Here is a 136,318-nt window from a genome sequence, read left to right on the forward strand (position 1 = left end):
AGTGGGCTTCCCAGAGAAGAATTCTGGGAGGCGGAGACTCTAAAAGTAAGGAAATTCTCGTGAAAGCTAGATTCTGGTGGAGGGGGCTCTAAGTGAAAAAGGATTCTGTGGGAAGACTCGAAGAGGTGGGCTCTAGGAGGTAGGGATATTCTGAATTCTGCCAGATTTCTTGCTGTGGGTTCTGGAGGGATGATTCTGATGGAGGAGGATTTGGGGAGGAAGATTGCCGTTGATGAGACGGTAAGACTGGATCTTTAGAAAAAGGAGCGACTCGCTTGGGATTGGGAGCGGAGGCATATAATTAAAGAGCCCAAATGCAAATAAGAACTGGAGGTGACCAATGAGGACCAAGGATATGAAGACCAGCTTGTTGTCACCGTTCTCGGGCCCTACCCAACACTCTCCAGGCCCCGCCCCCTCCACGCCCACGTCACGCCCCTTCCGCTCCTGGGCTCCACCTTCCCGCCGCCAATCCAAAGTTCCGCCCACAAGCCGTAAAGCTCCTTCCTGTCGCGACGCTGCGCACAACGCGCCTGCGCAGACCCTGAAAAGCAGACGGGGTGGCTTCTGTGCTTTCCTTTTCCGGTTGCGGCGCCGCGCGGTGAGGAGCTGTGGAGTAAGCCCGTAGCTATGCCTTCCAAGGGCCCTCTGCAGTCGGTGCAGGTCTTCGGACGCAAGGTGGGCCGGGCGCCCGATGGGAGGAGCGGGGGGAGTCCCAGGTCGGGGAGACGCCTGTGGGGAGGGGTCTGGGGTCGACGTGGGAACCAGGGCCCAGAGCTCACGTGGCTCCACTGTCGCCCCCTCGCTTTCCACAGAAGACGGCCACGGCCGTGGCTCACTGCAAACGAGGTAACGGCCTCATCAAGGTGAACGGGCGACCCCTGGAGATGATAGAACCGCGCACACTGCAGTACAAGGTGCTGGGATTCAGGACGGGTATTTGGGTTGAGTGGAGAGTTCTGGAGACGGAGATGTTGAAATAAGTGGGTTCCTGGAGTCCGTCGATCTTAGAAGCTGAGAGGTCGGGTATCTTTAGAAGCTGAGTAGGAGACAGAAGAATGGGATATTTGGCGATGGAGTCAGGTTTCAGAAGTTGTAAAAACTTGAAAGTGGAAACATAGATTGTGAAGATTAAACAGATACTTAACTGGAAGCCCATTCAATTGGGGACCAAGGTTTATGTGGTCTGATTTCTTGCAGTAAGTTAATGGGGGACGTGAGCATGTTTACATCTTACTGTCTGTTTTCATATCCAAAGTTACAGTCTTCGAGGTCAGGAATCAATGTTTTGTTCTGTGAGTAAATTGTGAGTAAAGTAAGATTTGGATTTTGTAGGTACTCAGTAAGCATTAAAGGAACAAAAACGGAATTTGGGCTTGATGTGCTTGGCTGTGCAAGGATTTCTTTCCTCCCCTCCCTTTTGGGCTTAAGTTTCTTCGGCTCGGAATAGGAAGAGCTCTGAGTCTGATTTCTGCCTCTTTTAACTATGGTACTTATGGCAGTAGTTTTCATGCTCTACCTTGAGTTAATCACCTGTCAGATGAGTAATTTTTTTTTTACCTTAAACGGCTGTTTTGAGGATGAATTAGACTCTCTGTGCAGGCTTGTTGGCACGTGTGAGGATGCATTTGTTCCCCAAAGTCTATTACTTCTAAATGTGAAGAATAACATTTACATTGCAGGGTTAGTTAAAACTTAGTAAGTTGGTGCTGAGATCCCTTTGTATAGCAGGTACTGTGTGTTGTGGCTTATTCTTAATGACTGTCAGTTTACTCGAAGGCTTTGTATGTGCAGCCTATGTTGAGTGATGGGGACACAGCAGTGACCCAGACTGGACTCAATACCGGACACTGCTCCGAAGTAGTCAGGTCTGGGGTAGGGTACCCCAGAGATGGTTTCTGGCTCAAACCTGGGCAGAAATGCCAGGGTGGGCTTAAGGGCACAGGGTTTGGGGGAGACCTGTGTGCTGAGGCCTAAAGTAGGTAAAACAAAGTAGAGTTATAGTGTAGTGATTTTTCTGAAAATCTGTAAGGCTCAAAGGGAGGGCAGAGAGCTCAGGTGGGGAAAGCACCTGATGTAGCCCACGGGTGGTTTTTCTGTTTGAGGCAGCCTTGGTGGCTGCAAAGGTTTTCCTTACCATTGGGCTACAGTGCTAGAACTCTAAGGGCCAATTTTAAAGATGTAATCAGAGTTAACAGGAGGGAACCCAGCTCAGGTTTCAGGTTGCCTTCAACAATCTCTCTTCTGTCTTGGAACCCTCCCTGCTCCACTGGCTGTGTGGAGCGTCTTCAGTAACAGCCCAACCCTCTTCTGCTAGTATTCTAAGGCCAGTGATGGCAGAAGCTACTTGGAGAGACTTTGGAGGAATGCTCAGAGAGGTGGCTCAGCTGCCCGATTGTGATCTAAAATCCTACATGCTTTGTGTTGCTCTAGCTTCTGGAACCTGTTCTGCTTCTGGGTAAGGAGCGATTTGCTGGTGTGGACATCCGGGTCCGAGTGAAGGGTGGTGGTCACGTGGCCCAGATTTACGGTGAGTCCCAGAAATGGGGCACGTGGGTGGAAGGTGGCGCTGAGAGCAAAGCCCTACCCTTGGGTGTTCACAAAGCTGATGTACCCTTTTTGTGTGTGTCTTCCTCACAGCAATACGCCAGTCCATCTCCAAAGCCTTGGTGGCCTATTATCAGAAATGTGAGTGAGAGTGGGTCCTTCCCGTCAGGTGGGTGGGGGCAAGTCAAGGACCACCTCTGGTATTTAGCCCCAGAGAGTAAAAGGACACTTCCTGGTTTATCTAAATCTTCATGCATCCTTTCATCCCCAGATGTGGATGAGGCTTCCAAGAAGGAGATCAAAGACATCCTCATCCAGTATGACCGGACCCTACTGGTAGCCGATCCCCGTCGCTGCGAATCCAAAAAGTTTGGAGGTCCTGGTGCCCGTGCTCGCTACCAGAAATCCTACCGATAAGCCCATCGTGAAGATCCGGGTTCACCTTTATAATAAAGATGGTTGTGTGATTAAAGGTTTCAAGGGCTATGCTGTGGTCTTGTGTGGTGTGTCTTTGGCTAAAAGGAGTGCAAGAAACTACCCCAGCTCACTGCTAGTCTGGGTTTTGAGCCTTTCTAGAAGCTGTGACTCTGGAGTTAGGGTAGATAGGTGGGAGCAGACCTGGTCTGTTTCCCTGTGTCTCCAGTAGAGTCCAGTGTGAGGGAATAGGGGATAGGGGCTTGCCATTGGTCATGTGGGGTATCCTTGTGGTTTGTCTTTTTTTTTCCTTTCAGTCCTTTTGTTGCTATTTTAATGACATGCAGAGAAGAGCAGGGGAAATGTGTGAGAGAATAATCTTTAACACAGAGTGAGGAGAACTGCCTGGAGTCTGAAGTCAGCAGCTAAGGGCCATCCGTGCCAATGTTGGGAGAGGAAGTTTTCTTTTTTTTAAAGTTTTTTTTGGTGGGATAATTAGGTTTATCTTTATATTTTTTTAAGTGGAGTTACTGGGAATTGAACCCAGGACCTCATGCTTGCTAAGCACACACTCTACCACTTGGGCCATACCCTCCCCCCAGAAAGGAAGTTTTCTTAATCCCAACCTGTAGTGTAGATAGGACTGAGAGCTGTGGGGGTGGGAGGGCTGTAAGCCCCTTGTGGATGATACCCCCTGACTGGTTTCACCTTCAGGATATCAATAGTAACTCCTGGGAAAACCACCTGCCCCCATGGCCTCCTTAAAGCAGGTCCCAGTTATGGTCAGGGTGGTAACTGTCCTTATGGGCCTGAGGACGGGCTTATTTGTTGTGTCTGCCATGTGGTAAGAGCTGACATATAGCAGGCTCTCAGTTGCTACCACTGGACTGTGCAGATGATAGAGCATTTCCATCGTGGAAGAAAGTTCTGTGGGATGGCGCTCGTATATGTATAGGGGAGTGAAGTATTGCTTGTGGATCACGTTGCCTTCAGTTTCTTTCCTCATTTTTATAGGAAGCTAGTGAGCATCAGTCGAGTGACGCGGGCGGGGGGAGGCGTCTGTGTGTCCCATACCAGCCTTTGCACCCACCCTGGACACAGCCATCTGCCCCCCAGTGGGGTAGGTTCCACACTACTCCCCATGCTGGGAATGCCAACAGGAACTTCATTACACACTCGAATGTTGATCAAGGGAGTTTCACCAATTTTCTTTATAAAAGAAGGAACTTACGGTTTACTGATTCACTGCCCATTGTGTGTATCTGCCCTACCTGATAGAGTAGGCACGTGTAGGGGCTGCACAGATGAGGATGTTGCTGTGGTCAAGGAAGGTTCCACGGGAGGCACTGATGTACAGGGAATGCCTACAGATAAAGTGCTTACAGATGGAGAGTGGGTTGACTGGGCTCTAACAAGATGCCAGGCTAAGCACTGTCGGACTTAATAGTCCCGTGAGGCTTCTTGTTAGCGGGGGAGAAAGTTCAGCCTGGTGGCAAAATAACCACCACACCAAGTTTTGCACTGGAGCTGGAGTTAACTCGGGTTAAATGAGGTTGGCTGGCATTAACCCAAACATCCCAAGGAGGGCAGAAGTGTCCCAAAGGCGGCAGTGGGCAGCCGCCCTTACTTACCCTTTCCAAGCCTGTCTTAACTGTAGCTCTAAAGACCAAGCTTACAAAAGGCAGGCTGTGGTAGAGCAGCCAGAAACGTCTTCCTGAGGAGGCGTTGGAACTGGGGCCATGAAGCAGAGGTAGGAGTCGGGCTGGCTGGCGGGAGGAATGGAATTTAAGGGCAGGGACCAGGGGGAGGGGTTGAGGCAAAATGAGTGCCCATGGTTTTCCCACAGGGTCCAGAGACCCCCTTATGGAGGCTTCTGGCTCCCTCCCCGAGGCACAGCTGGGACACATCCGGAGAGTCCGAGGGGGCTTGCCTCGCCTTCTCACTCCAGGCCTTGGAGTAGACAGTCCCCTTCTCCCTCCCGGCCGCCTCCTTAAATACCGGGAATTCCGGCGCCGCTGGGAGCCCAGGCTGGGCTGGGAACTTTCCTTCAGCTGGGAATGTGCAGCTGGGGGTGTCTGGGAATGTGCAGCTAGGGGTGGAGGCGGGGAGGGCCAGCCTCAGCCCTGACCTCCGGAGGCTGCAGTGGAGCAGGTCCAGGCTGCAGAGCCCGACTGGGCCCGGGCCCTGGTGTGTGACGTGGTAAACACCCAATAACTGAACAGAAGCCAGCTACTAACGTTGAGCCAGGCCTTGCTCTTTTACCCAGCTAATTAATCAACTACCTAGGGCCTTGGGAGCACAGGGCTGCAAGTCTTAAGTGGGCAAGGAATTGTTCTCTGTTGTGCTCTCCCAGTGGCAAGAACAGTGCCTGACACAGGACAGACACTCAAGTAAGTGGAGACTCAGGCTTGGCTGCGTGGATGAGCCCCAGCTCTGCTCCTTCCCACCTGTGTGACTGGGCAAGTGAGTCCCTTGTCCTCTCTGTGCCTCAGTTTCCTCATCTCTAAAGTGGAGATTAAAAGCCATCCTCACTTGCCATTTAGGGATATTGTGAGGACTCAGAGAATGAGCTTCAAATAAAGTGACTAATGCTTGGGGTATGCAGTTAGTACTCAATAACAGCATTTTTTTGCTGTTAACTGATTGTTAAAATTTCAGATTCTTAGGGTCCTGCCTTGGAGGTTCTGATTCCATGGGCTGGGACATCTGTGATTTGAACAGTGCCCTAGTGAGTCAGGCTCAAACACTTGGGAAGTGAGGATATACTCAGGGAATCTTTACAACAATCCTACACGGCAGATACTGCCATCCTCATTGTACAGATGAGGAAACTCAGGCTCGGAGGGGAGGGAAGTTACACACCAAGTCCTAGAAAAGTTGGGACTTGAACTCAGCCATAATGCTATGGTGTCTCCTCAGAATGCCAGGGAAGATCCTGAGATGATGTGCTAAATCACAACACGTTAAGTGTTCAACGAAAGAAGCTAATCTTACTGAAGAAACTGCTTTAACTGTGCTTTTCATTGGCCACTGCTGGGAGTGGGAGAGAACGATCTTAATATAAAAGCCTTTGTCTCTAAGACCTGAATTACTTTTGGGGGGTGGGGCACACTGAGGTACTGTAGAGGTCCCAAACTAGAGATGGAGTAAAGAGATCTGATGTGTGTGCGGGTAGGTCCAAGAACTGCAATACTCAGGAGGGTGGAGAGTGGTTGCTAAGAGCAGTAAGACAGATGTGGGGCATTTTTCCCAGAATCCCAAACTTGATCCATTTTGGCGTTAGCATGGAACTGTCTCTGAAGTTTTGTAGTACCAAGACCCAGAAGAACCTAATTAATGAGGAATGGATAGAGAGAGTAAAGGGGGTGGAAGGATAGTGGTACAGATGGTGGTAGGATGGTTGGCTTGAAGGGTTAGGAGATGGCTGAGTGATGAGAAGCATGAATGAACGGACAGAGATGGAAATATGGAGGAACAAATGGATGAATGGAGAGTTGGTTGGAGAAGATGGACAGGTGGGATAGTAGATGGATGAATGGACTGATGAAGAAATGGATGCTAGATGGGAGTTTGGATGAGGGGTGAATAGGGTAGAGATGGCTGAGTAAAGCAAGACATGGGTGGGGGTGTGGGGGTACATCCCAGAGGTAGAGTACATGCTTGATGTACACAAGATCCTGGGTTTTATCCCCAGTGCCTCCCTTAAGGGAGGGAAAAAAAGACACATGGGTGGGATGAAGAATTAGAAGACACACAGAGAGGAAGAGAGAGAGATGGAGAGACAGTTAAATGAATAGGTAGAGATGGCTGAGCAGATGAGATGAATGGATGATGGTGGGACCCATGAACTAGATAAATTGCTGACGGAATGAATTTCTAGGGGTCTGCTTGGAACAAAGCATCTTAACTTGGCTGTCCTGGATGGGCACCAAACAGTTCATTAACCCTCTGAAATCATACACCAAATTGCAATGGGTCCAGTTTCCAATAATTCTCAAAGGTGTCTGCGATTCCCCAAATTTTCAGAATGACTGATTCGTGCTGCAATTCCTTTCCATTCATTGTTGTCTTCTATCATCCCCCACTGCCTCCAGAATGGGAAAGACACATAATTTCAAAATATTAATAAACAAAATATTAATGACATCCCCTTTCCCATCCCTGTTGGGTTAATCCAGATAAGTAATAAGGACCATTCGCCAAGGAGCTGGGGAGTTGGAAAGTTGCAGCAATTTTCAGACGTGTGTTCAGTGTCTGGACTTCTAGGTGAATTCTGAGGGTCTGTGGCATCTAGTTGAAGTCTTTGCTTTTCAAGAAGCCCAACATCCTGGCTCACATGTGGAAAGGGGCATCAGGAGCCCCCTGGGCTCTGCGAAGGCCCACAGATTCCTGGGGGGATGCCAAGAGGGCAGGGTGGTTCAACCTGACCTGGGCTTTGGCTGGTCGTAGCCGCCCACCACCCCCGACTTGGATGTTGACCGTGGTGGCATAGCTAAGTCTTCTGGCTGGGGGCGGTGGGGGTTGGGGCTGGGGTGGCGGTGAAGGTGCCCGTGATGTGGGGGCAGAGGAGGACCAAGGGCCCCGGGAGGCCGGGAAGGCCTCTCCTCCAGGCCCCTGCCGTCGAGCCAGGCTCTGGCTGATGTATGAGGCTGCCAAGTATCTTGAGAGGGCAGCTGCGTTGGGGCCCAGGAGCTGACGGGTTGGGAGTGGGGGACTATGGGGTGGGGTCAAGTCTGAAGACCCTGGCCTGGCAACAGGAGGGACTGAGTGGCTGCCTGGTTTGGACAAAGCCATGGTGGTCTGAACTGGGGTGGGGAACAGGCCCTGACTGTCCCGGGGACCTCTTTGCTCAAGTAAAGGTGTGGCAGCTGGAACGTGGACATCTGTGGGATTCTTCTGTTCCAACAGAGGTGTCAGATTTTGAACCTGGAGGTCTGTGAGGCTATGCTCCTGCAGCAAAAGCATGGCAGCTGGACCCTGGATGTCTGGGAGGCCTCCCTCCTGTGGCAAAGGTGGGAGGGGTTGGACCCGGGTGTCCATGAGGCCCTGTGGCTGGGGCAAAGGTGTGGCAGCTGGAACTTGAAAGTCTGGGAGGTCCTGGGGCAAGGATAACGGAGAGTTGGCTGGGATCTGATGGTCTAGGTGGCTTCCATGAGCAGGCAAAGGAGAGGTCCCCAGAACCTGAATGTCTGGGAGGTCAAGTTGCGAGGGCAGTGGGGTGTCGGCTGGGATCTGACGGTCCAGGCTGCTTCCGTCTGTGAGCAAAGGGTTGACGGCTTGGCCACAGGCAGTGGCTGAAAATTGAACATCCCTGGAACCCCCTTGCTTAGTTAATGGGGTGTTGGTTGGGCTCTGGCTGTCCAGGCAGCCTTCTCGCTTGGCCACAGGAGTGGTGGCTAAAACCATGACATCAAGATAACTTTCTTGCTTGGGCAAAGCTGTGGTGGCTGGATCTTGGATGTCTACCTGGTGTCCTTGCTCAGGAAAAGAGGTGGGAGATGGAACCTGTACATCCACTTGGCTTCTCTGCTCAGGCAGAGGAGGGGTGGCAGCTGGAACCTGAATTTCCAAGTGGCCTTCTTGATCAGGAAAAGTTGTAACAGCTGGAACCTGGACACCTGGGGAGTCTTCCTTTGTGGGCAAAAGTGTGGTGGCTGGAATCTGGATATTCCAGAGGCTTCCTTGTTCAGGCAGAGGGGTAGAAGCTGGAACCTGGATGTCCAGATGGTCTTGCTCAGGCAAATTTGAAACATTTAGACCCTGGCCGCCCAGGCAGCCTCCCTGCTTAGTCAAGGGTGTGGCAGCTTGAACCTGGGTAGCAGGGCTTAGGGGGACAGATTCCTGGGCACAGGTCAGTGGGAAGGCGAGCTCACATACCAGCACATGTCCAAAGGCAGGAAGGGGCCCTGCATACAAAGAAAGGTGGATGAGTTAGGACCGATACCCCCTCTGTGGGCCACCTTTGCCGACCACACACCTGGCCCTCACCTGGCTTGGCCTGCTCGTGGGGCAGGCAGGGCAACAGCTGTGGCTGGGCCAGAGCCCGTGGCCGGCGGCGGGGGGCATTGGCCGATGCCCGGGTCTCTGCCCGCTGCATCTGCTGGATCCGCTCACTGTAAAGTCGGGCCAACTCTCGCACACGAGACGCCGACCTCTCTGAAGTTGGGGCTCCTGCCTTCCCACTTCCGCTGCCTCCACTCAGATCTGAATCTTCTAGGATCAACAATGGCTCTGGGAAACCTGGCCGGGCCAGCTGTCCCTGCTCCAGTGCCCGCCAGGCGCTCCGGATTTCTGAGCAAGAGCGGAACTCCAGCTCATCTGGGAATCCCTGATCTGGGGTGACATGCCGGGGTTGGAAATCTGGGAATGATACTCCTTCATCCTCTTCTTGTTCTGCCCTGCTTTCTGAGGAGGATTCTCCCAGTTTTCCAGAACTGCTCCCAGGGAACAGTTCTCTCCTGGTGGCTGGAGCCTCATCCGGCTCCTGCAGAGGTCCCTGGAGCCAGGAGTCACAGGGGAGGGAAGGAGTGCTGGAAAGGCTGGGAATGTCGGGGACACTAGGTATGGCTGGAAGGCAGGGCATTTCAAAAACACTGGAAATGTCAGAGAGGCTGGGAAGGCGGGGAGTTTTGGGTATTTCAGAAAGGCTGGGAATTTCAGGGAGGTTGGGTACATCAGGATCTTTGGAAAGGCTGGGAATGTCGGGAATTTCAGCTGCACTGGAACTTTCGAGCCCCTCTAGGACGTGGAGTGGGGAAGGCCCCCGGTCGTCCATATCCAGCTCTTCCTCCTCCTCCTCTTCTGAAGAGTCCCGGCTGGGCAGGGCTTGGAATGTCAGGGTATCACTGTTGTCCGGCACCTGGGTGTCGCCGGGGAACTTGGGAATGTCGTGGGAGGATGGCTGTAGTGGGCACTGAGGAAGAAGCCAAAGATATCAGGGTAAGCTGGTACCCCCGACCCTCAGTCTGGGCCTGCCCAAGCCGAGAGCCCCAAGGACACCATAATGGGATGCCTGGCTCACCCCTGGATCCCGGAGGCCCCTCTGGTTCAGCAGTTCCAGGATCTCTTCAGTGATTGAAGTCCCAGAGGGATCCAGCGTTGGGGGTCCAGTGTCCTCCAGGTCCTCAGGGGCTCCAGAAGCTAAAACTGGCGGCTGAGGCTCTAAGGGCGGGAAGAGCTCCCCATCGCTGCCAGTGTGCTGTGAGGAAGGAAAGAAAAGAGGGCAGGAGTCGAGGGCCCCCACCCCCTCCTCCCTCAGACGGAGGAATCCGGTCCCCAGCCCCCTTCTTCTTCAGGCCCAGGACTTTGGAACTCAAGCTCCCTCCTCCATCAGAACCGGGAGTCCAGTCCCCAAACCCTGTCCCAGGATATTTCTCACCTTGAGTCTAGGCTTAGCTGGGGATGACGAGATGAGAAAGAGAAAAGAGTGAGATGTAGGAACACGTGTTATTCCTTATGATTGATGAGCTGCCCCTATCACCCCTCCCTCATGAACACTGGGCGTCCCGAGGGAAGAGACAGACAGAGGGATGAACCAGGCTGGGCTGGGTGCTCACTCACCGTTCTGTGGGAACATGACATAGGGGTCCTTCAGAGGCTCTGAGGGGAGGACACAGTGATGTCAGGGGTCAGCTCTGACCCAACACCTGCCTCACTTTTAGGTGGCGGGTACTCACCAGACTGTCTGCGGCCACGGCGGGTAGTGGAGGGTCCTGGAGATGAAGCTGTGGGAGAGGCAGATCAGAACCCTGCTATGAGCCAGCTCCAGGCTCCTGGGGGACGAGGGGGCTGGGAGGAGCATTCCTGAGTCCTGGGGGAGGGGCTCAGGGGTCCATCTCCTTTACCTGTGTTCCTCCGTCCAGGGGTGAAACTTCTAGCATCTCGAGGTCGGGGAGACCCAAGTGGGGGTGTCAGGGGCTCTGGGATAGGCTTACTTTTAGGAGCACCTGCAGGGAGAGATTTAGGGCTAATAATCTACTTTTTCTTGGAAGTGATTCTTCTACTTCCACATCCTCCCCACCCCAGGCCCCAACTCACAGTGCAGGCTGTTTTCAAGGAGAACTTGTTTTGCCTGAAAGAGACAATGGTTGAGGGGGCTGGACCCTGAGCACCCCAGTCATGGTCCCATTCATGGGTGCTGCTCTGTGTCACGTGCGTTAATGACTAATCCTCACCACGACCCTATGAGGCCGGTGGTATTATTCCTCCAGATGAAGAAACTGAGGCCAGAGAGATTAAGTTACTTGCCGAAAGTCACATGGTGGAGCTGGGATTGACACCCAGGCAACCTTAATGCTGCAATTTAACAACCACATTCTGAGACAGCCTCCCTGCATTCAAAATCTTTTTGTATTATTGGGGTGGGGGGGGTGGGTGTCCAGCACTCTGAGGGCCCCCAGTGGTGGCAGGAGCTGTACCTTGGCAGGGATGGAGGCGGGGTGGTTCTCAAAGAAGAGGCGCTGGAGACAGTGAATCCACAGCCTCTTCTCTTCTTGGTTCTTGGCCTGGGGGTAGGTTGAGGGTGGAGTGGGGAGCCAGGGGTGAGGTCTCAGGGCTGGGGGGGAACCCTGCCCACCCAGCCCCAACCCATGCTCACCTGGAGCAGGTGTCGGTGCTTGGGGATGGTCAGATCGGACACCTTGAACCCTAGAGGGTCTCGAGGACTCTCACTCACACTCAGGTTGCAACACTGGGTGAGGGGCAGAGACAGGAGGCAAGCTCAGAGGCCTCAGACACATCCACATGCCTTCGTGTGCATCTGTACCCCTGCCCCCTACAAAGATGGACCCCTTTCCCTCTGTGGACCCTCCCCACCAGGCTAGGCTCAGCCCTCCCTCACCAGCCCTCCCACCATCCTCTGGATCAAGAAGGTGTGCTTCCCCCATGTAGAGGCTTCCTGGTGGCCAGATCCAGGTCCTCCCCTCCAGGCCCTCACCAGCTCTGCATCCCACTGGCCTCACCTCTCAAACCCTGCCTCCATCCTCGAACTCAAGAAAACGTGTTCCTCTGAAGCTGGATGGTCCCTTCTTGCAGACCCCACCCCCAGCCACATCATTAGGTATACAGGTACAAGTGTATAGAAGATACCGTGCCGGTAACATTCTGGCCCTGCCCCCATCCCCAAACTCACGAAGATGTGGCCCTTGTAGGTATATTCTGGCCCCCGGCGCTTGGCCACGAGCAGCATCCGTGAGAATAAAAAGAGCAGCCGTTCACCCCCTCGAAGTCGGGGGCCGCTCCCTCCACCACCTCGAAAGGCACCCTCCAGCACCAGCTCCCCGAAAGCACTGAGCTCCGGACCGGTCCAGCCACCCAGCCGCCGCTGCACCTCCTGCCAGGACCGCATCAGGCACAGCAGGCACAGAAACGCACCAGTGGGTGGTGCACACACACCAAGACAGAGGCGTTAGCTACCAGTCCATGCTGTCCCAGCCCACCCAGTGCCTTGGTACTGACCACCCTGGGGTCACCTGGAGGCGCGCAGCATGCTCCTGTTTGCGTTTCATGTCGTTGATGTACCAGGCGACCGCTGTCATGGACACAATAGCCTCCTCCACCATCTCACGGCCCCCAGTGCCCGGGCCCTCCGCCCAGTGCTTGCCAAGCTCCTGAAGGGCAGCCACCGGGCACCCAGGGAGGGAAAGACAAACAAAAGAAGAAAGAATGACAATGATAGAAGAGAAAGAGAGAGAGAGAGAGAGAGAGAGAGAGAAAGGCAGGAACAGAGATGGAGACCCAGAGATGGAGAGAGACAAACAGGCAAAGACAGGAAGTGAAATCAGCTGGGCCAGCACCCATGGCCAGCGAGACCCTTCCCCAAACTCTGGCCTAGTTTCTAGGCACTAGAGGCTTCCCCAGGCCTTGCCCAGCTTGTCCAGTGTCCACCCTCCAGATGCACCACCAGGTGGCCAATGGAAAGAGCCATGTCCCTCCCCAAGCAGCCCCCTAGGGGCCATAGCTGACCTGCAGCAGCAGATGGTACTTGAGGATGCGCTGAACAGGTTTCAGCAGGAAGCTCTGCAGGGGCAGGGAGTGGCGGAGCTGGGCCTGGCGTTCCTGCAGCCACAGGGCTGCTGGCGGAGACAGCGACAGCTCCCGGAGCAGGGCCAGGGAGCTAGGGGCACAGCACAGGTCAGGGGGACTAGAGGCTCCAGTGGGCAAGGCTGGGAGGGGCTGGGGAATGGCCAAGGTTTGGGAACCTTCAGGGGCCGGCAGCGGTCAGGGGCTGGTTAGGGAGAGGGCAGTTACTCTCATGGTCTAGTGGGGGCTGAAGCTGGCTGGCCGGGTCGGGGTGGAGGGAGACTGGCTGGCACATCAGCTTGTGGGCCCAGCCTGGGGTCCAGCAGGGGCTCCTCGCCCCTCACCTCGGGTAGTTCATGCAGTACAACGTGTAGATGTCAAAATCCTCACTCTGTGGGCAACAAGGGAGTCAAGGAGACCTCAGTTCGCAACTCCCCACAACCTGCCTCCCCGCCCCAACCCATGCCTTGCCCAGGCCTGGTCCCCCTTCACCCAGGCCCCAGCCCAGGCCCTCAACTCACCCTCTGCACGAAGCACTCGGCAATGCCCCCGGCACTGCTGCTGCTCTCCAGGTCCTCCAGGAGCTCACTGAGGGGGAGAGAGGCCAGGTGAGGGACTGCCCTGGCCTCTGTGGTCCCCCACGGGAGGATTCCAGGAGGCTGCAGTCTCAGTGGCTGCCAGGATCTTTCAAAGGGGTGTCATGTCCAGACCAAAGGTACTCTGATTGCAACATGGGAGATCGCAACCTGCTCAGACTTTGTCCTGGGTCAGCGCGATGTTCCTCAGGCTGAAACCCTGTCACAGCTGGCATGAGCCTGGGGGTCTCATGTCATGACCCAGGGAGATGTGTGTCAGGGTGTTCAGAACCATGATAACCTTAAGATCCTACTGTGACCCTGAGGTCTTGTCACAATTCACAGACATCCTGCAATAACTTTAATTAAGCATCTTTAAGACACTCAGGTGTCATGATCCTTGGATTTCAGCATCCTCCTCATTGGGTGGCCAACCATCCTGGTTTGTCTGGTACAGAGGGTTACCCTGGGATGAGGTGGTCACACAATGTTCACACTGTCACGATCCTCGGCCCCACCTAAGTCTTGGATTCGCTGCAATCCCAGACCCACGCTAGACCCATCTCAATGCCTGGACTCATCCCAGTATTTGGACTACATCTGGGTCCTCAGGCTCCTATCTGCCTCACTCTTCCACCACTCTGGACTTTCACTCCCCCTCATGATCTCTGCCCAACTGTACAACACCCCATGTTCTAGCCTGGACAAGGTGCTATGGGGCTCCCAGGTTTGAGTTAGAACAGAGCCTGCCTCCCTGAACACCCCCCTCCGCCCCAGCCAGTGCCCTGCCCATCCCACCCGTCCCTGACCTGCTGAACTCGTAGATGTCCTCGATGTTGGCAAATAGCGTGCCCACCTGCTCGGCGCTCAGCCCCAGGACCCCGCCGTTCAGCAGAGGGCCCAGGTAGTCCTGTGGGGATGACTGGGGTTACGAGGGTGGAGGCACTGGCCGAGGTCCCCCACTGCACTTGGGGACCTGCCCACCTCACCTCCACGATGCTGCGGAGGTCCCGGACATAGGCCCGCTCTGTCTCCACAATCTCGCGGGCCACACGCTCCAGCCTCGAGGGTTTCGCTGAACCGGGGGTCCCCACAGGTGACAGATGCAGGCGGATGGGGGGCCCTGGAAGGGGCTCCGGCCTGGAGGCTGAGCAGGCTGGGGCAGGCCCTGGGGCCGGGTCCCCCTCAGAGCCCACTGTGCTCAGAGATGTGGAACTTCCAGAACCCCGGGGGGAGGCCATGGCGGGGGTGGCAGGGGCTGCTGGGGGTGTGGAGCAAGAAATCAGGGGGTCTTTCCCCACACACTCCCCCACCCACCCCTGGTCATCCACCTCTCCCATGGGTTCCCTTCTCCCCCAAATGCCCTCCCTGCGTCCAGCCCTGTCCTCTCCCATGAGGGTCGTCTCTGGACTTCTGGCCTCCATTCTTCCAATCTCCCTCCATGCGTCAGTTTGGGAGAGCTTTACAAATTCACCTGTCTGACTCACTCCCACAAGTATAACCCATTCCTGCCCTCAGGGATATAATCTAAACTACTCAGGTCCACAGGGCCCTGTGCAAGGTGGCCATTACAGACCATTCCAGTCTGTTCTCTTCCCAAGCCACACCACCTTACACTCTGGACTCTAGTCACACTCAAACTTCTTTCAGTTACTTAAATAAGTAGCCCCGTCACCTCTGTGCTCTTGCACATACTGTTCTCTCTGTGAGGAGGCTGGGGGACCGGATGCCAGGGTCCTTGCCTCTCTCAACTCATTCCTCCTCATCTTTTAATTCTCAGTTTAGATATCCCCTCCTCCAGGAAGCCTCCTTTGACCTCCCAGACTGGATTCCCAAAGCCTCCTGGGCTTTCTCCATCCCAGCTCTGGCCCCTCTGTGCTGGGCTTCCCAGTCTGGACTATCATGGTCTGGGGATGGGTCCGTCTCCCCACCAGATGTGGAGCTCTGTGCAGGCAGGGCTGAGGGCGTCTTGGTCAGCCTGTGTTGCCAGCACTGCCCAGCACTGGGCCAGCCCCAGAGGGCTGCAGTGTCTTGAGTGATGCCCGGCAGACTCCCACCCTCCCTCGCAGGCTCACCTGTCTGAGTCTCACACACAGCTGCACAGTCACAGGCTTCACCCCTGCGGCCAAGGCTAGGGCTGGGTTTAGACAGGCCCAGTCCACGGGCTCCCTCAGGCATGGCTGAGTGGATCCGCAGCTTCTGCAGAAAGACCCCCTTCTTGGATATCAGGACCCCATAAGCCTCCTTGCCCCCCCCCCCCCAGACTAGGGGCTGAGAACTAGGAGTGTGGTCTAAATCCAGGGAGGGGGTCCTGGGAGTAACTAAAAAGGGAGACAGAGACAAAGTGACAGAAGGAAAGGGACAAGGAGCTTTAACACTGAAAAAAGATGGATGGAAAGGAGGAGACAAAGGAGAGTGAAGCGAGCAAAAGAGTCGCCGAAGCCCCGAGTCTAGTGTGTCTGCGGCCGGAGGCTCAGGGATCCTGGGAACTTTTGGGCTCTGGCTGGAGCCGAGGGCCAGGGGCAGGGCTGGGAAAAAGCCGTAGGCGGGAGGCCGCAGGGTCCCAGGGGAGGGCGGAGGAGGCTGGGGGACCGGATGCCAGGGTCCTGCAGACGGCTCCCTCCCCCGCGAACGGCTGCGAGCTAGGGCGCTGGCCCTGAGTCCTCGACCCTCTCCAGCCAGTCCCTCCGCGATCCGCTCACTGTCCCCATCGCCGCAGCTCCCGCCGAGCGCCTCCCTACACCCCTCTAGCCCCCAACTCCCGCCGGCGCCTCCGCTCGCCCCCCGCCGGCACGCCCCCTCATTGTTCAGCTGCAGCGGCGCCGCCCCCTCCCCCAGCCCGGTGGGGCCCCTCGCCTTCCCCCTCACCTCCCCTGGAGTCTCCAGCCCCGAACCGAGGCAGCCCGGCTCCTATTCGACTCGAGCACGGTCCCCGGGGAGGCGCAGAGCCGGGGCTCCTGGGTCTCTGCAAGTCAGGGGCGTAAACTTCGAGCTTTTAGGCTCCGAGAACCAGAATCCGGCGTCTTTCGGAGATTGGGGGACAGTGGTCCGAATTTCTTTGGTCCTCTAAATGGAAGATGCTGGGAGTCTCGGCTCTTGAGTCTCAGTTGGGGGTGTTGGGGGCCCAAATTCCTGAGTCTTCTAGATGGGGCAGTGAGGGGACCCGAATTCCTGTGAGTTCCCTAACTCTAGGAACAGGGATTAAACCACTTCCAGGCGGGAGCGCAGGGTGTCCCAAATTCCAGAGTCCTCTTGAAGTAGTGGGCGCTTCAACCCAAAACGGGCTGATTGAGGCGCTAGGCGTCTGTAACTCAAGTTCCTCCAACCCCGGGAGTCTTGGGCTCAGCTTTCTGGGAAACCCCAGAGGGAATCTCCAGTCTGGGATCCTAAATTCTTCGAAACCGGGTGCAGGAAGCTCAGCCTCCAGGGTCGCACGGGGCTAATGTCCCGGATCCCGGCACCTCCAGGAGGGGGCGCTGGGCACCTGGATATCTGGGGTCCTCTAGCCTGGACGCCGGGGCTTGGGCTTCGGGGTCTCTCAAGACGCGGTGCAGAGATTCGGGCGGCTGGAGTCTGAGACTCTGGACCCGTCAGGCTCCGGGATGGGTGGCACGGGGCTCAGGCGGCGGCGGCGCCACATCTATGGCCGGAAAGTCTGGTCCTAGCTGTGGGGCGGGGGGCGGTCGCCTGGGGCTTCCCCTCCCCCCAGCCGCCCAGGCTCATATCCTGTTCCCGCCCGCGGGGGGGAGGGGCCGCCTTCCGGCCGGCCAGTCAGTGAAGGGTTAAGACCCCCTCCTCCCCGGATTCTGAATATTCATAAGAAGGCGCGTCCCAGGCAGGCTACACCCCCACATTCCTAACGCCTCGCGGACTTTTCCCTTTTACAGCAAGAGCCTTGGAGGCGTGAGAATCCGGAAATGGTGACGTACTTGCTCCTATTAGCCAACCCGAAGATTCTTTTTGGTATATGCAAGAACAAGGCGGGGCTGGCTCAGCGAGGTCACGTGGCCACGAATGACTGAAGGACCCCGCTGCGTAAGGGTGCGGCCGAGGCTCCAGTGGCGCAATCGGTTAGCGCGCGGTACTTATATAGCAGTGCTGAGCGGAGCGATGCCGAGGTTGTGAGTTCGATCCTCACCTGGAGCAATTTTAACTTTCTATAAATTTCTATGAATCTATACATCTTTTTAATCAACCCAAACAACTACATCGTTTAGAGGAGTGAACATTTCGATTTTCGGGATTTTTCAAGCTGTAAAGACTGCTGGGTCTGGCGACGATTGGTTACGGAGTGTTTTGTGTGGTGAGGTACCATTTTCCTCTTGGCCGCCAGGGGGTGGTATCGCCTCTTAGATGCCTGGACATTTAATTGACTGCAAATACCAGTTTAAGACTTCTGTAAATGATGTCAGGCTGTAGGTCCTCCGCAAAATGTGTATATGATGACACTGCCTCTTTCTCCATCTTTCTCTGTCTTGGATTTTCCCCTCCCCCCAGTCTTATTGAGGTAAAATTGCCACGTAACACTGTTAGTCCAAGGTGTACATGATTTAAAATTGTATAAATGTAAAATTGTAAAAATGTATAAATTGTGAAATGATTACCACGATATATGTAGTCAACATCAATTACCTCACATAGTTACTACTTTTTTCCCTGTGTCTTGGAATTTTCTCTTTCCCTCTCCATTTCTGAATCAATTTCTTTTTTTTCAACAAATCCTGAAATTTATGACCATTAATGTGACCGGTTTCTGTTTAGGGTTAGGTGTGAGTAATACAGCAGTGAACAAGACAAATTCCAAGTCCCTGCCCCTGAGGATTTGACATTCTAGTGCAGGGGGCAGATAACTACAAACGTAAGATCTAAGTACATTTTGTATGTTACGTGATGGTAAACCTCATGGAAAAAGTCGAGCAAGGTAGGGAGGATGGGGGTTGCCATAATAGTACTCAGAGACCATCTTACTGAGAAGACATTTGAGCAGAGACCTGAATGAGGAGAGTGAGCCATGGGGGAGTATTCCAGGCAGAGGGAACAGCCAGTGCAAAGGTCCTGTGACTGAAACATGTCAGACATGTTGGTGAAAGCCAGAGTGACTAGAGCAAGAGTGACCAAAGATGAGAGCCAAGCTGTGTAGGCTGGTAAAGACTTAGGACTTTGGCTTTTCCGTGATCTGACTCAGGTGTCATGACAGATTTCTTTTGGTTGTCGGGGAGCGGGGGAGAGTGGGGAGGAGACCGAGGGCAGGGGCCTGAGCCAGGAGACCAGGAAGGGGCTGCCATGATGGTTCAGATGGGAGATGGTGCTGGATAGCATCAGGGTGGGGGCCAGAGGAGGAGGCAGGAGGGTGGACTGTAGATCTCATTATAAAGTGAATCAGACAGGACTGCTGCTGGATTGGGGTGCGGGTATGAGAAAGTCAAGGGGACCGACTCACAGGTAGCTGGTGGTAGGTGCCATTTTCTCAAATGAGGATTTGTTTAGAAGAAGCAGAGAATCTGTTTTTGCTAAGGGAAGGACCGGAGATGTGTTTCTTCTTGTTATTTCAGTGTCTGTAAGTGTCTCTGTGTGGTTTGCACTTCCTCTCTGCACCCCCAATGTCTCTGGATCTCTGGGTTTCTGTTTCTCTTTCCCAACCCTCTTCCCCAAGTATGGGGACCTGAGCCCTTTCCCACAAGGTGGGGGGGGGGGTCCTGAAAGAGAAGATCAAAGGTCAGGGCCTGCCATTGGGCAAGGGAAAAGGGCTAATGCAGAGAGGGCAAGGTGTCAGGAGGGGACGGGAGAAGGGAAAGGGACTACAAGGGACGAAAAGCACACTCACAGGTTATAGGGTGGGGAGGGAGGTGGAACCCAGGAGGTGAGTGGGAGAGGGGGAGAAGGGAAAGGAGGAGGAGAACTAGAAGGGAAGAGAAAGTGGGTAAAGGACAGGGGATGGGGGTCAGGAATGGAAGGAGATTAAAAACGGGAAGGGGAGAGGCGAGCTGGGGGAGGGGAAGAGTTATAAAGAGGGTGGAGGAAGAAGGGGAGGGAAAGGGCAGCGCAGAAGGGTCCAGCGGGGAGGAACTGAGAGAGGGGAGGAGGGCCAAGAGAGGAAAGTGGGGAGAGAGGAAAAAGAGGGCGAAAGAGACGAGAGGTCGAGGAAGAAGGGGCTGCGGCGGAAGCCGGGCGGGGAGCAGGCGCTGACGCGGGGCGGCTTCCGGGCGCAGGGCGCGCGGCTCCTCCGCCCCAGGGTGGCTCTCGCCGCCTCTTGCCTTGTATGGTCCGAGGACGCTGTTCTCCCGGGGCCACACCCCGACGCCGCCGAGACCCACATACCCTGGCTCGCGACCGCGACCCCCGACCCCACCTAGAACGCGGGGCCGCGCTTCCACCGCTCAGAACTGTCGAGAGCCTGCAATCCCGAACTTCTTCGAAGCCCGACAGGGCAAGATTCTGGAATTCCGAAGTTCTAGGGGCCCAGAAAGCTTGAGGCTACAATTCTGCGATTCCTAAACGTTCTGAGACACCACCTATCTAAGTTCTAAGTCGCCGAGAGTCTTACTCTGAGATTCCAAAATGTTGAGATTTTACAATCCTGAGGCTTTCACGCTCCCCCCTCCAAGATTCCGAAAGCCTGAATTCCCCGCTCACCACCTCCAGTCCTGGAAGGCCGGGCGGCGGGACCCCGGCCGCCCCGGCTTCCGGGACAACCCCTCCCCCACGGCTGCGCCGGCTGCCCCCGCCCGCGCTGGGCTCGCGCCCCGGCACATTCCGTCCTCCCCACTCCACCCCGCCCTCCTCCCTCGGCCCCGTGGGGACGGAAACATCCAGTCCCCGCCCGCGCCTGGCCGAGAGCTGGGTCAAGGAGCCCATCGGGACAGGAGCGCCGGCCCCCCTACCCCCGCCCTGGGAACTGGCTCTCCCGGTTCCAACCGGGTGACCTCACCTGGCCCCGCCCTCTCAGGTGAACGGCCGGACCAGGTGACGTCACTTCCTGCCAGGTAAGCAACGCTGGCGGCTGGGCCCCGGGAAGGTTCGGAGGAGCTATCCATAGATTCTACCCCATTTCTTAAAAAAAAGGCCACACCATCCTACCCTCTCCTCTCACAGCCTCTAGACCGCAGGAAAGCCAGGATTCCAGTTTACACACCGATTTCTTTTATTTAAAAATTCCAAAAAACACAAAAATAAACTTTTAACAATATATTACTTAATATATTATTATAGTATACTTAATTATTTAATCATTTCCCATATTACAAAAAAGAGGAAGAAAAATACAAGGGAAGCAGACGACCCAATATATATAAATACTATAAAATCTATTAGAATAAATAAAGTCGTCATAAATAAAGGGCCTAAAGGCAGGGGCAGGTAGTGGGGAGCACAGGGGGCTGGCAATGGCTTTGGCTACTTGCTTTTGGAGGGAAATTTGAGCACCAGGATTCCCCTTCAGGGGAGGCTCAGGTCACTGTCTGACACTGGAACCTCAGGATCTAGGAAAAATTGAAAGGGGGCATTGGGAGCCTATTATTCACAGCATTGGGCAAGGGAAAGGTGGGAGAGTTAGAGGGCTCACTGCCTCCCTCAAATTTGCTACATCTTTTTTTAAGACCCCAGAAAACACTCCTCCCAACACCATGAACACTGAGCTTGCACACTGGGGACCTGCCCCAGCGTACGGTCAGGGGAGTGAGTTAATGCACTTTGGTAGGTGGGGGGGAGCTACTTAATTCAGAGTCCCTTGGTTCCCCACAGCCCTGGAACCCCTAGCATAAGAGAAATGGCCCCCCTCAAGATCCAGCTGATCTGTACTGGGTAGGCATTTGTCACTCAGAAACGGAGATACGATTGAAGATGGGGAGTCGCCGGGGGGCTGCAGGTGGCTGGGGTGGCCCAAAAACCCCAGCCTCAAAGACAGGCGAGTCAGATCCCCCCAAGCTGCTGCCGCTGCTGGCATATTCGTCGGGATCAGATCCCAGGGAGTGTGCAGAGGGGCTCCGTGCCAGGCCGCCCAAGGGCCCCCAGACGCTGCTGGGGGTGGCCCTTCGGCAGGAAGGGCAACAGGCTGGGGTGGGGTCCCTTCGGGCCACAGGGGTCCCAGGGGCAGCAGAGAAAGCAGAGGGTGAAAGTGGAAGGTCCCCAGGTGGTGGTGGTGGGGAGCTGGAGGGCGAGAAGGAGCATGAGGACAGAGAAGGACCTGCTAGGCCTGCTGGTGGTGGCGAGGGTCGGCGGCCTGAAGGCAGGCCTGAGAAGCTGATGCTCTGGCGCAGCACGTGGGGGTGGCCGGAGGCAGCCAGGTCCTCGCTGAGGTTGTGGATGAAGTGGCAGCGCGAGCCGTAGGGGCAGCGGCCCTGGAGGTAGAACTTGTGGCAGAGTTCCGTCTTGTACTTGGGGTGGCGACTGGCCTGGCGCAGCTCTCCCAGGCCATGGGCAAACTGGCACTTGGCTCCATAGCGGCAGCGCCCGCTCTCAGAGAAGGTCCGACATAGCTCAGTCTTGTAGCGGGATGAGGTGGTGGGGGTCGCAGTAGGTGAGGTGGGCGACAGCTCAGGGCCTGGGCGGGGAGCCAGGGGTGCGAAGCCTGGGGGTGGGGGCACCCAGCCGCAGCTGCGACCCTCCACCAGGCTGGTGGAGCGGCCAGGCAGCCGGGCAGCGACCCCAGCCGGGCTGGAGTCAGATGAACTGAGGCTCCAGGGTCCCGAGGAGGCCCAGACCGGGCTGGACTCAGTCTCTCCATGGTCGGATGGCAGGTCAGGGCTCAGCGACAGGAGGCTCTGTGGGAACAGGGATCGGTTAAGACACCGAAAATGCAGGGTGACGCCCCGCCCCAGCTGCAGGGCACCCAAGAGCTTGCCAGTCCGGTTTGTGGGCTCCTGACCTGAGCCCCACCCACCCGCAGACACCCGTGGGTTCCGGATCGCAAGAATCCCGATTTGGAGGTTCTGAGTTTATTCGCGACTGAAGTCTATCCCAAGGGATCCAAGGAACCCAGCTCCCACCGCTGGATCAAGAGGGGCCCTTAAGTCAGGGGACACAACTCTTTTCCAGTTTTAAGCCTCTGGGTCTCTCGGGATCTGATTCCGCACGTCGGGTTCTCCAGTCTCACAACTGGAGGAGCGGACAAAATTAACCTAGGAGTCCCGATCTCTTCTGTTTTAGAGTTCCCAGAGTCGTCCTCTGGGTCAGGGAGTGGAGAGACAGAATTCGGTTCCCCTGTACCCTGAGACTCCAGCCCCAGAAACGCCTCCGCGCAAAACCGCGCCCTCAGCAACTACAGGGGTAAGCCAGGTGTGGGGCCATTTCCGCCTCCAGACAGCCCCAATCTGAGAAAAGTCCTTCAGCTTTCCATCTCCGAGGGCCGTCCCACTCATGTTTTCGCCGAGACCCGAAAGTCACGGGCTCCATTTTCACCTCCAGAGGATGACACTGGTCTTAAAGGGGAGGCAGGGACCCCGGGCCAGAATGTCAGGCAGGCGTAAAGGAACTTCAATTTGAGAAGGAAGCCAGGAGTCCCGGGCGGGAGTTTATGGCGCTAGAGAGCCCTAGTTGGAGAAGGGAGTCAAGCAAGAGGAACCCGAGGTGCCGGTCAGCGGGGGCTCACCTCGTAGATGGCGGTGAGATCCATGGCGCGGCGGATGGCCGAAGGCTGAATGGACGGCCGAACGTGGGAGCGCTGGAGACAGGCTGCGGCTAGCTGGAAGAGCCGCCGCTTTTATCCAGCCGTTGGGGGCGGGGCCGGGGGGCGGGCCCTGGAGGGCAGGCCCAGGAGGGCAGGCCCAGGAGGGGCGCTTCCCGGACGCGCGACCCCAGCGCAGCCCGCCAGGTCCCCGCCGGGGCCCGGGCGGAGGAGGACCCGGCCCGGACTCGCCAGAACCTGGCCCGTTGGCGGTCGCGACCCCTCGGGGAGTGCGTGGGGTGGCGGTGTCGGCTCAGTTTTCAAGGCTCGAGACTGAGGCGCTCAGAAGGGAACTGGGACGGAGGTGGGGGAAGGGCTCCTGGGGGAATTGACTAGGGCAGAGGCCGAGAGGGCGTGTGCATGAGAGACCGACCGACGGGGGCGGGGAGAGGCGCAGAGAGAGCTAGAGAGAGAAGTGATGGAACGCAAAGAAAAAACAGGGAGAGACACACAGGGAGACATGCACAGAGAGGGAGAGACAGGGTAAGGAGAAGAAGGGAGGTGAGAAGGCATCCTAGAAAAGTGATAAGAGACAGTTCCAGAGAGACAAATTCAGAGCGAGAAAGGGGAGGGAGGGTCACATAAAGAAACAGAAAAAAGAAGACACGGAGAAACAAATATCCATAGGGAATCCGCTGGAGCAAAGCGGGGAGAGGAGACCAGCAGGCTTGGTGGAGAATTCTCTCCTGAGACTTGCCAATCTGGTACAGTCTCGCTCTCAGATCCAGAGACCTGGACCGCCCTCCCCTCCCCCACTCACGGGGTTTAGGGGGCTGGGGTCCCAGATACCTGGCAAGGCTGGAAAGGGGCCTCCTTTCCTATTTCAGGGCAGCTGTGACTTCTCACCCTCACGCAGATAATGGCATTTCTGATCGCTTCTTCTGGGCTAGGCACTGTTGCATGAAAGTGCTTTACATACATTAACTCAGGGAAGTATTATTATGCCCATTTTATACACGAGGAGACTCAAGCCGAGAGGCCAAGTTATTCTGCAGTTGGTAAATGGGAGCAGCCTATAATACCAGGGCCTTAAATTATGTTAAGAGTTCACACTCAGAGAAAACTCAAGATTGGAAAGGGGGAGGTCTTTTATTATGGTGGAGGGTTTCCTTGGTGGAAAGGTGTCTGGAGAGGGAAGAAATGGGTCATCCCCAACTGATGGTCGGATGGATGTCTTATAAGGAGGTGTGCCTTGAGAGAACTTTAAATTTGCAGAAGTCACTCCCCTTATTTACAGGTCTTTTACTGACAAAGGGTTGCCCTGAGACTTTCTTAAGATCTGGAGAAAATAACTAATTTTTAAAGAAGGTCTTGGTGAGCTGGTTGCCCTCACGGGGGTAGAAATAAATCATTGCCACAGAGTGCAGTTATAATGGTTGAAAAGTTCATTCTTGCAAGGCTGCAACTGCAGACTGCGGGCTTGTGTTGAGGTGGGGAGATTCTGCTAGGCATGCGGCTTACTCGTCGGACAGAGCACGGGGGAATCCCTGGTGCGGCGCTTTCTGGTGCCGAGGGGCCTTCCCAGCCGGTCCCGTGAGCTGCGGGCGGCTCTGGCACGGTTGCAGCCTCCCTCTAGCCTGTGACTCACTCGCTAGGGGCGGGGGAGGGGGGCTTCCTGGAAGCCGTGACGAGGAGGCTCGGCCCGGACGCCCGGGTTCCTCTCTGTAACCAGGGCTTCTGTCTCCTGTAAACAGAGGCTCGAGGACTACGGGAAAAGGGGGAATGGGGAGGTGCCTGGCACCCGCCGCCCGTTTGGGCTCTAAAATCCCTGTGCCGCTAGCAGGACTAAGGCAGCGGTAAAACCAGAGGGATGGTGGGGCCACCCTGGGGTACCCGGTGTCCAGCTTGGCTCTGGCCGCGATCTTGGAGGAAGGATACCAATTTCGATTCCCTGGAGACCAGGAGTATTTCCCATCCTTGAGTCAGGCTTGACCCCCTCCCCTCTCGTATCTGCTGACTCATCGGCCCTAGAGCCAGAACGCTTCGGATTGGGCGACTCTCGAAGAGGCTGGAGGGGGCTTTGCGCATTGAAGGACTGACCACCCTTCGAAACAATGACGGGGGCGGGGGTCCCAAAAGTCCGGGCCTCAGGCCCTCCTTGCTCTTATCTAGTGGTCGCGGTCTCCAAGCCACCTCCTCGCTCAGACCCAGGAGACCCGGCCCTCAGCCCCTTCCTTCATCAGACCCGGGAGTCCAGGCCCCTAGCACCACCCCCTGCCCTCAAACCCCGGAGTCCGAGCCCCCAGCCCCCTCCTCCCTCCCATTTCGGAGTCTGGCTCCCATCCTCCCCACCCCCACCCGTCCAGGCCTCGGGCGTCTCAGCCCAGGAGGAAGTTCAGGGCAGGACTCCACCCCACTCCCCACGTAGCCAGCGGGAAAATCCGTGCCCGGGCGAAGGCCGGGAATCCCCTCTGGAATGACGGCGGGGAAGGGGATGGCCGGGGTCCCCCGCGGGGCTCTGAGGGGCAGGTCTTAGGCGGGCCGACCGAGGGGGAAAGGGGCGGAAACCAGAGAGGCTAAAAATACGGCGAGCACTTCCGGCCTGGGGGAGGGGAACGGAGAGCAGAGTTTCCAGAAAAACAAGCGAGGACGGGAAATGCGGGGGTGTGAGAGCTGGTGCGAGTGCGCGGGCGGGTTGGGGACCGTGTACTCCCGGCACGTGTGCCAGGGCCGTGTGTCCGCCCGGCACGATTGGCTGTGTGCGCAGCCGCGCGGGCCAAGCAGCGCGTGTACCACACAGTGAACAGTGTGAGCACTGCAGGTGCGAAGTGGAGGGGGGAGGGCCTTGGCGTGCCTGGGTGTGCAAATAGGGAAGCAGGTGTGGGACACGAGTGCGCCCAGTTTCCTGCATCAAGGCTGTGTCCTTACAACCCGCCTGACGTGGTTGTGTGAATAAATGAAACCACCAATGCCTATGTGATTGACCATACCGTGTTTGCTCTAACCGTCCCTGCGGGCGGGAGTGTGTAGTCAGCCGTAACTGGCTTTGAGGTGGCATCCATGAGAACGTGTGACATACCTACCTGCACATCTGTGTGTAGCTCTGAACCACCGTGAGATCTGAAGTGACTAAGTGCGTGTAACTCCTGGAGGGAGGCTGGTGAGGGTGACTGTGCGCTTTGGTGTGATGACCTGGGTGCACACAGCTTGTAAGCTGAGGGTGTGTGTAAGCATCTGTGTGACTGTAGGCAGTGGTGGCTGTGTGCAAGGCATCTGTAGCTCACTGTGAGGTCATCAGGTGTGTGAATAGTGTTCCTGTGTGTCTGTGTCCTTGGGGTGTAGCTGAAAACACAGGAGGCCAGTGTCTGGGAGAAGTTCCTCTGTGGCTCAGTCACAAGGCAGTGAAACTGGTGAACTTTGGTTCCTGACGTCTACAGTGCGCAGATGGGGAGGGCAGCGGGCCCACTCCTGGCTCCATGTTGCTGTTCCTGCCGGCCTCCGTGGGCCGAGCTGTGGCATACACGCGCGCACGCACACGCTTGAACGTGAGAAGCCTTATCTAAACTCAGCCCAGGCTGCTTTTGATAATGTTGAGCTGAGAGCAGGGCTGAGTCAGCCCATGATGGGCAAAGTCTGCGATGGGGTGAGAGATAGTGGGTTAAGTGGTGGTTAGAGGGTTGTTTGTGTATTCACATGGTTGGATTGTTCCTTTAGAATCTGTTCATGGGACTGTCACTGGGATGGAGACTCTGGGGACAGTGATTGGAGGATGGTGGGTTACACTCTCCTGTGCTAGGGGGAGGGGTGTCATGTGTGCCCTGGTCTGTTCTGCCCTGTGTGGCTGTGGCTTTGCATCTCCCCCCCTTTTCAGAGTGGGTGGTTGCACACCAGGCTGTACAATCTCCCTCTGGGTCTAATGATCAGTAAGAATCTCCACTAAGGGCCTCTCCTGTCCCTGCCTCTTCACTGTGGTCCAGGCCTCCACATTATTCCCCAAACACACCAGCACATTTCTGCCTCTGACAGGGCCTCTGCACCTTCCTGTCCCCTCTCCCTGGAAAGCTCTTGCCCCTAGAATGTCCACAGGACTTACTCCCTCTCCTTCAAGTTCACTCCAGTACCACCTTCTCAATGAGGCCTCTGTGACCTAAGCAAAGGATTTTTAAAAGGTTTGAAAATAATCTTGCCATCTATTTAACAAATAATAAATGCATGCAACATCTATTTACAGATCATATTAATACACTTGAACCACTACCCAAACTAAGCTCTCCAACTTTCATGTTTTCCAATAAAGTAATGTAAATCTGTGGGCAAATCTTACATTGAGATTTATTCCTAAGTACTGTTTTTTTTCCTATTCTCTCTCTCCATTTCTGATCTCACTTCTCTGCTTTATTGCCCTTCTTGGAGCTTCTCACCATCTGACATGCTGTGTTTTACTTTATCACACTTAACACTCTCTCTCTAGAAGATCACCTCCAGGAAGACAGGGATCTTTGGTTCACTGGGTACAGGGCATGGCCCAAACTAGATGTTCAGCATATATGTATCAAATGAACCCAGCTTCCTGGTGCACAACTTCCACCCTGTGTGTGGCTGTTGAGCTGTGTATCCATCACTCCATTGCCCACAGGGGTCTCTGTTGCCTCCCTGGGCGTGGTTTTAGGTACTGTTGGGCCCCTATCTTGGCTGCTGGGATGTCATGTCCCCATCTGTGTGTGATGTTGCTGTGTGGATGCCACCTCACAGAGCCAGCTCTACCTCATCCTGAGTGTGTGTCCCCCGGCTGGAAGCCAACAGGCTCTTCTGGGGAAAGAGTGCATTTCCGGCTGACCAGAGATAACTGCGTCACGTTAGGTTGAAATCGACTCGGTCCTTGTGTTTATTTGGAGACTAAGTATGGGTAAGGAGGTGGGTATGGGTGCCAAATAGACAAGGACAAGGTTGTGATGGTCAGTTTTATGTGTTAACTTGGCCAGGCTACAGTCCCCAGTTATGTAATCAAACACTAATCAAATGATGCTGTGAAGGTATTCTGTAAGTGTGATTAAAGTCTATAATCAGTTCACTTTTAGTAAAGGAGATTATCCTAGAAGATCTGGGGAGTCACTTGGGGGTGGGGGCTGATTCAGTCAGATAAATGGGCGGAGCTGTGGCTTCCCTTAAGAAGAAATTCTACATGTGGACAGCAGCATAAGTTAGCACCCAAGAGGCTTGTCCTATGTGCCTGGCACTTCAAGGAAGGACACGGAAAAAGGGAAGGAACTCCTGAGATGTGTAGACACCCCGGCCCCCCCGCCGCCCCCCCCGGCTGGCCATTTCCCAGGATTCCAGTGTGGAGACTTGGGCTCTGGGTGAATCACAGGTCTCCATGGTCCCGAGTTTTCCTTGCAGATGTGGGGTCCAGGACAGGAGGCCTCTGGGCGGTGACATGGGAACCAGGGCATAGAAGGTGTTGGGTGGGGCAGTCCCCCAACCTGGCTGAGTCACTTGAGCCTTTCACACCCCACCTCCCCAGCTGGGCCTGGCCTGGGAGCTCCACCCTGCACTTGCCCAGGCCTGAAGGCCATGGCTGAGCTCCCTGAAGCTCACTCTCAGGGAAGTGGGGAACCTGGTGGGGCACCCCCTCCCTGAAGCCCCCTCCCCAAGGTCTGCTTCCCGGAGCTGGGGCCCAGGCGCCTGGGTTCTTCCCCAGAGCTGATGAGTCACCCCTGCTGGGGCCTTTTCACTTCTCCTTTGGGGCTAAAAATACAGGGACCCAGGCATCCAGCTGGGCCAGGCTTCACCGCGGATTGCACAACGCCCCTAGGTCTGAGTGCTGCTGACGCAGGCCCTGGGTATGGGTGGGGGCCTAGGCTGGGTTGCTCCCCAACCAGGCATGCTGAGATCAGGGCCTAGACCCCTGTACTTCCCCTTTCCTGGGTCAAGCGCACTGGGGGCTGGGCTGACATGAGAGGTGTAGGGATCCCTGGGTATGGCTGCAGCCCCTGCAAGTGAAGCTTCCTCCCTGAGCCCCAGGAAACCCAGAGGTTCTGGGTTCTGGTTCCCATTCTGGCCCCTGCATACGCAAAGTCCCAGTCTGCTGAGGGGGCAGAAGACAGCAAAGGGTGACTAGGAGAGAGCTGGTCAGATATAGGGAGACAGGGACAAAAAGAGACTGAATGACACGAGACACACAGAACAGCTGGAAAAAGAGCAGACACAGAGAGCACCTCCAAACTGGGAGAGAATCAAGGAAGGATTGTGGGAGAGCGGCCCAGTCAGGGCTCCACACCCAGGCCAGGTAGGGGAAGAGCCTCTGGAAGAAGTCTGCAACAGGCGCCATCCAAAGTCCACCCTCTCAGCCAGGAAGGACAGACAGCCGGGAGGCAAGGCCCCGCCCTGCGTGCTCCCTGGCGACCTCTGCTGCCCCCTGCTGGCTCCGGCCGCAGGGCTCAGGCCGGAAGAAAAGTCAGAGACAAAGCTGCTTTGAGGCCACTCTTCATTCCCTCCCCAACCCCTCCCCACACTGCCTGCCCCTCCCAGCCCTGCCAGCTCACAGGGTGCCCCCGGGGCCCGTAGGTGGTGCAGGCGTCTTGCCTGTGACCTTGTTGGCGCAGTCCAACAGAGCAGTGTGAATGTCCTTGGCACAGGCAATCTGGGCTTTGATGACCGCCAGGTACTGCGGGTAGGGCAGGCTGTCAGGCTGCACAGCATCAGGCTTGGTGGCTGTGGGCACCAGTGTCGGAGAGTGCTTGGCACTGTCGCAACTCTGTGACAGGCACTCATGTGCCAGGCGCTGTGGAGGAGCAGGCAAGGTGTGACATCAGCCTCGCTCCGGGTACTGCCAACCCCACCCCAAGGGCCAGCCTAGGGTAACCTTTTTTGGCCTCTGGAATTTTCTGGGGTCTTGGGGTCAGAGCCTGGCCCTGCCAATCACTTGCTGGGTGACCTCAGGCATGTGGCTGCTCCTCTGAGCCGGTTTCTTCCTTTGGAAAATGGGTTTAATAACTACCTGTACTACTTCATAAGGTGAGAATGGGGAGAGCAGTACATGAGACACAGATGCAGGTCCTGGCTCTTAAGTGCTAACTGATGAATGTCAGCTGCTATTACTGTCACTGTCCTGACCCCAGGTCTGGCATTGGCACTGGCTTCTCTGGTGGCACCTGCTCCTCCTCGTTTTCCTCTTACTTCTCTGGTTGGTCCTTCTAGGTACTTCCTAGTCTTCCTTCAATGTTCCAGTTCCCAGGTCCTGGGTCCTCCTCATTCTCACACCCTCTAGGGGCTGTCTCACCCACAAGCACCACTCAGTTCCCACCTCTGCACTGATGATACACATATGTGCGTCCAGCCTCCCCTAAAATCCCAGACCTTCCAGACTCTGCCCCTCAAGCCGCTCCTTTCCCTGGGTCCCAGTCCCAGGGATGGCCCTACCATACCACGAGAGCCCTGGGCCACCGCCTGGAGACTCCTACCATAGTCTGTCAGTCCCATGGCCCTGTGCGCAAAGCCTTCTGAGAGTCTCTCCCATCTGCCCGTCCCCACTTCCTTAGGACCTGCCCTGCTGGAACCTAGCCCTCTTCAATCTTGCCATGGGCTCGCAGCCTCCAATTGCAGCCCCCCACCCAGAACCCACCCCTCATTTGGCAGCCAGAGTATGCGCATGTTCCTAAAAAAGCAAATGAGTCCATGTTCTTCCCTGCTTGAAACCCTCCATGGTTCCGCAGTGCCCTCAGGGCTACATTCAAAATCCAACAAGCCCCAATGCCTACCACATTTCAGCCAGACCGAATGTTGTAATGTTCCTAAAGGGAACTTAAAACAGAAGCTGTTCCCTCTGGTTGGAACACCCTTCTACCGCTACCAGGCTTCTCAAACTGACTTTTCCTTCAAATCCCAATTCAAAATAACGATGATGATGATGATACTAAGGGAAACATTTACCATGTGCCTAGTACAATGTTATGTGCTTTACATGCAGGATTGTGCTGAGTGTTCCCCCAAAATCCATTTTCCAAATTTTGGTTTCCAAAAGAGGAACCCAAGGCTCAGAGGTAGAGATTCACGGTCCCTCTGATTCCAGAGGCTGTGCTTTTAGCCATTTGCCCTCCCCTCAACTCCCGCCCCTCTTCCATTTTTGTTCCAGCCTCAGCTCAGATGTGCTCTCCACTAGTAGCCTATCCTGAGCCACTTCCTCCCAAACCCTACCCTAGGCAGGCTAAGGTGCCTTCTCTGGGCTTCCACAGCCCCCTGAACTTCCCTCATTTTAATCCTGACCCCTCTGCTTATGCCTCCCCATTCCCCATCCCATCCCTGACCCTTCTGCCTGTGCTTCCCCCGACATAGCCTCCATGACCTGAGATTCTCCCATCAGAGCCCTGACTACTCTGAGCTGACAATGTTTGAGGATATATTTGTCACCCCACTGAACTGGAAGCTCTGTGAGGGCAAGGCTCAGGCAACGCTATGTCCCCAGCATCAGCACAGGTCTGGGTCACAGGAGGTACTCAGTGAGCATGTGCTGATTGACTGAATTAAGGTTCCCAAAGCCCCAGGAACTAAGGCAGGGCTGTGGCCACTTGGTGTCTAGGAGGCCCCTTACCAGGCAGAGCTCTAGTTGATCACAGAGTGCATAGAACTCCTCCAGACACTTGTCAAAGCGCTGTATGGGTCCGTCGCTGCTTTTCCTACAGTCCAGGAGAAGAAGGTGGGGAATGGATCGCCATCTCTGGGAAATACGTGACTACCCAACCAAATATCCATCAAGAAACCAGGTATAGGCCCAGGAGACCCGAGGCAGGGCCTAGGGGACAGTTAATAGTACAAGGGACAAAACGGGCAAGGTCAGGCGCTAGGGAGCCAGGCTTGAAAATAAGCAAAAAACGGGGGTGAGTGGAGTGCAGGGGGGATGAGTTTCTAAGACTAGGATAGAGATAGGATTTCCTGGGGAAAGGAAAGTACTCACTGTCCGTTGTCAATGTTAGTGTTCTGAATCAAGTTCTGGGCTGCAACCTTCATCAAGGTCTAGTTACAAAAAAAGGTGTGGGAGATGGAGAAACAGAAGAGGACACTTTTGGTAGACCTCACTCTTCCTTAAGATACAACCAATCTCTGACCTCCTCTTCACTTCGCACTTGCCCTCCTGTCACTCCAGAGAAACTCCCGCTTCCTTTTCTCTAGGGAAGTAACCACCCATATTTTTCCAGAGGCCCGCTCTCACCTGGGGTTCTCGCCAGTAACCTCCTGGACATGGTTTAGAGACCTTCTTCACTCAGCAATCACGGTAAGTCTCTGTACAGGCAAGTCCTTTCCCCAGGCTTTAACCACCAGAGCTAGGTCGTTCTCTTTTAAACTCCCTCCCACTCGAATTCCTGTCAATCTCAGGCTCAAGACATCGCACTGTCACTCCACAGAGCATCACTTTGGTCTCACAAAGAGTACCAAGTTTCACTCCTCTTTCCTGCCAAACGCTCCTTCTGCTCTCTCCCAGACTAAATAGCCCCTCCGCCCGCCCCAGCCAAGTCGGAAAGCCAAATCTGGCCCGCTTCTCGCAGCTCCTGGCCAATCACCTGCAGGCTCTCCTTCAGCTGCGGGATGAGCATCTTATAGCGCTGCACAGGATCGAAGTCCTGTTGCTGTTGCTGCAGAAGTCCGCTCTGGGTAGGCCCCACCAGCTGTGCCTGTGATTGCGGCTGCTGCTGGGGACCCGAGCCACCAGCCGAACCCTGACCCGACACACTAGCGGCAGAGGAAGCCGTTGAAGCCTGCTGCTGGGACGCAGCCATCTTCCTCGCTTACGGCGCCGGACGTGCGTCACAAGTGCGTCTTCCCGGTTTCTTTTTAGCGTCTTCGTCTCTAGGCCCTGTTTGCTAGTTAGTTCCGCCTCCCAGAAACTTCAGTCAATGAGGGGAAAGAAACCGCCCTCCAACACTTGACTCTCAAATCCGACGTCCAGACTGAAATACCAATACACCAATCACAAGAAGCCTTTTCTGCTTTGTTCCGCCCTTTACGCAGCCGTTCGCCAATCCGGATGTAGATCCAATCAGACTCTATTTCCCAGAAGGCCTCACGGCGTGAGGCGACCTGCGGTCTTCAGCGTCTTGGCGGCAGTTGGTGGAGCCGGACCTGGGAGTCAGTTCGTGGCGCTGCTTGCGCGTTTACCTGAATACTAAGTATTGCTCGTGTTACTGGAACTCTTCTCACCAGTACACCTTACTCTGACCCTATCCCTGAGGAGAGCGGCGCCAGCCCGAGCCTTGCCTCGGATTGGTCGTCCGGCACGCCCCTTTGCGTTTTCTTGTACTTTTTTTAAGGCTCTCGTCTAGGGCTGCTGTTTTTTTCATCGTCATGGCGCCCACCATTCAGACCCAGGCCCAGCGTGAGGATGGTCACAGGTAGGCACCAGGCCTCCTGGCTGTATCGCTCTTCTGTAGGTCTGTACAGGTTATGGCTAGTCGGGAGGGTCGGGCGTGGATATTGGCCTGCAGTATCACCAGCCCTTCCCCCAGGTCTGTTCGTGAGCTCATGTAGCAGGTTCCTTCGGTCAAGTTCCCAAGGTGTTGCCTCACTTCTCCCTTTGCCATGAAATTCCGGGATTAGGCCCTTGGAGACTTTACCCAGGAGGGATTTTTAATTCCTTTAGACAAGCATTTGGAGATCCTTTTCCCAAAAACAATTGAGTACATGACTCTTTATTAAAGCAGTTGAAGACATCTCCTTCCTAAGGAACTGAATACGGCTTCATTCGTTAAAGCATTTAGGGACGCTGTTTCCGAAGGGAGCCGAATACTTGGCGCTGTCCACTAAAGCACTTTGGAGCACACCCACTCCCTCTTTAAAAAGCTTGGAAAAGTGCCCTTCGCTCTCCCGTCAATCTCTCCATCTTTTTTCATTTCAATGCCTCTCTTTTTCTCACCAGGCCAAATTCCCACCGGACTCTGCCTGAGCGGTAAGCACCACTGGGTTTTCCCAGGAGAGGTGGGCCAGTAGGGTTTGGGAGCAGAGGTGGGGCAGTAGGGGCAGGGTTTTGAGCCACTGTGTTCCCAGGTCTGGAGTGGTCTGCCGAGTCAAGTACTGCAACAGCCTCCCTGACATCCCCTTCGACCCCAAGTTCATCACCTACCCCTTTGACCAGAACAGGTGAGACTGAGATGGGAGTTAGGGAAACAACTCACTTAGAATATGAGTTCCTTGAGGGCAAGGACTGCGTATCTTGTTGACTGTTCAGGGTCTAGAACAGCATCTAGCACATAGTAATAGGTGCTCCATAACTGTTAACGAGACAAGCAGTATCCAACTTTCTTCCCACTGGAGATTTGCTAGCCTTCTGACTCCAACACGGGGGACATTCCATTCTGAGTTCCTCCCTGGAGAAGCTTAGCCTCTGGGGAGCAGGGATATGAGGGGCAAAGCTGGAATCAGGAAACCATAGAGGGCATGCTTCTCCACCCAGGTTTGTCCAGTACAAAGCGACTTCTTTGGAAAAACAGCACAAACATGATCTCCTGACTGAGCCAGACCTGGGAGTTACCATTGACCTCATCAACCCTGACACCTACCGCATTGACCCCAATGGTATGTGGGGAGGCACGGGGGGCCTGCTGTAGGTCAGCAGAGACCAGGCCTGGGCTGCCTCATAGTCCTCCTCTCCCCTTGCTCTTTTCTAGTACTCCTAGATCCAGCTGATGAGAAGCTTTTAGAAGAGGAGATTCAGGCCCCCACCAGCTCCAAGAGGTGAGGGAGTGCTGAGTGGGGACACGGGACTGGCTGTGATGAGAGGAGGGCAGTGGGGTCCTGAGGTGCCCGATCCTCTCACTCCAGATCCCAGCAGCATGCAAAGGTGGTGCCGTGGATGCGGAAGACAGAGTACATCTCCACTGAGTTCAATCGTTATGGCATTTCCAATGAGAAGCCTGAGGTCAAGTAAGTTGTTGTGGGTAGGGAGGGGAGATTTCAAGTGTGTCCAGTGGCCCCTAAAGGCCTTTCTCTTCCTCCCTAGGATTGGGGTTTCTGTGAAGCAGCAGTTCACTGAGGAAGAAATATACAAAGACAGGGATAGCCAGATCACAGCTATTGAGAAAACTTTTGAGGATGCCCAGAAATCGGTAATTGAGGGACTGGGATCGGGGGAGGCAAAGATATGGCTCCAGAGTGCTTTTACTTCTCACCCTGTTTTTGCCCCTGCCAGATCTCCCAGCATTACAGCAAGCCCCGAGTGACACCAGTGGAGGTCATGCCTGTCTTCCCAGATTTCAAGGTCAGACCCAGGGCAGGAGGCAGAGGGATAGCCTGCCATCTCTGCCTGTCCTAGTCTTAACTCCAGTGTCCTCCATCCCGCAGATGTGGATCAACCCGTGTGCTCAGGTAATCTTTGATTCAGACCCAGCTCCCAAGGACACAAGTGGTGCAGCTGCATTGGAAATGATGTCTCAGGCCATGATCAGGTAAGTGGCCCTGCTGCCCACCTTGGCTTGCTCCTTATTGTCACTTAGTCCTCACTCTTAACTGTTCCTCCTTTCCCCCTCACCAGGGGCATGATGGATGAGGAAGGGAACCAGTTTGTTGCTTACTTCCTACCTGTGGAAGAAACGCTGAAGAAACGAAAACGGGACCAGGAGGAGGAGATGGATTATGCACCAGATGACGTGTATGTGGGTTGGGGTTAAGTTTTGGATCCTGAGAAGTGTGTCTCCTTTTTCTCTCTTGTAGGGAAGACATGGGGCTGACTCTTTCCCCTTCATCCTCAGGTATGACTACAAGATTGCCCGGGAGTACAACTGGAATGTGAAGAACAAGGCTAGCAAGGGCTACGAGGAAAACTACTTCTTCATCTTCCGAGAGGGTGATGGGGTTTACTACAATGAACTGGAGACCAGGTACTCAGCTCAGTCCTACCTCACTCAGATTAGCTTGGGCTTCTGCTTCAGAATTAGGACCCTGGGGTATGCAAGAGCCAACTTGGAGGTCATTTGTACCTAAGGACTTGTCACGTGCATTTGTAAGAGCAGAAGCACATTCACGCATGTGGGCTAGGCCTGGTTCTAACATAAGAACCCAGAAAGAAAATCTTTACCTAACACTGGGAATATTTAGAGCTTTCATGTAGGGTGGATAGCCAAGTTTTCTCTGATGTTAAAAAGAGACTTCACGTGAAAGTAAACACAGCCAAAATATAGTGATACATAGAATCGGTGTGAGTATTTTAAACAAAACACTAGGTACACATTCAAAAATGTGAACCCCCAAACTGTTCCCTGATGACTAAAAGTTTAGTGCTGTACTGGGACTTTTGGTGTAAAGGTTAGAAAGGTGACCTTGAGTTTCTGTTTAAAGCAGCGATCACAAATGCTGATCCCATAAGCCCGGCAAGAAATGTAAAAGGCGGCACAGTGGGGCTCTTGGGGTCTAGGTTACCTGTAGAGCTCTTGGCAGCTTCCAAGGGGCACCATGACCCAAGCCCAGCAAAGGGCTCAACCCATTGCTGCTATGCTGGGGTGGGGGTGGGGGTGGGGGGCGGGAGGCAGGCAACAAAAGCCCAGTGGGGTCAGATTTATATTTTCCAAAAGCCAGAAATCCATATTCTGTTTTTAAGTATAGGTAACTAATTCACATTAAAATCTCTTTGTTTATACACGTTAAGTGCATATGTACAGGACATACATATGCACGAATATAAAGTACAGGGCAACCAAACTGATAACTTAGAAGCTATCATTCCTCCTGTCCTCTGCTCCCAACCCCGAAGTTCAGTTACCCTTATTCAATCGTATTTATTCTCGTCTAAGCACAGATGCATAAAAACAAGTTAGATGAGATTCCCCACTGGGGGTCTTTAACTGAATCTTCCATACCCCTACTCCTCAACTCCACCACTGCAGGGTCCGCCTGAGCAAGCGCCGGGCCAAGGCTGGGGTTCAGTCGGGTACCAACGCCCTGCTTGTGGTCAAACACCGGGACATGAATGAGAAGGAATTAGAAGCACAGGTAATAAGCAGCACTGACCCAGGGCACCCATGGGGAGGGTAGTAGTTGGTGAGGAGAGGGACAGGAGCTGGGCAGAACACCTTTCTTCCCCTCAACTCTGCTGCTTCCAGGAGGCACGGAAAGCTCAGCTGGAGAACCACGAACCCGAGGAGGAAGAGGAAGAGGAAATGGAGACAGAAGAGAAAGAAGCTGGGGGCTCAGGTATAGCTGGACAGTCCAAACTCTGGGAGCCCTGGGAGGATGGGAAACTGGGTCTCACTTCTCCTTGTCCTGCACAGATGAGGAACGAGAGAAGGGCAGCAGCAGTGAGAAGGAAGGCAGTGAAGATGAGCACTCAGGCAGTGAGAGTGAACGGGAGGAGGGTGACAGGGATGAGGCAAGTGACAAGAGTGGCAGCGCTGAAGATGAAAGCAGTGAGGATGAGGCCCGGGCTGCCAGAGACAAAGAGGAGATCTTCGGCAGTGATGCTGACTCTGAGGACGACGCTGACTCTGATGATGAGGACAGAGGACGGGCCCGTGGCAGTGATAATGATTCAGACAGCGGCAGCGATGGGGGTGGCCAGCAGAGCCGGAGCCACAGCCGGAGCCGGAGCGCCAGTCCCTTCCCCAGTGGCAGTGAGCATTCTGCTCAGGAGGATGGCAGTGAAGCTGCAGCTTCTGATTCTAGTGAAGCTGACAGTGACAGTGACTGAGTCCCAGGGCCTTCAGGGCTGGTACAGACACAATTATTACGTGCAGAAAGGCACTTTTCGAGTGGTCTATTTTCAAGCCTTTTGCTTTGTTTCCCTCTTCCTTCTCCAAACCTTTGCTGTTAATAAAGCCAACTTCTCTTTACTTCCCCTCCCAGGCCAATGGTCTCCTTCTGCCTTCCCACCCCCCAGGTGCTTAAGGCACAGAAGCAAAGGCCACAGAGGCAGGGCCACTACGTTTTCCATGAAATGTAGCATAACAAAGGTCAGAATCCTTTTTGTTTGTTTGTTTTTTTTTCCAAAATAAGCCCAGACCAATAAACAAGTGAAACTCCAACAAATAAGTCTTCTCCAACAGTGAGAAAAACTATACAGTTACTCAAAGCTGATTCTGCCAGTGGGGCTGGGGATAGAAGGGTGAAATCATGGCAGAGGGGCCAGGGGGCAGGGAGGGGTGGGAGCGGATCAGGGTCCTGCCCATCAGAGTGAGGCCGCCTGCGTCCTGCACACTCTGCTGTCAGGTGGGGGGAGGGGGGCAGCTCTTGCCTCCCATTGTGTGTGGGGGTGTCCCTCACCACCTCCCAGTGCCAGGCAGACCCAGCTCACCCTGATGGGTAGTGAACAAGACAGGACTGGCTGGGAGGAGGTGAGGGTCTCTAAGAGGGACACCCTGCTGATACCAAACGAGGTGGCCCCTGTCCATCCCACTTCCCCGGGCTAAGAGGAGGACTGGAGAAGCCCTGGGAGTTGGAGGGGAATGAGCAAAGGCACAGAAACATGGAGGAGCCGGGATGGGGGACTTGCATAGGTTGATGAGTGTGCAAGAGGTACATAAATAAACCTGACACCCCACCCAGCCCGGCACTGGGAGAGGAGGTGGGGACCTAGAGCAGGTCCCCAGGGCCACCCTGCCCCCTGGCTTCCTCCCTCTCCTGGGCTTAGAGCTGAGGGAGGTCCAGACCAGGACAGGGGCAAGAAGTTCTGGGGAATGGGGGGAGAGTGCAGGGAGGGCGGTGGTTTTAAAATTTTTTTTTTTGGTTTTTTGTTTTTTCCCAACATTTTGTATCTTTAATAACATACACAATGGTTACCAGCCATATTCATAACAAAAGTTATTCATAAAATGTATCTAAAAATAACATTTTTTTTCCTTTTCGGTGTGAAAAGCTTGAGAATGTCCCAGTGGGGGAGGGGAGGTTAAGGGGAAAGTTGGGGGGAGGAATAGGGGACCCTGGCTTCTCCACAGCCTGAACCCCCAAATCCCCTTCCCTCCACCTGGGCCCTAGCACAACCCCTCAGTAGGAACAGGGATCAGAGGGTCTGTGTAACTCCAGGGCTGGGACGAATCTCTGGGTTATGACATAGTGTTCCACTTAAGTGAGGTCATGGCAGAATGGCGGGGGATGGTGGGGGGAAGGTTGAAAGAAAAGGGAGTGGGAGTGGGGAAAGAAACCAAAAACCATCCCCTTTCCCTTATTCCTTACCCCCAAGTCTTTTCAGCAACCAGACCTGAGAGTGGAGAAGGGTTTGTGTTGGTGGGGGAAGGGGATGTTAAGGCAACAGACTTCCTGACCTCACTGGCTGCCCTGGCTCCCCGCCTTCAACCTCTGCATCTAGGGAGCCAGGGCTGGGGGTAAGTGGGGAAGGGCTAGGGGGTATGAAGGAGGGGGCTCTGCCCTCTCCTCTTGTAAAATTTAGGCTCCCCCTGCCACTTTCTTGGCTCAGAGAGAGGCCTGGGGATTCTAAAAATGAGAGGGAATGATTAGAGAGAAAAACCGTTAAGAACTATATAAATATGTATCTTAAATAGGCCTAAGAAATTAATTGTAGAGAACCTCTGATAAACAGGGCAAGAGGAGGTGAGTGAGAGGAGGGTGGCTCCTGTCCTGGGGAATGATGGGAATGGGGAAGGAGAAGTGGGTGGGAAGGAGGGGAGGAGAGGGAGAGAGGGAGAGAGAGGGAGGGAGGGAGAGAGATAGGCAGACACCCTCCTCCCCTCACCTGCCTTCTCAGCTCCTCTCTGACATTCAGGAGAGCAGGCTATGGACCCTGCTGTTCTCTCCCTAAATGTCAGATGGTTCTGAGCAAGCCCCACAAGATGGTGGGTCAGTGAGTCTCTAGAGGAGACTGTTTCCTTGGGAGGGGCAGGTGGCCGGTGGTTTGGAGGAGGCAGGGGTGGGATGGGGCCTGGTGGGGGATGAAAGAGGGAAGGAGAGGCAGGCAGGCTGCCCCCTATCCCTGCTCCCTGGGCCTCAGCAGAGATCCCTCAACGGGCCTGGGAGTGAGCAAGGCATGTGCCAATGTTAAACAAAAGTTAAAAGGGTGATAGAGTAGAAAAATATTAGAATGTATAGCTGAGCCAGCCCACCCTCTTCCTGTTGCAGAGAAGCCCGTTGGGGGTTGGCCCCCGCCCGCCGCCCGGGGAGACTATGGGTGCGCTGGGCTGTGGGTCCCGTCAGATGGTGGAAGTTTTGTCTGTCCCATCTGTGGTAAGAAAGGGAGGGAGGGAGGAAGATCAGCAGCTGGCAGGAGGCCCAAGAAAAAGCGCTCAGGTAGCCTGTCATCCCAGTCAGGCCCTCCCTGGAGTCCAGCCTCCCCTAGGGACCCCTCAGGATGACTCTGAGTTGCTCAGTTCAGAGATGGAGACGCTGCCGGGTAGGTGGGAGCTGGGTCAGGGAAAGAGGAAATGCTCACCACCCAAGGCGTGTTCTGTCATGCTCAGACACAGAGACTCCAGAGTGGGATTGATCTCCAGGTCAGGCCCAGGGACCGGGCAGTCTGGGTAGGAGAAAGGAGAATGGAAGCAGTAAGGACTAGATGGATGAAGAGCAGAGATGTGAAGACAAAGGCTTGAATGAGGGAGAGGCTGAGGGGCACGAAAGGGAAAGGGAGAGAGAGAAGAGACAAAAGGCAAGAGATGGAAACAGCAGAATGTGAGACATGCGCACACTCGGATGGAAGGTATGGCTGGGCAGAGATGAAGGACAGAGAGAGGCCTGGGTGTGTCACAAAGCAGGCAGATGACAAGGACAGAGGCTTGGTGACACAGAGAAAACCTGACCTGCAGACAAAGGAAGCGATGAAAAGCAGGGGGAGCTGCCTGGAGGCCACAAGTTCACTGCACGTTCCCTCTGGCACAGTCTAGGCAGCTGCCCTGAGCACTGGGCAGCCCTATGCTCCCTGATGACCTGCTCTGTACCTGGTGCAGAAGCTTCATTAGAACCCTTCCCACCCCACATGGACTTGCTCCTCTGGGCAGGATGTGCCTGAAGCAGACCTGCCAGGTGGGGCGAATGTGGACAGCAGCCATGGGGCTTGTCCTCATACTACCTCTCAAAGGGCCTCCTATTCAGCCCACCAGACCCCTGGGTAGCCCTAACCCCATCTACTGCTTAAAACCCTTCCTGGGCTCCTCACTGCTTTGAGAGGAATGCTGATCTTTTTATGTGGGTATAGAAGATCTTGCTCTCACCCTCCAACCTCACCTCTCACCATGTCTCCTCTGAATCCTGATCTCAGACCATGTTAGACCATCTACTTGTCTCTCCTTAATGAAAAAAATTTTTGACCTTGGGCAAGTCACCTCACTGAGACTCAGACTCATCACTAATAAGATGGGAATAGAATCAGTGCCCTCACATGTGCAGTTGGGAGGATTTTTCAACAGTGCAGGAAAGCTGTCTGACACACAGTCCAGCACACAGCATACCAATAAAAAGAACTGGTCTAATTTTTCACTCCTGTAGTTCATCAATCCAGTCATTTAACATCATTTACAGATGTCTACCATATGCCAAGCCCTGTGCTAGAATGAACATGACTAACAGGGTCTTCTGCCTCCCAGAGATAGCAGTCTACATAATCTCATAAATTAAGAATCCCTAGTGATTTGGCTGTTTGTGACATTAAGAGCTTAGGGTCAAAGGCAAATCTAAGTTCTCTCCCCTTTCCAGACCAGCCTTATCTGCCTCTGCAGCCTCAGCACCCAGCAGGAGGCCTGGCACAGGAAGTCACCTCTGTCTCATTGAGCAATGCAGGGCTAACACTTCTCTAACCTCTCCTTTGCCCACTTTGCCCTCATTCTGATCTCCCATCTCTAGGCTGGTCTGTGAGCAGAGAGAAAACAGCCCTTTCACTTCCAACAACCTTTAGTATAGAATCTGACCCAAGAGCTGAAGTCTACTTCTGAAGCATGCCAGTGGACTGACAGGCAGGGCTCCCCTCCAAAGAAAACTCACTTTGTCTCATCCCCTCTACCCCTTCCAAGCTGAGTACTTAATGATCCTTGAAAGAGATGGTGACAGAGACAAAAACACTAAGATTATGACACAGGGAGGGAGGTAGAGATAGGGCGGCGGGAATCAGGGATGCGAAGATTGGGGGCCAGGGGGAGAGGGAGAAGGGAGGAAGGTGGGGATGTGTGGGATGAACACAATGAGCTGAAGAGAGAGAAACACACACACACAACACATGCAAGGGATAGTTCGTACAAGACCCAGAACAGAAAAGAAAGGCCAGCTAGGGGTGTTGAGGCAGAGTCCCAAGGGTGGGCACCTTACCTGGAGGGAACATGAGAATGGCCTGGGGCGATGAGTGGACTGGGAGCGAGTGGGTGCGCTGCACAGAGCTGCGGCTCTGGCTGGGCATGCTGTTGCTGCCTCCGGGGTTGGCGAACCACAGGTTCTGCATGGCCATGGGAGACAGAGAGAGCAGGGGGTGAGTGGGGAAGAGGCCCAGACTTAGAGTGGTAGAGTTGGCAAGGGAGTCCTCTTCCCTCTAAACTGGGCCCAGACACAAAGACAAGGACACACACATCTCAGGCACCACCACCCCAAAACCAGATGTGCCAGGCCCTCTCCTTCCAACCGGCTCACCTGTCGGCCCTGGCCCCCAAGGCTGGGGCTGGTGAGGGCATGTCGGGGGGAGATACCCCCAATGCCCGAGGGGCTCAGAAGGCCCATCCTACCAGGCGGAAGGGCCCGCGGAGGCATTGGGAACTGTCGCTGGGTCCGCCGGGCCACTCCCATCCCCACAGAGCCAGCTATGGGGAGTGAGTTGGAGCCAAATGCCCAGCTGTGAGAGAGCAGAAGGCAGGGTGTCAGTTTAGGTGGATGGGCCCCATCTCTTACTCATCTACCCCTATAACCCTCATGCGCGGGACAGAACACAGATCTACTCTGTCCAAGTCCCTGCACAGTACGTTCTGTCTCCTCCTGCCCCAAGGGCACTCCCAGGATGGAGACGGGGAGTGTACAAAGGTTTCCTAGAGTCCAATCAAAGCAGCTCTCCTAACTTTAGTTCTTAATATTTCTGTTATTTGAGAAGGGACTTCAGAGCACTCTGCACACAGGTGAGAACAAGGGACAGGCAAGGGGCGGCTATCAGGACATGCACTGGTTTTGCCAACTCAGCACTCTATTCTAGTGGTAGGAACACCCTGATTTTGTTTTCTTTTCTTTCTTTAAAAAAAATTTATTCAAGGTCTTCAGAGAGCAACATCCAGACTCCAGATCCAGCTGCCAGTAAGACCCTATTATGCTGTGGGTATTGGACACCCTGATTTTCTTATGGGAAAGTCTTCACTGGGTGACTTGTATAAGGTCACCCAGCGACTGAATGAACAGAACCAATTCCCAGCCCATAACACAATCACCCCTCTAAGCACTATCTGTTAACCAACAAGGGTGTAGGGAAGGAAGGTCCCTGTGCCCTGGCCGCCTGCCCACCCTTTCTGTTGCCGGTAGTTCTGCATCTCTAGTGCGGCTTTGCGCGGGAAGGTCCGGAGGAGCTTCAGCACTTGCTGTTTCCAGGACAGCAGCCGTTTCTTCTGCGTCTCGGTGAAAGCCTAGAATCAGCGGGGGAAGGGGTGTGTGTGTGTGCTTCTTGCAGATCTGCTTTCTATCCATTTGCTCAAATATTTATCAACTGCCTGCCCTGTGCTGGGCAATGCTGGGACAAAGAGGTGACCTGTGCTCACAGAGCCTACAGTTTAGTTGGGGAGAAGACACATACACAATCATAACTGTGCTAAGTGCTGTGAGGAGAAGCATAGGAGGCATAAGAAACCTGATGTTATGAGGGCCGGTGAAGACATCCCTGAGATACAAACATCTGAACTGAGAGCTGAGGGACCAGTAGGAGGGAGGGGGGCTCAGCCTTCAGAGAAGATTATGTTTGAATCTGAGAAGGAGAGCTCAGGGCATCCACTGAACACAACATGGGGGCGATGAGGGCTGGAGAGGTGGGCGGGGCCAGCCAGGCAGGACACTGTTGGCCACATAAGGAATGTTGGTCTTGAGAGTGACTGGGCAGCCCTTCCCCTCTTGGAAGCCCTAGAGAAGGCCTTACCTCATGACTCAGGCACTTCTCGATGAGCTGGAGGTAACTGGTGATATTCTCCTCGTCTGGTCGGGACACCAGCAGCTGGGTGCACACTTGGGGACACGGGAAAGGGCAAGAGGTTAGCCCCCAGCATGCCCTCTGCCATGTTCCAGCTTCCCCAGCCACAGCTGGATGGCACAAAGAGTGGGTCAGGAAACTCATGCTCGATAAGTTAAGTACTAGCTATGTGCCAAGCATTGTACCTGGCTTATCATGAGACTATATAAAGTGCCAGTCATAGTGCCTGGCATAAGGCAGATACGAAGTCAATGACACCTTTTCTCCTTTTAACTCTTGCAACAGTCTCATCAGTGTAGGCATTTTTAGACTGAGGAGCCTGAGGCTCAGAGGGGTTGAGTCACTTGTCCCAGGTCACACAGCTGAAAGAATACAGACCCACGTGTAAAGTTGCCTATGCCATGCTGCTTTAAGAAAGGCCAAGCCCATTAAGAGCTTCACCATACCCAGCCGGTGGACTTCAGTTCCCTTTGAAAGAACCAATAGATTTGCCTTATCTGTTCATTCTTTACTATATGCAGTTTCACTAACACCCTGACTCATCTTCTGCTCAGGATAGAGACACTTTTGAGGGTAAGGGCTGTCTCCTACCATCAGCTTGGACATACCTGAGGGCAGGGGCCTTGTCATCCTTAGTCTTAACCATTCTCTGCAGTGCTCTAGTCCCCAGGGTACTTTAAAAAGCTCTGCTCCCATCATTTAAATTAGATTTGACCCTTGATGCCTGGGTTCACTTGGCTCCCTGCCCCAGAATTTCCTATTGGGCCCTGTATGATCTCACCTTTGCCCATCACCCGTGTAAACTGGCTGGGGATGTCTCCGTCGGCGACGGGAGCTGGGGCTGGCTCACTACCATCAGTGGAAGCTGGAGCTGGTGGAGCAGGGTAGCTCTCTGCAGCTGGAGGGTCCTTGGCCTCACTGCCCTTGTCTGTGCTGGGGTGAGCCAGGGGAGGCTCAGCACCTGGCAGCGGTGGCTCCCCCCGGCCCCCATCCTTGACAGCAGGGGTGGTGGCAGCGGCAGCAGCCACAGTGGCCTGGAGGACACTGTAGGCTTTGATGGGGGTGATGATGATCTGCTGCAGCTCCTGCAGAGCGTTTCGCAGATTCCCGCCTTCCAGCACATCCTGAGTGGGGAGGACACAGCCCAGGTCACATGCCAGCCCTCACAGCTATGTATAATGACTACAAAAGCAGGGTCAGACAGCCCTTGGAGAAAGCTGGCAGGACCCTGTGTTCCAGCACATAGAGAAGGCAGGTAAGGGCACTGTCAGAGCACACACATATACAGACACACATCTGTACACACACATTATCTCTTCTCCCCTTCATGGTGGAATCCCATGGAGCCCAGGAGAAGGTAGGCTAATGCTGGGGCCTCAAGGTCCCACCGAGGATGGAACCAGATTCAGATCCAGAGATATGGACCGAGACTGGGGCTGGGAGGAGAGGGTAAAAATCAGAAGGCAAGTGGGAAGGAAAGGGAAAAAGGAATGCAGATCAAGGCAGGTATGGAAGGAGAGTGAGTGGACGACAAAGAGAGGAAATGGAAAGATCATGCACATAGAGGAGACACTCTGTTCTACAAGAAAGAGCAGACAGAAATAGAAAAGTGCAATAGAAAAGAAGTGATTGAATCAACAGACAGATTCTGCAGATACACACCAGGAGAGACAGGGAGAAGAGCGCCTTATCTTAGCCACAGGCAAGTGAGCCCTGTGATCCGACTGACTTGCACTTGGTCCCCAGAGCCTGGCTCCCTAGGGCTGGGGAGGCCCTAAGGGGAGGCCACATGGGCAGCAAGACTGACCCAGAGCCTTCAGCCACTGGTACCGCTGAGCAGCCAGCTGGCCTTGGAGACGGGGATACCCGGTCCTCACCTTCTCTAGGGATTTGAGAACGCTCTGCCTCTCTCGCAACTTCTGGATACTCAGGGCTATCTTGTGGCGGGCACCTTTGGTGACATTCTGTGGTAGGAGCAGAAGGGGAGAGGGAGCTGGAAATGGGAGGTTGAGGTACTTGGGGTGCCCCAACAAGGCCCAAAGAGATGGAAAAGGTTTGTTTGGGCTGCAAGGGTAATGTCAAAATGGTGCTGCCCCCAACCCTGCCCTAATGGTCCCCTTAGCGTCACCTGAGACTCCAAGTGCTGCTCAGTCAGTGTCATCATCTCCTCGTAGCTCATCTGTGAGAAGAGGGCCGCATACTTGTGCAAGCGGAGGCTCTTGAGCCATGAGGGCACATCTGCAGAAAGGGAGGGAGGGCAGAAGGTCAGGAGTCTGGTCCTGGTGACAGCTGTGGGGAAAGACCAGGCATAAGCCACAGACAGCCTTAAAAGCTGAAGTAAATTGGAAGAGGGTATGGAAAAGCCAAGTGTCCATAAGCTGCTAATTCTTCTGCCCAGTCAGACCCTTCCAGGTGGCCTTCCCTGACCAGGACACCCGACCCTTCTGAGCTGCTCAGTTGGATATGTACTAAGATGACCTCTGATGTTTTTACAAGTATTCCTGGAAACTCTGTTCCATCAGTTACCTCTGTGTCCTGGCTTTCTTCTCAGACTGGGGTGTCTGAGGGCAGGGGCTTCTCTCCGATCAGACTGGGGCTTGTGAGGGTCTCTCTGCTCAGGCTTGAGCCCTAAGTGCAGGGACTGTCTAATCGCCTTCTCTGGGGGGGAGGGGAAGAATTGAGTGGGGGAGGGACAGGAAGGCAGGGTGGCAGCTCAAGGTCCCTTTAAATTCTGCAGAAGCCTCTGGAGGAGGGTCCTAGTGCTACCCTCCCCCACTGTACCTTTCATGCCACTGCCGTCCTCCTGGAAAGTGTTCCGGCTGGAGCCCTGCTCCTCCGTCTGCTCACTGCCAGAGGAGGCCACGCTGCTCTGGGGCGAGAGGGGTGCGTGGTCTGGTGTAGTGAAAGCAGCCCGGGCCCCAAGCTCCTCTGGACTTGGCCACTCACCAGGGGCCTGGGGGCTTGTGGGGATGAGTGACATGGAGCGCTTCAGCGGGCTGGGGTGGATTTGGCAGGGGAGACCTGGCCAGAGGTGGAGAGAGAGGCAAGAGGTCAGACTTGGGGATCTGATCACAGGAGACCATGCCCCCACCCCCTCTCCCCGGGCAGTGCTATGGATGGCAGCTCAGCTGTAGAATCCAACAAGGGGAAAGGACCCTGGGGTCTGAGGGGAATTGCCCACCAGGTACTGATGGTTCCCTCATTTCCCCACACCCAACTGGTCAGCCAGCTGTCAGCCACTCCTCTGAACTCTCCATTTTCTCTGCTAGCACGCTGGACCAAGTCACTGGTATCCCTAGTAGGAGTTACTGCCACAGCCTCCTCATCGGTTTCTTGCCTTTGTTCTTGCCCCATATAGTCTATTCACCTCACAGCAGCCACATGGATCCTTCTTAAAATGCAAATCTGACCCAGTCAGTCCCTGATTAGATCCTACCTATAGCTTCCCTTCACACTGAGAATGAAATTCAAACTTTTCCACACACAGGTCCCTGTAGGCCCTGGGCCCTGCTTATCTCTGGCTTCTCACTGACCTCTCATCTCCCGTAGCTTACCCTTTTGGTTCAAGCCTTTCTAGCCTTTGCCCACCCCCACCCCCAATTTGTTCCTGAACACTCAATCTTGTTCCAGCCTCAGGACTTCTGCACTTGCTCCTCCTTCTTATCCTCCTGATCTTAGCAGTTGGCTCCTCCAGGTCTCATCTCAGGCAAGTATCACCTCTTCTGAGGCCTTCCCTGAACCCTCAATAGTAAGCAGCTGCCCCCCAACCAACCCTGGTTACTCTATCACATTACTGTGTCTTACCTTTCTTACAGCACCTATCACAACTTCAAGTGACCTTATCAATTATCTGTTCACTTGTTTATTAACTGTACGTTCCTACAAGATCTGTGACAGCAGGGACCTGTCCTGTCTTAAACATCATTGTGTCCTTAGTCACCACAGTGGAGCCTTGATGACAAGAGGTTCTTCATAACTACTTGTAAAGCAATGAATGAAGGACATAAAGTGCTTCCTCAACACCTCTGTTATTGGGCTCTATCACCTCCAAATGACTTTTTTCTGTACTGAGCCCGAATCAGGGTGAATCCAGGCCCTCTTCCGCAGGATGTTTCACATCCTCCATCCATCCCATTCTGGAGACAGGAAAGGGGATCCAAATTGATTTTTAACCATTCTCAGGACAGGGCAGGTTCCCAGGAACTTCTAGACCTTTACATGTGCTACTCCCTCTCCTGAGCACACCATTCTTCCACCCTTATCTGCCAGCCATGCTCGCCTTCCTCCTGGCTCAAGTATGTCCTCTTCTGTGACTCCTTCCTCTGTGTTCCCTGGGCCCGTGTGCTGCTACCTCAAGCCCAGCACTTACTACCCCGTTCACTAGCCTGCTTCACTAGACTCTGGGCTTGTGTAGGATGGCAGCAAGCCTACTCAATCATTTCTGCATCCCCTGACGAGGGCATGATACACAGGAGTGCCCAAAGTTTCACGGAGTCCAAAAGGAGGGGACCCACCATCCTAAGGGTGCCTCTGAGCTTGACATAGGAAATCTAGAAGTATCTCAAGTCAAAGAAAGAAAAAGAAATAAGCCAAAGAAACCTCACCTTGAGTAGGTGAGAACACCGAGGCCCAGGGAACAGAAGTCCTTTGCCCCAGTTCCCATAGAGTTTGGAGGCAGAGACAGAAGAACCCCCACCTTGTTTCTGATGGAAAGGCTGGGATTCCTGCCAGTGCTACACTGATACTCAACCCTGGAAGGACGACCAGCCTGGGTATAGGCCCCAAAGCATCTTCCCTTATCTGTGACAGTACCTATGCTCCTAGCCAGGAAGTCACCTGAGGGACAAGGTAGTGCACTGACCTACCCACTAAGGACACCCTCCACCCCTATCTGTGACCTCTAGGGTTCTTCTGCATGGGGCTCCTCCCAAGGCTCTGGACTCCCAGAAGAAGATGGCACCTTCTGAGTCCTGAGGGAGTGGGGAACCCTCAACACAGGCCTTTTTTGGCCTGTCTTGGTGCCCCTGGCCTCCTCCTTCCTCCCTTTTCAGTCAAGGGGGCAGGCAAGGCTGAGAGGGCAGGAAGTTATCCTGATTGGAATGACTGTGCAGTTCCTGAGGAGCCCTGCTTGACCCTGCACTGGGGTAGAGGTTGGCCACTGCATGAGAACTATAAAAACAGGAATGCTGGTCAGAGATCCAGGGCCTCACACTCTCCAAGAAACCCTGGTCTGTCCTTGGCAGCACCCCAAACCCACCCTGCCTGCCCTTACAGGCCAATCCTTGCTCCCCACTCAAAAATATTTTAATGGCTTCCTGTTTCCTGCAACTGCTTAAAATTGAAATTGGAAAGCTTCATCCCAGCCTTCAAGGCCCCCAGAATGTGGCCCTAACATACTGAGATCTGAGAATCAAGCAGACCTGAGTTCAAATTCTGGCTCTGCCATCTATTAACTTCATGATCCTCGGCAAGTCACTTCATTTTCTCCCTCTGCCTCCATTTCCACATGAAGTCCTTGGCACAGGGGCAGGCACATGGTAAACATGAATATTTGCTACTGCTATTACTCATTTGAATCCCTGCACCTCTTTATCCCAGCCAGACTTGTCTGCATACTGTCCCCTCCTATTTGCCACCCCTATGCCTTCAATTCATGCTATGTCCTCTACCTGGAATGCCCAACTCCCTTCTCTCTTCTGGTTCAAATCCCCTATCCGACATTATTCCAGCGTGGTCTTTTAAAAGCTACTGTCCCCATCATGGAAGGGAAGAAATGAATGGGCACCCTGCATGGATGACCCGTCCTCTTGATGAGGTCTGAGCATCTTCAGGAAGGTGACTTTTAGATGGAGGCAGTGTAGCAGAGTAGTAAAGAACATGAGCTGTGGATCCAGACTGCCTGGATTTAAATTCTGGCTACACCACCATGGGCAAGTGACTTTTCTGTGACTCAACCAATGAATTTACAGGTATAAACCTCTCGGAACAGCTACTGGCAAAGATTAAACACTGAATATATTTTAGTTAGAATTATCATTATTAATACATCCTCCCAACCTGGACTCAGGAACTGTCATGCTCCAAGACTGGAAAACAAGGTCCAAGACACTTTGGGTTGGAACTAAAAGTTCCTGGAAATGCCCCTCTATTCCACTATCTTCCCTGATTCTTGCCAGCATCCGTGAGGGAGGCAGGTGACCAGGACATCCATATTCAACTGGGGAAAAAATGAAGCTCAGGGGTAACTGATGTGTACCTGGTGCAACACAGCTAGGTACCAAAGACCCAGGGTTCACACCAACCACTGGCACAGATGACATTTCACGGCCACCCTCTCCCTCTCCTGGCCTGCTTTAACCAGTACCTGCTGAAGGGGGCTGGCTACCCTGAGGTTAAATCTTGGAAACCCCTTGCCTTGAATAAGTCATGTCACCTTACTAAGCCTTGGAAATGCCACTCTCCCTTATCCTGTTCACTTCAACAACTCACTGCAATACCAGCTCCTCCTGCTCACCCCAGTCTTTGGGGGTGCTTACTAAGCCCTTTTGAGACCACTTAGTTAGGACGATAGCATACTGGACAGAGGCAAACGCTGGCATCAGATTGCCTGGGTCCAAACCTTGGCCAGTTCCACCACTTGTTCTGTGACCTTGAATACATGACTTCACCTCTTTGAGTCTCGGTGCTCTCATCTGTAGAATGGGACTAATGATATGGCTGTGATGAGGATTAAATGAGATCATGTCTGTAAAGTGCTTATAAAAGAGTACCCAACACAGTCAGTGCTCAACAATGTTACCTACTATTATTAATGCCTTGTAGCATGCGTTACATCTTTATATGAACAGGCTTACAAATATACATTTCTCAGAAATGAGGCTGTAAGCTGGGGCCAGTTACAAAAATCTGGAATGTCTGAGCTGGAAGGGACCTCAAATTATGGTGATCAACTCAAAGCCTTCAGAGGCCAGGCAGGTATTACACATGCCCAGAGTGTGGTGGTAGGGGCAGAAGCTGACTGGGACACATGTGCAGGGTCTAAAGGTAGTGACCAATATTCAACTCCATCTTATCATTGTCACCAGGAACACAGGCCTTGAGTTGTCAGATCTTTTGAATTTTCAAGAGAAGCTGAAATCTGGATTTTTAGGGGAAAATTCCCAACTCCTTATATTGGCAAATTTATTGAAAAGCGCAACAAAATGAAACCAAAGTTTTGTTGAGTTTGAGCTCAATAAAACATATCTGCAGATCAGAAATAACTCTGGGAATGCCACTTCACAACCTCTGCACTGCCTCACAAAACTGAGGCCCAGAGAGGTTATGTGACTTGCTCAGGGCCACAGAGCGAGTAAACAGAGAACCCAGTCTGACCCTTTTCAAGTAAGCACGGCCTCCCAGGACTCCCACCTCCTCACCTGCGTTTGCGTTGCTCCCAATACTGTTGATGGCTGGCGGCACTGAGCTGGGTGGATGGAAGGGCACGTGTCCATTTTCCCGGGGTGGCTTGTCCTGCCAGCCTGGCCCTGCCTCCCCGGGGCCCAGCTCTGCAGGGCCTCCCCACTCATCTGAGCCCTGGCGCGAGTGGTAGGTAGGCTCAGGTCGGGTGCGGAAGCTGCCAGCCAGACGCTCTTCCAAGTGGCTTAGCCAGAGGGCCAGCGCATTGCGGTCCTCCAGTGTGGTGGCTGGGTGGATGAGGGCATAGGAGAGCAGTTGGCGGCTCTCCTCGATGAAGGCATTGCTCTCGATTGAGTAGGCCAGCACTTTCTGCAGCAGCCTCATGTACTCCGACTTGGCTTCCGTGTTGCCTGGCTGAAGCAGGGGCAGGTGGGACAGCAGGAGGGACACCACCTTTTCTTTGGACTCCTGCTGCCACTGGCTGACGATGGCTGCAGAGAGAACAAGAGGGAATGTCAGGGGAACAAGGGTGGGGGACTACTATAAAACTAGGAGAGGTCCCTACAGCCTGTTCCCTCAGTTCCAATCTCCTTTCCCTTCCCCTTTCATGACCACGACCTTGTCCCTCATATAGGTGATATCTACACACTCACCCTGCTTTCAGAGTAATTTTTTCTGGTTCTACCACTCCTACTCTCAGAAACCTGCTGTGGCTCCTAATCAGCCCAACTTGCTACTCCGGAATCTGAGCTCCTCCTGCTGCCCCCAGGCCTGTTCTTGCTATCCCCACTTCATCTTCATGACCTCTACCCCCTTGCCCCTGACAATCAAAAAAGCTGCTTTTCTGACTTGGAGGACAATGGAATACAGTGGTTAAAAACTTGGGCTCTGGAATCAGATGGTCTGGACTCCTCAGCTTACTAGCTGGACCTGAACCTCACAGAGTACTGGTGTCCTCACCTGAAAAATTCTGAAGATAGTTAACATTACCCAATTTAAAGTGTTGCTCTGAGATTGAATGAGTTAACAGAGAATGGGAAGTGGCTTGGCATACAGAACATGTTTAATAAATGCTTTCTGTTGCTTTTTAAACGGGACACTCAGCCTTTAGTCTCCCCTTCCAATTCATCCCATACACCCAGATGGATTTATCTTCCTAAAGCACACCAGGATATCTTGTTCCTGACCAGAAGCTTACAGTGGCAACCAGCACCAACAGTCTCAAGTTCAAGAGCTCCTAGTCCAACATCACCTTCACTTTCAGGGCACCCCTCCATCTCCATTCCTCCAGATAAAGACTCAGTTTAGGACACTCCCATCTTTCCCAGGGCTCTCTCCATGACATATTCATCCAAGCTTCCACACGCAGGCTGAGATTCAACGCTTTAGCCTGCAACAGTCTCCTTCCTCCTATCCAAATTCTAAGTCTTTTACAGACTGCCTAAATCCAGCCTCCTCCAGAAAGCCTTCCCTGGCTACTCCATGTCATGAGGATCTGGTGACCTCTCCTTTATATCCCATGGTCTGAGGGCTTGTCTGTCCTGTGAAGATGAGTGAAGTTTCTTCTCTCTACCCAGAAGTCAGCTCCCCAAGAGTAAGGCCCCAAGCAGGCCACACAATGGTGGCCTTGGGAAGGAACTGTTACAGGTCCGACTGTCCTTCCTGAAAACCTGTTACCACTTCCATGACTAGCTCAGTGGAGTGAAGGATGGCAGGTTATACTGATGGGGCAAGGGAAAAGGACAGAAATATCAACACTTGAGAAAAGAAACAACCATCAAGGACTGAGGCCAACTCTGCCCTCACTCTTGGGCCACCGAGCTCTTATCTGTAGCAAAGGTGATGATTTTCAAACACCTAACAAAGGAATTCTGAGAGGTGAGCTACTGGGCTATTTGTGAGGTCCTGGAAAGGGACAAAGGACCTGACTCTAACCAAACAGAACTAGGACTCCAGAGAGGTGGATGAGGAAAAGGAACTGGGAGAGATATCGCTATGTCTCTCCTCTCCTACTTATTGATTATGTGACTCTGGGCAAATGTGATCACTTCACTGAGCTCTACTTTCTCTATCTGTAAAGTGGGGCTCAGAATCATTCCTACCTGGCATGGTTGCTACAAGACCATGGCACAAAGTAATAAGTACTGGGTAAACATCAGCTATCACTCCTAACACCATGGTTATTATATCTTACAGTGGCTCCTTCCTTTCAAATACCTACAGATTCTAAAGGCACAAGCCAACTCTTGGACCAGGAAACACAGAGGCTGTGAATGAGCATATACATAAGGAGAGCCTCAGAATTCCAGGCATCTGGATTTCAAGCAAGCCCTGATCTAGACCCCTCTGCCTCTGATGGTGTTTCAATCCAACTTCCTTAAGACTTAACATTCGAAGGACCTCTGGTATCCTCTGCCCACACTATAGGTGAGACACCTGGCCACTGGGAGCCTTGCATAAGCACCTGAGAAATACCTTTTTCACACATCTCTTTCTCTTAAGGACCTGTTTGGAAATCTATGGCCTGGGAATTCACATAAATTTCTAATTCTTACATCTGTAGCTCTAAGAAAATAAATCACATACAACTCCCAACTCCTGGCCATATTTTCTTGGCCTGGGCTTCACTGTCCCAAGCTTCTAGGCATTCATCTATTTGTCCAGAGTCATCAATTTGTGCAATGCCCATAGTACTAGCCAAAATAGAACTAGTAGTAATACTACACAATAGTAATAACGAGCATTTACTATGTATAGATACATGCTAAGAACATGATCATTTTTTATCCTCACTTCAACCCTGTTTTTTTAGCACCCCCATTTTGCAGATGAGGAAATAGATCTGGGAAGGTGAAGTCACTAACCCAAAGTAACAGAGCCAAGATCTGAACCCAGGTCTGTCTGCCTCCAGAATTGGGAAAAACTTTTAGCCACAATCCTCTATTCTCTCTCCAATGCCACGTATCTTCTTCCTCAGTCCCTGGCTTTCCAGATCCCTTTGAGGACCTGCCGCTCAAGGCTAGGAAGCTTGATCCTCTCCATTCATATTCTCCTAAACCAGCTCCTCACGACCACAAAGCTGTCTCTTAGGTCATCTCTGTATCTAAAGAGCTTCCCATGGTGGGACAATCCTTCCTGACTTCAGGAAGCCTTCACCTTTCACGCTGTCCCACCTCCATATGTCACTGGATCACATGGGAAGGAATTCACTGGTACCCCATTTCCCTGACTTAGTCCCTGAGTTTTCAGTTCTTGATGAGAAGGAAGAAGAAATATAGTGTTTAGATTAGGGACAGAAACTCAAGGACTTGCACCCCAGCTGTATCGTGCAGTTGCCTCGGCAATATGTTTCCTCCTTTGTAAAAGAGGGATTGCAGGGCTGCTGAGAGGATTTAGGCAGACAATGCATGTAAAACACCTGACAGAGTCTGCCCACAGTAAGCACTCAGTATGTGATTCAATGATTGGTGTTTTTCTCCCTTCCCCTCCAGCAGAGTCGACTACCCCTTTAGCCCTACCCTGATGCCCTCAATCGCTGTTGTTTTGGCCTTGCAGGGTAGCTCTGGGACATAGAGAAGCCTTGTCTAGTCCCTCCCCCACCCCAGAGTACTGCCAGGACCCCAGGGCTAAGGGACACAGCTTCTCCTCTGGTACTGCCAGGGGATGTGACAGAATAGCCCCAAGGACTGGGCTCAATGAAGGACCTTGTTCTACTGTAGAGAAAGGGGAGAGTTTGGGACGAATGGAGGCTGACCCTAGGAAAATGTGTGTTCATGTATCTGTGAGGTGGTGTGCTGGGGAGGGCGGGCCTCCATGATTGGGAAGCATCAGTGAGCACTAGAATTGGTCCAAGGAATCTGCACAGCCTCAGTCCCCTTGGGGTGAGCCCAGCTGGGGCTGCAGATGATGGGTGGGGATGGAACTTCTAGTTTCCTGCCCAGATTAGAAAAGTCTGGCCCAGAGTTGAGGCACAGCAGAGGCCCAATGAATACCTGCACAATTGAACCCAGATGGTCTCCTGGAAGGTAGTGGTGTCTGTGTGTGTCCTCTCTAGGATCCCTTGACCTCAGGTCACCCTGTCTTATATTCTAGCAGAGCATACCGAGTAAGCGCACAAGTCAGCAGGCAAATTTGCCTGGATTCAAAATCCAGCTCTGCCTCCACGACCTAGGTCAATATAACTGTGGGCCAGTCCTTTAACCTCTCTGAGCCTTGGTCTCCTCTTTTGTACACTGGGGATAGTAAAAGCCCCTACGGCACAGTTAGTTGTAAAGATTCAATAAGAGAATCCTGCAAAGCACCTGACATGTGTTAAGCCCTCCACGAATTCTAACTATTATTGTCCTTGTTCCTGGTTTAAGATCTAGAGCCCACGCTATTTCAGGGCTGGAGGGAAGAATTCACATAGGGCACATCTGGGCCTCCCCCTGCAGATTACCGACAGGGGTGGGGAATTTTATGCAGTTGTTTACCAAAAACAGACACATCTCCAGTTCCTCTGAGCTAGAGACACAACAAGCAATGATGAAATTCTGGAGGTGGGCGGGTGGGGGACGGGACTGGGGAATGCCGTGACGCCAGTGACTGCTTCTCACCAAGCTGCAAACCTGGACTCCAGAGAGGACGAGGGAGACTGCGAATATGAGTGCTCTCCTTGGCCAGGTGACCAGAGTTAAGTGGGTCATGACCCTGGGTCCTGGCAAGTCACAGGAGCCAATATATACCTTGGAGACTGCCATAAGAGCAAACCCATTTTTATGTGCTGGGCTGTTGCAACAAGTGTGGCAGCCTCAGGCACCAGTCAGAGGGGCTGGGGTTTGGCTCCAAACATGCCCTTCTATGCCTCATCCCAGCTCGCACAAACAGGGGAGGGCTGGGGGCTCACATTTTTGTTTGATGAACTATGTCAGTAGAGCTTGGAAGGGGAGGGTGGAGGCATCAGAGTTGAGCTCGGGTGACTCACTGAGACACAGCACCCTCTTGACCTCAGTTTCCCCACCCAGATTCAGTAAGCCAGAGAGGGAGGCTTAAACCTGCTGGATACAGGGACTCTGACTCAGAGGATAGGAGGAGGGAAGAAATGCAGGAAATGTGGTTCAGGAAGCTATAGGACCAGGGAGGCAAGGGGATTTCAGCTTCCCTGACTCCACCCTTCTGGCCCACATCAGCATCAAGAAGGGAAGAAGAGGGTTAGGATTACTGTTAGAGCTCCAAGCAGGCAGGGAAGGCACTGAGAGAAGGAACGGGGATAATGACGAAGGGAAACCTGTGGCTTCTCTTTTCCTGTTCCAGTGACCCTTGGGGTGTTGCTTTTCTGTTCCCAGGTGTTGTCTCAGATTTGGCTTCTATGCAGCTAACACTGGCTGCCTGGGCTGGGGGACTTCGCTACCCTCTCTGAGCTGCTTCAGAGGAATGGACAGCACAGACCAGAGCCCTCTTCCACACCCCAACTTTCCACTCACAGTAGATCACAGGACAGTACCCTCACCACCTTCCTGGCCCACTCAGAACCAATGTTAGCATCATGACCAGTACTTCTCCACTGGATCAACACACGAGCCAAACAGCTTAAAAAACACCAGAATCTCTGGAGACAGGACCCAAACCTCAGATTCTTTTCATAAAGTGATTCTGACATGAAGCCAGGGTTGGGACCCACTCACCTAGATCGAGCCCTCTGCACTCAATGCTCTTTCTGAGGAGATGGGCAGGTGGGCAGCTCTGACCCAGACTCAAATCTGAGCCCAGGGTCTCCCTGGGAGAACTGAAGGAAGGAGCAGTTGGGTGGGTGGGACATGGAGTACAAACCCAGAAAAAGACAAAGGATCTGCCTCACTGTTCAGCCCTCCTGGCCTGAAGGGATCTGAAAAGCTGAAGAAGAGCTTCAGATCCTGTATCAGGCAACTCTTATCCAGGAATTGGTTGACCAACTAAGATTCAGTCTGTGGGTAAGTGTACATCTTGGTGGGGAGGAGACAGAGATTCTCTGAGGGACCAATCCTATAAAATACTAAGAATTATTCCTATAGAAGAATGTGCTGGGACCCCTAACAAAGAAAGTAATATGCTTGGCTGTGGCTCTGCCTTCTTTGGTGCATTATTTCAGAGCCCAGGAGGCACTTAGAGAGTATCTAGAACAATCTCCTCACTGTCTAGATGTGAATCCTAGGACCCAAGAGGGACAGGGCTGGCCCAGGTCACAAGAGGTGTTAGTGGCAGAGCTGGATCTAGAACTCCCGGGTGTCCCATGACAAATGAATCATTTAGCAGAGCATCATCTCTCAAGCTGCCTGGTCAGCAGAAGAACCTGGGTGCTCATTACCAGGCCTCTCCTCTCAGGATTCTGATTTGGTGGGTATGGGCTGGGGGCCCAGGAATCTGACTTTCTCTCACCAGGTGATTCTGACGACGCAAAATGGGGTAACACAACGGGACGGGAAAGCCATAATAAACAGAAGAGTTAAAATGGAGGATGCAGAACTCCTCCCACAAGGCAAGCCCCCAAGCCCAGGAAACAGCTCCTTTCTTCACAAGTAAGACAGGGCGGCTGCTCTACTTGAGGGTAGGAATGAGACAGGAGACATAGGCCTCCTTAGTCTTGGAGCCCACATGTCTACTAGGGAAGAGGCATTCAAGGCCCTACAGAATTAACCTTTGTGATCACTTCCCTCTCCAGCCATACTTTACTCTAATCCTGGCAGGCTTCCTACTGATTCTGGAACATATTGCGACTCTCCCTCTCTTCCCCCTTTCTAAGTTTTCCCTAACTCTCCATCCACCTAAGTATCAGCTTGCTTTATTCTCACCATCTGACATGGGGCTGTAGCTAAAGACCTTGATTCATATATTCATTCATTAGTCAAGTCATTCCACAGCAATTCTCAAAGACAGGCCTTACCCCCAATATCTAATGCAAACCATCTGGGATGGTCCTCAGTATAAAGTGTACCAAGTCTTTGAAGGGCAATGTGGTAACAAAAAATATTTTAAATGTACATAACTTCAAACTAGCAGTCCCACAAAAATTCTAGGAATTTACCTTAGAGATGCTTAAAGGGTACTCATTATAGCACTCCTTATAAGAACACACCATGCAGTAGAGCCTACTGATCAAGAGCAAGAACTCTGAAGTCAAATTCCAGCTCCACCTCTGACTAGCTGTACAACCCAGGGCAAGTCACTAGTCTCTGCAGACTTCAGTTTCATTTGTAAAATGGGGGATTGTACGACCTTCCTTATAGAGCTGTTCTGAGGGTCATGAGTAATAAAGGTAAAGCACTGCTTGATACACAGGTCAGGCTCTCTGTTACCTATTCTTACCATCAAGCAGCCGTTAACAACAAGGTACATATGTATGTGCCAAATATGGAATGATCTTCAAGTAATACTGTTCAGTGAAAAAAGCAAATTGGTTAGTATGGGTGATATTCTGCTGAGTTAAAACAACCAAAAATGAAAAAGCTGGAAGGAGAACACGTATGTACTCACATGTGTACAGAGTATCTCATAAGACATACACAAACTGGGAATGTGGAAGTCTGGAAGGAAGACCCCACTTTTCACCTTTCATATGGTTTGATTTCTGGCAAATTTTGAAAGCAAAAGCAAAAACTAAAAATGCTCTAATAAACAGCAGTACCAGTGTGATTCTGACATACAGCCAAGATTGGCACTCAGTGCTCATCCAACTGTCTGCTCAGGATGGGGTGGTGGTGATGTGTAAGACACTGGCCTGCCACAAAGGAGCCCCCACTCTGGGGATGCAGACATACCACAACCACAGAGAGCAGAGGGGAGCTCTTCCTGGTGGGGAGGATGGGAGAGTTGTGAAACGGCTGAGCTCTGAGCCTGCTGTAGCCAAGGTGGGTCACTGCTGCTCACTGTCTGTCAGACAGGGACTTAAGCGGATGTGACTCCTGGCCTAAGGAACTGTCCTCCCCCACAACCATGGTGCTTCTGTGATGTATACATAAAGATTTAGAAAAATAAAGATGACTGTTGCTAAGGCAAATGTACCTGGGAAGATGAGGGAAGCCAGGCAAATCTGTGGGTCCCCAGGACCCAAGCCTAGCAGCCCATGCTGATTTCCTTACCTATAAAATGGGGACAGTTTCACTACTTATCTCATGGGATTGTTGTGAACACTAAACGAGCTACTGACAATAAAAACAACCGACATTTATTGAGTGTTTACTACATGCCAAGCACTGTTCTCAGAGCTCACAATTAACCTAGAAGGTAAGCACAGGTATCATCTTGATTTTAAAGATGAGGAAACCAAGGCTCAGAATGGTTAAGATACTTGGTTATACGGTAAGTGACAGAACTGAGATTTAAACCTAAAAGTCTGACTCTAGAGCCACCAAAAAATACTGCTTTCAAAGTTGCTATATAAGTAAAGCCAGTACTTGGCTTGTAGAGGCTCACTGTGAACTGTTATCATGGGGAAGAAGGTGGGAAAGGTTTGGAAACATTCTCTATGAGGTCCCTGGGTCCCTTCCCCAGCTAGCTTTCAGGTGCACATTAACTCGCCCTCTTCTTTGGCCTCCATCTCTCCCACCTGTCACCAAGGTCAACAGCTCTCCATCCAGCCTTATGGAGGCCCAGAAGATCAGAATGGCTTCAGCGATGCCCCTGGAAATGGTTCTCTGGACTGACTTCTGTCTACACCTGGGGCCCTAGAGAGAGGTTCTAGAGAACCCTAGCTCATCTACCCTAATGCCAACCTCACGGGATAGAGAGCACTTCTCTACTTGAGTGCTCAGGGAACTGATGTGGATTATATCTAAATTCAAAACTCTCTTCAAGCTTTTTATACCTTAAGTCCAACCTACCTTTGGAGGGGTAAAGAATAGTATAAGATGACTTGTGAATTTTGGAAGAGTTCTAAAATTCCCTCCTAGCTCTGATGTCCTGGAGCTTGAGAAATGAATTAATGCTCATCTTCCATCCCCCTTTCATAGGTAATGATTTGAGCCTGTTCCTTTCAGCTGCCCAGACAAGCCATGCTATGTAATCTTTCCTCTGCTATGAGTAGTTTCCAGTTTGTACTACACTCCCCCAGGAGTCCCCGACTCCATGCCTGAGGATATTTGGCAACAAAGCCCCAGGTGAGCCATCATGATGACTTGGGAGGTCAGGGACTCCCCACCCACTAGAGCCCACATTTCTTAGCACCATTGTTGGGTAGGCCTCCTCAGCCACCTGTTCCTGTTCCAGATCTCCCTCCTGCTGTGTTCCCATCTCTAGGGGTGGAGACTCACCAGCACTGTTGGCCTCCGACTCCAGCAGGTGAATGTCATTGCAGTCCGCCAGCGAGTGCTCCAGGCAGAGCTGCAGGAAGCGGGCCTGGGTGCGGGTGACCCGCTTCAGAAGTGACAGCAGGGCCACTGTCTGTTCGCACTCATTCCAGCCCTTGAACCAGCCAGCAAGGATGCCCACCTGGTCTCGGAACATCATGGTGCCAGGCCTGGGGCCAGGGTTGGGGGGACGGTGGTGGTGAGGGCCAGCGCCGTCACATGGTCTCGGCTCCGGACTCCTGTTACCTCTCCCCTGAGGACCAGGGATTGAGGACGTTCCCTGGCGTGGTGGCAATAGGTGGTGAGGGGAGGAGGACACCTGCTCACATTGGGGGAGGTCTTGGTCCAGCCACGCCTCTCCAGGCTCCTGGAAAAGGAAGCAAGGGAGTCAGATAGAATGAAAGGGCTAGAACTAGCCTGGTGAGTGTGGGTTGAGGGGGTAAGGAGGCCTCATGCCTTCCTCTTTCTGGGTATCTGCTTTGCTGAGCTCCTAGGAGAAAGATGAAGCCAACATGAGATACTAAACAAACTCTCTCCTCCAACTGACAGATCCAGAGAAAAGGCTTGACTGGGACTCAGAGACCTAGACTAAGAAGATGCTGCCCCTCCAGCCTCGCTGTCACAGGGCCAAAAGAAGTGGATTTAAAGCAGAGTTAGTTGGTAAGATTTTTTTAGAAACAGGAAATAGGAGAGGCTGCACACTATGGGAAGAATTCTAAATTAATGGAGACCTGGCCCCAGGTGACATGACTAAGCAGACATGTGACCCTGAGCATATGCCCTGACCCTGCTGGTCTCTGGCCACCTCCTCCAGGGGGTTGGATAGAGTGACTGCTCGCCTGCTGAAAGGACCTTATGGGCTCTTTGCATTATTTCAAGCTAAGATGCACAAAGCTAGGATATGAGTGGGTGGTGAGGTAGTGACCCTACTGCAGATCTCAGGTATGTGGATAGCTACCTGGTCAGTAATTGTCTGGGTGCCTAAGGGTAGGGGCATGGATAGAGGCCTTTTCAAAGATCTCCAACAGGCTGGAAGGATCTCGTCTCCTCCAACCCAGCTCTCCCACTCTGATCTCTAAGATCCCACCTATCTCTGCTCTGAAGTGAATCTCTCCCAGCCTTCTTCCTCATTCCCATGAAGGCTACTTCTGACCCAAGCCCTTTGGACTGGGAAGTCTCCTTGGCTCCCACAGATGCCAGACTGTCATCCAGACTCCAAAGAGCCAAGAGGATGCCAACCTGAGAAGGGGACACATCAAATGTCAAAACCTCCCAAGCAAGGTGTCCAAATTCCTCTCTTAGGCAGGAACTACACAGGAGCTGTGTCAACCGGGCAGACAACAGGCCTATTCTTCAGCTGACTGTTTTCTGGACAGTACTCTGAAGCCTTTTTCTAGGTTTCTCCAGCTCCAGGTCTCCACTCACATTTCCCCTGTCTGTCTCTCTTACAACCAGTACCCTTGGCTCCATCCCCAAACCACATTCGGCTCCATTCCCCTCTGGTTGCCAAGAGGACTGAGAACTCCATACAAAGACCTATTGAACTTGCTGGGCTCAGGTCTCAGGCAGCTACTGACATCTCCCTGAAGTTCCATGCTCCTGCTGAGAAGGGCTGTGAGATACACCTGACGATGGCTGTGACTCACCTCATAGATCCTCAGTGGGACATCTGAAGAGAGCAAACTCGCCTGGCTGTTAATCCCTTTGGCTATAACAAGGAAAAGCGTGGGGGAAAATGAAGTCTTGCTCCAAGTTAAACAAGTTTCCCAGAAATCTTTTAAAAAGGGAACTCAAAATAAATAAATACATAAATAAAATAAAAAATAAAAAGGAAACTCAAATGTTGCCTCCCTGACTTAAAATCCTCCAAAGACTTCCCACTGCACTTAAATAAAATGCCTACAGGACCCCCTGCAAGGCTCCTGTGGCCGCTCCAACCTCATTCTGTAACAAGTTCTTTCTTGTTCACTGGAATCCTCTTCCCCCAGACCTATCTATGGCTGGCTCCTACTTGTAACTCAGGTCTCAGCTCAATGTCACTTCCTCATAGAGATCTTCCCTATCTAATCTAAGGAGTCTCTCCCTCTCTGTCACTCTACTATATTAATTCTATTTCATTTATTCTATATAATTTGGCACCCTCAGATATCATCTTATTTATGTTTGTTGTTTCTCTCTTCCCACCAAAATGCAAGCTATACAGCTGTCCAGTGCCCAGAACAGTGACTGGCACGTAGAAGGTGCTCAACATAAATTTACTGAATGAATGAATGAAGAAGAAGGCGAGCATGGAAGCCACACTAGGGACTTCTTCAGCCCTTGGGGGAGAAGATGATAGAAAGAATGGCCCAAAGGATGGTAAAGGGATATGGAAACCTTGTCCCAAGAGAAAAATTTGAAGGCACTGAGGAAATTTCCCCTGGGAAAGAGAACACTCAGGAGGAATGGCATAACTAACCTCAAATATCAAATAGCACACAGAAGAGGAATTAGATTTATTTACTCCAGGGGAGACCCAGGGTAGATGGCTCTAAGTGAGAGGCAACAGGAGATACGGGAAACGCTTAAAAGTCAAGAAAATTCAGTTCTAGTCTTGCCCCAGCTACTGATTCATTTTAATCTTTGAGGTAGTCTGTTTTCCTTCTCTAGAATGTGTGAGATAAGGAGCTAGACTGGATCAGACATGACAAATGGGTTTTACTTCACAGGCTAACTCCAATCGATTGGTAGTGGTTGCCTGGAAAACTGTGGTGAGCAGGATCCTGAAGAAATGAAGCAATGGGAATATCCATCAATGGAGAATGATTACTAAATTGGAGTATACCTCACATCAGCGGATATTATGCAGTAATTAAAAACATGCTTGATTCTGATAGCAGAATACACACATAAAACCTATACCTATGTATAGTGTTTGATCTTTAACTACCAACCTGAAGAAATGTCCTTAAGTGGACAGTAATATGTACAATATAATGCCATTTTTGTAAAATGAAAAAAAAAAACCCTTATATATCTTATATATGAATATCTATGTATGTATATATAGAGAGAAATGTGTAGAATGATACATCCTATGTTGTTCACTTTGGTTATCTTGGAGAGAAGGAGAAATTATTAACACTCTCTTTGTATAACTTTGTACTATTTCACTAGTTGCAAGTGAATACATATTACTTTTGTAATTTTTAAAGACAAATTTAATAAAAAAAAAATCTAAGGCTGCATTCTTCTTTCTGGTTCAGTGAGAAAGAGTACTGTGATTGATTACCAATGTTTGCCCTGGACACAGGACGAATGAGTGGTAGCTCATATGCTAGAAAAAATCAGTTTCCCTTTCCAGCTCCAGTATTTTGTGGCTTTCAGTCCTAAGGAGACAGCAGCTGCCTCAACAGAAGGAAGAATTTTAAAATAATGTTTCTGTCCAAGAATGGAACTGGCTGCCATGTGAGGAGGTAATAAGCTCCCTGGCTGCTGGAAGTGGTCAAGCAGAGGCTGGATGAACATCCCTTGGGAGTGGGAGGGATTCCTTCACTGGGTGGCAACCCATAAGATAGAAGGACATGTTACTATTTCAGAAGGAACATTTGTGACTGGAGGTTTGCTATGCCAACAGCATTTATGGCAAAAAGATGACCATATCCACAAACAGACCAAAGCTGTGCACACTCTTTCCTATAAACACTTTTACTAGGTTGTTACTTTTCCTAAGCAACAGTACTGTGACCCCCAAACTGTTGACTAAACATTAATCCAGCTTATTCCCTCAAGTCAAATGCTAGAAGCAAAGCTTTGGGACACAGCAGGATCTCAAACATGATGCTTACAACGCTAGGGTTTCAATGAAGCAGGCTGGTGAGGACTACGGTAAGTTAGAAAGCACACACCCTGTCTAAAGAGAGAAGTTACTATTTAGCCTTAGTCAACTGCTGCCACGTGGGAAAGTGGGTCTAGTACTGTTAGTGCTTAGATTTTCTTTTTTTGGTGGGGAGGGGAGGTAATTAGGTTTTTTTTTTAAATTTTTATTTTTTTATAGAGGTACTGCAGACTGAACCCACAATCTGGTGCATGCTAAGCACATGCTCTTCCACTAAGATATACTCTCCCCCTAGATTTTCTTTTTAAGAGGAGCCAGAAATCTGGATTTTTAAATCAAATTTCCCTATTTTTAAGTGTTGGGAACTAATTCACATTCAAACAGCAACAATGAACCACTATACAGAACAAACAAAGCCTGTGGCCTGCAGTCCTTGGACCAGATAGACACAAACTCAGAAAATACCAGAAGTCCCCTAACTTTCCCTCCCTAGGCCTAGAGAAGGGCCTACACCTTCATGATTGGTATAGAGGATCTAGTGCCCAAGGTGGTTTGGATAGTCTTCAGTAAACACTGGGGCTTTAGGTAACAGTCATTTTAAGAATTAAGTCATTCCTAAAGGAAGGGTTTCTATGTTTTGGACAGGAAAAGGATGCTGGGTGTTTGGTCTGAATGGTGGCTGGAGAGGAGAACTGGTTGGCCTTCTTCCATCAAAGGGTTAGAGGCCCCCAGTTATTTCCTATCCTGGGTGCTTGGCAACAGTGAGAAAGGAAGACCTGGCTTGGTGAGATCAGCCAGGGAAAAGGCATCAGCATTGACTATGTCAAGGCATCGTACTGTGGTAGCACCTTACTATGATATATTCTGAGGGGATTTATCTGCAAAATATCCATTCCCATCTACCGCTACCAGCCCCCTAAGCTCCCTTCGGAGAATTAACTGTCTTTCTTGGATCCAGGAGTAGACATGGAGTAAAGTCTGGCCAAATAAAGTCCTTCTTAGACTTTTGCGGGAACTATAGGGTAAAATAAGTTCTCGGTTAGGGTTGCTCAGATTACACAACGTCTGATATTTCTGATTGCCACTTCTGCTACCTCACAGTGAAAGCCTATCTCAGAATGAAGCCAATACAGATGAAAGCAGTCAAGAGAAGGGGAAAAAAGAGAAACCCATTCACATCATTTGAAGACTATCTCCAGCTAGCCTGTAGCCTCCGACCCCTCGTCTCCATGCCAGGCTTTTCAGTTACATGGACCAAATTCCTTTTTGGTTGAGGCCAGTTTGAGCTGGGTTTCTATCATTTAAAGTTTCAACTTTAAGCCTTGACTGCTTCCATGCAAGAGAATTAACTGACCACTGCTCTGGTCTCTTTATCCTCATGTGACCAAAAATGACTCCCTGTCCTTGAGAAAAGACACTAGAGGGGAACCTCTCAAACAGCCCAACAATCTGGCTGCCATATTTGGTCTGTAAGAGACCAAGTAACCTTCTTGAGAAGCATCTTCCAACCCTGGAGGGTGGGAAATGCAGCCAAAAATTGGCAAAGAGGTTCCAGAAAAAACTATCCACTGGGCTCTTTCTTTGGCCCCAGTGAGAAGCAGCTCACAGATAGGAGGCACCTCTGGAGGTAGGCTCTCTTCATTCAGAAGCAGCACTGTGGAGTTAGTCAGACCTGGCTGAAACCTGAGATCTCCTACTGATACTTACTGTGTTGAGTTGTGTTGCAAGTAACTCAGTTTCCTCCTCAGCCAAGCTTGTTTTAAGAATGAAGTGAAACAATGTATATAAAGAAAATTAGCATGATACTTCACCTCCTCATACATCATATATTGTCATGTCAAGCCTTGTGCTAACAGCTTTCCATGGATGAGTTCATTTGATCTCGAACACTATATACATAATGTACATACGTATACCAAAATTATTCTCATTTTATAGATGAAGAAACTGAGACACAGGAAAGGTTAAGTCACTTACCCAAGACTACCACAACTAAGCTGAGATTTTCAAGGCTAGGCAGTCTGGCTTTAGAGCTCTTGCTTGTTCCTGCAAATAATGTCACAGCCTCCCGTAAGTTCCCTTCCACAGCCTAGAAAATTGGGCCTAAGGGCACACCCTTTAATGCCAACGTCTCTGGACAAATAAGGGAGGGTCCTACTAGCTATCCCACCCATTCCAAGCCCTTCTAGAGCACCCACCCAGGCCTCTGAGGAACTGACACTTCGTGAACAAGTCAATAGGCTAGTTACCTAAGGTTAACTCACTATCTTGACTTAACAGGAGAATGTCAGAAGCCAAGGAAGCCCAACTTCTCTCTTCTGAAAATCAACCATTATTTTCAGAAACTCCTGAAATAAATATATAAAATATGTATATTATTGCCTCAGCCAAGAATGAAGCTTTTGTATGAATAGCCCTGGGGAAGCGAGGGAGAGAAGAGGAGAAGCCAGGCAGGCCTCCTGGAAGATAACACAGTCTGGGAAGCTCTGGGACACCTATATAACTCTGGGCAAGTGATTTCACCTTGCCATGCCTGTTTTCACAGCTGTAAAATGGGTTTAATAACAGTACCTGAAGGGCTGTGAGGCATAAATATTCTCATAGAACTTTTAGCTATTATCATTCTGGGTTCCTCTTCCTCTAATCCCATCACGAAGTTCTGTTTTCTCTACACCCAAAATATATCAGCATCTCTCCATTTTTACTACCACCACCATATTCAGGTCACCGTCCTTTCTCATCTGGACAGAAGTACTGTCTCCTAACCCACCTCCTGCTTCTATTCCTGTCCATTTTCCTTGCAGAAACCAGTGAACTTTCTTAAAAACAAAAACAGGGGGATGGGTATAGCTCAGTGGTAGAGAGCATGTTTAGCATGCACAAGGTCCTGGATTCAATCCCCAGTACCTCAACTAAAAACAACAACAACAGTCATGTCACTATCTTCCTTTAAAAATCCTCTAATAGTTTCCCAATGCTCTCAAGTGGAAATGTAAACACCTTACCATGGCTCACAAGGCCCCACATGATCTGGCCTCTGTCAACCACTCCAAGTTTCTATCTCTTCTGCCTCACTTATGTTCCATCCACACCGATCTCCCTGCAGTTCCTTGAACACATCTCAGGGTTTTTGCACAGGCTGACCCCTCTACCTGAAATGTTCTTCCCCAGATCATCCCGTGGCTGGTTCCTTCTCATCAATCAGATCTGGGTTCATGTGTGCCCCAATCTTCCTCATCTCCCCAGTAAGAAGGAGTCTTTGGCCTGATAATTATTGTCAAAAGGTGTTTCTTCAAAGGCTGCAGCTCTTCCAGAAATGCCTAGACTGTAAGATTCACGAGGGAAAGGAAGGCTGTGGCTGTCTTATTTATTCACTGTTACATTCTCAATTCCTAGCATAGGACCTGGCACATAACAGACCCTTGAAACACATTTGTGAAAAACTTCTCCACCTTAAAGCAGTCCTTTCTCCACATGTAACGCTTAGATTAGAATGCCCAACTCCCGTATCTTCCCACAACTGGTGCCTTCTCATCTTTCAGGTTATCAGGTTCAATTGCCACCTCCTCAAAGAGGCCAATTCTGACCACCCTGTGTACAGTGGCCAACCCCTTCCCCTACTCCCCGCCTTCATACTGTTTCACTGTTTTAATTCCTTCATAGCACATATCGCTGTCTGATTTCTTCTGTTTATATATCACCCCTCCATCAGAATATAAGCTTCAAGAATTTCAAGACCTTGACTGTTTCATTCATTGCTGTATCTCCAGTACCTAGAAAAGTGCCTCCATAAATTGTTTAATTGCTGGAGACATTTGAGAATGCAGATTCTGTATACTGATGTTCTGGTACTTGCTCTCAACCAGACTCTATTCAACAAATAAAACAAACAAAACTTGACTAACAGTAATCTACTTAACCCTCTATAAAGTTCTGAGCCCTGAAAATCCAAAGCTGAGGTAGGGAACTGAACACCAGTACTCTTGGATTCCACTACCCCAAGGCTACTACCCAAACAGGCCATTCATCTCATTCTTTTCTCTCCCACTGAGATCCTGAAGGAAAGTCTGATTGGATCAGACTAGTCACAAACTCTCTCTCTGGATCCAAACAATCATACAGACCTGAATGACTGGGGCTAGGGAACAGTGAGGAGGATTACTATCAATACACAGAAAGATCATGGGATGGAATCACAGTGCTATCTGGCTCAGCAAGAAAGTTCCAGAGTAAAGAACCCAAAACATGTCTTTAAGGATCTTCTGTCACCATTTCACACTTATCCAGGGAAGAAACTGTTTTCAAACTGGGGCTCCCAGGAAAGAGTTGTCTTTCCACTGAGGCTACTAAGGAGGTAGGGTTTAAGCCACAGGTTGCTGAGGGCCATCTTTGTTGCCATAAGGCAGAAACCAGTTGAGGATGAAGGTTACGTCAGTGGAGAATGAGGAGAGATTACTGAGAAGATTGTCTGAACTCCTGGAAGCTACTAGGTATGAAGCCATCCTGGTTTTGGACTTTTCAGTAACATAAGCCAATTAATTCTCTTTTTTTATTAAACCAGTTTGAGCTAAGGTTCTGTCACTTATACCTTTAGAGCCCTGGCTGATATAAGCTTGCTTTCTTTTTTTTTTTTTTTGGCTAACACTGAGCACTTAGGTACAGGACATTGTTCTAAGTATTTTCTACATATTAACTTCTTTAATCCATATAATAATTCTATGAAGTAAGATATTATTACTTTCATTTTTTATCTGTGGAAACTAAGAATGGGAGAAGTTAAATAACTTGTCCTAGGTTACAAAACGAGTAAGCAATGATGTGGGATGCAAAGCCTGTCTGGCCCCTGAGTCTGCATACTTAATCACTACACTACAATGCCCCATTGCACCCAACCATGTCTGAACAGAAAATCCAACTCTCTGACTTCAAACACTATCATCTTGGGATGTACAGAACTCAGAGACCTTCTATTTGTGCCACCTGTCCTTAATTTCATCCTTTGTAAAATAAGGATAATCATAATTTACCTACCTTATAGAGTTCTTATGAATATGAGATAATACATGCGAAGCACTTAAACAGTGACTGGCAGATAGTAATTACTTAATAAACACTGGTCACTAATATTACTATTCCTTGGGTCATCAAAGTGCAGCTGACAAATACAATGCAGATGGAAGAGATCTGTTTTCTTTCATCTTTGTCCTTTAGGTGAAGAGAAGAGATGCCACTGAGTGAGGCATGAAGAGTCTTTTTTGTCTTTGACCCATTGCATAAGCTGCTTCCTCTGCCTGGAAGGCCACTCATCATTGTCTCAACTGTGGACAGCACCCAGCTTAAATATCACCTCTTCTGAAGTCTCTCCAATAAAGGGTGTCTTCTCTCACTGCTGAATTTCCACAGTGAGTATATAATTTGTATCTCATGTTCTAACTCATCTACCTGCCCAACCCCACGACTGTACTGTGAGCTCCCTGAAGGCAGGCCCCAGTGTTTACCTTGTGATCTTTGTTTTTTCTTCTCAATCTTAGAGAGAAACAAAATCCCTCAGAGAAAGCTGAGAGCCCTGTAGAGGTCCCAGACATATACAGGCTGAGAGGGGCTGATAAGTCAACTAGGTTAGGGTGAGACAGATCACCAGGAATAGGACGTGGGGTAGCTCAGAATCAGGGAACAGCACAAATAGAAGTTCCACAGGTAAGAGAAGGTGGGACAACAGCTTCTCCTAGGAGAAGAGGCAAAAGGGGCTGGAGAGAGAGAAGAAAGGAGGTTAGATTTTATGAGCAGTGAGATCTAAGGAACTTAGAAATTTCTAGGCAGGAAAGAGCTGCCCATTTGCCAATGATTCCTAGTAACACACAGAGGGCAGATCCTACCTTGTGGGATTCAGTAAGGAACAAGCTACATCCCAGTATTTTCTGAACTCCCAGTCCAGTGAGGGTGAGTGTGCAAGTCCATGAAAAACTACAAGGGAGAAGGTGGTGGTGCTCTAAGAAGTACAATGGAGGGCTCTGGGCAGTAAGACACACAGAATGAAAAGATGAGGGTGCCTTAAGGGGAGGGTGCTTATGTGGAGGGTAGATGAGGAACAGATAAGAAGAGATGGACATGTGTGTTCAAGGAGGGAGCAATTTGGAGCAGAAGCACCAAAGGCTAGGGGATGGGTCGAAGGAGTGGAGGAGAAGCCAGGAGGAGAAAGTGCTGAGGAAGGTGTGAAAGGGAACCACTCAAAGGCAGAATCTGAGTAACTGCTCAGAGGGTGGGGTAACCCTGTGGAGAAGCCAGAAACCTTTCAAGGAGGGTTAGGAATCTTCTGGAGGGTGGGTACTTCACAAAGGGGACTCCCAGGAAAATGAGGGTGGGTACTAGGGCACAGAGGCACCTTCCAGGGGGCTTTCTGTGAGGAAAGGGAAATCCTCTTAGAGAGCAGTAGTTCTCAAACTTGAGTATGCAACAGAATTACCAGGAAGGTTCCTGGTAGCTGGGCCCTGCTCCCAGGTTTTCTGATTCAGTAGGGTCTGGTTGGGACCCAAGAATCTGCATTTCTAACAAGTTCCCAGGTGATGCTATTGCTGCTGGTCCAGGGACAACATTACTGTAGGGGAAGGGATTCTTCTGTGAGGAGGCCTCAAAGGGGAAAAGTACGGAGAAGCCTTCTGAAAGAAAAATGGGGGGCCTTCAAGAAGAGCCCAAGGAGAGTGTTAACAGTCTTTCAGTCTCCAAAGATCTGAAGGGAGGCGTCTATGAAGACGGAACCTAAGAAAAATGGTCTGAGAGAAAGATCTCTGACAGCTGGGATTTCAAGCGGTGAGGGTATCTCTCGAGGATCTTTTTAATAAAAGGGGACACAGAGGCTCTTGAGAGGGGGAATCTGGAGGATGCTAGGGGCCTATGATGAAATAATAGGGAAGGGAAGCTCAGGTTTCACAAGGATCTCTAAGCTAATTTCTGAGGAAAGGGAATGGAGGAGATCAGAGGATGTAAATATGGGTTCTAAAAGGGTCTGTCTGATAGGGCCCTGAATAAGTATGTCAGTATGTATGTCAGAGGAAGAATCTGAGAGAGAGGTCTGAGGAAGTCTCACAAAGTGCTGGGGTGGCTGATGTACAGCAATTTTGGAGAAAATTCTCTAAAGGGTGTCTGGGGAGGTGTGGTCTTCTGCAAGAGATTCTAGGTCTACTGGAGCAAGACGACAGAGGTCTTTTTAGGAACAACTCTCAGAGAACTCAGATGAGAAATCTCTTGAGTAAAGTCCTCAAAAGGATATATGGGGAAGGTGAGTCTTCTGAGGGGAATGTGGGAATGTCAGAGTAGAGGGTTTTTCAGAAAGAATTCTGGGACTTTCTAAGAAAAGGAGCTCAGAGTTATTCTGAAGCAAGACTAGGTGGTGGTAGGGGTCTTCTATAGAGGGTTCTAGAGGATTTGAAGGAAACTGTGAGGGAGAGTTCAGGGAGGGAAATAATCTAAGAAAAGTCCCTTAGTAAGGCAAGAGGTCTCTGGGTGATGATTCAAGGGGTTCTGGGGGTTGTTGGAAGGGTCTCTTGGAGGGACTTCAAGGGCATATCTCAGAGGACTCAAGGGAATTGCTGGGGTTTCTGAGAAGATATGAGGAGGTCCCAAGAAACTGCACCCCAGAGGTGTCATAAAGAGGATCTTAGGATTTACAGGGGTTGTGAAGATCTTTAGAAAGCTGATCTGAAAGGAGATCTAAAAGGAGGGATTTTGAGAGTTACCTAAGGGGGGAGGTTTTGAAAATATCAGAGAAAAGGGGGAGAGGGTTAGAAAATATCTGAAGTTAGGAAATTTTTTGGAATCCTGAAGAAGCAATTTGGGAACATTTCGTGTGGGTTACTGGGAAAGATTTGGGATACTAAACAGGGGTCAGAAGAGGCTTGTGGCATATGGGAGAAGAGTTCTCTGTAGATTTCAGGGAATCTCTGAAGGAGATTTTTGGGATAAGTGAGGAGGGTCCCAAGGGGAGACTTTGGGGGGATGCCAGGGTGATCTCTAGGGCATTTCAGGGTGGTGAGATCTGGGGAACATTAGGAGGTCTTTGGCAGAGATTTTTTGGGACCTGTGGAAGAGTCTAAAAGGATGATTTTTGGGATATATGAAGGGCAATGTTTAAGGGAGACTGGGAGGGAGGGGGGCACCAGGAGAGTTGTGGGGATCCTAAGACATTTCAGAGAGTTTCTGAGTAAGATTTCTGGGGGACACTGGGGGCATCCTGGAGGACTCTGGGAGGAGAGGGCCTCTGAGATTTGGGGGCTATGAACGGAAAATCTCTCAGGCGATCGCTGCTAGGTGGGAGGGAAAATTCTTGGGATGCGTGAGAGGGAGGTCTGGGGGAGATTGTTGGGCTATGCGAAGTAGGTCGTTGGGGGAGATTTCTGGAACATACAGGTCAGGAGGGGGTTTCGGGGAGTCTCTGAAGGAGATTTTTAGGGAGGCTCCTGGAGAAGATATCCGACATATATTGTTGGAATACGAGAAGAAGCCTGGGGGAAAGATTTTTGGATAGAGGAGGAGGACGAGGGAGCTGGGGCCAGAGAGAGGTTCTCTGAGTAAGATTCCTGAGGCTTATGACGGGGTCTGGAGCAGACGTGGAAATATCTGGGGTGGTCTCTCGGGATACCTTTCGGACGGCGTTCGGGCGGATTCGGGGGGTCAGTGGGCGTGCCCACCAGGAGGTGTCTGAGGTAGACCTGGGGGGTCACGAGGAAGGGCCGGATCCCAGCCATCCCGAGGGGCAAGGATTTCGCGGAGAAGCTCGCGAAGCGGCCTGTGAGGGCGACTCGGAGGCGGGGGATTCTCTCGACGGCCGGGACCCCCGAGGCCCGCGCTCCGCGCCCACAGCCGCCGCCCGCGGCCCGGGGTCCCTGAGGGGGCGGGGCCGCCCGCGCGGCCTGGGGAGCCCCGAGGTTGAGCCCCGAGCGCCCTGACCCGCCGCCGCCCCGCGTCCGCCCGACCCGGACCGTCACTCACCTCCTCGGCCTCCGCCGCTGCCGCCGCCGCCGCCGCCGCCCAGGCCTCCTCAGGCAGCAGCCGCCGTCGTCGCCCCCTCTCCGGCCCGCGAGCTCCCCTCCCTCCTCCCGCACCGACCACCGCCGCCGCCGCCGTCGCGCTGCGTCACCGCGCCGTGCGTCACCGCCCCTGGCTCCGCCCCGACGGGACCGCCGCGCGCCGGTATTAGCTGACGCCGAGGTGACGAACGGCGCGCCCGCCAACGGGCGGCGAGGGCAGCCCGAAGGGCGGGAGGTGTGCGCCGATAAAGGCGGGGTCGTGGAGGAGAGGGGGGCCGCGGGGGTTGAACGAGGCCCACGAGGCCCGCCCCCCGCTCAGTGGGATTGGTCAGCCTCGGGGCTGACGGGCGGTCGGCTCGGCGGGCGGGGAAGGGGCGGGGCGCGCGCGGCGTTGCCATGGGCAACGGGCCCGGCAGAGCCCGCGATTGGGCCTCCCGGCCCGCAGGGGGCAGTCTCTCACCGTCTACCTCAGCGACAGTGAGCTAGGTCACAATTCCTGATTCTGGCGTTCAAGGCCCGGCTTTCCGCCCCACTTGCAAGCCGCGTCCGAGGCCTGGGCCCGACCTGGCCCGGACTGTCCAGGTTCCGAGTTGGTACTCCGGCTGGGAGTCTCAACTTTCCCACCGCACCACTCTGTGAGCCTGACTGTCAAATGGGAGTAGGAGACGATGCATATAAAGCCCTAGACACAAAGCAGGCCGTCAATAAATGGGAGTTGTTGCTATGACTATTGTAATCTATTCATTCCATACACTGCCCTGGATTGGAGCGAACTAAGCAGAACCAGGGCCCTCATTCAGAAGGCTCCCAGGTGACCGAGACGTGACTTGTTAGAGGGACTAAAAGAATTGCTGTCGGAGTGGAATGTTGCGTTCAAGGGAGGGAGTGGTGGGAAATGAGCCGCGGCCAGAAGTTGGCCACTTGGGAGAGTTTGGACTTGTCCCGAGGGCAATGAAGAGCCATGGAAAGGCTTCAAGCCAAGGAGAGTAAGTGGGGGGTTGGAAAGATGTCCTTGGCTTCTATTTGGATGAGGGACTAGAACAGGAGCTGTGAGTCCAGGGAGGCAGCTTGGGTGGGAGAGGGGAGTTTGCACCAGGGACGGACTGTGGGAAGGGGAGGAGGAATAGGTAAAAGGAATGAATGCTCAGGAGGCTGGGTGAACCTGCCCTAGGACTAGCTGGCCGCAGAGGGGAAGGGAGGGAAAAATCCAAGACAAGGTCCTCTGGCTGGAAGATTGGGGGTGGGTGGGTTTGGAGGCCTTCCCTGAGAAGGAGACAGAGGAGAAGCAGGTTTGGAAGATGCTGAGCCCAGCATGGGCCACCCAGCATCAGGGTCCAGAAGGCTGCACAACTTCTGGGTCTGGGGCTTAAGGGAGAAACTGGGGCTGGAAACCAAGATTTGAGGATGATCAAAGATGGTAATTGAAGCTGTGGGAGTTAGTGACCTAGCCTGGGGAGGATATGAAGGATAAATGGAGGCAAGGACCAGACTCTTGAGACATACAAGGTTTGAGCAAAGGAATTGACACTCTCAGCGAAGATTGAGAAGGAGCAGTCACAGAGAGGAAGAAACCAGGAAAACAATGCATCTTAGAAGCTATGATGAAAGGCTATTTAAAAACAGGGTGGGGCAATATCATAAACTCCAAACACTACCGTTTAAACAACAACTTTCACACCATATAGAATCGTTGTGCTCCAAGGATGCTGGTTCATTTATTCAATAATATTTCTTGAGTACTTTAGACTTGCCAGGCACTGATTAAAGTGCTAAAAATTCAACAATGAACAAGGCAGGCAAAAATCTCTGTCTTCATGAAGCTTATACTCTAGTTGGGGGAAAAAAAACAAAACAATAAAAACCTACAATGTAGCTTGGTGATAAGCACTATGGAGAAAAATTAAGCAAGCTAAGGGGATGGAGAGGTAGAGTCAACACTATTTTAGATGGGGAAGGTCCTATTGGATCAGGTGACATTTGAACAGAAATTTGAAAGAGTAAAGGGGTGAACCAAGAAGGGAAAAAGGGTTCCAGAAAGAGGAACCTGCAAGTGCAAAGGCCCAGCGGCAGGATCACTCACAAAACCACAAAGAGGCTAGTGTGGCTGGAGAGGAGTGAACAAAGAGGAGAGTATTGAAAGGGACGTTCCAGGAGATAATGGAGGAGGGGTTGGTGGCAGATCACTTCATATTTTAAAGGCCACTGTAAGGACTTTTGCTTTTGCCCAAATAATATGGCAGCCATGAGAGGGTTTTGAGAGAGTAGGTATGTCACCTGACTGAGGTTTTATTAGGATCTCTCTGGCAGTCCTATGAAGAATAATGTGGGGAGTAGGGTGGGAGCAGGGAAACAGAGGAGGCTGCTGTGGGAGTTCAGGCAGGAGTTGAAAGTGGCAGGACCAGAATATGAGCTGTGGAGGGGGAGAAATGGGCCATTTCTGATTATATTTTGAAGTTCAGAGCTGACAAGTTCTAAGGTACATTGTCAGAGGAAAGAGAAGAGTCAAGAAAGACCAAAGCATCCAGACGGAGATGTCAGGTTGGCGGTTGGATATAAGAGCCTAGAGTTCAGGGTGTGGCCCAGGCTGGAGAAATAAGTAGGGTATCCCCTTTTGGAAACCAAGAGAGTGATGCGATCATCAAGAGGAGAAGGTGGCTGGAAAAGAGAAAGGGACCCAGGACTGAGCCCTGGGACACCCCACTATTAAAAGGAGGAATCAGTGTGAAAGGCTGAGATCCAAAGAGCTAGAGGAAGACTGGGTCAGGGTGGTGTTCTCGAAGCCAAGGGAAGAATGTGTTTCGGGGCACAGGGAGTGATGGATGGTGTCAGGCGCAGCAGATGAAGACTGAGAATTGACCATTAGGTCCAGCACCACCGTGGTCCTTGGTGGCCCTGACACTGTATGCCATTGGAGAAGGACAGGAGTGAGTCTGCTAGGAGAGTTAAAGAGAAAGTTGGGAGGAGAAATTGGAGGCAGTAAGTATGGATAATTCTTTCAAGAAGTTTTCTGAAAAGGGAAGGAAATGAATGGGCAGTGGCTGGATGGGAGATACGGTTTTTTGTTATTGAGATGGAAGAAATAACACTGTGTGTAGTCTGAGGAAAAAGATGGAGTAGAGATGAAGACATGGATGGTGCAGGGAGGAGAGTAGCTGCAGTGATGCCCTTGAGTAGGTGAGAGAGAGAGTGGGATCCAGTGTCCTAGTAGAGGGTAGCAGGGAGGAAAAGATCTACCCACTACTGTAGACAGAAGCCAGCACAGTGGACCCGGCACAGTGGTCCCGGCACAGGGGCAGGGTGCTGGGTTCTGGGAAAATTCTCTATTGTTTGCTCATATTTTCTCACTGAAATACACAGGGATTTCTCATAAATTACTTCCCTTTTATTTCTCCTTTATATGACACTTAGGACATTGTACTGATTTTGGGGAGAATTTATGTATATCAGTAGGTTACCTCATCTAGGAATTTCATTTCAGGTTGGGAAAGGGGGCCACACAAAACGCTCTTAATAGAAAAGGAGGTACTGATCTGACGGAATTGAATACAACTATTGTAGGGCCCATCATAAGGCAGGCCCAGGTGGTTGAATAATTACAGGAAAAAATTCACCATTACTAGGATGCTGTGGAGTCACCTCTCTCTCCTCCACTGCCCTATCAATATAATAGATGGTTGTTTGACCATCAAACATCTCTAAGAAACCCTTTTCAGCTCTGGAATTAAAATATCCCAGATGGGGAGAAATCCAAGAAGGCTTCCTGGAGGAGGGGAGGAGCTAATGAATTCATTATTCTTTGCTGTGTATTGAGTGTGTCTACCAAGCTGGAAGACATGTGAAGCTGTTTTATCCTTATAACAATCCCGAATTAGAGGGGTGAAGTTACTTAGCTAGGGCCACACAGCAAGGCAGCATTTGAACCCTGGTCTGGGTGATTGCAAAGCCTGGGAGGTCCTAGCAGATGAGGGGAAGGAAGGAGGGGGAGGAGCCCTCTGTGACAGTTGTCCCAGAATGGGCATAAACAGGATGTGGTATGGGATGAAACCTTTCCCCTACCCCACACTCCACCCCCCGGAACCCTGGTCGCCACCCCCCAGAAGACAGCGGAACAGAGAAAAGAAGAGGCCTGTGGATAGAAAAGTCATGGTGGGGGCCGGGGGTTGAATGGGAAGAGCTGGGGCTGGAGTGGGTCTGGGGCTGGGAGGATGCCTGGGTGAAAGTCGGGCTGTGGAAGGGAGGTAAGGAGCTGGGGAGAGACCCCACTACGGCAAAGGTCCTGGCTGGGGAAGAGATGGGTGGTTCCGGGTTTCACCCCAGGCAAGCAGATCCTTCCCTGGGTCTCCTGCTGAAAGAGGCTGAGTCCAGCCTCTGCTCTGCAAGGAGGAGCATCCACCCCGAGGAAAGGGTATCTTTTCCTACTGTTCACAAAGGCAGCCTACAGGCTTTCGGACCCTCCATTAGTAGATGGAGAAACTAAGGTTTGGGGAAGAGGACAGGACTGAGGCCAGGCGACTCAGATCTTGTTGGGCTCCTCTGGCAGTCCGACTCCCTGGTGGTGTGCGAGGTGGACCCTGAGCTAAAGGAAAAGCTGAGGAAATTCCGCTTCCGAAAAGAGACAGACAATGCAGCCATAATAAGTGAGTGTCACTTTCCCCCTGGAAGGCTGGGGGGTGAGGACAAGCATGGAGGGCTGGGCTAGTGTCATTGATGGGTGGGAGGGGTGTCTAACACCTGTGTACCATCCCTCCCCAGTGAAGGTCGATAAAGACCGGCAGATGGTGGTGCTGGAGGAAGAATTTCAGGTGAGGAGGCTGGGGGGTTGGGACCCCCAAGAAGTGCTGGGGGGAACTGGTGCTAAAAGCCTGGCACTAGGGGCCAGAAAGACTTGGAGGTCAAGTCCCAGCTTAACTGTGACCCTAGGCAAGAGACCTCAACTGTATGGGTCTCTGTTTCCTCATCTGTGAAATGGGGATAACAGTACCTACCTCTCTGGGTTGTCTGTGGATTCAATGATTTAATCCTTACAGTGGGTTTAGAAGAAGGCCTAGCATGTAGCATATGTTCAATAAAGTGATGGTGATGATTCTTTATTAGCCCTTGAAAGAGATAGATTTACAAAAAGCTAGCAGAAATCCTTTATAAAGGGTAGACTTCACACTATCTTGGCCTCACTGTCTTTATCAGTAACGGGGATGACAATAAGGCTTACTTCATAGTGTGGTAAGGATTTAGGAGGAAGTCCATGAAGACTGAGGCCGGGGCTATTTGACTGGGAAGAGGGACAGGCTAGGAGTTGGGTTCCCTCAGGGCCTCTGAAAGGATGTGTAGTGAAGTGGTTATGACTTGAACCTAGATTCCAGTGTGAACTCTGCTGCTATCTGTGCAACCTTGGGCAAGTGTCTTAACACCTCTGGGCCTCAGTTTGCTCACCAGTAAAATGAGGACAATAATAGGACCTACCCCACAAGGTTATGGGAGAGATTGATAGGTTAATCCATGTGTGTTTCTTGGACCAGTGCCTTGGCACACAGTTAAGTGTTTATTTAATGGCAGTCTTTTCTTCTCTCCTTCCCACCCCTCGCCTCGACCCCTAGAACATTTCTCCAGAGGAGCTAAAAATGGAGTTGCCTGAGAGACAGCCCAGGTATCCTGGGGGAAGGAAGGGGACGGTAAGGCAAGGGGAGAGGGGTGATGATGGAGGTACAGACCGAGGAACTGCTTGGGGTCCAGTCCTATTCATGGGCTCAGGAGCTATGTGTTTGAGGTCAAGAGTTCACACCCCAGGACTTTTGGTTTGTATGCTAATTTTTTTAATGAAAGTACAGTCGATTTACAATATTGTGTTAATTTCTGGTGTACAGCATAATGATTCGTTTATATATATTTGTTTCTTAATTATATATATTTCTTTCCATATTCTTTTGCATTATAGGCTATTACAAGGTATTGAATATAGTTCCCTGTGCTATATATACAGCAGGACTTTGTTGTTTATCTGTTTTGTATATAGTTGTATACTAAAATTTTATTGCAGAATTTTATACTAATAATCACGTGATGTTAAAGTTTGCTTTTTTGGTATAAACTTTGCCAGGTTTTGTTCTCAATGATGCATTTGCTTCATTTTTTTTAAAAAGTAAAAATTTCCTTCTTTTTGTGTGTTTTTTTTAATTTTTTTGAGGGGGGAAATAATTAGGTTTGTTTGTTTGTTTATTTATTCAGTGGTGGTTCTGGGGATTGAACCCAGGACCTCATACATGCTAATCATGCGCTCTACCACTGAGCTATACCCTCCCCACCAAATTTCCTTATTTTTCAATGCTTGGGAATATTTTGAGTAACGAAAGATTTACTTGACCTTTAATGATTGGGGAGAATCCTGTGTGAAACCACGGGAGTCTGGTGCTTTTGGTGTGTGCGGGAACTTTTTGACACTTCAATGAAAATTGATCTGTTTAGATTTTTCATCTCGAATGGGGTGAATTTTTGGGGCCCTGGGACTTCGAGCCTCAATCTCAGGGTCTAGATCAGCTGGGACTGAAAAGTGCCCTGGTGTCTGAAAAGTGTGGTCACACAGGGCCCCATAACCAGAAGGGAGCCTTGAAAGTGGGGCTTGATGCTCTGTGGTTGCCTGCTGTCTTGAAATTTTTTATAGTTTTATTTGTGAATCTGAGTTTTGTGTCCTGGGACAGTGGAACATGTGCCGGGGCCTTGGAGCCTCCTTCAGCTCACATGGTGTCCCACCTCCAGCCCTGGTGGGTTCTCAGGTACCCACCCCCACTGCTGCTCAGTTGATGGCTGCTGCCCTCTGCAGGGGGCCTGAGTGCAGATTCAGGGAAGGTCAGGGTCAGGGTTGGCACCCACCCTCCTCATGACAATTTCCAGGGTGCACCTATGAGCATCTCCACTGCCCCCTACTTCTGCCCCATGAGTATCCCTATGCCCAAGACAGCATGACTTTAACTAGCAAATTTTCAAAGACCATGATCAGTCGGGAGAGAGGCTGCAGAAGAAAGTAAAAAGGCTTTCTCCTGCCTTTATAACAAGAGGCCCTGCATTTTCATTTTGCACTGGGCCTGGGAAATTGTGTAGCTGGCCCTGGTCTCAGCCCCAGGTTCTAGAGCACTGGATAGTAAAGCATAGTTGTTGAGCACTTACACTCTAGCACCGAACTTCCTGGGTTCAAATCTATCCACAGGGGGACAGGGTCTAGCTCAAGTGGTAGAGCACATGTTTAGCATGCACAGGGTCCTGGGTTCAATCACCAGTACCGCCTCTGAAGTTAAATAAACCTAATTACCTCCCCACTGCCAAAAAAAATTGTCGATTCTATCCATCGAAACTTGGGTGAGTGACTTCACCTCTCTGAGCCTCAGTTTTCCCATCTGTAGTATGGGAATAATAATAGTACCTACATTGTAGGGTTGTCTATTTCTTAAGCCATTTTTTCTTAAAATTTTTTAATTGAGGTATAGTTGACATATAACATTATATTAGTTTTAAGTGTACAACATAATGATTTGATATTTGTATGTATTACAAAATGTTCACCGCAATAAGCCTAGTTAACATCTGTCAATAAGCCTCTATTAACACCATACATAGTTACAAAAAAATTCTGTTTTTCTTGTGATGAGGGCTTTTAAGATCTACTCTCTTAGCAGCTTTCAAATATACAATATAGCATTATTAACTAGAATTATGATGCTGGGCATTAGATCCTTAGGAATTATTTCCCTTATAACTGGAGGTTTGTGCCTTTTGATGCCCTTCATCCATTTGACCCACCCCCCAACCCCACCCTCCACCTCTGGCTACCACCAATCTGTTCTCTGTGTCTATGAACTTGGTGGTTTGTCTGTTTTTATTTTTTAAATTTGACATATGAGATCATAAAGTATTTATCTTTCTCTGACTTTTTAACATAATAACCTCAAGGTCCATCCTTATTGCAAATGGTAAGATTTCATTCTTTTTATGACTGAATAGTATTCTATTATACATATTATATACATATAATATATATAAATATATCTTCTTTATCCATTCATCTATCAATGGACACTTAGGTTTTTTCCATTTCTTGGCTATTATAGATAATGCTGCAATAAACATGGGGGAATGTATATCTTTTCTCAAATTACTGTTTTCATTTTCTTTGATAAATACCCAGAAGTGGAATTGTTGGATCATATGGTTATTCTATTTAGCATTTGCTATTATTATTATTTTTGGTATATTATTATTATTTTTAAAAAATCATTTATTATGTTTGAGGCCAGTACACTGAGTCTCAGTTGCCAACCGTAGGTTCTTAGACTCAGGAAAGATTTCAAGGTTGTGGACTCAGGCCAAGTCCTGGGTTTGAATTCCCTCTCACTGCTGCAGGTTCGTGGTTTACAGCTACAAATACATGCACGATGATGGCCGAGTGTCCTATCCCTTGTGTTTCATCTTCTCCAGCCCTGTGGGTGAGACACAGCTCTGCTCATCCTGAGAAGAGGGTCTTGGATTCTGTGTGTGGGTGTGTCAGTGTGTGTTTGAATGCAGGCGTGTGTGTATGCATGTATGTGACTGGTGACTGTGTGTTGTGGGTGAGTCCTGCCTGAGAGTGTGGTGGGTGTGGTGTGTGAGTGCAGGGAGGGCAGTGGGGTGGAGGTGAGGGTTCAGATTCCTCAAGAGTGCACCCATCCAGCCCATCCATCCTCCTCAATCCTGAGGCACCTAAGGAAACCCACCTCTTCCTTTTACCTAGAAATCCCTTGCTGGCCCCCAAACCATCTCCAGGGACCCTAGAATAACTTCAAACACCCAAACAAATCTGGAGACTCTGGATATAGCTTTTAGGGACCTCCTTAGAACAGTTCCTGGGGCCCTCAGAAAACTCCAGGGCCTGCAGGACATTACTAGGGCTTTAGAGAACACTCTGGCATCCCCCAGTTATGTTTCCTTCTCTTATTTGCCACACAGGCTGCAAGCCCGAACAACAGATGATGTATGCAGGAAGTAAAAACAGGCTGGTGCAGACGGCAGAGCTCACAAAGGTCTGGGCCTGGGGCCGAGGCTACTGAGAGTGAGGGAGGAGGGAGCTGGGAGTCTAGGCTCCTAGGTCTGAGCGGGGAAGTCGAGAGTAGGGGCGATGAGGAGGGTCTGATGGAGGAGGAGGTTAAGGGTTTGGGCTCTGAGTCTGAGGGAGGAGATGGCTGGGGACCAGGACTCTTGGTCTGAGGGGGAGGGGCCTAGAGATCTGGGTTCCTGAGCCTGAGGATGGAGGGGGCCGGAGTCCTGGCTGTTTCAGTTCCTGAGTGAATCATAATACTGAGTGCTTTCTCTGCCCAGGTGTTTGAAATCCGCACCACTGAAGACCTCACCGAGGCCTGGCTCCAAGAAAAGTTGTCTTTCTTTCGTTGACCTCTTGGTTCCAAGAAAAGTTGTCTTTCTTTCATTGGCCTCTGGGCTGGGGACCTGAATACCTGATGTCTTGAACCCCTAGGACCTGAATATCTGAGACCTTAAAGAAATTAAAACGCAAGAACTCAGAGACCCTCAGTTCTGGCTGGGCTTCTGTTCCTCTTCGAGGCACTAGGTGGCAGTCCTGCAGTACCAACCTTGGGCCAGTAGAGGGCAAGCAGATCCAGTGGATGCCAGCTGAGACCTGGGAGGAAAGGAGGCTACAGTACCTGTTTCTTTGAAAGAAAGGGAGGGGTCTGTAGGGTTTCCTAAGGGAAATAGGGGAGGCCTGGGTCACCTGGAGGAATTGGGGAATATCTAGTTCTGTAGAGGGGCCAGTCCCATGGGGAAGAAGGACACCTGGGTCTCTGAGAGTGAAGGAGGCAGAGTGCTTATCTGGCCTCCTCTTCCCTTCCCACTCCACCTCTAGGGGCTGGCAGGTATTACCTTGCACCTATGCTAATTCTCTCAGTGAGCCCCCGTTTTAAGGAAGAAAAATTGTTGAAGGATCAAATCTAATAGCTTCATGGGCTGGGGAGTTGCTGGGGTGTGTGGTTTGAGTGGTTCGGTAGGACTGAGGGCCCAGGTTTGGGAAAGGTGAAGAGGATCCAGGACTCTCAGTGGACCCCTGAGCAGTCTGAGGTTGAGGAGGCAGGAAAGGGACACCTATCTGCCCCGTCTGGAGATTCTTCTTTCTTTCTCTGTCATCTCTGGGTGTTTGACTCTGTCAGGCTTTCTGTCTGTTTCTGAAGGACATTTATTCAGCACCCACAGTGTACCAGGCTCTGACAATTCTGAGGTGGGCAGGTCTTTACAGAGTTGAATCACTCTGTCTCTCTGCTTCTCCTTCATGCCTCTATTTCCCTCTCTGTCCCCAGATTCAGGGACTTGGGAGCTCCCTCCCCATCCCCCTTTCCAGGTTCCCTGCTGAGAGGTGGCTGTTGCCATGGTAACAATGACACAGTGACCTTGGGCCCAGGGTTCCCCTTCCCCAGCCCTGTCATTCCAGGGAGGGTCCACAAGCCTTGTTCCAAGCCTTCCCCTGCCCTCCTGGCCTTAACACACTATGTCCTCATCACCCCACTCTGTCCCATCCCTTGTCCCCTTGTCCCCAATCAGGACAAGCCCTTGCATGAAAAATTCAGGATAGAATCATTCTACACTGGACCACAGAGGCATTCCCCACTGCCCTTAATTTTCCCAGGGAGGGGAGAGGTTGCGTTGAGCTCCTCTCCCCTGTCTTTCACCCATGCGGATGCCCCCACCCTGTTTCTCTGCTAGGGATGTCCCTACACCCACCTCTGATCACAGCCTTGTTCCCTGAGAGGGGATAGGAGGGGTCATTCAATGAAGAGGTCAAGCAACTCCTGGTCTGCTGAGGTCAGAGAGGCAAAAGGATTTGTCCAAGGTCATGAACTTACACGATCAAATGGATAATAATAGCTCTCTGATTGAGGGCTTCCTAGGTGCCAGGTACTTTTATAAGCACTTTACAGGTATTAAGTCATAGTTGCCCAAAGCCACACAAGAACTTTAACCCAAGGCTATCCTGTGGTCAATGGCCACTCCCTCTCTCAGGCAGGGGATTTAGGGGATCTCTTCTCCTCTGCGTCCTTTTCTCCTTTTCCTCCCCATCACCCCACCCCCCACACCACAGTTGAACTTCTGTCTGCATCTAGGTTCAAGATTGAAAACAATCGAATCAGAAAGAGGTATGTACAAGGATTTGCCCAATCAGGAGCAGGGAGTTTGGAAAGCAGGGACCAATCAGAGAGGGTAACTCTGAGGGGCAGTCCAATGCAGAGTAGGTTTGACTAGAGGGCTTGTGGAGGGACCAATCAGAGAGATCAGAACAGATTACGCTGTACAATGAAGAGTGGGCACCATAGGGCGTGGCTTTGGGTTTGGGACCACACCTTTGAAGGGCGGTACAAACTGGGAACCACCTCCTCCCTTTCCACCAACCTCCCCTCTAGGTTTCCTCAGATCCAGACTCCCTAGGCTTTCCCTGGGGCACTCCTCCCTGCTAAACTTGAATGTGAGCAATACTTCCGTTAGAGAAGTGAAGACTGGACTTTAGGGAGGAGCTAAGAATGGGGGACCCAAACTAGGTTTGAAAGACCAGAACCTAGGCTGGATGCTTTGGGGGTGGAGCCTAGGGTGGAGGGGTGGGGCTAGGGATGATGGATGGAACTTGGGGCAGGGATGGGGAAACTTTAGGGTGGTGTCTAAGGTAAAGGGGTGGGGCTCAGGCTGCGAGGGAGGGTGGGACCCAGGCTTAAGGGGTCAGTGTCATTTATTTAGGTCAGATAGGGCAGATATTTTGCAATGAGGTGGGGCCTTAGAGACAGGGCGGAGCCTATGCCTAGGGGCGGGGCCTAAACAGTGAAAGAATGAGATTGGTCACGGATCTCTACTAGCCGGTTTGGGTCAGGAAGAGGGCCCTAGAGAAACAATCACACTATCTACTTCCAGCTGATGCCCTGTTTTCAGGCCAGCTCACATTCCCCGACCTCATGGGCACTCCCCTGCTGCTGGGGTATACCCCTCCCCTTCTAGTGACCCCAGACTGGGAGAGCATGTTTATTCCTTAGTGTGCGCCCTGCAGTGAGTCTTCAGTGGACCAAGCTCCCAAGTCCTCTCCTAAAAGATGTTCAAGAACACATGTTTACTGAGCACCTACTGGGTGCCAGTTATTCTTTGGGACGCTGGAGAAAACTGGTGCCCGTGCCACTTCCCTCCGGTGGCTTACATCTCAATGACTAGACAATAAGCAATAAATAAATAAATAAGGAAACAATAAATAGGTAAGCAAACAAGCAAACAAGAGCATTACCAGGAGTGATGAGGGCTATGAGGGAGATAAAATGAGTGGTGGAATGGAAAGAAAAGGTGGGACCTGTTTGGGCTATTTTTAGTGGTCTCTTTGGTCTCTGGAAGCGTCCTCCGGTTTTTTCCCGTCAATGTTTATTATGAAAAATTTCAAATACGCGGCAAAACTGAAACAATTTTACAGTGAACACCCCTATGCCCACCACCTAGATTCTACCACTGACGTTTTGGCAGAGCAGAGTGGAAGGGAAGGGGAAAGAGGGTGAGGGCAGGTATTTAGCCATCCATCTACCCATTCACGAATCCATTTGATTTTTAAAGTATTTCAAAGTAATTTGCCAACATCAGGACAGTTGCTGGGGGTCGGGTATCAATTGGTCATGAGAAAGGAAGGCCTCGCTAAAGAGATTACATTCAAGACTAGAATGAAAAGAAGGAACCAGCCATGGAAGGGGGATAGTGTGCAAAGGCCCAGGGGCTGGAACATTGGAGGAATAGAAAAGTCATTATTTATTGGGGGGAGGGTATATCTCAAATGGTATAGTGCATGCTTAGCAGGCACAAGGTCGTGGGTTCAGTCCCCAGTACCTCCTCTAAAAATAAATAAATAAACCTAACTACCCCCCGAAAAAAAGGTTAAAAAAGTCATTATTGAGGCTGGAAGACCAGCACGGTTGGGGATGAGGTCAAGAGGTGGGCAGGGGCCAGAGCTCACAAGGCTGGATGCACTCTGGGAGCGAGGCTGACTTTGCCTGGGCTCAGGCTTTTTGTTTTTCTGCCTCTGTGTACCTCTGTCTCTCTTATTATTATCTCTTCATCCTGCTCTTTCCCACTCCTATCCATCCCAGACCTGCTCTCACCCTCTATCCCCTTCACCTCCACCCTGTTCTGCTATTTACTATCTGAGTGACCTTAGGCAAGTGACTAAACCTTTCTGTGGCTCAAGTGTCTTCATCTGTAAAATGGTGATAGTAAAGAGACCTCCCTATCTGGTAGCTGTGAAGAGTGAATGAAGTCCTATCTGTGAAGCCCTTAGACCCATTCCTAGTACCTAGTAGTGCTGGCACTGACCCACTTCTGCTGCTGTTGTTATTATTCTCCCACATTGGTCCTCCCAGCTCTGGACCTCCACCTCCCAGCAGGGAGCACCAGGATCCAGGGTGAGAGGTGAGGATGGTGCCTGGATGGTGGTGGTGATGGTGAAATATGGAGACTGTGGGGGTGGGGGGTGGGACTGTGAGTGTCCCATGGGGTATCTAATGGTTGTGAGTGGTTCACCAGAGGGAAGTTCTGCAGAGGTGCCCTTGATCTGGGGGGCAGGGCAGGCTTCGTGTGATGACATGGCTAGGAAGAATTTAGGGAAGGGGTATGGGAGAAGACCTCAACACAGTGGGATCCAAAATGGGAGGGGTTTGGGCTGCCAGGGACCTGGGGGATTGCAAAAAGACAAATTCTGAGGGGAGGACTTGCTGGGTTTAGGGGACAGTGGATATTTCAAAAAGAGGTGGAGGGAGGCCTGAGATACTCAGTCGGATTGGGGAGGGGTTGGGGGACCAATATTCAGTAGGAGTTGGGCAAAGGGGTCTGAATAAGGAAGGAACAAGGAATCCTGGGCTCCACAGAAGTAACAAGGAGGGATAAGATACTGCAGGGTCCAAGAAAGAGAACAGGAACAGGGAGAAGACAGGGTCCTCATGGGCAACACTGGTGGGGAGGATGATTAAAAACCTAAGGCAAAGTGGGTGTTCAGGAAACCAAGGGGTGCCTTGGAGTGGAGGATAGTCTGGGTTCTAATGGGGGTAATCAGGAAAGTTTAGGGTCTTCCATGATGATAAGGGACATATTTGGGCCACAGAGAAGTTGGACATGATTTGGAGTCCCTATTGGGGCTCAGGGAATGGTTTGTGGTCCTAGAGGGTAGAAGGACATAGAGGGTCCACAGGAAGGAGTGGGATATGGTTTGTGGTCCTGAGTGGCTGTAGAACATTATATATTTGGGTCCCCAAAGGGAGTAAGGCATGATCTGGGATCTCCTTGGATGTTGACATATGGTCCAGGTCTTCTCTGGATGTTGGGGTATGATCTGAGGTCCCTGCGGGATGGTGTGTAGTCTGGGTCCACCTGAATGTTGGGTATGATTTAGGGTCTCTGATGGGAATGCTCTGCATCCCCTTGGATGCTGGGTTATGGTCTGGGGTCCCCCTAGATTTGGGGGTACTGTCTAGGATCCCTGATGAGTGTGGGGCAGAGTCTGAGGTCACCAAGGAGAGTAGGACATGGTTTGTGGTCCTGGGTGGCTGTGAAACATGGTCTGGGTCCTCCAAGGAGGTAAGGCATGGTCTGGAGTCCCCCTGGGGGTCGGTACATGATCCACTGGGGGTTCAAGGGTCCCCATGCCAGTCGGGGCGTGGTCTGGTGGTCTCCCGGGAAGCATGCTGGGCTGGAGGTGGGACTGGGGAGGGGTTGGGGGCGGGCCTGCGGCTCTGCAGTGGAGAGGGGTCTGCGGTGGGCCCCAGGGCAGGGGTCGGGGGCGCGTGGCCGTCCCGCCCGGCCACTCCGGTGGGCGCCCCCTCCCCCCTTGCGGCGGTGGTGGCGGCGGGGCTCGGGTGGCAGGCGGCGCGGAGGGCGGAGCTCGGCGGCGACTCGGGAGGGAGGGCGGGAGGCGGGAGGGAGGCGGCCCCGCGGCACCGCGCCCCCTCCCCCGGCCCTCCCCCCACCATGGCGCGGAGCGAGGCGGCGGCGGCGGCGGCGGCGGGGCCGGGCCCGGGGCCCCCTCGGGCTGGGTGAGCGCGGCCCGCAGCGGCCGGGGAGGCGGCGGGCGGGGGCGCCGGTGTGAGCGCGGGTGTGAGCGTGCGAGCGTGTGTGTGTGTCCGCGGCGCTGCGGCGGGCCCGGCGTGCGCTCGCGCGGCCCTGTGTGTGCCCGGCGCCGGCGTGTGCGGCGCTCTGCTTGTGTGGCCATCCGGGTGTGTGCCGGGTGTCGAGCCGAGGTGCTGTGTCCTGCCGTGCGTGTCCACCCCCGAGCGGCTGCCCCTCCGGCTGTGTGTCTAGGGGGCTGTCGCCCGCCCATCGGAGGGGTTGCGTGCAGGTGTGTGTGCGTGGGTTGTGTGCCCAGGTGTGGGTCCCCCCCCCCCCCCCAGCGAGTGTGTACGCGCGGCCGGCTGCGTTGGGTGTTTGTGTCCGGGTTGGATGTCCATCCGAGGGTCTCTGTAGCCGGGCGTGCCCGCTCGAGTGTCCATTTGTGTGTGTGTGTATGTATGTGTGTGTGTGCGCGCGCGCGCGCGGGTTGTGTGTCTCAGAGGGTGTGTGTCTGTGCGTCCATGTCAGGTTACCAGCCGGGGGCTGGGGCTCAGTGCCTTGCGTGGCCAGACCTCTGTGTGGGTTTGGGAGAAGGGAGTTTGCTGCTCCCTCGGTCCATGTCACCTGGGGGGGGGGTCCTTGGCGGTCCTTGGGGGAGACGGCCATGTCTTCCCCTTCCTGGTGGCTGGGGGGGGGGATGGGCAGCCGGTAGGTGGACAGATGGAGGGATGAGAGGCCGAGGGATGGACAGATGGGCCCGAGGGAAGGGACGCAGACCGGGCCCTTCCCCACCCACCCCACCCTAATCCCCCACTGGCCAGATCTCTGCAGATGGGGCCAGAGTTGCCTGCATCCAGATGGCCAGGCGGGGGGACCTTTGGGCTGCTGGTGAGAGGACCGGTGCTCTAGGACTCAAGCCCCCAAGCTTCTGAGATTCGACCTGCTGAACTCTGACCTGGCTGGGGAAGGGGCTGAGTTGGGAGGAAGGAAGGGATGTTAGGATTTCTTTGGCCTGGGAAGTAGGTGGGGCGGGGGTGCCTCAGGGCTGGGAGGGATGTGTATCCATGACTGTGTGTGAGTGTGATTCTGTCCCTATCTGTTGACTGTGCCACTGTGGTTCAATATTTTGTGTGTATTTTTAAGTGTGTAAATCCCTTACAGGGCTGTTGTGTGAGCATGTGTCTGCTATGAGTGAACATCTCTGAGTGTCTGTGCAAAGGTAGGTCTTTTTGTACCTGTGTGTCTGAGTGTGTATCAGCCTTGTAAATGTCTGTGCACATTGTGGTTCTGTGTATGTGTGTGAGGTGTGTATCCGCTAGTGTGTGCATTTGTACATCTGTTGGTGTAGGAATGTATCAGCTTTGTGACCATGCATCATGGGGATATGTGAAGTTGTGTGAGTGTGTTTGGCATTTAAGAGCATGCACCTGTATATCTTTGTGCGAGTGAGTATCTGTTATGTGTGTGTGCCTGTGTGTATTGGTGAATGTGCAAGAGTAGATCTGTTATAGGTGCATGCACCTGGTTGTCTGCAAGGGGGCACATAGGTTTCGCTGTTGTGTGTATGTGTGTGAGTGTGCAAGGGAAAAGGCAGTGTTGTATGTGTGGTTGTGTGCAGGTGTGTCAACCTTGAGAGTATGTGTCTGTGTTGTGAGTTCATTTCTGCATCAGTGTTGGTCTTTGGGGAGTGGTGTTGTGTAAGTTCAAATATATGTGGGCAGGGTGATTTGCACACATGTGCCTGTGTCCCTGGTGCAAGGCTGACCCCACTTCTAGGCCCAGTGAGATGGGGGCCTATGTGGTGTGACCTGTGGTATACTGGGGTTCATAGACACAAGTGTGTCCACATCCTGGGTCAAGAGCCCATGGAGGGTCAGGGGCATACAGATCATGCCGCTGTGTCCATGGAAATCCAGATATGGAGTCGTAGGCTGTGGGCCCATGTGGGTTTTGGCATGTCCACACATGTTGGTGTGACAGTGGTGTGATGGTGAAGATGGGAACCTCTGGTCCTCCTCCAGCTCTTGGTACTGTTCAGGTCTTTGAAGTTGGCGGTCTGGGATGTGGATTCTGGAAGGAGGAGGCTGGGAGCCAAGAATCCTGGGTTTGAAGGAGAGGCTGGGGGGCTGGATTCCTGGTTCTTAAGAGAGGAAGGAACTGAGACGTGGAATCCTGAGTCTGAGGGAGGAGGAGGGTGAGGTTCTTGGCTTCTTAAACCCCCAGAGGACAAAGGACTAAAGTCTTGGACGCTTGGGTTTTGGAGGGTGAACCATCTTGAGGCCCAGACACCTCTGTTTCCAGAGGTGACTTCCTGGGTCCACCTGAGACTACGCAGAACCTGAAGCAGCAGGGTTGAGAGAGTGATCACACCAGGGACTTCCTTGGCTGAGATGGTCTCTACGGCAGGTCTCTAGAGAGGAGCCAGAAGGATGCTAACAGTGTGGTTTTGTTCCTTTGCAGGTTCTGGCCCAGGCCCTGACTCCCTGAAGAGAGGTGAGTGGGGCCCCTCAGGCTGGGGAGAGGGATGTGGAGTGACTGGGCTTGTTCTGAGCCCGCTGGAGGCCTGGAGCCCTGTCTTACATGGATTTCAGTGGAGGGTATGGCAGTGTCCTGAGGGGCCAGGTGCCCCCCAGGCTGGGGGGTTGGTGACAAGGTCAGGAGCATCATGTCTGAGGAAGGACTCATGAAGCCTGGGCATGGGTGGTAGGTTGGGGTCTCAGCCCTCAAGGCACCCCCTTTCGGGCTGGTAAGGTGGTCGGGAAAGGGAAGTTTCCTTCTATCAGTAAAGATGTAAGATAGTTTCCTGACATGAAATGACTCTGTATCTGGAGAGTGGCATGGATGTGGTTTACCATTTTGGGTGTGTATGTGCATGTGTGTGGGAAAATTTCCTGATAGTTGGACCTGCTAATGGCTGAGAGAGAGCCAGAGAAAATGATAATTTAATGCTAATAGCAGCTAACATTTATGCAGTGTTTACTCTGTCAGCATTACTCTAAACATGTCCCTGTATTATCTCATTTAATGCTCACAATACCCCCATGAGGTAGGTGTTATCATCCCCCATTTCACAGATGAACACACTGAGGCACAAAGAGAGGAAGTTACCTGACTGAAGTCATGCAGCAGGGAAGTGGGGTTTGAACCTGAGCAGTGGGGTCCAGATTCTGTCCCACAATATATTTTCATTGTTATTGTTACTATTTCAACTTGAGTCTCACCCCAGCTGTGGGAGGCGGGGCTCTGGACTTCCTGTTTCATAGATCACAGTCTGGAGACCCTTCAGCCAAGCAGGTGCAGAGCTGGGCCTCCTAACTCAGGAGCATCACTTCCCAGGCCAGGGTTTTCTGTCCCAGGTAGACCAGTGCCCCAGAGGGAGTGCAAGACAAGTGAGCGAGGGGCCTCAGAGATGGTGGGATGCCCTGACCCTGCCTCTTTTTCTCTCTTCAAGACCCATCACTGTCTCCTTCAATCTCTCTCTCTCTTTCTTCCTCTGTCTTTGTCTGTCTCTAGCACACATATTCTCTCTTCCTATCTCTCCCCCTCTCCAACTGTCTCCATCTCTCTTTTCTGTGTGTCTCCTCCACTCAGTTTTTCTGTCTCTCTTTTTTGCTCCCTATCTCTTCCTCTTTCTTTCAGATTCTTTCTTTTTGTCTGTCTCTCTCTGAATCTGTATGTGTTTCTGCCAGTCTATCTCTCCCTCCCTGTCTCTTCACCTCTCTCCAACTCTCTCTTTAAAAAAAGTTTTTCTTTGGGGGTGCTGGGGATTGAACCCAGAACCTCGTACATGCTAAGCATGCACTTTGCCACTGAGCTATACCCACCCCCTTCTCTCTGACTCTCTTGGTCCCTCCTTCTGTGTCCAAAGTCCCCCTTCCCATGGGCTGAAGGATCAGGGCCACATCAGGCCACATCAGGCCACAGCGCTAAACTGCAGATTCCTGGGAGGTGGGCCAGCAGGGACTGGGGCGTGGGGTGGGGTGAAAACAGTTTCAGGGACGCCCCCTTCCCATCCTTTCCTCTTCACCCCCCACCCACCCCGTGTTGTGATGTGAGCTGACACGTCGTGGGCTGCAGCTGCTGCAGGGGGAATCCCTGCCGGAAGGTTTTGCCTAGAGCAGAGGCATAGCGTGAGTGTGTGTGTGTGTGTGTGTGTGTGTAGGCATATATGGGGCCTTGTGTGTGCCCATTAATGTGAACACAAAATTCTGCCCCCTGCTTGGGAGCTCAGCAGAGCCCAGGATGAAACCAGGCTCAGAGAAGGACTTCCCAAGACTGAGCAGGGAGACCGATGTGTTTTCCTCAGCCCCTCCCACCCTCAGACCCCCTCTGCCACTGCCAATGGTGGAGGGGTGTTACCCTTAACATTTATTGAATGCTTACTGTGTGCTAGGCCCTATGCTCAGTGACCCCCATGAATGAGTTCACTGAACCCTTGCAACAACCCAATGAAGATGGTACAATTATCATACCATTTTAAAAATCGGGAAATTATGGCCTAGTTAGGGGAAATCATTGGTTTGAGGTCACAGAGCTAGCAAGTTGGGGGAGGCAGGACTTGAACCTGAGTCTGTTGGATTTCAAAGCCCTTGTTCTTAATAATAGTGCACATTTCTATGCCTGTCATATATCAGACACTCAATGATGATGATAATAATTACATACTAACATATATTGAACACATTTTATGTGCCAGGCACTGTTCTGAGTACACCATGCCCATTCATCCATTTCATCCCCACAGAAGTAAGGCCTGTTTTTATCTCCATTTTACAGATGAAGAAACCGAGATTCAGAGAGGTTCAGACACTTGCCCGAGGTCACACAGCTAGTAAGTGTCAGAGCTGGAATTTGAATCCAGGGGGTATGGCTTTGAAATCCATGACTTTAAACCCTTGTCAGCAGTGACTTTTCAAAATATTTAGTGGGTCCTAAAAGGCCTAGGCTGGGCCAGATGTCATCCCTCTGGTTGGGAGACTATGAGAGGTCTGGGAGCTCCTGAAAGAGGGGCAGGGTGGGGGTAGGACCCTCAGAGGTGGGGCAGTGGTAATTTACCAACCAGCATGGAAATGCTGTCATCTATTAACCAGTGCATGTTAGCTGATGATCAAGCTTGTCACTGTTCCACAGGACCTGGTTGTCAGGAAGGGTGGGATCTGGGTCAGACTCCTAGCAGGACATCCCAGGGTGGCCAGGCTGGTGGGCAAGCCTTCTGCCTGGATAACTAATCTTCCCTTGCAGATCTCACCTCCCACTCCTCCTGCCTTCCGCCTGCACCATGGCTCCAGGCCCCTTCTCCTCGGCGCTTTTCTCGCTGCCACCTGCTGCTCTGCCCTTTCTGCTGCTCCTCTGGGCGGGGGCATCTCGAGGCCAGCCCTGCCCGGGCCGCTGCATCTGCCAGAACGTGGCGCCCACGCTGACCATGCTGTGCGCCAAGACCGGCCTGCTCTTTGTACCTCCTGCTATCGACCGGCGCGTGGTGGAGCTGCGGCTCACCGACAACTTCATCGCCGCCGTCCGCCGCCGAGACTTCGCCAACATGACCAGCCTGGTGCACCTCACCCTCTCCCGAAACACCATCGGCCAAGTGGCGGCCGGCGCCTTTGCCGACCTCCGCGCCCTCCGCGCCCTGCACCTAGACAGCAACCGCCTGGCGGAGGTCCGAGGCGACCAGCTCCGCGGCTTGGGCAACCTCCGCCACCTGATCCTCGGCAACAACCAGATCCGCCGGGTGGAGTCGGCCGCCTTCGACGCCTTCCTGTCCACCGTGGAGGATCTGGATCTGTCCTACAACAATCTGGAGGCCCTACCGTGGGAGGCGGTAGGCCAGATGGTGAACCTGAACACGCTCACGCTGGACCACAACCTCATCGACCACATAGCCGAAGGCACCTTTGTGCAGCTTCACAAACTGGTTCGCCTGGACATGACCTCCAACCGTCTGCATAAACTGCCCCCCGACGGGCTCTTCCTGAGGTCCCAAGGTCCTGGGCCAAAGCCGCCCACGCCCCTCACGGTCAGCTTCGGTGGCAACCCCTTGCATTGCAACTGCGAGCTGCTCTGGCTGCGGCGGTTGACAAGAGAGGACGACCTGGAGACATGCGCCACTCCTGAGCACCTCACCGACCGCTACTTCTGGTCCATCCCCGAGGAGGAATTCCTGTGTGAACCTCCGTTAATCACACGGCAGGCAGGTGGCCGGGCCCTGGTGGTGGAGGGCCAGGCGGTCAGCCTGCGGTGCCGCGCTGTGGGTGACCCTGAGCCAGTGGTGCACTGGGTGGCACCTGATGGGCGGTTGCTGGGGAACTCGAGCCGGACCCGGGTCCGGGGGGATGGGACGCTGGATGTAACCATCACCACTTTGCGGGACAGTGGCACCTTCACTTGCATCGCCTCCAATGCCGCCGGGGAAGCCACGGCACCGGTAGAGGTGTGCGTGGTGCCGCTGCCTCTGATGGCACCCCCACCTGCCGCCCCGCCACCTCTCACTGAGCCTGGTTCCTCAGACATCGCCACACCCGGCCGACCTGGTGCCAACGAATCGGCGGCTGAGCGCCGGCTAGTGGCGGCGGAGCTCACCTCCAACTCTGTGCTCATCCGCTGGCCAGCCCAGAGGCCTGTGCCAGGCATCCGCATGTACCAGGTCCAATACAACAGCTCTGCAGATGACTCCCTTGTCTACAGGTGGGTGTTGCAGCCTCAGGACCTCCCCTCAACCCCAGGGCCCTCCCTCCCATCTGCCCACTTCCTAGGTCTTGCTCAGCTGAGGTTCTAGGTGGGCACACAGAGTTGTCTCCAGCTCTCATTTGCCCTATCTCCTACTTCTGTCTGTCTTTGTTTTTCATGCAGTTTGCAAATCTTCGCTGAGAGCCCACACAAGCCAGACCAGGGCTGGGCACTGGACTTACAGCAGTGAATGCGCACAGCACGATCCCTGCTCTCATGGGGCTCACTGTCTGCATCCCTGCTCGCCAAAGGGGTTTGCTTGTGTGCCTTGTCAGCTGAACATTCTGGAGCATGAAATATACTCACACACATATATATTTATAGTTACATTTATATTTTGAAATTATATACCAATGCTACTTACTGTACCATCACGTTGGGTACATTATAGAAATAGAAAAGTATGAGAAAAGTACATAAATCTAAGTTATTTCCACCATCCATTGGGTTAGAAGCCGTTGGATGATGTAGACAGACATTAAAGAGTTACTTTCTCCCATCACCTCTGTTATTCTCTTGCTTTCAGCTCTGTCTCTGTCTTTCTATCTGTACCTTCTCTCCCAACTGCTCTCATGAGGCACTAAGCCCCTGCTCTGTGCTAAGCCCTGAGCTGGGCGCTGGAGGCACAGAGAGAGGCAGAGACCAGACCCTGCCCTCAGGGAGCTCAGAGCCCAGACTGGGGAGGCAGGTAGAACACGATGAAGTACTGCCTTGGCCTTGCAGTGTTGCTCTGTCTTGGTAGTTTTTGAGTTTTTGGCACAGTGGGCCATTGATAGGTGTTTGTGGGCTCTGTGGAAGTCTCTCCTTCCTGGCTCTGCTTCCCTTGTGCACATGGTATAGTGCCTGCTGAATGCTTAATCCTGTTTGACTTCATCTGGGAGTGTCTGAGGGGGTGGAGCCATTTCCCCACAGTGGGGAACCCCAGCTCTTGGGGATGCTCAGACCTCCACCAAGAAGCCTGCCTCTTGGCCTTCATCTTCACCTTGCCCAGTGTTCTCTTTGCCATGGTCCTGCCACACTGTAGGCACTTTCCTCCTGTGGGTTGAATGAGTGAGTGCCTCTTTTCTCTTGTCTCTGTCATCTTCATTTTCTTCTCTTTTCCAATCTGGTCACCAAACACTGAAGAAGTGTCCACTGCATGCCAGCTGTCATGCTGGGCCCTGGGCCTACCGAGATGGATCAGACACTGCCCGGTCCTACAGATATTAGGGCAAACAAATGAACAAAACCTTTTATAAGGTACTATCAAGGATGCTACTGCATTCAATCTTCCCAACTCTGCTGTGAAGCAGCGATGATCCTCCCACTTTCATTTTAAAGACAGGGAAACTGAGGTTCACTGGGGGAAGTCACTATCTCAAGGTCACACAGAAAGAGGCAGAGCCAGATTCCAGCCCTTACCCTTCTAATCCCTAATCTGCCCTTTTTATGTTGAACACTCATTTATCAAGCACCTCTTGTTTGCCAGACAGGGGTTCGGGGAGATGGATAATACATTCCTGTAAATAGCTCTTGGTTTCTATGATTCTCCACTTCTCTGTTTCTCTTTTTCCTTCTCTCTCTAGCCCATGGTCACTACATGGTGGGGTTGAGGGAGGTTCACGGGCCCCCTGGACCATGCACGTATGCAGATGTTGATGGCCTTCTGTCCCCAGCTGGGCAACAGACCCTTTCCTTCCCTGTAGGGCCACAGTTCCAGTCCTCTGTCCCTCACTGCAGATTTCTGTGCTATGGCACTGTGGGGGTTAACTTCCTCACCGCTGCCATGGGCGGAGGTGACATCCAACCAGAAGCCTGCTCTGCTGCTTGCTTGGGTCTTGCAGCCAATTAGAGACACAGGGGCTCAAGCTTTCTTAAGGAGCCAGCCTCTGTCCTTGAAAGGGGGGAGTCCCTAGCTACTGGTTATTTGGGAGGAAGGAGCAAGAGGAATGCAAGGCTCTTTGAGAGGGGAGATGAGAGGAAGAGGAAGACTTACAACCAGAGGCTCAAGGTTGGATGGGGCAGGGGCAGTGACCTGTGAAATGGCAGGCAGGGGGCAGGGGGAGCCTTGGAGAGGTGGGTGGGCCTTTATGACAGTGTGGGGCCCTCTCAGTCTTTTGATGGGAGGGTAGCTCTGGGTGGTGGGGGAGCCTTCTGGAGATGGGGGAACTGAGGTGGGCTTCAGGATCAAAAGGTGGCCTGGCTGGAGGGAAGGTGATGCTTCTGAGAGGTAAGAGGCCTGCGGAGATGGGGTTGTGGCCTTTCAGAGGAGGTGGCGCTTCTGCTGCCTGTTCCCCACACAGATGAGGAGGTGGTTCCTGTCTCTGGTGACCCACTAAAGAGCTTTGTAGGAAAGGAGAGCTTTGTAGGAGAGGAGAGCTTTGTAGGAGAGGAGAGCTTGTGAGGTTGAGTGCATGCAAATCCATGTGGCTGTGGCAGTCCCAGCTTAGCCGAGGCTGGACATGGAAGGGATGTGCCTAACAGAAGAGGGGCAAGGCCTCATGGGAGCGGTCTTATAGATGGGGAGGAGCGCAACTGGCGGTAGACTGTGAGCCACGGCAAGGGTTGCTGGCCAGCATCAGGTGGGATGCAAGCTACTAATGAAATTATTAAGTACCAGGCTTTGGGGATGTTAAGGCATTCATACTTCACACCATCTCTATGGTATAGGAATTCTTAATACCCCCACTTGGGGGAGATGAGACACAGAGAGGTTAAGAAACTTGCTTGAGGTCACAGAGCTAGCAAGTGACAGAGGAGAAACTCAAACCCTGGTATTGTGGCTCTCAGATTTTAGCAGTTTAATTAACCACTTCTTTACACTACTGCTCATTAGAGGGCAGGGACACACAGCAAGACAGAAGCATGCTTTCTCGGCTACAGTTGCCCCAATTATGGCTGAATCTTACCTGGGGACATGACTTAGTGACTTCAGGCAGTATAGGGCAGGGTGTGCACATAGAGTGGTTGCCTCTGATACCTGGATAGGGAGCAAGACATGCAAAGATGGGACATGGTCTTAGACACAGTAGGGGAACCATCTCCAGTGGGCTATTGTGGGGTGTGGCTTGGAAGGCACCTGTTAATCAGAAGGGAAGTGGCCTTTAGCCTTGGACACTTAGCGGCCGGGAATACGTAGCTGTGAGGCTTGGAAATTGTCTCAGAAGATAGATGGAGCTGGAAGATGTGTAGACCTAAAGGTGGACTATGCAGATGAGGGGGAGTGGTCTGTATCACGGTTTCCCAGAAAGGGCAGGAATATGTAGAAGAGAGGAACTAGAAGAGCATCCATTGGTCCAGTAGGGTAAGACAGGGGGTGTGAGTTGGCCTCAGTGTCCACTTGAGTGGGAGTGGGGCAGGCAGGTAAGGGGGCATGGCCTTAGCAATGGTCCTGCGAGGGTAGGAATTTGTTGCTTGAATGGCTGCTGCTGTGCCAGTAGAGGGTGAGACACTGGAAGGGGTGCATGGTTTGGTGCCCACAGGTGGGACATGCAAGTGAAGCGGCGTGGTTCAGAGTGGAGCTAACCCCTCACTGATCCTGCCCCCCTCCCACAGGATGATCCCATCCACCAGCCAGACCTTCCTGGTGAATGATCTAGCAGCTGGTCGCGCCTATGACCTGTGCGTGCTGGCCGTTTACGACGATGGGGCCACGGCGCTGCCGGCCACTCGAGTGGTGGGCTGCGTGCAGTTTACCACCGCTGGGGATCCAGCGCCCTGCCGCCCACTGAGGGCCCATTTCTTGGGCGGCACCATGATCATCGCCATTGGGGGCGTCATCGTCGCCTCTGTCCTCGTTTTCATCGTTCTGCTCATGATCCGCTACAAGGTCTACGGCGATGGGGATAGCCGCCGAGTCAAGGGCACCAGCAGGTCGCCTCCGCGGGTCAGCCATGTGTGCTCGCAGACCAACGGTGCAGGCGCGCCGCAGGCCCCGCCCCCGCAAGACCGCTACGAGGCGCTGCGTGAGGTGGCGTCTCCAGCTACTGGGTCCGTGGCTGTCGAGGCGAAAGCCACGGCAGCCGAGATGGCTTCCGAGGAGCCGGAGGCGCTCCTTGGACGCTCCTTGGGCGGTTCAGCCACCTCGCTGTGCCTGCTGCCATCCGAGGAAACCTCCGGGGAGGAGTCCCTGTCCGCCTCAGGCCCTCGGAGGAGCCGTTCCGGGGCCCTGGGACCGCCGGCTGCGGCCCCCCCAACTTTAGCTCTGGTTCCTGGGGGAGCTCCGGCTCGGCCGAGGCCACAGCAGCGCTATTCGTTCGATGGGGACTACGGGGCGCTCTTCCAGAGCCACAGTTACCCGCGCCGCGCCCGGCGGACAAAGCGCCACCGGTCCACGCCGCACCTGGACGGGGCTGGAGGGGGCGCGGCCGGGGAGGACGGAGACCTGGGGCTGGGCTCTGCCAGGGCACGGCTGGCCTTTACCAGCACCGAGTGGATGCTGGAGAGTACCGTGTGAGCGGCAGGCGGGCGCCGGGAGGCCTGTGTGCCGCGGACAAGCGCCCAGCCACCCGGACGCCGGGGCAGGACTCGGGGGAGAAAGCGCCGAGCCAAGACAGCGGACCGGAGGGGAGACGCGCTTCTCCTCCCTGGAGTGGGTGGGCTCCTGGGGGCTGCGGCTCGAGGCCACGCCCCCGCGCCCAGGGGGGTCTGAGGGCGGGCAGCCGGGCTCCCCTCCCCCACGGACTCTAAGCCCCTCTCCTGCCCCTCCCCCCGCGCGCTCGCGGACCTCGCTGGAGCCGGTGCCTTACACAGCGAAGCGCGGGGAGGGGCAGGGCCCCCCACACTGCAGCACTGAGACACGAGCCCCCTTCCCCCGCCCGGGACCCGGGGCAGGGGCGAGGGGCCCATTTCTTGTATCTGGCTGGACTAGATCTTACTCTGTCCCGCGGCGGCCTCCAAAGCCCCCACCCCCAACCCATTCTACTCCCTGGTCCCGTCGGGTCTGGCTTGGGGTCCCCCCTTTCTCTGTTCCCGTCGTTTGTCTCAGTCCCGCCCTCTGTCTTCTGTCTTCTGTCCTTCTCTGTTTGTCTCTCTTCTCTGTCCCATGTTGTCTCTTCTTCTGCCCTCCTGTATTTCGTCCAGTTTTCTTGTCTCCAGATTATCTCTTCCCAGTACACATTCTCCGGGGCGGGTCCCACTGGAAGGACCAGACTCTCCCCTATTCCTTCCTCTTTCCCTCAGATAAATCCCCACATGAACAAAATCCAAAACCAAATCCCCCTCCCTACAGGAGCCGGGGATCCTCCGCCGCAGGAGAATTAAACTTTTTTCTGTGTCTGAGGCGGCTCTGCTGACCTCTGTGTGTGTCCGTGTGTCTTGGGGGGGTGACCTAGATTACAGTGTAAGGACTCTTAAGTGACACTGAAGGCAGGATGGCTACCTGGGACCAGGGAGATTTGCACAATTTCCAGCCTCTGAGAGACTTAGAGGTGGGGAATAAAAAAAAAAAAAAAAGCTAACATTTAGTCAGTGCTTACTGTGTGCCAAGCCCTTAAATCGTTTAATTCTTATAACCACCCTAGGGCATCAGTACTATTATCCTATTTTATGGATGAGGAAATTGAGGCCCAGAAAAGTGGGGAACTTGTCCCATGTCACATAACCAAAAGGTGGCAAAATTGAGATTTAAAAAAAGGCAGGCAGCCTTCTGAGGCTCTAGTGCTGAGCAACTAGGGAATGTTCATTCTATACACAGGCATTGTGCTAAACATGCCTTATCTCTCTAAAGTCAGACAACTGTTCCGAGGTGGATACATTTGGACCCATTTTAGAAATAGGAATCTGGACCAGGGAGAAGTGGTCACTTGCCCAAGGCTCCCCCGGTAAAGATACAGGAGAGCTGGCAGTTTGACCTCAGTATCTGTTGCTCACTGCTACACAATGTTGCCTCTGGTGTCTGTGTCTGGAAGCTGGGGAATGGCACCAAGGCCCTTAGCTGAACCTGGGTATCCAAAGCCAGCCTGGTCAGGGAGGGGACAAGGGAAAGGGTTCCTTGGTCACCTGTCTGGAGTCTGAGGGATCTTAGGTGGAGAAGGGGTCTGCTAGGGACACAGAGGTTGGTGTGTGGTGGGCAGTTTCTCAGGTGAGCTGTAGGCTGTGGCTGGGGAAGGGAAGTTGTGTTGGGGAGTGTGCCCTGCAGTGAAAACTCTGCTGATCCTGGGGAAGAAGGAAGCAAGCTTCACGCCAGCCAGGGGCCTCCTGAGGCCTGGGGAGGAGGAGAGAAAGACAGAAATAGAAGCAGAGCAGGAGGGAGGGGGATGGATCTGGGCTGACAGGGTGGGAGGCAGATAGGACAGAGGCATCAGAGAATCACCGGCCAGAATCACCCCGTGGCCCAGCTACACTTATCTATCTCAGTCATCACGACTCCTGGCTTCCCAGTATCTGAGGGCTTCCCACTCACCAGGCACTGTGCTCACAAACCCTCCCTGATGCACGAATAGAGAGCACGCAACCCAGCACGCGGCACATAACGCTCACAAAATGGAGTTACTCAGATAGTAAGCGTGACTGCATTTATACTCTGCAACAGATGTGTGCAGTGTATGCACCCTCTTTTCTAGATGAGGAAAGAAGTTCAGAGGGTAAGGAGCTTACTCAAGATCATGCAGCCAATAAATGGCAGAGCCATGATTGGAAAGTTTATTGCCTCCAAATCCTGCCCATCTAACCCTTAGACTCTATTGTCTCTGGTTCACCTGATAAAGCTTTACTGAGTGTGTACTATGTACCTGGCCCTGTGCAGGTGTTGCATAGAGAACAAAACAGACAAAACAAGAAAACCCTGCCCTGTGGAGCTCATATTCTAGAGGCGAGAGATAGTAAACAAGAAAATAATGAGTGTCTGGCAGTGAATAAATGTCACAGAGAGAATAAAAACAGGGTGATGGGACAAGGAATGACTGAGAAGCCTACTTTAGATTGGGGTGGGGAGTCAAGGAAGGTGATGCAGCTGAAGAAATCCATTGTGGGAAGAGCCGGGGAAAAGCATTCTTGGCAAAGAGAATATCATGTGCAAAGGCCCTGAGGCAGAGTATGCTTGGTGTGCTGGAGGTAGTATGTCTGGACTGGAGCAAGGGGGAGACTGTGAGGAGAGCAGGTGGGAGAGGCAAGCAGGGAGCAGATTCTGCAGAGTCTTGTGGGCTGTGGTCAAGAGTCAAGATTTTATTCTCAAAGCTGTGGGAAGCCAATGGAGTGTTTTCAGCTGGGGCAGTATAAAGCTTGATTTCCATGGAGAACTCAGCTTTGGAGCAGGGTGTTCCTGTCTTCAAAACAAAATCAGGAATTGCCACCTCAGAACTTGGCATCCACCCAATGACATATTTGGGGCCCACATGGTTCCTGGTTCAGCCCTTTGGATGACAGCCACCACCTTCTTTCCCCTGTAACTTCAGGTCCTTCGTTTAACAGATTAATGTTTATCAATACAAATGCCGTGCTTGCTTTTTTTTTTTTTCTTCCAAAATTGCAAGCTTTAAACCCAAGGAACAGGTGGAGAGGGCATGGTATCACTCAAGGGGAGTATTGGGGCTTCTGTTCTGTGCCTAGCCCTGTGCTGGACACTAGAGACCTAACAGTGACCAAGACAGCTCCTGTCCCTGTCCTCCTGGAGCTCAGACAGACAGATAGCAATAGGGCTGCGATGGGAGAAACATTTGATAGAGCCTATCAAAGCCCAGAAGAGCTGTCTGACCCAGCCTGGTTCAGGGAAGTGAATTAGTCGGAATCTTGGTAGCAAGTGACAGGAAATTAGTTTAACTGGATTAGACATAAAAAGTGCACATTTGTTGGTTCACGCAGCTAGGAAGGAGACAACTGAGGGTAAAGCTACAAGGAACTTGGCCTTAGAGACTGGGACTCAGACTCAACTCCATCATGACCTTCTTCCCATTCATCTTTCTTCTCTATTTGTCTTGGCCCAGATTTATCCTCTTCAACTGAAAGGAGCAGGGAAAATTTCATTTACAGACACAGACTCAATCCTTTTAGCACCATAGCCCAGAGGTAATAATGGCAAAGTCTCCTCCAGTCCTAAATGAAAAAAATCCCAGGGAAAGGCTCTGATTGGCCAGAGTAGGGTCACGTCATACTTCTGCATTGACTGTGGCATCCAAGGGAATGGAAGGCTTTGACTGGCCAGGCTGGGGTCACGTGACCAGATCCTGTGACCTGGGGGTGGGCGTGCTAAAGATATTAGGTTGAACCATATGAAATTCCTGGTTTTGTAGGTTAAAAATGGCAGGATAGTGGCAATTTCATATGGCTGAACCTAAATAGTCACCAGGAAAGTAGATTGGAAAAGTTTGTTGAGCATATAAAAGCAACAGAAACCCCAGTTCACCACTCAGAAGGATTTTTGGAGGAGGAGAATATTACCGAGACATAGGGAATGAGTGGAAGTGAGTCAGGTGAAAACATTGGGAGGTGGGTGAGTAGTGGGACATGTCCCTAACAGAGGGAGCAGCTTATGCCAATGCTATCATGAGGGAGGACAAGGGAAGGCTTGCCACTGTGCTCTTGGAGATGGAGTGCTCTGATTGGCAAATCCGAGTCATGTGTCCAACCAATGATGAGGTGGGAAAGGAGGGGGGTCATTACCCAAAGGAAAGGCGAGGCGCTTTACTAGGAGAAATAGATGCTGGGCAGGCAAAAACAAAAGACACCCAGTTGAAAATTTCTTTGTTAGGCCTTGGCATCTCCAAGCAGAGATTTGCAACCTTACTCAGTTACAACACTCATACTAAAGAGGTTATATGCCTGAACTCAGACATGTTCTACATGATTCAAATGTTTATTAGCAAATAATAATTGGCCACCTTCTCTGGGTTCTATTTTGAGCATCCAGAGATGGATATTTCAGGATACGTTTGGCAGCAAGAAACAGAAACCTAATTAACATGACTTAAGAAATTTGGTTATCTCATTGAACAAGTCTGGAGTTGGGAGTTTGGAGGTTTACCATAATAACTTATTAATATCACCAATGACCCAGTTTCCTATTCTTTCCATCTTCATTACAAGAACAGCTTCATAATCTAGGCTTGTTGCCTTATGGCCACAAAATGGTCACCACTGCTCCAGGTCTCATATCCTCATATGAATGAACTAAGCAGGAAGGAAGAGAACAAATATAAGAATTTTCTTTGTGTTAGGGAAGAAAAATATTCTAAAATAGTGACAGCAATAAATACATATACGGGGCTTAACCTGTGTCACGAATTGTTTTAAATTCTTTACAGAAATTAACTTGAGCCCTTTAGTTACATGGCCACTTGAAACTGCAGAGGCAAGCTATCCCCCAGGATAGTGTTGTCAGTCTCATGACCCACAGAATCTGTGAGCATAATAAGATAGTTGTTGTTTTACTCCATTAAATTTGGGATGTTTGTTATGACTTGGAGGATATTACTTGTGTGCGACTGCTTGGGCCATGGCTGCCACCATGAGACCATGAGGTAGCCAGAGTAGGAATCAGTCAACAGAAATGGAAAGATGTTATTGAATGAATGAATGAATCAGTCCTAGAACTGCCCTGCCAACTCACTTTTTGTTATGTGTGATAATAAATTCATTTCTGTTCTACCCTTTTGAGTTGGGTTTCTGACATTTACCATAGGATTAAGCATCCTGATTGATATAGATTTCCATCTGTCCTAGGTACACATGGAAAAGAAAGCTACACAGTTCACACAGACAGGGAGAGACATAAACATGTGTATAAATACACACACCCTTGCACACACGTGGGCATGAATATACCATTATGCATCTTCAGTTAGACTCAGGTTCAGGCAGATACTCACTTGGATGCCTACACTCACAGGGTCAGGCACACACACAGATATACACAACCTGTCACACATTTTGGCCGCACCACACAGACATCCACACTCAGTCACAGCCCCACAGTCATGCACGTACACATACTCATGGATGCACTTATCACAGAAGGTTCCAATTCCTTACTGTTTATCGCTGCATATTGTATGAATGGTACAAAAGTAGAAAAGTGAACATTTCTTTTAGGTCTGAGTCAGGGCAGCAGCTGCATAAATAAGGGATGAGAGGAAATAACTTAAGGCAGGGTGTGGGGCTTAAAGCATAAATAAGGTCTGGGGTCCCAGATGGGCCGGGGTTGGTCCTGATTTTCAGCTGCACAGGTCTCCACTGGTGACACAATGCAGGTCCCGTGTGAGGAGGTGGAAGAAGGTGAACGTGACAGAGGCCTTGAGGCAGTCTTGAGACTCCTGTGACACAGATGAGAAATTTGTTTCCCGTTGCCTGGGCATCAGCCTCCTCCTTACCCAGCACCCCAGCATCCATCCTCCTCCTGGGTCACTCACCTTCTTCAGGGGCTCCTGGAGTTGGTGTAGCCAGTGCTGGAGGTGGCCCTGGGGCCCGCTTTGGGCTGAGCCTGGACCTAAGGACAGAGGAGGGTGGTGTGTGAGACAGGATTCGGGACAGAGCAGTGGGGTCCCATAGGCCCAGAACCCACAGACACAGCCTGGGTGCCCTGAGCACTCACACAACCCTGGATCTTGGAGTGGATGTAGCTTAACGTGTGAAGGGGCTGATCTAGGATATCCTCCAGGGATGAGTCAGCCACGGTCTCAAGGACCGTCAGGGTCAGGGCCAGCTCTGCCTCCAAGAGAAAACAGGGCCTTGAGGAGAGGGGAGAGAGAACAGGTGAGGAAGGCTAGGCAAGAAGGCCCAGTGAAGAGAACAGTCTGGGGAGGCAAGCGGGAGGGGGACAGATGGCTGCATAGGTGGGAAGGGTGGATGCGGGAGAATGCAGGGGAGAGATCAGCGGAAGAAAGATGATGAGGGAGAGAGGGGAGAGTCAGCGGCGAGGAGGGCAGGGAAGCAGGGAAGAGGGAATGAGTGTTGAGAGCAGACAGTGACAAGGTGGGCAGGGCAAGGGGCACTGGTGGGAGACAGACCGGGAGAGAAAAGAAGAGAGAAATGAGAAGGAACAGGTGAGAGTGATAGGGAGAAGGTGAAGGAGACAGGGAAGTGAGGACAGGCAGAGAGATGATAAACAGGAATCCAGGGGAGGGATAGGGTCAAGGGAGCAGTTGAGGAGGGACAGGGGCAGGGGACAGGGGAGGAGAGATCAGAGAGAGGGAAGGGCAGGTAAGAAGGAGGAGGGGAGGGGCTGCCTGCAGAGCCAGGTCAGCGGGGCCTGATTCTCCAGACTCACCTGCAGCTGCCTCTGGTCTCGGGTCCTGGGGAAGAGACAGGAGCTGCAGTTCCAGTCCTTCTGCAAGAGTGTCTCTTCCTAGGGAGCAAGGGCAAGGTCAGCCCACAGCAGGAGTGCTGGAGGCTAGCAGCAAGGATGAAGGTTTAGCAGGAGGGCCTGAGTTTATCCATAGCATAGAGGATAGAGGTTAGTCATAGCGGAACAGTGAGAGGCCACCCCATACCAAGAGGATAGAGGTTAGCCAACAGTAGCAGAGCTTGGCTACAGCAGGAGGGGTAGAGGTTAGCCCACAACAGTAGGGACTTACCAAGGCATCCTTGGCTTTTTTGAAGGCCTCCAGCTCACTGGGTAACAGAGATTTGAACCTGCCAATGTTTCAGCTCTTCCCAGTGGAACTGGAAGCGGGGACAGAACATACCATGGCCAAGCCCAGCCCCACGGTCACCAGAACTAGGATCCATGCTGCAACTATGGCCAAATGGCCACTGCCTCCCCAGCTGTATGGCTTGCCTTTTAAACCAGGGCAAGTGAGCAATCCTGGCTGTGGTTTGTAAGGTGAAAAGGCAAATGGCTTTGACTCAACTGGCATGAGTGGGTGGAGCCAGCTGCTGAGCCCGGTGAACTGACAGGTGTCTGGGGGCCAGGTGAGCCCAGAGCTCTCCAAAAAGGAAAGAGAAACTGCAATTAAATCCCAGGCTGGAGCCTGAGAAGTTCCTGAGGCTAGTTTAGGAGTCCCTGGGACTTTGGGGAGCCCCTGATTGAGGCTGAGACAGGAGGAGAGATAGGAAGCTGTCCAGGCAGGGCAGGGGCTGTGGCAGGGTGTGTGTGGGCGAGGCTGCTGGAGTGGTGAAGAGGGGGCTTCCTCCACTGGTTTAAGCATGTTCCACAAACTCACTCTTTTTATGCTCCAAACATTCTCATAAGTAGGTATTTTTATGATCACCCCCATTTTATCAGTGAGGGAGCTAGGGCACCGGAAGGGAAAGTGACTTGCCTAAGGTCCCACAGGCGTCTCATGGCAGAGATGGAGTTTGGAGTCCCATGGGCTTACTCCCTAGTCTATAGACAGCCAGAGTAGGAGATGGGAACCTCTGGGACTCACAGACGCCCAGCTTTCTTTTCTCTCCCTCTGGGTTGCATGCAAGGGTAGGGAACTCCTCATTTGCCATGGAAGGAGCATTTGCTGGGGAGTGGAGGGGCTGCCTGGAAAGAAGGCAATGAGGAGGGCTTCCAGAAGGCAGGCAGAGCCTGGTCACTGTGCTGTCATAACCCCCTGGGGTAATAATAATTGTGTAACGGGTAGGGAGTTGCTCTGATGTGAAGGTACCTCATATTTTTTTCATTCCTTTATTTTTTTCTTTGCCCTGAGGTGCAGAAGGATATTAATCACACCCTTCAGATCATAACATAGGACCACAATTGAAAGACCCTCTAAAGTTTTACCTCCAGCCGCATGCCCAGTCCCCGATCCCACCCCATACTTTAATGCACAGCACTCCTTCACTTATTTATTCACCCAGTGATGGACACCTAGGTTGCCTCCAGCTCCCCATCACCTTAAGGATCACACACATCTTCTCTGTGGGGGGTTTTCTAGGATTTACTGTAGCACTGCAGCTGGGGCCCCCATCATATCCCTTCAGGTCATTTTCTCTCTCACTTGTGTATAGTGGTGGGCACTTCCCACACATGTTGTCCCTCCTCATGTGCCCATATCTTTCTGCTCCTCCATCTGAGGTCTTTCTCTGTCCGCATGCAGAACAGACCGGAAGTGCCAGGATTAATTCCCCAGGGGAAATCTTCAACCAGTGCGTGTCCTGAGCCTGTGATTAAATAATTCTGTTTCCCTTTTCCTCAGTGAGTCAATTCTGAAGTGTGTTAAACATGATTCCTCAACTCCTTAGACGGTCCCTGGTGCAAATGAGTCTAGTTACTCACGGTGGTCACCCTTTCGGGGTTGGGGCTAGCTAGGGTTAGGAAGTAAGGTGTGTAGGGTGCAAAATTCAAGGAAGCACTCACCCTGAGGTTCAGGCAAGTGCCCAGGTGCCTCACTTGTCTCACCTGACTCCCCACCATTTGTTGGCTTTATTCTCTTCCAGTCCCAATTTTCCCACTCACGTGCATTTCCTGGGGATACTTCCCAGAAAAACCACCTCTACCCTTGGCTCAGGGCAGGATTTGGGGAGATCCTAAACTAAGACATATATTCAGAAATCCTTTTCTGAGTTACAGGGCATCCCTGGACTTCTGTTGTCTAGTCAGCAATGTTCAATAGAACTTTCTGCAATGATGGAAGTGTTCTGTATTTCTATTGTCCAATACAGTAGTTACTAGCCACATGTGGCTGCTGAGTGCTTAAAATCTGGCTAGTGCAATGGAAGAGTGGAATTTTCAATTTTTTTCATTTAAATCAAATTGCTACTAACTACTATATATAAAATAGATCAACAACAAGGTCCTACTGTACAGCACAGGGAACTATATTCAGTACCTTGTAATAGCCTATAATGAAAAAGAATATTAAAAGGAATATATATATATATATACATATATACACTGAATCATCAGAAACTAACACAACCTTGTAAACCGACTATATGTCAATCAATCAATCAATCAATCAATCAATCAAAATCTAATTGCTTTGTGGGAATGGTGACAACCAGAATGGGCAGGGCAGTTCTAAATACTCATCTCTTGTTCTCCCAAATAGTTGCATCTGCTTCATTCCCTTTAGAGGTGCTCAAGAGATCCTGAATCCCTGCAGTAGGGTGGCCTCCTCCACACCTGGATCTGACTTAGATGATGAGGTCCTAGACTTTGACTGTGAATCTGATGCAAAATAGATGAGCCTTATGAGGCTGAGGAAAGAGATGAGTGAATTTTGCATGTGGAAGGAATATAAATATTTCATGGCCAGAGGGCAGATGGTAGTAGTTTTAAAACATGTTTTCAAAGTTTTTGACCCTTTTCCCACGTCCCTTCAATCTGGGTTGGCCTTTGTTGGGCTGTACGCTGCAAGCCTGCAAGACCGGTACTTGTTCAGCCTCAAGACTGAAAAAAGAGCTGGAGATGGTGACAGAGATATCAGTGATTTATTGGATAAGGGGGTCTGACATGTCTGAAGCAAGGTCCTGGAGCAACACCCCACTGTGTGTGTGAGACAGCTGGCAGGACATGGCAACAGCAGTCTTTGCTATGGGGTGAGGGATTGGGGAGTTTGGGGGAGGTACTAGTTTAGGGGAGATTCATGTCAGGTTGGTTCTTTGGTTACCAGGGAAACCAGCAGAGGAGCATGCCCCTTACCACCTCCTTGGGTAAGCTATCATGGTGGAGATGATCTGATCTAAAGATCAGAACAATCACTAACTAGTTGGGGCTGGGTGTAAGTCTGTAGGCATTGACTGATTAGGCTCTATGATTAAGAGGGGAGGTCAGTCATGTAAGTAGGATGTAGGTGAAGTGGGGACTGGTAGAGCAGGGGATGTGCAGAAAGCAAGAGAGCCGCCATCTTGGGTGGCCTGATCATACAGCCTTAGTGGCTCATGTGTAACCAAAGATGCTGCATGACCTCTCGGTCTAAGTCAGAAAAGATAGTCAGCTTCTGCTTGGTTCTCTTGAGACTCTCACTTTGGGGAAGGCCAGCTGCCATGTGAGAAGGATGTACCCTGAGACCACCATACTCCCAACTTCACTCAACATCAATGGCCAGCCATGTGAATGAGCCACTTTGGACATCCAGCCCAGCTCTCAGAACCCCCAAATTATGGTTGGGGCTCTATCATCTTTAATCTCTACCCCACCAAGGACCCTATACAGTCATTTTTACTTTACTGCTCCTAGGCATCTATGGCCCAGAGAACAAAATAATTATATATGGACACAAACATTCATACATATACAATCTCCACTTTCATATACAAATGGGTGTGTGTGTGTGTGTGTGTCTATATATATATATGCACACATAATACATACACATCTGGTTACAACTACTATGTAACAAATGATCCAAAACTCCAAAAACTGTGATTCAGCCACTGTACAAGGTGACTGTCACTGAGAGTATATAAACAGAGCTCTGATTATTGCCCCAGAAGTAACATTTTAAGAAAGGAATTAGGGCCTCATATTATAATACCCTAAATGTCCAAGACACAAAAGAAAATAATTCATTGTACTTGATATCTCAAGAAACAGGAAAAATGTAAATAGAATGGGAAAAGCCAATAAATAGATACCAACACTAAGATGATGCAGATAATGGAATTATCTGACAAGAATTTTAAAATGACTGTTGTAAAAATGCTTCAAGGAGCAATCATGAACACTTGAAACAAATTAAAAAATAGAAAGTCTCAGCAAAGAAATAGAAGACATAAAGAACTGAATGGACAGTTTTGAACTGAAAAATACAATACTTGAAATAAAACTCATGGGAAGGGCTAAATAGTGGAATGAAGATGAGTGAGGAAAGAATCAGTGATCTTGAAAATAGACCAATAGAAATTATCCAATCTGAATAACAGAGAGTAAATAGATTGAAGTCCAAACAAAAGAGAAGTAGATTTTTAAAAATTAAAAGGGACCTTTTAGGACAAAAGGAACCTTAGGGACTTTTGGGACAATAAAAAATTATCTAACATACACACCATTGAAGTTCCAGTAGAAAAACAGAAAGAAACTGGATGTGAAAAAAATTTTGAAGGAATAATGGCTAAAAATATTGCATATTTGGCAAACCATATAAACCCACAGATTCAAGAAACTGAATGACCCCCAAACAGGATAAATTCAAAGAAATTGATATCTAGGCACAGAATAGTCAAACTTCTGAAAACTAAAGACAAGGAAAGAATCTTGAAAGGAACCAGAGAGAAATGATCCATTATATTTCAGAGGGGACAATAATTTGATTGACAGTGCATTTCTCTTCAAAAACCATGGAGGTCAGGAGAAAATGGCACATTTTTCAAACACTGTAATAAAAGAACTGTCAACCCAGATTTCTCTATCCAGTGAAAATATTCCTTAAGAAAGAATGTGAATTAAAGAATTTTTTAAATTTATTTTTTGAGTGGGGAGGTAATTAGGTTTATTCATTTATTTGTTTTTAGAGGAGGTACTGGGGATTGAACCCAGGACCTCATGCATGCAATCTACCACTTGAGCGATGCCCTCCCCACAAGACATTTTTAAATGAAGAAAACTAAGAGAATCTGTTATCAGCAAGCCTGTATTAAAAGTTCTGCTGAAGTTCTATAAATAAAAGAAAATAAAAACCAAAGGAAACTTAGAATATCAGGAATGAAGAAAGGCTGATGAAATGAGCAAATATGCAGGTAAATATAATAGACTATTCTTCTCTCAAGTGTTGTTTTTTTCCTTTTTCTTATTTCCCATTTATCTTTGGCTCTGGGGACAATGTCATCTTTTCAGTATGAAAATAAACAGCAAGTTTGACACAAAATAGAAATCTGAAGTGAATAGGACAAAACCCAGGATAGTGGGGAAAAGGCAAGAGCAAAAGTAAGAGATGAGATGTTGCCAAGAGATAGAGGGTGTTCTGTCCCCTCTCGGGGGATTGACAAACATTTAGGTGGCAGGACACACGTATCCATATATGTACAGAAGGGCTGGTGTTCATTTTTTGTGTGTGTGTACAAAAGGATGGGGTTGAGGAGGGCCTTTCTGGATGCTTAGGGACCAAAGCTAGTCTCTCTCTTGCTCCTCTTCACCCTCTTCTCCACTTAGAGGAAAGGAAGGAAGGAATCCAACATATGAAGAAGGTAAAGTGGGAGAGGGAAGGATCCCCCTTAACAAGGTGGGGTCAGATCCCTGCAGAAGGAGCAGCTCAGGACAGAGTTTGGCTCCTGTCAAGTTTTCAAAATAACATTAGATGTTTGAAAGCAAATTCTACTACTGTCCAGTGTAATTCTAAGTATATTTAAAGAGACATTTAAGAGTTTATGTACTTATAAAGCAGAGAGAGTAAAGAGACCTAAATAGTGATAAGGTTCCTCATTTCATTTGAAGTGATAAAATGTCAACACTATTATGCTGTGATAAGTTATATGTATATGAGTGGAAAAAGATATAACAGAGAAATCTGGAGTGCCAATATAAATACTAGATAAAACAGACTTTAGGAAATTATTAAGAAAATTATCAGAGGCAGAGAAGAACACTACATAATGATAATAGGGTCAATATACCAAGGAAACAAAACAATACTAAATGTGTATGCACCAACTAACAGAGCTTCAAAATACAGTAAGCAAAAACCAAAGCATAGAAAGGAGAAATAGAAAAATGCACAATTATAGTGGGGTACTTCAGTATCTCTCTCAGAATGACTAGATGCAAAAATCAGCAAGGATATAGTAGACTGAACAATACCATCAACCAACAGGATCTAACTGACATTTGTAGAACATTCCACCCAACTAGAATATACATTCTTTTCGAGGGCACGTGGAACATTAAACAAGATAGCTGTATCCCAGCTTATAAAATCAATGTCAACAAACTTAAAAGAATTAAAATAATATAGAATATATTTTCTGACTATGATGGAGTCAAACTAGAAATTAATACAGAAAGACAGCAGGAAAATTTCCAAACACTTGGAAATTAAATAATGTATTCCTGAACAATCCATGGGTCAAAGAAGAAATCTCAAGGCACATAAAAAATATGCTGAACTGAATGAAAATGAAAATACACTGTATAAAAATTTATGAGATACAGCTAAAGCAGTGCTTAGAAATTTATAGCATTAAATACTTATCCTGAAAAATATTGTTTCAAATCAACAATTTAAGCATCCTCAAGAAACTAGAAGAAGAAAAGCAAAATAAACCCAAAGCAAACACAAGGAAATAAATAAGAAGGATAAGAATAAAGATAAAATAACCAGAAAAACAATAAGGGCAATCAATGAAGTAAAAAGCTGGTTCTTTAAAAGTATCATAAAATTGATAAAGTTTTAGCAAGACTGAAGAATTAAAAAATGGATAAGACACCAATGACCACAATCATCAATGAAAGAAGAGATATCACTGCATACCTCACAGGAAATAAGGGACTACTACAAGTAATTCTAAGCATATACGTTCAACAACTTAGGCAAAATCTCAAAAACAACACACTACCAAAGTTCACCTAAGATCAAATAGGTAATATAAAAATCTTAACCATTGAAGAAATTTAATCTGTAATTTAAAAAACTTCCAAGAAAGAAATCAACAGACCTGGACGGTTTAACTGTAGAATTATACCAAATATTAATTCAAGAAAGAATTAACACCAATTCTTCACAATAGCTTCCAGAAAATAAAAGAGGAGGCAACAGTTTCCAATTCGTTTTATAAAGCCAGGATTGCATTTCATCCCAAAGCAAGATAAAGATAGAACAAAAACAGAGAAAAGAAAAGAAAAGAAAAAAGAAGAGGAAATCAACTACGCTTCAATTAAAAAAAAAAAAAAAAAGGAAACTGTAGATCAGTATTCCTCATGAATATAGACCAAAAGAATAAAACCCTCAAAAATTAGCAAATTGTATCTGGCAATAAAAATACATATAAAAAGGTAGTATAAATCCAGAAAAAATGAAAATAGAAACTCAGAAAGATACTTGTATGCCTATGTTTATAGCGGCATTATTCCCAGTAGCCTAAGGTGGAAAAAAGCCAGAGGTCTTGTTTCTCACCCTAAAGTGGGAACAGATGAATGGCTAAACAAAATGTGGTATATACATATAATGGAATGTTATTCAGCTATAAAATGGAATTACATTCTGATATCTGCTACAACACGGATGAACCTTGAAAACATTATGCTAAGTGAAATAAGACAGACGTAAAGAACAAATATTGTATGGTTCCTACTTATAGGAAATATCTAGGACAGGCAAGTTCATAGATACAGAAAGTAGCAGGTAACCAGGATTGGGAACATGGGAGAAAGAGGAATTATTGCTTAATGCGTACAGAGTTTCTGTTTGGGGGGTTGAAAAAATTTTGAGAATAGTGGTGATCGTTGTACAATATAGTGATTTTATTTAATGCCACTGAACTGTATACTTAAAAATATTTATAATAGAAAATTTTACTATATATATATCTATCCATCTCTTTATCTATCTATCTATCTATCTATCTATCTATCTATCTATTTGTATTTATCTTTTTAACCACAGTTAAGGTGGGGGAAAACTGGAAAAACAGAAGTCCAAAGCAAATAAAGATGTTTTATATTTTTTAAAAAATCATATGCAATGACCAAGTGGAGATTTATTCCATGAATGCAGGTTCAATATTTGAAAATCTATCAGTGGAATCTACCATCTTAACAGACAAAAGAAAAAAAAAAGTCGTATGATCGTATCAATCAATGCAGAAAAGGTATTTGACAAAATCTAACATCCATTCCTGATTGAAAACTCTCAGCAACCAAGGAATAGAGGGAAACTTTTTCGACCTGATAAAGAAAATCAGTGAGAATCCTTCAGGTAATCTCACAACAGTGAAATACTGAATGTTCTTCACCTTAAAATCAGGTAAGGATGCCCATTCTCGCCATTCTGTGGTGAAGTACAGATAATATCAAATTTACCATCTTAACCATTATTAAGGGTGCAGTTCAGTAGCATTAAGTACATTCTCATTGTTGTGCTGTCATCATCGGCATCTATCCACAGAACTCTTTTTATCTCGCAAAACTGAAACTCTGTAAGCAGTAACTCCCCATTCCCCCTTACGCCTTGCCTCTGGCAACCACCACTCCACTTTCTATCTCTATGAATCTGACCACTCTGTGGCACCTCACATACAAAGAATCATACAGTATTTGGCCTTCTCTGACCATCTTATTTCACTAGCATGATGTCCTCAAGGTTTATCCATGTTGTAGCATGTGTCAGAATTTCCTCTAATTTTAAGGCTGAATAATACTCCATCACATGTTTATATCACATTTTGTTTATCCAGTTGAGACAAGAAGACAAGAGTGCAGACATTTTGGAAAAGGATCGGGGAACGGCCTTGGGCAAAATGGGCTTGGAAGCTTTGATCAGTAGCAGGTGGCTTCGTGGTGGCTGTCAGGAATAGGAAATGCTTCTGTGAGGGGAAAGGATTTTCTGCCAGAAAGTACAGGAACAGATAAGGTTAAAATTTACAGTTGAGTTTCTGGCAACTCGGTATAATCATTAGTGTAACAGAGATAAAGTTAATCTTTTATTCCTGTGAGCCTGCTTTTTGTCTCTGGGACTCAGGCCCCCAGGGCCTTTGTTCTTTAGCTTCCAAGCTGTAACAAAAGTTAAAAATAAGATAGAGATAATTCCTTCTTTTCCTTGGTTGCAAGTATTCTCAATCAGGATTGGATGTTAGATTTGGTCAAATGCCTTTTCTGCATTGATTGATATGATCACATGACTTTTATCAAATGTTATTCTCTGTTTTGCAACTTTTATTGAATGGAAAAGTGTTACCTCTTTACAGGTCACAGCCTTGAGAGTGGGTTACCCTCTGTATTTCAGGCTATAGGTAACTTTTTTTACAAGTTGAAGAGCCAGTGTGACGAAACACAGGAAACAGAGCACAAAGTTTAGCGCTAAAGGAATAGATTCAATATGGAGTCAGGTTTGTTCTTCTCTTTTACAGAAAGACATCAAAGGAGAAATAAATAAAGGTAAAGATACATGGTGTTAATGAACTGGTATGTTCAGTGTGGTAAAGATGTCAGTTCTCCCCAAACTGATCTGTGAGTCAATGCAAAGCTTATGTATATACAAGCTTATCTTGAAATTTATATGGAAAAGAAAAGGAATTAGAACAGCTAAAAGTATTAAAAATTAAAAAAAAAAGAGGAATCACACTACCTGATTTGAAGACTTATTAGATAGTGACAGTAATCAAGACAGTGTGGTACTGAAACACAGATGCAAATCAGTGGAACAGAAAAGAGAACCCCAAATTGGAGCCACGTAAGTATGCCCAAATGAATTTTGACAAAAATTGAAAAACAACTCAATAAAGGAAGGGTAGTCTTTTTAACAAATGGTGCTGGAACAACTGGACATTAATAGACGAAAATATGAACCTTGACCTGAACCTCACACCTTATACAAAAATTAACTCAAAAAGGGTCATAGATCTTCATGTAAAAGGTAAAACGGTAAACTTTTAGAACAGTGGAGAAAATCCTCACGACATGGGGTTAAGCAGAGTTCTTAGACTTGACACCAAAAGCACTATCCTTTAAAAAAACAAAAAATATCAATTGGACTTCATCAAAATTAAAAACTTTTACCCTGTGAGAGGCTCTGTTCAAAGGATGAGAAGATAAGGAGGTGGGGAATATAGCTCAGTGGTAGAGCACATGCTTAGCACGCATGAGGTTCAATCCCCAGTACCTCTACTAAAAACAAACAAACAAACCTTATTACCTCTCCCACTGCTGCCCCCTCTCCAAAAAAGATGAGAAGATAAAAGCTGGAATGAAGCTACTGGCTGGAAGACAGTATTTGCAAACCACATATCCATCATTTATCTAGAATATATTTTGAAACTCAAAACTCATCAGTTAAAAAAAACCCCAAAAATCCAACCGGAAAATGGACAGAGAACATTGACATTTCATCAAACAGTATATTCAGGTGGCCAGTGAACATAAGAAAAGATGTCAGCATCACTAGCCATTAGAGAAATGCAAATTAAAATCATGATGAAATACCACTACACACCCATTAGCCTGACCTAACCATAATAATACTGATAGGATTAAATGCTGGTGAGGATTCGAAGAAACTGGAACTCTCCGACATTGCTGGTGGGAATGTAAAGTGGTACAGCCACTCTAGAAAACAGGTAGAGGTTTCTGAAAAAGTAAAGCACACACTTATGTCACATGACTCACCAGTCACACTCCTGGGCTTTATCCTAGAGATATAAAAATGCATGTTCACACGAAAACCAGATATGAATGTTCATAGCAGCTTTAATAGCCCATATAACTATTCAATACTAGCTAAACTAGTTAATATTAATAGTTTGTAGTAGCCTCAAACAAGAAACAATCCATATGTCCTTCAACTGGTAGTTAATATTCCATTGTTGGCACTTCCATACAATGGAATAATACTCAGCAATAAAAAAGAAGGAATTATTGTAGTGATACAACAATTTGGGTGGATTTTAAGGGTCTTTTGTTGAATGAAAAAAGCCAATCTCAAAATGTTACATACTGTAGGATTTCATTTATATAATGTTCTTGAAATGACAAATTATAGAGATGGAGAACAGATTAGTAGTTGTCAAGGGTAACAGAAGAGGAGGGAAGGTGTGACTATATAAAGGGGTGGCACTTGGGCATTTCTTTGCATTGAGGAGACAATTCTGTATCTTGAGTGTGGTACTTATACATGTGATAAAATGTCACGGAATTATACACAAAGTCCAGAAAAAAAAAAAAAGAGGACATTGGAAAGATAGTGAAGTCCCAATAAAATCTGTGGTCTCGTTAATTGCATTGCAACAATGTCAATTTCCTAGTTTGAGACGGTGCTATAGTTCTTTAATGATGGGTGCAGGGAGTCTCAATGTAGTATTTTTTTTTTTTTTGCAACTTCTTGTAAGACTAAGTAGTATTGTAAAACTTTAGAAATTTTTATTTTCTTGTGTACTATGTACTATATGTACTAAAATGTACTGAAAGAAAAATGATTCCATGTGTATTTTTCCATTCAGCTTATACTCTTTTCCCCTTCTTTCCACCCCTTTCCCTTCCCTTTCCACCCCTCCCTTCCCCACTCCAACCCCCTTAGATATCCATTGCTAACTCACAGCTTTTTCTGTACGCTTATATCAAATGCAGGTTCACGCACATATTCTCACTAGCTTTTACAAGCGTGGTGTCAATCATATGTTTTCCTGCAATTTGCTTTTCTCGTTTTGTAATATTCTTGGAAACAGGCTATCTTGTCCTGGGTGGTCTGGGTAGATCTGGGGAAGGATTAAGGGGAAGGCATAGGTCCCCAGATGGGGGTGGGAAAAGCTGAGTCCAGGACCCTCATTGGGGTCTCAGCCTCTCTTTTTACTGCCCTTCCCTCCCTCAGTATCTGCCGGGCCCCCTCAAAATCTCTGGTGTGTCTCTCAGAACCCCGCAATGCAGGAGGGGGAACCCAAGAGACAAACACAGGGCTTATTTTCAAGGGCAGAGGTTGGGTGACAGGCAGAAAGAGCAAACCTCGGTTCTGTTGGGAGTAGAGGAGGTGGACTGGCTCCAACACCTTGCCCTGCAAAACCTCAGTCCCACCCCCAGATTCCAACCCCAGGGGACCTCCATCTCCTACACAACCCACTGCTTGCCTATCCCTCCCTCACAGGTCTGAGAGATCCCACTGGCCCCACATCCCTGCCCTGCCCTGAGGTCCGCAGCCATGCTTTTCCCTGCCCTAGGGTGTCCAGAAGCCCTGAGGAACTTTGAGGGGTCCTGGGTAGGAAACAGGAAGCCCCTGCTGGCAAAAAGGATACAGAAGAGGGGACAAGGGGAGAGTAAGTGAAGGGGAAAAGATGAAAAAGGACAGAGGTGGAGGGTTAAAGGTGAAGGGGGACATGTATGAGGAGTGACTGAGAGGCGACAGGTGGGCAAGGAAGGTGAGAGGAGCCTGGACTAGGTAAGAATGTGATGAGAGAATTGGTGAAGGGGGCAGGGTGCTGGGATAGTGAGTGGAAGAGCTGAGGGGAAGTTAGGGGAGGGAGAGAGGTGAGGGGAGACAGGTTAGAGAGGCTGGGGAGGCGGTGAGCTGGGTGAAAGGACCAGGTGAGGCTGCCAGGTGAGGCAGGAGAGCTGGCATGCCCATTGCACTCTCCTCCCTCTCTCTGAATTGCTCATTGCCTGTGCCCACCCCCTGAGCCACCCAAGTGTGTCTCCTCACACATCTCTCTTCAACCTGACCCTGTGGGTCTCCTCACTAATCACCTGTCCCCCTGTCCTGCTCAGTCTTGCCCCCACATATACCCATCCTGTAAACTCCCCCAACTCCTCACTTGCTAAACAGGTCCCAGCTTTCAGGTGCGGCAGGAGCCATGGCCCACTGAGTCCCTAAGAATTCTCTCTTCTCTTCTCTCATCAGATATTAATGAGCCCCTACTGTGTGCCCAGGATGATCAAGTTTACTGCCTTAGTCCCTGGGGGAGAGGGTCTGAGGATAGCAGTGGGGTGAGAGGGGTTCTCAGCCCACAGCATGAGGGATGGAGGGGAGAGGGTGGGCCTCAGTAGTAAGAGCTACCACTGCTTCCTCCCAACGAGGGAGAGTGTGAGTCCACAGAGGACCTGGGAGGGGCGTGTTGGCAGTGGGAGCACCGGAGTTGAGGCTTTAGCAGGCAAGTGGGAACTCATAAACTACAGTGCCTACAGTTGAATGCTTACCCTATACTAGGCACTACTCTAAATATGTCACTTGTGTTATTCCCCCTAAATCCTCAGAACAGTCTTAGGAAGTCAGACATATTTATTTATATTTCCCATTTTCCAGGTAAGGAAACTGAGCCACAGAAAAGTAAAGTAAACTGCCCTAGGCCACACAGCTCACAGGTGGTGGAGTCACATTCAAACTCAGGTCTGCCTGGCCCCAGAGCTTGCCTTCTTAAGCTTCATGGGGGAGACTTGCAAAGGTGGTGGCCTCTGCTCTCTTGGATGCTTGGCGACTAGAACCTCATGACACAGCAGTCTTTCCCAGGTGTGCAGGCCCCTGAGGGTGCCACCTGGACCAGGACTGGACCTGTGGTTCTGCCTGTTGGATGGACAGACCGAAGGGATAAAGATATGGCAGGGAGAGGGGAGTCACGGCTGGGCCATGGATTGGGGCAGATGGATGGATGGATGGATGGACATTGATCAGGGGAGGGAGGTCTGCCTCATCTAGCTTTGCCTCTAACTCCTGGCTGTGGAAAGGGTTGGCACTTCTCTATGGTTGTATTTCTCCTCAAGTCTGTGTCCCGCTTTGGGTAAGTCTGGGTTCAGCTTTTGATTTCTTGGGTCTCAGTCTCTGGTGCTTTGCCGCTGTCTGTTTCCTATCTGACCTCTGTCTGGGTGTCTGCTTCTCCATTTCAGTCTGTTTCCATGCTTTCATTGATATCTCCATGGCTCCTAGGGTCCCAGGGGGGCAGGTTTTAGCCTTGCTCAGTGTTTTTCAGCCTCAGCTGCATGTTAGAAACACCTTGGGAGTTGATAATAATCATAACAAAATAGCAAATATTTATTTGGTGTATCTTCTATACTAGACACTGTTAGACTTCTGTTAACTCATTTAATCCTGACTGTGACCTTATGAGGTAGATATTAGTATTACCCTCATTTACAAATGAGGAAGCTGAGACCTCAAGAAGACACTTCCCAAGCTCATAGTTAATAATAAGCAGAACTGGGATTGAACTCAGTGCTCCTTAAACTTTAACATATGTCTGAATCACCTGGGGCTATTGTTAAAATGCAGATTTCTGATTCAGTAGGTTGCGTCTGAGATCCTGCATTACTAACACCTCCCAAGGTGATGCCAATGGTCCATGGACCACACTTTGAGAAGCAATATTTTAACCATTACATGTTACCACTCTCAGTACAGAGCAGTGGTTCTCAAAGTGTGGTCCTTGGAGCAACAGCAGCAGCTCCATCTGGGAACCTGTTAGAAATGCAAATTCTCTGAGCTACACTGAATCAGAAATTCTGGCCGTGGGGTCCAGCAATCTATAGTTTAGCAAGACTTCCTGCTGATTCTGCTGCACATTAAAGTTTGAGAACCACTGACAGACTGCAAGAATCAAAACCAATCAAATCTCTAGGATTGCAGCCCCAATGTTGGTGCCTCTAGACTTCCCTAGGTGATTGTAAAGCAAGCCAAGGCCGTGACCCACCAGGTTGGCTGGAGGGAGAATCCTAGTTTGTGTGAATAAAGCAAATACACCAGCTGAATTTGGAATTTGCTGGCAGGGTTTGGGCAGGCCTGGGGAAGCCCAGGTGGGTGGTGGCCAGGAGATGATAAATGGGAGATGGAATTTGGGAGTTCCAGAAAGGAGGCTAGAACAGGGAGCCTGGGATCCTTCTAAGACATCCTTGGGCTGGCAAATCCTTAGAACACATGGAATGGTGGCAAGGGAGGAAGTTGCTGTGAGTCACCTCTATTTTCTCTGTGAGGAACATAAAATTAGGGGGTAGATGTTTTGGGAGAAATTGAGGCATGGTGGAGGGCTTTCTTGGCATCTCAGGGGACACATGTAGGGATTTTGGGGTGCCAGAACAAAGAGGATGGGTTTAGATGAGTTGTCTCAACACATCCCATAATAAATAATGATAACAGCAGTGTATGAAATGTGCTAAGTGCTCTATTCCCATGATTGTATAGACTCCCCATAACCCTATGCAGTAAGTATTGCCCTCCTTTTCCTGTTGATGAAATTGAGGCTTCATTGTAACCCTCAAGTCATCCTTGATCTGTCTTTCTCTCTCTCACTTTCTCTGTCTGTTTCTTTTTCTTTCACACATAGTCCATGCTATTTTCAATTCATCAACAAATCCTGCTGGCTGTACTTTCTTTTTTTAAAAAAATTAATTAATTAGTTAATTAAGTTGAAGTGTAGTCGATTTACAATGTTGTGTTAATTTCTGGTGTACAGCAGGGTGATTCGCTTATACATGCACATACACTCCTTTTCATATTCTTTCTCATTAGAGATTACTGCAAGATATTGAATATAGTTCCCTGTGCTATACAGTAGGGCCTTGTTGTTTATCTGTTTTATATATAGTAGTTAGTATCTACTAATCTAAAACTCCCAATTTATCCCTCCCCATTCCCTTTCCATAAGTTTGTTTTCTATGTCTGTGAGTCTGTTCTGTTTTGTAAATAAATTCATTTGTGTCATATTTTAGATTCCACATATAAGTGATACCATATGATATTTGTCTTTCTCTTTCTGACTGACTTCACTTAGTATGATATCTCCATCCATGTTGCTGCAAATGGCATTATTTCATTCTTTTTTATGGCTGAGTAGCATTCCATTGTGTGTGTATATATATGTGTGTGTATATATATCTATCTCACATCTTTTTTATCCATTCATCTGCTGATGGGCATTTAGGTTGCTTCCATGTTTTGGCTATTACATCTCTTTTTTAAACAACAAAATCCAACATTTATTGAGCACTTATTATCTTCCAGCTACTATAATCTGCTTCATTTAATTCTCATAATCACTACAAGAAGTAGGTGTTATTATTATTCCAACTTTATAGAAGAGGAAACTGAAGATCAGCAAAGTGAAGCAACCTACTCAAGGAAGGTCAAGTGATTTGTAAGTGGCACCGAGCTTTATATTCAAGACTGTGTTATGTATTTCATACTCTATTTCCCTCTGACCTTATTTTACATATTTTTTTGGTAACAGCTTTCTTGAGATATATAATTCACATACCGTATAATTCACCCATTTAAAGTGTACAATTCCATGGATTTTTAATATATTCACCACAGTCTATTTTAGAACATTTTCATTGCCCCCCAAAGAAATCCTGTAGTGCTCCAGCAGTCACTCCCCATTTCCTCTCAATCCCCGCTCCCCACACAGCCCTAGGCAACCACTAATCTACTTTCTGTCTCTATGGATTTGCCTAGTCTAGACATTTCATACAAATAGAATCTTATAATATTTTGTCTTTTGTGTCTGGCTTCTTTCACTTAGTATAATGTTTTCAAGGTTTATCTATATATCGTAGATTGTATCAGTACTTCATTTCTTTTTATGGCTGATGACATTCCATTGTATGGGTAGATTTTGTTTATCCATTCATTGATTGGTGGACTTTGGGGTTGTTTTCACTCATTGGCTGTTACGAATAATGCTGCTCTGAACATCGATGTACAACTTTTTGTGTGGATACATGTTTTCATTTCTATTGGCTATTGTGGCTGACTTTTTTTTTTTTTTTTTGGTGGTAATCAGGTTTATTTATTTATTTATATTTAAGGGAGGTACTGGGGATTAAACACAGGACTTCGTGCATGCTAAGTATGCACTCTACCACTTGAGCTATACCCTCCCTGCTATGCTGGCTTTTGAACCAAAGCTTTTGTGGCTTCTGTGGCTTCCGAAGCATCTGATTGGTGGTGTCCAGGTCACATGTATACAGAAATACATTCCAGGAGAAAGGGAATCTGGGAGTGTGTTTTTTGCCTTTTACCTGAGGAAGCCTGAGTCTCATAATGTGGAGTTACCAAAATGTGAGAGGGTATTTTTATAAATTTTAAAAGTCTTGCTTCTTGGTTCTGCATTTACTGGTTTTGCCTGCTCTTTGATAACAGAGCTAGGCTTCCTACGCATTTCTCTTTGGCCTGTCAGGAAGGTGTCAGCCAGGCCAGTAGAGGGCGCCAGAGGTTGCTTGTAAGAGAAAGGGGCTTTCTCTCCTGGTTCTGGGGTGGGTTTTTTTTTTTTTTTTCTCTTTCTTTTTGCCCCTGCTTGGTCTTGTGTGGTTTCTGCTGGCCGTATTACTGCAGGGTACAGCTTTCTCCACCTTCTCTGTGCTTTCTCTCTTGACTTCAGTGGCAGTAGGGTATCTGGGAGCCTCAGGCAGCCTGGGCTGTACCCTGACTGGTCACTGCTTTTACATCCTCTCCTCAGCCCTGTGAAAATTAATAAAGGGAAACCTCACTAAAATGGAATCAGGAGGTACATACTTTGAATCTTCCGCAGGAAGTGCTACTACTTTACTGACGCCAGCAGGGGGAAGGAATTTTTCCTCCTTGTCTGGCAATGGCTCAGCCAATGAGAGGCTATCACAACTCAGCCAATGAGATGTTACTGTACTTGGAACTCCCAGTTTCCTCCAATGGACTTTTGTTTATAACGGCCCCTCCCCACTTCCCTTCTCCTCTATAAAAGAGTAACCTCTCCTTTGCTTTATGAGACTTGCATGTGATTCACCAGAGTTGCACATCCTGAATTGCAATTCTTTGCTGCTTCTGAATAAATCTACTTTACTAGTAAAATAACTGGCTGTTTTATTGTTTTAGGTTAACAGCCCCAAGCACATGCATGCTGGGAAATGGTGTGGCATACTGTTGGGGACATGAGTCTGGCTGTCTAGTGAGCTGATGATCCAATTCTCAGCCCATATCTGTCCTGCAGCTGCCTTGGCCAAGCCACACACAGAAGTACACTAGACCCCTGTAGTGGATGTCTTCCTAGCTCCCAGTTCCATCAGCATCTGGCAGCCCCCTGACTCCCTCTGTGTGCCCACCCACCAGCCTTTGCTTGTCTGTATCCAGAGCATTGTTTCTACTGACCTGATGACTGTTGATGAACTCTGGCCCTGATGACCCAGAAGACTAGCATTTTTATAACAGGTATTTGTGGATGAATGGATAATACACAATGAAGTGAAATAGCTTACTAAGGTTACACAACTAGGAAATGCTGATGCCAAGATCCTAGCTATCCTAGCTGCAAGGGAGGCTGGTAAATATCTTTTAGTCTGGTACATTGCCATCTGCAATTAAATCGGGGTTCTGTTACTAAAGAAGTGGAGAATGGATGTAGCCTAGTCCAGTAGCAGTCTTTGCCACACACCTATAGCCAGATGGTGAGCGTGCTGCTGTGGAGAATAACAGAAATGTCAGGTTGAGAAGCATTTTCCACAAGACTGTCAAAGTTTTATGAGAGCAAGGATTTTTATGTGTTTTCTTCACCACTGTTTACCCAGTGCCTAGAACAATGCCTGGCACACAGTAGGCACTCAATAAGAATTGAAAATGTGCCTCTAGCTAACACTCCAAGGAGCAGGAAAAAAAAATTATGATTGTTTGGAATGTGGTAGAAGTTTAAAAAAAACAACTTGTTGATTTGTCCCCAGTTTTTTATTTGGAAAACTTTCACTCCTACAGAAAAGTTATAAAAGTAGTACAATGAACACTCATATACCCTTCACCTCAATTCAAGAGTGTTAATATTCTACCTTCCTTTCTTCCACTTGAAAGTAAGTTGCAGACATCACAATACTTCCCAGCTAAATACTTTCTATGAAGCTCCTAGAAACAAGGACATTTCCTATATAAATCACAACATTCCACAATTTTAACATTATAGTAACAGGATCAAAGCTATATTATCTAATATACACTCCACATTCAAATTTATCCAGTTATCTTAATAAAAGCTTTGTTCTTTTTATTTTTCTTCAAATTCATGGTCAATGTCATGTCTCTATCTGTCCTTTGATCTGGAGCAGCTCCATAGCCTTTTTGTTTTGTTTTATTTTTTCATGACATTGACATTTTTGAAGACTTGAAGCTAGTTGTTCTGTAGACTGTTTTGGCTTGGGTTTGTCTGATTCTTTATTCATGATTTAAATTCAGGTTAAACCTCTTGGCCAAGAATAATTCAGAGATGATGTTGTGTCCTCAGTGACTCACATCCTGAAGAACATGATGTCAGTTTATCTCTCCTTCGGTGATTGGGGTAAGGTGGAGTCTGCCAGATTTCTCCTTTGTAAAGGTTTCTTTCCTTCCTTCTAATTAATAAGTCATCTGTGGGATGATACTGGAGATTATGTGACTATCCTGTGCTCTAACAACTTTCATTCAAGGCTTTTAACATACATGGATGATCCTCATCTGTATCAATTATTCTATTGGTGGTTGAAAACTGCCTTGAAGATTTTGAAATACCATTTTTTGTTCTAACATAAACAGTGCAGATTTTTCATCAAGATAGAAAAACTTTTCAGGACTCAAGTATTCTTTGACAACAATGTAGAAACAAGTTTTTCTTCCTTTCTTCTTGATGTATTTTTGTAGCTAGATTCCCCCACAGCCTGAATCTCTTTGTCTGTCTGTCTCTGTTCCCCTCCTTACTGGTTTTTCCCTTTCCTTGTTCAAAATTCCTTGGAAAAACTGGCCAGGAGTCCCTATGTTCTAGTGTTTGTAGAGAAATTGTTAAGCTCCAGTGGGTGATGAAGCTTCAGGACCACAAACAGATGATGATGACGATGATGATGGTGGTGGTAAAACTAACATTTATTGAGCACAGATGATGTACTGAGAATTATTCTGTGGCTTATATGTATTAAATAACTTTAGATTTTCAACAACCTTATGAATTAGGTGTCATTTTTATCCTTATTTCAGAGGAAAGTGAGGTACAGAGAGGTTAGATGATTTGATCAAAGGCACGTATCTAGTAAGTGGCAGATCTGGGACTTGAACCCAGTAATCTCACCTGAGACTATCTATCTGACTCACTTCAACTTTCACAAAGAGACTTTGTAAAGAGAAAGACTTTGAAGCAGCTAGCAGATATCTTGCAAAGAGACTGATATTTATATCAGTCAGGGTTCCTTTCTAGAAGAAATAAACCACTCTAGCTATTCTAAACAGGAAGGAGTTTAATAGTATGGATTAGACACTTACTGTGATGGCTAATTTTATGTGTCAGCTTGGCTGGGGCATGGTATCCAGATATTTGGTCAAACATTATTCTGGATGTTTCTGTGAGGGTGTTTTTGGGTGAAGTTAGCATTTAAATCAGTGGACTTTGAGTAAAACAGATTGCCCTTAGGTGTCATTTTCATGTGGATGGGCATGTGGATGGGCCTCATCCAATCAGTTGAAGGCCTGAATAGAACAAAAGGAGTGACCTTCTCTGAGCAACAGGAAGTTCTGCCAGCAGACAGCCTTTGGACTTGAACTGCAACATCCTCTCTTTCCAGGATAAACAGCTTTTCAGTGCACCCTGCAGATTTGGGACTTCCATAATCATGTGAGTCAACTCCTTCAAATAAATCTGTCTCTCTCTTTCTGACTCTATCTATATATCTGTATCTATATCTATATCTATCTCCTATTGGTTCTGTTTCTCAGGAGAACCCTGACCAATATACTTACAAAATCACCTAAAGGATCAGAGGAGAAAGCTGTAGGCTTGCCCTCCAGAAATGACTCTCAAACAATGCTGCAGAAGTTGCCCACAAGAACTTGCTATTTCTGCCACAAACAGCAGATGTGAATTCAACAGGTTATTGTGGGACTGTTGAATTCAGGAGCAAATTGGGAGGACTGATTACTCATCTAGTCTCAGCCCTAAGCTCCTTTGTCTCTGCCCTGTGATTATAGGGTGGAAAGCCTACAAACTACATTTTCCTAGGCTACTTTGCCACCTTCTGATAAGTTCTGCCAATGAGAGAAGAGAGGAGCAGGAACTTTCTTTCTGCCTCTAGCATCCTCTCAGTAGCTGTGTGTCATAGCTGGGATTCCCAGAGAGAAGGGTAGGGAGGGCTTTTGAGATCAACATCTGTGGGAGAGAGGGGACTGAAGCAGAATTGGGCAGAGAGGAAGTTGAACTGTGATACATTCCCGATCAAGTCCTCTCTCAACCTTGTGGGAGCTCTGGATCACCCTTCAGAATTGTCTTGAGTTGGGATGAAGGATCTGGGTTTTTATACTCCCATGTTCATCAGTCATTGATGCAGGCTGCCATGGAGTGAGGTGTGAATTTAGGCAAAGCAGTTTTCTTCAGCTTTGACTGCAAATAACTGAAAACCCTATCTCACCTGGGCTTAAGCCTTAAAGAAAAATGTATGTTGCCACAAGTAAGGAGTCTAAACGTAGGTGGCTCTGGAGGGAAGATAGTGCATTTTAGATCAAGGAAGTATGGAGGGCTTAGATTCCTTCCACCTGTCTGATCTTCTAGTCTTAGAGAATTGGCTTATCCCCAGATCCTCATGATCCCACGATGGCTGCTGAAGTTCCAGGCTTCACATGCAGACATGGCAACATCCAGGGTAAGAAAGGGATGGAATGACCTCCTAGTGTTGAGGCGGGAAGCCCCATAAAAAGACCGGCTGGACCCCTAGGCAAGGCCGCTGCTCTCCTCCCAGCACCGTCCAGTTCCTTGGCCCAGAGCCTCTAGCTCACTTTTTGCCTCTAAAGCAGCTAACTTACACCTAAAATTTTATTGGTTCCCTGATCTTATTTCTGATTGGTTATTTCCTTCACTCCTGATTGGTTATTACTCTCACTTCTGATTGGTCCACTTCCCTAACTTCTGATTGGTCCATTTGTAGTACTTTATTTGCATGGAGCTCACTCCTGATTGGTTATTTCTCTCACTCCTGATTGGTCCATTCCCCTCACTCCTGATTGGGCTATTTCTACAAAGCTTGTTCCTGATTGGTCAACTTCTGTTATACTTTATTTGCATATGATGTTGCAAAGTGTAAGAATGGCAGCCTATAAAAGGCCTGTGTAAACCTACAGATGGGGTCCAGAGCTTGAAGTGTTAAGTTTTCTGGGCCCGCTAGTGTAATAAACCTGAGTTCTCCAACTCTCCCAGTGCTGCTTGCTGTCACAACTGAGCTGTAACACCCAGCTGTAACACATTTTTCTGCAACAGTATCTCCTATTAACAATCAGGAAACCTATCTTGAATATTGTACATTGGTGTTCTGCATTCACTTCAGCTCTCCTCTTGTGTGCTGTCCTACTTGCAGGGGCTGAAAGGCTTGAAACTACATTTCTGACTCCTGTGCAGCTGGGAACTGCGTTACATCTGGGTTCCTCTAATCAGATGCACTCAGGCAAGATTTGAATGACGGTCGTGGGGTGGAGTCCTGCTTCTGCTGGCCCCATCACTGTGGAGGGGTCCACTTTCTGTGGTAGTTTTCTGATCATAGCAGTTTCCTGATGGCAGTTGTCCCATAATTGTGACTGACCTCTGTTTGTGCTGCCTTCCTGATCATGGTGGTGGAAGCCAATTCTAATTAAGCAGTCAGGATCCTGATCCTAGAAATGTAGTGGGCCCTTGAAAAGCCCTGGTACATGGTTTGGCTCTTGAAGTTATACCTGATGGTCAACACAGAAACTGTTTGTTCAACCTTCCTGACCCTTCTATAAGCCACTTAACACACTCTTACTGCCAGCATTGACTAGAGTAGGTCCATATATCTGTAATGAACTGTGTAAGTTTGCCGTGGCTACTGTAACAAATTACCACCAATTTTGATGCATAAAGCCACAGAAATTTATTCTCTCATGTTTATGAGGCCAGAAGGCCAAAATCAATATCCCTGGGCCAAAATCAATGTATCAGCAAGGCCATGCTACCTTCAGAGGCTCTAGGGGAGAAACTATTCCTGGCCTTTTCCAGCTTCTGGTGGCTGCTGGCACTCCTTGGCTTGTGGCTGTACAGCTCTAACCTCTGCTTCCTTGGTCACATCATTACCAAGTCCAAGCTCACTGCACAACAAGCCAGTACATTTAGAGACAAGTTGTTGGGGCAAGAAACAGTGACCTTATTTGAAAAGCCAGCAGACTGAGAATATGGTGGCCTAGAACCACGTTACCCAAGTCAGAATTCAGGCTCCTCTTATAGTAAAAAAGAACGTGGGTGTGGTTCGTTGTTGCAAACTTTTTGGTGTCTGAATCCTTTGTTCTTACAGCTGTCCACTAGGTCAGGTCACCATGTTCCCGTAAACCTCCAACAAGACAAATGTTATTCTCTGTTCTGCAACTTTTCATCTTTCTATGAGTGGGAAAGTGTTATATCCTTAAAGGTCAGAGCCTTAAGAATAGGCTATCCTGTATATTTCAGGCTCTAGGCAACATTTTTCTACAAAAGGTGCAGAACCAGCATGACTAAGCCCAGGAAACAGAGCACAGGGTTAGAGCTAAAGGAACAGATCTAATATGGAGTCAGATTTGTTCTTCCCTGTTACAACATTACCACCTCCCCTTCTGCATGTGTAATCTCCCTCTGTGCCTCTCATAATGACTGCTTGTCACAGCATTCAGGTCTCACCCTGATAATCCAGGGTGAACTCACTCATCTCAAAATACTTAATTTAATCACATTGACAAAGAGGGTTTTTTTTTCCCTCCCCCAAATAAGGTTGCATTTACAGTTTCCAAGGATTGGCACAGGAGTGTCCTTGGGAAAGCCATTGTTCAGCCTATCACACGTAACACGATAAAACCTTTCTGAGAGCATCTACCTCCCTCCAGGCCAAATTCCCCTCCTCATGGGCCCAAATTGGATCACTGTGACACATGTCCTCTCTTTTCCCTCTAGGTTCACTCTCCACTCTGCTCTGGGTCCAGGATTACATCAGTGGGGACTCCCCGACCTTCTGTCTTCCAGCTGGGGTCGGCAAGGGGAGGTGTCGGCAGAAGATTGGAGGTGGGAGAAGAGAGCAGGTGGGTGTTTACTCTGTTGTCTACTTCCCTGCTGGGCTGTGGGCTGGCAGCAGTGTTATTCCAGAATCTCTGTCGGGGGACTAGTAACCACTCCCTCCCATGTCACTTCTGGTGGCTTAGGAATGGTGACGGCTTCTGGCTATTGGCTGGGCCTGGGGGCTTCCCTCTGTCGGTTTCCTTTAACCATGCCCCTCATCTGTACTTTGTTGCTTAAATAAATCCCTTACCCCATTGGATCATTTGGTATCCTGCTGGGATCCTGGCGGATGCAGTCACATAGTCATGTCTGCACAAACCAATCCCATGATTGGTTTAGGTCAATAAAGATTCACCCCGAAAGGATGTGGGGGAGGGGCTGTGCCAAAAAGAACCTCATGAGAAATTTTTGTTGAGCTGACAACTGTGTCTCTTTTATCCATTTTAGAGATAGGGCCTTTGGATAAAGCTTCCTCTCTTATTTGACAGCTCACATGTTAGAAAAAATTTTTAATGATGATAAATTGATTTAATAATGAGTCCTTATGTTGTGCCAGGGTCTGTGCTTGAGTACTTGACAAGATTTAACACATTTAATTCCCACAACCACCCGACGAGGAAGGATATTAGAACTATTGTACTGACTGGAAATGAAAAGTTTAGCTGACTCGCCAGGTCATACAGTAACGAAGTGAGCAGAAGTTGGGATTCTAAGATCTCTCTGACCTCAGGGTTTGCATTTTTAGCCACTAAATTCATACCATCTCCTTTATTGTATTGAGATACTTCTGTCCGTCAGGTGAGATACTAATTGCTTAATGTATATGGTTTCTAATCTACAGAAGACCCTCTTTACATGAATACGTACCACCATCACCTCACACACAAACTCCCTCACCCATTCTTAGGCACTCCAGTTAGCTCTCCTCTTCCGAGGCCTGAACTTTTAGAAACATACATGGAGCAGTTGCTTCTTTGCTTAAAACTTTGCAGTGATTCCCTATGTATCGTCCAGGAATATCCCAGTACTTAAAGAGCTCACAGACCCAAAGGCCCTGGTCTCTGTCTACCTGTCTAACCTCACTCCCAGCCCTTCTGCGGAGCTCTGGACTCCAGCACATCGACCTCCTTTCTATTCCTCAAACTTTGATGACCAGCTTCCCAGTCTGAAACTCCCTGAGGACCAGAGCCTGTGGCTCTGTGTCCCCAATAATGGCAACTAACAGGCAACCAGGAAATACTGTCCATGTAGAATGAACAGACCACTGAATGGTTGCATGGATGAATAAATGAACGTTTCAAAGAGAGGCATCCCTAAGTTATTTTCAGATGAAGAACTCTAGAGGCCAGGAAAGGCAAGTGTATTACTAAAAGTGACTTGGCAGGTCAATGTTCCATCTGAGTATCAAATTCAGGTCCGAGTCCACAGTTGGGTTACCCTTCACTCACACTAGTAAGTGTAACACCACTTAATAAATAAAAATGAGTTGACACCAGGAGAAGAGAATTATACCGCAGGTACCAGGGCTTGCAAACACAAGGCCATATCGATAGCAGAATCCAAAGTATCATAACTGGGACTTGACACCTGTGATCCCCAAATCCCTCAGGGACTGAGATCTAAGAGTGACAGAGTCACAGAATCCCAAAAAGGTACTGAGGGTTCAAATCAGAGGGCCAGCCATGGAATGCTCAGAGGAACACAAGCAATGACATGAGTAAGACTGACCCAGGGTGTGTGTGGGTCAGAGGCCAAAGCAACCCAAGAATCAAGTCTACTGACCACGCAGGAAGATATTCCAGCCACTGCTGCTCAAGGCACCTTATCCTGTACTATACTAAATATTCTCATTATTAAGGCATTTTTAGTTACTATTACTTTACTTGTAACAGAATGCAACCTAGTGACACCATCACACCATCACACATATACTGTGCTTGGCTGAATAATAATCCCACAAAAATACCCAGACCATCCCTAGAAGCTATAAATATTTCATGTTACATGCCAAAGGGACTGTACTGATGTAATTAAGGTTTATTAACTTTAAAATATGGAGATTATCCCGGGGAACCCGAGAGGGCCCAATCTAAACACATGAGTTCTTAAAAGCAGAAAATATTCTCAGGCTGGAGGCAGAGGAGAATGTGGCAGAAGGAGAAGTGGGAGGGATTGCCAAGCATGAGGAGGACCTGATCCACCATCGCGGGCTCTGAGGTAGAGTGTCCATGTGCCAGGACCAGAAAGAGACCACCAAGAGTTAAGGATGGGCCTTCACAGCCAGCAAGGAAATGGGACATCAGTCTGACACCACAAGGAACAGAATTCTGCCAACAACTTAGATGGGTTTTCAAGCAGATGGTTCCCAGAGCCTCCCAAACAACCAGCCAACTGCACTATGACTCAGCCTTGTGAGACCCACAGCAGGGGAACCAGGCGAGCTCACCCGATCACTGCCCTGTGGAAACGTGAGAGAAGGAATTCAACTTGTGTTGAGATGCTCAGTTTGGGACAATTTGTTAGGGCAGCAAAAGTAGACCAATCCTCACACACGCAGTCGCAGACCACAAAGAGCATCTTTTCCTCATTGTTTATTTGCAAAATTTTTACAAAAGGTAGAAAAATAAACATTTTATTGGGTCTGAGTTTGAGAATTCATACACATAAATACAAAAATAGTGACTTGCAGGCAATAAATTAAGAAAATGGTTCTGATGCATCAATACACAAATAACATGTAAGATGCTGGAACAGGTTGCAGGTAGATCTCAGGCTCAGACACACAGGTGTCCGCTGGCGACACATTTCAGGTCCCGGGTGAGGAGGCGGAAGAGGTTGAACATGACAGAGGCCTCGAGGCAGTCCTGGGACTCCTGTGGGAGGGGAAATGGCTCAGTGGTCCCCGTGCCTGGGCGCCCAGCTGCTCCCAGACATCAGTTTCCCCACCGCGGTCACTCACCTTCTTCGGGGCCTCCTGGAGCCGGTGCAGCCAGTGGTGGAGGCGGTCCCGGGGCCTGGGGCCTGCTGTGGGCTGAGCTGGGACCTGTGGGCAGAGGAGGGGGGTGTGAGGGGGTGAGGAAGGGCCTGGGACAGAGAGGGACATTCAGGAGGTCAGAGCCCAGACACGCTGCGGGTGGCCCGAGCACTCACACAAGCCTGGAGCTGGGAGTGGATGTGGCCCAGGGTGTGCAGGGGCTGGTCCAGGGTGCTGCCCAGGGATGAGTTAGCCATGGTCCCCAGGACGGCCAGGGTCAGGGCCACCTCAGCCTTCAAGGCCACGGGACGCTCCCACACCTGAGGCGGGGAGACAGGGGCAGGGGAGAGCTGCATGTGAGAGAGGACAAGGGAGGAGGGGCAGGTGGGGAGGACACAGGCAGGGACAGTTGAAGGGGAAGGTCAGGGTCAGGGGAGAGGCACAGCCGATGTGGTCAGCGGAGGGGAAGGGGTCGGGGACAGGTGGGCAGGGCGGAGAGAGGAGGAGGCGGGAGGAGGAGGAGGGGAGGGGCCGCCTGCAGAGCCAGGTGATCTGGGCCAGGTGAGGGCAGGTGGGCCTGACTCTCCGGACTCACCTGCAGCTGCCTCAGGTCCCGGGTCCTGGGGAAGATGCGCGAGCTGCAGTTCCAGTCCTTCTGCAAGAGTGACTCTTCCTAGGGAGCAAGAGCAAGGTCAGCCCACAGCACGACCGAGGGGAGACCCCGGTGAGACTGGAGGGAGGCCGACCTCAGGAGGAGGGGAGGTGAAGGTCCAAAGGACGGCAGAGGCACGACCACCACAGGAGGACAGGGCTCAGCCCTCTGCGGGGAGGGCGAGGGGCCGGTGAAGGGAGAGCAGGTCCCCCTTGAGCAGAGGAAGCCCGGGCACCCACAGCGCGGGGGTGGAGGGGAGCCCACAGCAGGCGGGGCTGGGGGACACTCACAAAGGCGTCCTTGGCTCTCTTGAAGGCCTGCAGCTCTTGTGGGGACAGAGACTTGAACTGGGCCAGGTGGCAGCCCCTTGTGCCCGGGAGGGCCCTGAGGGGTGAGGGGACAGGAACTGCTCCTGTCCTGGTCAGCGCTGCGGTCATCAGCAACAGCCCCAGCAGGCAGCCCGAGGTCATGCCTGTGTTGTGGAAGGAGAGGAACGTGAGGGGACGTAGGTCACTGGGGACTGAGGGGAGGGCGTTTTGTGGGGCTCAGGTCCCGGGCAATGATGTCGGAGCTCACCCAGCTTCATTCCTGGTCTCTGGTCTCTGGTCTCTGTCAGCAGGTGGGGGATCAAGTGTCCACTCCGAGGCTGTCGCCTGAGATCTCTCAGTCTTGTTTGACGTCTCTGACCCCAGTCTTCTCTTCTGGACCTCAGCCCGCTGCTCTGTCCGAGTGTCTGAACTTCCAGCTCCGTCTGAGGTCTAATTCCTGCCTGAGCTCCATGGTGCCGCTTTTAGCCTGTGCAGCTGGGCAATCCCAGCTGATGTAGGAAAAGTGAAAACACAGCTAGAGGGTGACACCGGCCACCAGGGAGGCCCAGGCAGGAAAGCCCAGAGCAGGGCGGGGCCTGGGAGCCAGGTGAGCAGCTGAGTGAAAGAGAAACTGACATCCATTAGGGCTCACCTCCAAGAAAGTGCGTTCTGAAGACAAAATCCAGGCTGGGGCAGCTGCAGCCCCACATGGGGGTGCCTTGTGCAGTGGCCAGGCTAGATCTAGGACTGGAGTGGGGAGGGGACAGAGGGATTCCTTTCTGCAGGATGCCCCAGTGCAGGGAGTGGAGGGAAAGAGCACGCCTAGAAGGAGTTGCCGGGAAGAACCTGGACCTTCCAAGTGGGAGGCTGTTTAGGTGATGGGAGAAGATCTGGGGGTGCTGCTGGGGGTGGGGAGAGAGAGTCAGAAGGCAAAACACACCCATTAAGAGAGAAGACCAGCTCCTCCCCACCTTTTGCAACCTGGTACAGACAAAGATGGAATGGGGGAGGAGGGGAGCCCGCACTAACATCTCTAATTGTCCAGGCATAGAAGGACCCAGGAACAGGAGGCTCTGCTCTGGAATTGCGGGCCGACCAAGCCTTCAAGGGAACCAGCTTGGTTTGTGACAAACACCTTCATTCGTTCACCAAATATTTATTCAGCCACCACTTTGGGTCAGACCCTGTTCAAGGTGCCAGGGCAAGAGCACTGAAAAAAGAAAAAGACATACCACAATCCTTCATGGAGCTTTTTACTAGAGAGGAGGAACACACAGTGGAGGTCGGGGAGTTAGGCTTGTGGTGTGTATTGTGTCAGAGAACGTCAGATAACAGAAAATGAAAAAATGAAACAGGGATGAGAGCAGAGTGCGGGAGGAAGTTTGCATTAAATGAGGTGTCTGAGAAATGACATTTAGGGAAAGA

General features: G+C 50.2%; 9 protein-coding genes, 1 non-coding gene and 1 pseudogene across 19 annotated transcripts; 5 read left to right on the plus strand and 6 right to left on the minus strand.

Moving 5' to 3' along the window:
* The first annotated feature begins 517 nt into the window (after positions 1-517).
* Positions 518-3,033, plus strand: RPS16 (ribosomal protein S16). 2 transcript variants are annotated; one of them, XM_010947230.2, is made up of 5 exons: positions 518-678; positions 816-917; positions 2,434-2,530; positions 2,641-2,688; positions 2,819-3,033. In XM_010947230.2, exons 1-5 carry the CDS (start codon positions 631-633, stop codon positions 2,962-2,964), a joined length of 441 nt encoding a protein of 146 aa, XP_010945532.1. In that variant the 5' UTR covers positions 518-630; the 3' UTR covers positions 2,965-3,033. The 2 variants fall into 2 exon arrangements, with proteins under 2 accessions (XP_010945532.1, XP_010945533.1); XM_010947231.2 differs by having other exon boundaries at positions 2,434-2,688.
* A 3,970-nt stretch (positions 3,034-7,003) lies between these two features.
* Positions 7,004-17,385, minus strand: PLEKHG2 (pleckstrin homology and RhoGEF domain containing G2). Of its 3 annotated transcripts, none has more exons than XM_074369674.1 (19): positions 16,425-17,385; positions 15,632-15,755; positions 14,546-14,814; positions 14,366-14,466; positions 13,503-13,569; positions 13,326-13,372; positions 12,925-13,075; positions 12,432-12,569; positions 12,092-12,292; positions 11,558-11,650; positions 11,379-11,465; positions 10,999-11,032; positions 10,806-10,907; positions 10,638-10,685; positions 10,522-10,560; positions 10,340-10,356; positions 9,983-10,159; positions 8,950-9,874; positions 7,004-8,867 (listed from the first exon to the last, which is right to left on the minus strand). In XM_074369674.1, exons 2-19 carry the CDS (start codon positions 15,732-15,734, stop codon positions 7,294-7,296), a joined length of 4,173 nt encoding a protein of 1,390 aa, XP_074225775.1. In that variant the 5' UTR covers positions 15,735-15,755; positions 16,425-17,385; the 3' UTR covers positions 7,004-7,293. The 3 variants fall into 3 exon arrangements, with proteins under 3 accessions (XP_074225775.1, XP_074225774.1, XP_074225773.1); XM_074369673.1 differs by having other exon boundaries at positions 14,546-14,817; positions 15,632-15,770; XM_074369672.1 differs by having other exon boundaries at positions 14,546-14,817; positions 16,425-17,384.
* A 223-nt stretch (positions 17,386-17,608) lies between these two features.
* TRNAI-UAU (transfer RNA isoleucine (anticodon UAU)) lies at positions 17,609-17,702 on the plus strand. Its single transcript has 2 exons — positions 17,609-17,646; positions 17,667-17,702. It is a non-coding gene; the product is annotated as a tRNA-Ile (tRNA).
* A 2,977-nt stretch (positions 17,703-20,679) lies between these two features.
* ZFP36 (ZFP36 ring finger protein) lies at positions 20,680-23,301 on the minus strand. The gene is made up of 2 exons (XM_010947229.3): positions 23,143-23,301; positions 20,680-22,315 (listed from the first exon to the last, which is right to left on the minus strand). Exons 1-2 carry the CDS (start codon positions 23,164-23,166, stop codon positions 21,368-21,370), a joined length of 972 nt encoding a protein of 323 aa, XP_010945531.2. The 5' UTR covers positions 23,167-23,301; the 3' UTR covers positions 20,680-21,367.
* A 6,323-nt stretch (positions 23,302-29,624) lies between these two features.
* Positions 29,625-33,036, minus strand: MED29 (mediator complex subunit 29). The gene is made up of 4 exons (XM_010947228.3): positions 32,712-33,036; positions 32,108-32,166; positions 31,745-31,829; positions 29,625-29,938 (listed from the first exon to the last, which is right to left on the minus strand). The coding sequence occupies exons 1-4, from the start codon at positions 32,925-32,927 to the stop codon at positions 29,696-29,698; spliced, it is 603 nt and encodes a 200-aa protein (XP_010945530.3). The 5' UTR covers positions 32,928-33,036; the 3' UTR covers positions 29,625-29,695.
* A 190-nt stretch (positions 33,037-33,226) lies between these two features.
* PAF1 (PAF1 homolog, Paf1/RNA polymerase II complex component) lies at positions 33,227-38,126 on the plus strand. Of its 2 annotated transcripts, XM_010947227.3 has the most exons (14): positions 33,230-33,539; positions 34,064-34,093; positions 34,192-34,284; positions 34,598-34,719; positions 34,812-34,878; positions 34,966-35,067; positions 35,144-35,249; positions 35,333-35,401; positions 35,485-35,588; positions 35,675-35,791; positions 35,892-36,020; positions 37,023-37,128; positions 37,239-37,329; positions 37,407-37,964. In XM_010947227.3, the coding sequence occupies exons 1-14, from the start codon at positions 33,493-33,495 to the stop codon at positions 37,820-37,822; spliced, it is 1,599 nt and encodes a 532-aa protein (XP_010945529.1). In that variant the 5' UTR covers positions 33,230-33,492; the 3' UTR covers positions 37,823-37,964. The 2 variants fall into 2 exon arrangements, with proteins under 2 accessions (XP_045366823.1, XP_010945529.1); XM_045510867.2 differs by having other exon boundaries at positions 33,227-33,539; positions 37,239-38,126.
* Positions 38,092-73,876, minus strand: SAMD4B (sterile alpha motif domain containing 4B). Of its 2 annotated transcripts, none has more exons than XM_074369675.1 (13): positions 73,718-73,876; positions 60,880-61,282; positions 51,637-52,107; positions 47,000-47,239; positions 46,347-46,456; positions 46,096-46,182; positions 45,000-45,342; positions 44,168-44,253; positions 43,546-43,664; positions 42,694-42,892; positions 42,379-42,502; positions 40,514-40,597; positions 38,092-40,303 (listed from the first exon to the last, which is right to left on the minus strand). In XM_074369675.1, the coding sequence occupies exons 2-13, from the start codon at positions 61,073-61,075 to the stop codon at positions 40,275-40,277; spliced, it is 2,088 nt and encodes a 695-aa protein (XP_074225776.1). In that variant the 5' UTR covers positions 61,076-61,282; positions 73,718-73,876; the 3' UTR covers positions 38,092-40,274. The 2 variants fall into 2 exon arrangements, with proteins under 2 accessions (XP_074225776.1, XP_074225777.1); XM_074369676.1 differs by having other exon boundaries at positions 61,058-61,282; positions 73,718-73,875.
* A 3,870-nt stretch (positions 73,877-77,746) lies between these two features.
* GMFG (glia maturation factor gamma) lies at positions 77,747-83,304 on the plus strand. 3 transcript variants are annotated; one of them, XM_010947222.3, is made up of 7 exons: positions 77,747-77,901; positions 78,296-78,392; positions 78,508-78,557; positions 79,350-79,399; positions 82,144-82,226; positions 82,726-82,799; positions 83,095-83,304. In XM_010947222.3, the coding sequence occupies exons 1-7, from the start codon at positions 77,767-77,769 to the stop codon at positions 83,164-83,166; spliced, it is 561 nt and encodes a 186-aa protein (XP_010945524.3). In that variant the 5' UTR covers positions 77,747-77,766; the 3' UTR covers positions 83,167-83,304. The 3 variants fall into 3 exon arrangements, with proteins under 3 accessions (XP_010945524.3, XP_045366820.1, XP_010945525.1); XM_010947223.3 differs by having other exon boundaries at positions 77,896-77,993; XM_045510864.2 differs by lacking the exon at positions 78,296-78,392 and having other exon boundaries at positions 77,854-77,901.
* Positions 83,305-85,492: 2,188 nt separating this feature from the next.
* Positions 85,493-100,830, plus strand: LRFN1 (leucine rich repeat and fibronectin type III domain containing 1). Of its 3 annotated transcripts, none has more exons than XM_074369678.1 (5): positions 85,493-87,204; positions 91,294-91,326; positions 93,610-93,664; positions 94,075-95,517; positions 99,094-100,830. In XM_074369678.1, exons 4-5 carry the CDS (start codon positions 94,112-94,114, stop codon positions 99,992-99,994), a joined length of 2,307 nt encoding a protein of 768 aa, XP_074225779.1. In that variant the 5' UTR covers positions 85,493-87,204; positions 91,294-91,326; positions 93,610-93,664; positions 94,075-94,111; the 3' UTR covers positions 99,995-100,830. The 3 variants fall into 3 exon arrangements, with proteins under 3 accessions (XP_074225779.1, XP_074225778.1, XP_074225780.1); XM_074369677.1 differs by lacking the exon at positions 85,493-87,204 and adding an exon at positions 88,723-88,820; XM_074369679.1 differs by lacking the exons at positions 85,493-87,204; positions 93,610-93,664 and adding an exon at positions 88,727-88,820.
* Positions 100,831-105,686: 4,856 nt separating this feature from the next.
* Positions 105,687-107,111, minus strand: LOC105062900 (interferon lambda-3-like; annotated as a pseudogene).
* A 26,622-nt stretch (positions 107,112-133,733) lies between these two features.
* Positions 133,734-135,055, minus strand: LOC105082489 (interferon lambda-3-like). The gene is made up of 5 exons (XM_074371215.1): positions 134,876-135,055; positions 134,529-134,606; positions 134,110-134,253; positions 133,919-134,002; positions 133,734-133,832 (listed from the first exon to the last, which is right to left on the minus strand). The coding sequence occupies exons 1-5, from the start codon at positions 135,053-135,055 to the stop codon at positions 133,734-133,736; spliced, it is 585 nt and encodes a 194-aa protein (XP_074227316.1).
* Positions 135,056-136,318: the final 1,263 nt, after the last annotated feature.

Source organism: Camelus bactrianus, chromosome 9 (assembly GCF_048773025.1).
Source record: "Camelus bactrianus isolate YW-2024 breed Bactrian camel chromosome 9, ASM4877302v1, whole genome shotgun sequence".
In the NCBI taxonomy this organism is placed as follows: domain Eukaryota; kingdom Metazoa; phylum Chordata; class Mammalia; order Artiodactyla; family Camelidae; genus Camelus; species Camelus bactrianus.

Bases quoted from the DNA above. Each gene is read 5' to 3' on its own strand.
- RPS16 (XM_010947231.2), top strand. From the start codon at position 631: ATGCCTTCCAAGGGCCCTCTGCAGTCGGTGCAGGTCTTCGGACGCAAG. The intron at 679-815 runs GTGGGCCGGGCG...CGCTTTCCACAG, and splicing joins TGCAGGTCTTCGGACGCAAG to AAGACGGCCACGGCCGTGGC. The intron at 2,689-2,818 runs GTGAGTGAGAGT...TTTCATCCCCAG, and splicing joins GGTGGCCTATTATCAGAAAT to ATGTGGATGAGGCTTCCAAG.
- PLEKHG2 (XM_074369673.1), bottom strand. From the start codon at position 15,734: ATGCCTGAGGGAGCCCGTGGACTGGGCCTGTCTAAACCCAGCCCTAGC. The intron at 11,033-11,378 runs GTACAGCTCCTG...TGTCTCTTTCAG, and splicing joins CCGCCTCCATCCCTGCCAAG to GCAAAACAAGTTCTCCTTGA. The intron at 10,908-10,998 runs GTGAGTTGGGGC...CTCTCCCTGCAG, and splicing joins CCTTGAAAACAGCCTGCACT to GTGCTCCTAAAAGTAAGCCT.
- ZFP36 (XM_010947229.3), bottom strand. From the start codon at position 23,166: ATGGATCTCACCGCCATCTACGAG. The intron at 22,316-23,142 runs GTGAGCCCCCGC...CTGTTCCCACAG, and splicing joins ATCTCACCGCCATCTACGAG to AGCCTCCTGTCGCTGAGCCC.
- MED29 (XM_010947228.3), bottom strand. From the start codon at position 32,927: ATGGCTGCGTCCCAGCAGCAGGCTTCAACGGCTTCCTCTGCCGCTAGT. The intron at 32,167-32,711 runs GTGATTGGCCAG...TTTTGTAACTAG, and splicing joins AGCTGAAGGAGAGCCTGCAG to ACCTTGATGAAGGTTGCAGC. The intron at 29,939-31,744 runs GTAAGGGGCCTC...GCTCCTCCACAG, and splicing joins ATCAACTAGAGCTCTGCCTG to CGCCTGGCACATGAGTGCCT.
- PAF1 (XM_045510867.2), top strand. From the start codon at position 33,493: ATGGCGCCCACCATTCAGACCCAGGCCCAGCGTGAGGATGGTCACAG. The intron at 34,720-34,811 runs GTATGTGGGGAG...GCTCTTTTCTAG, and splicing joins CTACCGCATTGACCCCAATG to TACTCCTAGATCCAGCTGAT. The intron at 37,129-37,238 runs GTAATAAGCAGC...TGCTGCTTCCAG, and splicing joins AGAAGGAATTAGAAGCACAG to GAGGCACGGAAAGCTCAGCT.
- SAMD4B (XM_074369675.1), bottom strand. From the start codon at position 61,075: ATGATGTTCCGAGACCAGGTGGGCATCCTTGCTGGCTGGTTCAAGGGC. The intron at 47,240-51,636 runs GTGAGGAGGTGG...ACCTCTGGCCAG, and splicing joins TGGGAGCAACGCAAACGCAG to GTCTCCCCTGCCAAATCCAC. The intron at 40,304-40,513 runs GTGAGCATTTCC...TTCTTACCACAG, and splicing joins GACAGAACACGCCTTGGGTG to ATGGGACAGACAAAACTTCC.
- GMFG (XM_010947222.3), top strand. From the start codon at position 77,767: ATGGGCATAAACAGGATGTGGTATGGGATGAAACCTTTCCCCTACCCC. The intron at 78,558-79,349 runs GTGAGGAGGCTG...CTCGACCCCTAG, and splicing joins TGCTGGAGGAAGAATTTCAG to AACATTTCTCCAGAGGAGCT. The intron at 79,400-82,143 runs GTATCCTGGGGG...TCACTGCTGCAG, and splicing joins TTGCCTGAGAGACAGCCCAG to GTTCGTGGTTTACAGCTACA.
- LRFN1 (XM_074369678.1), top strand. From the start codon at position 94,112: ATGGCTCCAGGCCCCTTCTCCTCGGCGCTTTTCTCGCTGCCACCTGCT. The intron at 95,518-99,093 runs GTGGGTGTTGCA...CCCCTCCCACAG, and splicing joins GATGACTCCCTTGTCTACAG to GATGATCCCATCCACCAGCC.
- LOC105082489 (XM_074371215.1), bottom strand. From the start codon at position 135,055: ATGACCTCGGGCTGCCTGCTGGGGCTGTTGCTGATGACCGCAGCGCTG. The intron at 134,254-134,528 runs GTGAGTCCGGAG...TCCCCGCCTCAG, and splicing joins GGGACCTGAGGCAGCTGCAG to GTGTGGGAGCGTCCCGTGGC. The intron at 133,833-133,918 runs GTGAGTGACCGC...CCCCTCCCACAG, and splicing joins TCCAGGAGGCCCCGAAGAAG to GAGTCCCAGGACTGCCTCGA.